General features: G+C 42.3%; 7 protein-coding genes across 14 annotated transcripts; 3 read left to right on the top strand and 4 right to left on the bottom strand.

Annotated features, from left to right (window-relative positions):
- Positions 1-7,243: 7,243 nt before the first annotated feature.
- On the bottom strand, positions 7,244-29,992 carry LOC129831363 (sialidase-1-like). 3 transcript variants are annotated; one of them, XM_055894707.1, is made up of 7 exons: positions 29,780-29,992; positions 28,945-29,134; positions 26,393-26,655; positions 24,649-24,831; positions 23,056-23,206; positions 22,727-22,958; positions 22,512-22,589 (listed from the first exon to the last, which is right to left on the bottom strand). In XM_055894707.1, the coding sequence occupies exons 1-6, from the start codon at positions 29,873-29,875 to the stop codon at positions 22,768-22,770; spliced, it is 1,074 nt and encodes a 357-aa protein (XP_055750682.1). In that variant the 5' UTR covers positions 29,876-29,992; the 3' UTR covers positions 22,512-22,589; positions 22,727-22,767. The 3 variants fall into 3 exon arrangements, with proteins under 3 accessions (XP_055750680.1, XP_055750682.1, XP_055750681.1); XM_055894705.1 differs by lacking the exons at positions 22,512-22,589; positions 22,727-22,958; positions 23,056-23,206 and adding exons at positions 7,244-9,737; positions 9,895-10,114; XM_055894706.1 differs by lacking the exon at positions 22,512-22,589 and having other exon boundaries at positions 22,599-22,958.
- A 6,566-nt stretch (positions 29,993-36,558) lies between these two features.
- LOC129831360 (transmembrane protein 268-like) lies at positions 36,559-52,084 on the top strand. 2 transcript variants are annotated; one of them, XM_055894701.1, is made up of 9 exons: positions 36,559-36,648; positions 39,367-39,496; positions 39,854-39,948; positions 47,753-47,860; positions 48,079-48,231; positions 48,599-48,709; positions 49,475-49,564; positions 51,274-51,495; positions 51,752-52,084. In XM_055894701.1, the coding sequence occupies exons 2-9, from the start codon at positions 39,379-39,381 to the stop codon at positions 51,920-51,922; spliced, it is 1,068 nt and encodes a 355-aa protein (XP_055750676.1). In that variant the 5' UTR covers positions 36,559-36,648; positions 39,367-39,378; the 3' UTR covers positions 51,923-52,084. The 2 variants fall into 2 exon arrangements, with proteins under 2 accessions (XP_055750676.1, XP_055750675.1); XM_055894700.1 differs by lacking the exon at positions 36,559-36,648 and adding an exon at positions 37,903-38,339.
- Positions 46,085-46,870, top strand: LOC129831362 (galactose-specific lectin nattectin-like). Its single transcript, XM_055894704.1, has one exon. The coding sequence runs from the start codon at positions 46,325-46,327 to the stop codon at positions 46,805-46,807; it is 483 nt and encodes a 160-aa protein (XP_055750679.1). The 5' UTR covers positions 46,085-46,324; the 3' UTR covers positions 46,808-46,870.
- A 1,169-nt stretch (positions 52,085-53,253) lies between the features above and the next one.
- LOC129831361 (proline-rich transmembrane protein 1-like) lies at positions 53,254-64,603 on the bottom strand. Its single transcript, XM_055894703.1, has 4 exons — positions 64,210-64,603; positions 57,948-58,339; positions 57,311-57,481; positions 53,254-56,619 (listed from the first exon to the last, which is right to left on the bottom strand). The coding sequence occupies exons 1-4, from the start codon at positions 64,223-64,225 to the stop codon at positions 56,443-56,445; spliced, it is 756 nt and encodes a 251-aa protein (XP_055750678.1). The 5' UTR covers positions 64,226-64,603; the 3' UTR covers positions 53,254-56,442.
- A 334-nt stretch (positions 64,604-64,937) lies between these two features.
- On the bottom strand, positions 64,938-98,248 carry LOC129831358 (SKI2 subunit of superkiller complex protein-like). 4 transcript variants are annotated; one of them, XR_008755699.1, is made up of 30 exons: positions 98,030-98,247; positions 97,514-97,635; positions 97,081-97,202; positions 96,787-96,904; positions 96,484-96,601; positions 95,083-95,157; positions 94,700-94,753; positions 94,434-94,597; positions 94,131-94,292; positions 93,799-93,944; positions 93,444-93,590; positions 92,920-93,004; positions 92,698-92,804; positions 89,591-89,737; positions 89,078-89,174; positions 86,127-86,339; positions 85,789-85,899; positions 85,527-85,638; positions 83,824-83,942; positions 81,249-81,380; positions 80,617-80,754; positions 80,303-80,407; positions 80,039-80,174; positions 77,881-78,007; positions 77,258-77,468; positions 73,877-73,987; positions 70,519-70,737; positions 67,104-67,244; positions 65,394-66,049; positions 64,938-65,363 (listed from the first exon to the last, which is right to left on the bottom strand). XR_008755699.1 is itself a non-coding variant. In XM_055894696.1 (29 exons), exons 1-29 carry the CDS (start codon positions 98,040-98,042, stop codon positions 65,849-65,851), a joined length of 3,687 nt encoding a protein of 1,228 aa, XP_055750671.1. In that variant the 5' UTR covers positions 98,043-98,248; the 3' UTR covers positions 64,938-65,848. The 4 variants fall into 4 exon arrangements, 3 of the variants coding, with proteins under 3 accessions (XP_055750671.1, XP_055750670.1, XP_055750672.1); XM_055894696.1 differs by having other exon boundaries at positions 64,938-66,049; positions 94,434-94,531; positions 98,030-98,248; XM_055894695.1 differs by having other exon boundaries at positions 64,938-66,049.
- On the top strand, positions 98,230-101,405 carry LOC129831359 (negative elongation factor E-like). 2 transcript variants are annotated; one of them, XM_055894699.1, is made up of 11 exons: positions 98,230-98,336; positions 98,707-98,792; positions 99,053-99,125; positions 99,233-99,378; positions 99,589-99,666; positions 99,862-99,899; positions 100,003-100,253; positions 100,421-100,565; positions 100,722-100,776; positions 100,849-100,951; positions 101,034-101,405. In XM_055894699.1, exons 2-11 carry the CDS (start codon positions 98,718-98,720, stop codon positions 101,105-101,107), a joined length of 1,038 nt encoding a protein of 345 aa, XP_055750674.1. In that variant the 5' UTR covers positions 98,230-98,336; positions 98,707-98,717; the 3' UTR covers positions 101,108-101,405. The 2 variants fall into 2 exon arrangements, with proteins under 2 accessions (XP_055750674.1, XP_055750673.1); XM_055894698.1 differs by having other exon boundaries at positions 100,003-100,277.
- Positions 101,406-101,877: 472 nt separating this feature from the next.
- LOC129831356 (zinc finger and BTB domain-containing protein 12-like) lies at positions 101,878-106,553 on the bottom strand. The gene is made up of 5 exons (XM_055894694.1): positions 106,210-106,553; positions 104,857-105,077; positions 104,316-104,510; positions 103,880-104,077; positions 101,878-103,408 (listed from the first exon to the last, which is right to left on the bottom strand). The coding sequence occupies exons 2-5, from the start codon at positions 105,058-105,060 to the stop codon at positions 102,317-102,319; spliced, it is 1,689 nt and encodes a 562-aa protein (XP_055750669.1). The 5' UTR covers positions 105,061-105,077; positions 106,210-106,553; the 3' UTR covers positions 101,878-102,316.
- Between the last annotated feature and the right edge of the window lie 2,491 nt (positions 106,554-109,044).

The raw sequence follows: 109,044 nt of genomic DNA, 5'->3' as shown, positions 1-109,044 counted from the left end.
ACGCACTGTTTATCGTGTCACACTGTGACAACACTTATCAACACTAAAACAAAATCAAGTGTGTGTTTTTCATTCTCACTATAATGCAATTCAATAGTTTATCCCTCTTGATCATCTCTCAAGCATGACCATATAATTAAAGGAGAAGTTCACCCATGTTTACATGGTGCCTTATTTTCACTCTTTCTGTGCTTGTAGCTGATCACCCAAACAGTTTTTACATATTTTGTTTCATTGCAGAAAAAAATGGTCACATCCATTGATTACAATGTGTAACAGTATAACTTTAAACCGTCCCCTCGCCCCGACACGGGCGCGAACCAGGGACCCTCTGCACACATCAACAACGGTCGCCCACGAAGCACAGTCGTTACCCATCGCTCCACAAAAGCCGCGGCCCTTGCAGAGCAAGGGGCAACACTACTTAAGTCTCAGAGCAAGTGACGTAACTGATTGAAATGCTACTAGCGCGTACCCGCTAACTAGCTAGCCATTTCACATCCATTACACTCACCCCCCTTTCGACCTCCTCCTTTTTCCGCAGCAACCAGTGATCCGGGTCAACAGCATCAATGTAACAGTATAACTTTAAACCGTCCCCTCGCCCCGACACGGGCGCGAACCAGGGACCCTCTGCACACATCGACAACGGTCGCCCACGAAGCACGGTCGTTACCCATCGCTCCACAAAAGCCGCGGCCCTTGCAGAGCAAGGGGCAACACTACTTAAGTCTCAGAGCAAGTGACGTAACTGATTGAAATGCTACTAGCGCGTACCCGCTAACTAGCTAGCCATTTCACATCCATTACAAATGCATTATGAAAATGTGTCTAAAACATGTTAGAAAACGCTCCAAAACACTCCAAACCTATTGTTAATTGATGTATTATGAGTTGGTTTGTAGTGTTTTGTAGCGGTTTTTAGACCAGAAGTTCAACCTGTTAAACTCTGAGCGGAGTTTAAGTGGTACACACTGTCAATTTTGGTCAGAGGCCGTAAATCACCAGCTATGGTTAGTGGTGTAAAGTAATTAAGTAAAAATACATTAAAGTACTACTTAAATCGTTTTTTAAAATCTGTACTTTAAAATAAATATATATTTTACTTTTACTCCACTACATTCCTAAAGAAAATAATGTACTTTTTACTCCATACATTTTCCTTGACACCCAAAAGTTATCGTTACATTTTGAATGCTTAGCAGGCACGAAAATGATCCAATTCACACACTTATCAAGAGAACATCCCTGGTCATCCCTACTGCCTCTGATCTGTCGGATTTACTAAACATAAATGCTTCGTTTGTAAATTATGTCAGTGTTGGAGTGTGCCCCTGGCTATCAGCAAATTAAAACACAAGAAAATCATGCTTTCTGGTTTGCTTAATATAAGGAAAGTGAAATGATTTGTACTTTTACTTTTGATACTTAAGTATATTTTAGCAATTACATTTACTTTTGATACTTAAGTCTATATATTTATATTTTCCACCAGTGGCCATGGTCATGTGCAGTTTAGATCAAGTCACCAAAAGTGTAAACATTTTGTATGCATGGAAAGGGTACACCCTGGTGGTCATCGTAATGCAACACATTTCTTTTCCATCCACATTTAATGTATCATTACCTTGAATTTATCCTCCATATGCGTCATTGATTTATTTCACTTGTTTCCAGTAGGAAAATACACTGTAAAAGAAGTTTAAAGTTTCTTCGCCTGTCTGTGTGTTGTAATTGTTTTTTTTGAAAGCCCCGATCGCTAGTGTCATTTTAAAATGTAAAGCTTAAAAATCAGTTCAGCCATTTTGGCAGTGAGGTACTACCAATGTTTTATATCTTAACTAGACGACTATCAGGGGGTGCTGTGTTGAAGCCACCATACCTCAATCTTCGCACTCCCTCAGTATTGTAAAAAATATTTTGAAAGCTATAGAAATGCATTTATTAATCAAACCAAGCAGTTGCCATGCCAAACTGTGATGCAGCCTGTCAAGATGCTCTCAATGGTGCAGCTGTAGAACTTGTTGAGGATCTGAAGGCCCATGCCAAATCTTTTCAGCCTCCTGAGGAGGAAGAGGCGTTGTCGTGCCTTCTTCACGACTGTGTGTTGGTGTGTGTGGACCATGTTAATTCTTTAGTGATGTGGACCTCGAGGAACTTGAAGCTCTCGAACCGCTCCACTACAGTCTCGTCGATGTGGATGGGGCGTGCTCAGCAGCCCGTTTCCTGTATCGCACGATCAGTTCCTTTGTCTTGTTGACATTGAGGGAGATGTTGTTGTTCTGGCACCACAATGCCAGGTTACTTACCTTCTCTCTATATGAGGTCTCATCGTCATCGGTGATCAGGCCTACCACCGTCATATCGTCAGCAAACTTAATGATGGTGTTGGAGTCTTGCGTGACCACACAGTTATGGGTGAACAAGGAGCACAGGAAGGGACTAAGCACACACCCCTGTGAATTGGAGTGGGTCCAGGGTGTCTAGGATGATAGTGTTGATGTGAGCCATGACCAGACTTTCAAAGCATTTCATGGCTACAGAAGTGAGTGCTACGGGGCGATAGTCATTTAGACAGGTTACCTTGGCTTTCTTGGGCACAGGGACTATAGTGGTCTGCTTGAAACCTGTACGTATTACAGAGAGAGGTTGAGAGGTTGAAAATGTCAGTGAAGACACCTGCCAGCTGGTCAGCTCATGTTCTGAGTATGCATGTAATCTGTGAGAGCTTGCCAGCCTTACCACATCCAACGAGTGTCAGAGCCGGTGTAGTAGTCCTTTATTGACGTTTTGCCTGTTTGATGGCTCGCCGGAGGTCATAGTGGGATTTCTTATAAGTGTCCGGATTAGTGTCCTGCTCCTTAAAAGCGTCAGCTTTTGTGCTCAGTGCGGCTGTTGCCTGTAATCCATGGCTTCTGGTTGGGATATGTACGTACGGTCACTGTGGGGATGACGTCGTAGATGCACTTATTATTTTTTATTTTTTTATTTTACCCCCTTTTCTCCACAATTTTCATGGTATCCAATTGCTAGTAATTACTATCTTGTCTCATCGCTACAACTCCCGTATGGGCTCGGGAGAGACGAAGGTCGACCCCCTGCACATTGACTCGGTACCTGTACCCCCTGTATATAGCCTCATTATTGTTATTTTTATTGTGTTAATTTTAAAAAACTTGTATTTTTTACTTTAGTAAATCTTTTCTTAACTCTATTTTATTAAAACTGAATTGTTGGTTAAGGGCTTGTAAGTAAGCATTTCACGGTACGGTCTACACCTGTTGTATTGGCCGCATGTGCCACATACAATTTGATTTGATTTGAAATAGCTGTGTAGCGACGCTACCCATCCAACCTCAGAGCTTGAGAGGACCTGCAGAGAAGAATGGAAGAAACTCCCCAAATACAGGTGTGCTAAGCATAACCAATGTGATGTCATTTATTTTTATTTGCAAAAATGTTTTTACCTGTTTTTGCTTTGTCATTATGCGGTATTGTGTGTAGATTAATCCATTTTAGAATAAGGCTGTAACGTAACAAAATGTGGAAAAAGTCCAGGGGTCTGAATATTTTCCCAATGTACTGTATTTATAAAGATTCTATATTATTATATATCATCAAATACATAAATATATTATAACAGGTGGCAGTTAAAGTGTTGCATAAAGATTAGCATATTATTGCATTGAAATGTAAAGGAATTAAGGATGTAGGTAATGTTGTCAGTCTGGTGTAGAAGGATTGTTCTACTCAGTTATATCATCCTCACCAGCTGGGTGTTATGTGTGCAAGGACTTTTGAATATTCGTTTTATTTCCTGTGCTTAGTTAGTTTTATTTTCCTGTGTTTACAGAAGTAACACAAAGACATGGGCAAAGGCCAATGGCACCAGCACTTTAGTCACTGTAAACAACAGATCTCACATGGACGACATTTTCATTCAAGTGAAAGACTCTAGATAGCGAGACAAAACCCTGGATTGGTTTGAAGTACGGGACTCAGGGTAAGAGTGGAGCGAGCTGGACAGGAGGGTCTGTGTGTGTCAGCATTGACCGCAATGGAACATGGGAAGAGAAAGAGGTACTGTAACAAACTCTGAGATAATTCCATATCTACTGTATGTGTTTGTAATTTGGTGAAACATTTAAGTGAGTATTCCTGAGAGGGGGGTGGGGGGGCGGGGGACCAAAATAATGGAAAAGTTTCCGTTGAATGCTGTGTATAGACATTATAACCTTAAATTTCTCTCAGAGTCCATACCTCCTCAACAGACAACAACCACTGCAGACCTCCACAACCTTTTAATGGTTGAAGAGAATAACTGTACAGAATCTTTGAAGCACTGTCACAAGCTTTGGGGCGATTGGGGCCCTTAACTTATTCAAGTGTAATTTATTATAATAATAAAGCAAAATGAATGGAATATTTTCTTTTCAACATAGAAATGCTACCAAAAATAATTTACTGAAACTTGTAACAAATGTCAGTCACCCATGATTAACCAAACAATATTTTGAAAGAGGAAGCAAAGTACTTTAAGCATATGTTTTCGTTTCAGTCTCCTCTATTTCCACCAACCGAAGATAATTGTAAGGATTTTGTTTTCTATTAATAATGTAGAATGAACAGCTGTCCAGAAAGACTCATGTGAAGGCCAAATTACAGAGGAACTGCTTGATGCAATTAAAGCATTTAAGTCTGGGAAAACTCCAGGGCTGGATGGCATACCAGTTGAGGTATACCAAACCTTTTTTAATGTACTCAGAGGACCGTTATAGCATGTTTTAACCACTCCTATAAAAATGCTAGATTATCAGATACTCAACAAGGTCTGATGTAATTGTTACTGAAACAGGACCCAAGTTGTAAATACACTGCTCAAAAAAATAAAGGGAACACTTAAACAACACAATGTAACTCCAAGTCAATCACACTTCTGTGAAATCAAACTGTCCACTTAGGAAGCAACACTGATTGACAATAAATTTCACATGCTGTTGTGCAAATGGAATAGACAACAGGTGGAAATTATAGGCAATTAGCAAGACACCCCCCAAAACAGGAGTGGTTCTGCAGGTGGTGACCACAGACCACTTCTCAGTTCCTATGCTTCCTGGCTGATGTTTTGGTCACTTTTGAATGCTGGCTGGCGGTGCTTTCACTCTAGTGGTAGCATGAGACGGAGTCTACAACCCACACAAGTGGCTCAGGTAGTGCAGCTCATCCAGGATGGCACATCTTTGCGAGCTGTGGCAAGAAGGTTTGCTGTGTCTGTCAGCGTAGTGTCCAGAGCATGGAGGCGCTACCAGGAGACAGGCCAGTACATCAGGAGACGTGGAGGAGGCCGTAGGAGGGCAACAACCCAGCAGCAGGACCGCTACCTCCGCCTTTGTGCAAGGAGGATCAGGAGGAGCACTGCCAGAGCCCTGCAAAATGACCTCCAGCAGGCCACAAATGTGCATGTGTCTGCTCAAACGGTCAGAAACAGACTCCATGAGGGTGGTATGAGGGCCCGACGTCCACAGGTGGGGGTTGTGCTTACAGCCCAACACCGTGCAGGACGTTTGGCATTTGCCAGAGAACACCAAGATTGGCAAATTCGCCACTGGTGCCCTGTGCTCTTCACAGATGAAAGCAGGTTCACACTGAGCACGTGACAGACGTGACAGTCTGGAGACGCCGTGGAGAACGTTCTGCTGCCTGCAACATCCTCCAGCATGACCGGTTTGGCGGTGGGTCAGTCATGGTGTGGGGTGGCATTTCTTTGGGGGCCACACAGCCCTCCATGTGCTCGCCAGAGGTAGCCTGACCACCATTAGGTACCGAGATGAGATCCTCAGACCCCTTGTGAGACCATACGCTGGAGCGGTTGGCCCTGGGTTCCTCCTAATGCAAGACAATGCTAGACCTCATGTGGCTGGAGTGTGTCAGCAGTTCCTGCAAGAGGAAGGCATTGATGCTATGGACTGGCCCGCCCGTTCCCCAGACCTGAATCCAATTGAGCACATCTGGGACATCATGTCTCGCTCCATCCACCAACGCCACGTTGCACCACAGACTGTCCAGGAGGTGGCGGATGCTTTAGTCCAGGTCTGGGAGGAAATCCCTCAGGAGACCATCCGCCACCTCATCAGGAGCATGCCCAGGCGTTGTAGGGAGGTCTTACAGGCACGTGGAGGCCACACACACTACTGAACCTCATTGACTTGTTTTAAGGACATTACATCAAAGTTGGATCAGCCTGTAGTGTGGTTTTCCACTTTAATTTTGAGTGTGACTCCAAATCCAGACCTCCATGGGTTGATAAATTTGATTTACATTGATAATTTTTGTGTGATTTTGTTGTCAGCACATTCAACTATGTAAAGAAAAAAGTATTTAATAATAATATTTCCTTCATTCAGATCTAGGATGTGCTATTTTAGTGTTCTCTTTATTTTTTTGAGCAGTGTATAAAGATCCAGTCCATTTAAAAAAATTGGAGGCCCTTTACACTTCAGTGTTGTGATGCAAAAATTCTAGCAAAATGCATAGTGCATAGAATTAAAAAGGTATTGTCGAATATTATTCATCCTAGTCAGACAAGGTTTTTCCATGGACGATACATTGGAGATAATGTAAGACAAATACTGGACACAATAGAACACTATGAAAAATCTGGGAAACCAGGCCTGGCATTCATAGCTGACTTTGAAAAGGCTTTTGATAAAGTATGACTGGAATTTATCTACGAATGCCTGGAATATTTCCATTTTGGAGAATCTCTTATACAATGGGTTAAAGTTATGTATAGTAATGACTGTTACTTTTTTTGAACCCCCCCCCCCTCCCCCCTTTGTTCAGGGACACATTATTAAATTTCTGTTAGTCACATGTCTATGGAACTTGTTCAGTTTATGTCTCAGGTGTTGAATCTTGTTATGGTCATACAAATATTTGCACGTTAGGTTTGCTGAAAATAAACGCAGTTGGCAGTGAGAGGACGTTTCTTTTTTTGCTGAGTTTATAATGAATTCGGGGGGGCAGAAATTATTAAATATTAAAGCATTAGACCTCACTAAAGGCTTCAGTCATACCAAAGTTAAACTTAAATCCAAACGGGTTCTCTAGCAGATTAGTAAGAATGTCTCAACCCGTGTTCCAGAATGGTCTTTTTCCCTTTATTCAGATTACAACCTCTCACTTTCTGTTACTTGAAAATTAAATTATCTCCAAAATATTTTTTAAAACAAGCCATAGAAAGTTGGTTGCAATTTCAGTTTAATCCACCAGAAAAGACAGAACAAATATTACAACAACAAATATGGTTGAGCTCAAATATAATAATTGATTAAAAAAAAAAAAAAATTCTGGTATAATCTTTATAAATTATATCATAAATAGGACCGGTGGAGTTGTCACACATGCAGCTAACAAAAACATATGGAAACGTCTGCTCTACTCAAAATTACAACAAACTGATTGCAGCATTATTGCAAGGAAGGAACTTGTCTGTCAGCCCTGCATTAAAGATCAAAATTGGTTAAATAAAATTGTGATCAATAAAAAAGTAACCAGTTTAATTGCAGGACCAAATAATTGACAGCTGTGCCACATAGACTGCAAAATAGTTGGGAAAAGATTTGATCTACCCATTCCATGGTTTATGAACTGATACACATGTTTCCACATACTGTAGATCAATGGCTGCTTTTACACAGGCAGCCCAGTTCTTATCTTTTCCACTAATTGGAAAAATATCAGTACAATATCCAAACGTACATACAGAATATCATATTTGTACTCAGACACACCTCACACTCACCTCCCATAAATCACTATTCATATTGAATTCAATATCTTGATAAGAAAAAGGCATCTGGAGTGTTAAAACCACAAATCTTAGCTTAAAACGTGAATTGAAAGCATTCTATTGAAGTTACACACTTTCAGGAAAGGAAGGATAATAAACTTCGTAAGATATGTAGTCTTACAATAAGACCATAACATGTGGCAGTTAAACTTCTTGACACAATGAGTTGCCGTGCATCCAGATTTTTCAATAATAGGCAAAAGTTTCTCATCAAAATCATTTTCAGTGAACTACCAATCAAATCCTTGTGTGCATTTAACCAGGTGCAGCGTCTTACCGCTAAACAAGGAATCCATTGCATACCAGTATGTCGGCTTCACAGCTAGGTTCAGCGAGGTGAGCTGAGAGAAACAACTACAACTGCTGTGGACAGAAGTGTGCTAGCTAGATGAGACCGATCAAATATGCTATAGAAACCGGAGGTAAATTGTCACGTTGTTTCACATACAAGGGGAGTGCCAGGTACTGAGTTGAGGCATTTGTGACACAATCACATTTAATAAACGTTCAACTGATAGCACAAGGGGACTTTCAATTACATCCCTGGCTCAAAAAAAGAAAAAAGAAAATGGACTCAAAATGTGCATCTCCTATTCTGACACAAGTCAATCATTTACAGGTCCAATTCCATCACAAACTATTGTCTCATCATACGGACTTCTCTCATGCCAAAAGTTGGCAAGATCCATTCTGAAAGTGAAACCATTCTGTTAGGGGCTGTGATGCATGGGAGCTAGATTTACTAGGCGTTAAAATGTCCTCCTCTAAACCTATATTTTTACTCTTTGTTCAAGTTTTTTTCCCTATGGAAATAGCACAGTTGCAAACGCTTAGTAAGTCTGTCCCAATATTTGTATGGCTTGGAGACGCATACCCCACCCAAACCTTTTTCCTTCCCCACATCACAAAATAAAAGATGTGGGTGGAGGGATTTCCTCCTCTCTCAGCTATGGGAGCCCCAGACAGGAAGAGTACACCAACATACCACCAATCATTACAGACTATCATAGCTTCAGTAAAGGACCTGTGATTGGGCCATACTAATAAAATGTACATTAGGCACCAAATCGAGGAAAACAGACTAAAACAGGGAGGAACTACATGAACTTGTCCAATAAGAAAAGCACATTTCCGTTTCCCGCTGCGAATGGGTTTTGCCCTAAGTAATACAATCATGATGTATTTAAAAGCCCACCTTAGGATAAAGTGGCACAAACCTGTCATTCTTGGTGCCATACAACAGCAGTGGTTTGTATTTCTCCATGTCTCCCTTCACTTATCAAAATAAAGCTGTGCTGCAAAGTCCAATGAGTCCTCCTTCCTTCCTGAAAGAATCTTCAACATCCTCCCCCTAACCACAGATGAAATACCCTAACCACAGATGAAATACCCTAACCACAGATGAAATTCCCCGATCCACATCCTAACCATAACTATTATTAAGTGGATACAAATATTTGGGATTATATTTTTTTTAAAGCATCTCAGAGGAGTGCTGATCTAGGATCAGGTCTCCCGTCTATATAATCTAATTCATTATGATCTAAAAGGCTAAATGTTTCCTAGTTCAGCATTCCGAGAGGCTTTGAGAATACGGACCCTGACCATGGACCAGTAGTTAGAAGCAGACTCTACCAAGTACCCACCCCCCCAGCCTTACTCTACTACAGTCCACCGTAGAGGTGGATCTTGGCAAAGGAGATGGTCTCATAGTAGTCCTTGTGGCCTTTCTCGTAGATGACGAAGATGAACTTCCTGTCTTCTGCGCCGCCGCTCGTAAGTGATGTCATACAGGAGTAGCCGCTTGGCCCCGCCCAGATCTGGACAGCCTTCTTCTCCCACGACGTGCCATTGGTCAGAGACCAGCGCAGGGTTAGGTTGACCCCTGGAAGAAAGGAAAGAGAGAGACAGAGAGGAAGGGAAAGAAAGCAAGAGGGACAGAAAGGTTGAAGGTGGAAGTCAAAATGAATAACTCACCACTATTCCCCTTTCCCACCCACTCTGTCCACCAAAGGGCCCCAACCCAATCCCATAGTCCTTACTGTGAGTACTGTCAGCTGGGTTGGTGAAGTACATCACGCCTTCCTTCTGCAGTGCCCCTGCCGCTACGACAGGGTCTATCAGGGTGGAGTCAAACAACAGCTGCTCTATGGGTAGCGTCTCGCCGCCGTCCAGGCTGCGCACCACCATGCGGCAGCGGCAGTGGTAGTTGTTCTGATTGCGCACGTTGATGACGATGCTACCGTCCTCCATCTCTACAGGCTACAGGGGGGAGGGGGGGGGTGGCAGAGAGGAGTTTGATTGAGGAACTGAGGTGAGCCCGATAAAACTGATAAAAGCTAATACGGTGTTTCTCAAGCACTTCTCATCAAGGGATACTGATGGTTGTTACTCAGATGAATTCATTTAAGTTGTCCTACAAGGACAAGCTACTATAGCTTTCCAGTCCCTGATAACAAAATTAGTTGAGGAACTGCATTGTAATCAGTATACAGCACTACTGCATAAAACCAGAACAAAAGCAAATGGTATCACAAGGTAAGCCGTCATTTTAAATAATTTTTGTTTATTTATTTAACCAGGTAAGCCAGTTGAGAACAAGTTCTCATTTACAACTGCGACCTGGCCAAGATAAAGCAAAGCAGTGTGACAAACAGAGTTACACATGGAATTAACAAACATACAGTCAATAACATAATAGAAAAGTCTATATACAGTGTGTGCAAATGAAGTATGATTAGGGAAGTAAGGCAATAAATAATCCGTAGTGGCGAAATAATTACAATTTCGCAAATAAACACTGGAGTGATGCATGTGTAAGTAGAGATACTGGGGTGCAAAGGACCAAAAAATATATAAATAAAATAAATAACAATATGGGGATGAGGTAGTTAGTTGGGCTATGTACAGGTGTAGTGATTGGTAAGCTGCTCTGACAGCTGATGCTTAAAGTTAGTGAGGGAGATATGTCTCCAACTTCAGTGATTATTGCAATTCTTTCCAGTCATTGGCAGCAGAGAACTGGAAGGAAAGGCAGCCAAAGGAGGAGTTGGCTTTGGCTTTTTAAAAGTTGGGATTTAATGGAATTGAAAATGTTAGAGTTAGTGGATGCTCTTTTTGTACAGAGCCAACTAAGGAAGTGCATGATATATATGAATCCTAAGGATTATGATTCAAAGGAACCCCCAGAAGGGTCATCCCCTAAAAAAACTTAAGTACGCGGCTGTTACGTTAACCACGCCCCGATACCAACGGAATGGTTCACCAATAAAAGGGGTGACCATAAAGCCTCTGGTTCTTCATTTCAGCATATACCATGGATATTCATGTACCATATCAGGACTCCGATACGTCATGGGTACCAGACCCTAAGGACTCTACGCCTCACAGCCCTCCTTTCTACTCCCGCCAGGCAAGCCCCCCGACACCCTCTACATGTACACAGCCTGAGGATGTGTTTGATGGGGTGGTCAGTACTATTTTTGTGGATACCATCAAGACCTCTGTAGCCGCACTTTTAGACGTGGTGATTGGAGAGTATATAAGAGAAATGCCACGGTTGTGAGATCAACCAGCCAACGACGACATCTGTGTTTATATCTTGTGCCATCTATTCCCAGGGTTTACGGTGTAACCGAGGCTTTCCTACATGAACTGAAGGAGGTGATCTACATCCACGAGAAACTCAAAGAAATCAGGCACGCACTGGTGGACGACAACAAATACAAGGAAGCTTTGGTGGCTGATGTGGTGACTTTCTGGCTCAATAAACCCTAAGAGAATGAGTAACAATATATAGATTTCTATTTAGATATAAAGCAATGGGTGGGTAACTACATGCATACGATGTTAGAGAGAATGAATAAATACAATATTTTGAGAGAATTTACAAATGTTATGCAGCAAATTATTGAAAATAAAGTGAACAATGTATCGCTCTACAAAACCAGCAATACAAGGGTTATGCAGAGCGTGTGCTAAAAATTGAGCAAATCATGAGTCATGTAAGACATACGGGGAAGACTCTACAATGGTCACAACTGGTATCCCGTCTTGCGGATGATTCTAAAGAACTAGAAACATCCTTGTCTAAGATTTTAGCTTATTTGTTGGAAACATTATTTAATTGTAACATGTATCATATTTGTTGTTTATACACTGCTCCAAAAAATAAAGGGAACACTTTATAATGTTTACAATTTATAATAATGTAGAATGAACAGCTGTCCAGAAAGACTCATGTGAAGGCCAAATTACAGAGGAACTGCTTGATGCAATTAAAGCATTTAAGTCTGGGAAAACTCCAGGGCTGGATGGCATACCAGTTGAGGTATACCATACCTTTTTTAATGTACTCAGAGGACCGTTATAGCATGTTGTAACCACTCCTATAAAAATGCTAGATTATCAGATACTCAACAAGGTCTGATGTAATTGTTACTGAAACAGGACCCAAGTTGTAAATACACTGCTCAAAAAAATAAAGGGAACACTTCAACAACACAATGTAACTCCAAGTCAATCACACTTCTGTGAAATCAAACTGTCCACTTAGGAAGCAACACTGATTGACAATACATTTCACATGCTGTTGTGCAAATGGAATAGACAACAGGTGGAAATTATAGGCAGTTAGCAAGACACCCCCAATAAAGGAGTGGTTCTGCAGGTGGTGACCACAGACCACTTCTCAGTTCCTATGCTTCCTGGCTGATGTTTTGGTCACTTTTGAATGCTGGCGGTGCTTTCACTCTAGTGGTAGCATGAGACGGAGTCTACAACCCACACAAGTGGCTCAGGTAGTGCAGCTCATCCAGGATAGCACATCAATGCGAGCTGTGGCAAGAAGGTTTGCTGTGTCTGTCAGCGTAGTGTCCAGAGCATGGAGGCGCTACCAGGAGACAGGCCAGTACATCAGGAGACGTGGAGGAGGCCGTAGGAGGGCAACAACCCAGCAGCAGGACCGCTACCTCCGCCTTTGTGCAAGGAGGATCAGGAGGAGCACTGCCAGAGCCCTGCAAAATGACCTCCAGCAGGCCACAAATGTGCATGTGTCTGCTCAAACGGTCAGAAACAGACTCCATGAGGGTGGTATGAGGGCCCGACGTCCACAGGTGGGGGTTGTGCTTACAGCCCAACACCGTGCAGGACGTTTGGCATTTGCCAGAGAACACCAAGATTGGCAAATTCACCACTGGTGCCCTGTGCTCTTCACAGATGAAAGCAGGTTCACACTGAGCACGTGACAGACGTGACAGAGTCTGGAGACGCCGTGGAGAACGTTCTGCTGCCTGCAACATCCTCCAGCATGACCGGTTTGGCGGTGGGTCAGTCATGGTGTGGGGTGGCATTTCTTTGGGGGGCCGCACAGCCCTCCATGTGCTCGCCAGAGGTAGCCTGACTACCATTAGGTACCGAGATGAGATCCTCAGACCCCTTGTGAGACCATATGCTGGTGCGGTTGGCCCTGGGTTCCTCCTAATGCAAGACAATGCTAGACCTCATGTGGCTGGAGTGTGTCAGCAGTTCCTGCAAGAGGAAGGCATTGATGCTATGGACTGGCCCGCCCGTTCCCCAGACCTGAATCCAATTGAGCACATCTGGGACATCATGTCTCGCTCCATCCACCAACGCCACGTTGCACCACAGACTGTCCAGGAGTTGGCGGATGCTTTAGTCCAGGTCTGGGAGGAGATGCCTCAGGAGACCATCCGCCACCTCATCAGGAGCATGCCCAGGCGTTGTAGGGAGGTCATACAGGCACGTGGAGGCCACACACACTACTGAGCCTCATTTTGACTTGTTTTAAGGACATTACATCAAAGTTGGATCAGCCTGTAGTGTGGTTTTCCACTTTAATTTTGAGTGTGACTCCAAATCCAGACCTCCATGGGTTGATAAATTTGATTTACATTGATAATTTTTGTGTGATTTTGTTGTCAGCACATTCAACTATGTAAAGAGAAAAGTATGTAATAAGAATATTTCCCTCATTCGGATCTAGGATGTGCTATTTTAGTGTTCACTTTATTTTTTTGAGCAGTGTATTATTAGTAATATATATATATATATTTTTTAATAAACATAATACAAATAAATTAAAATTGTTATGGTACACAACCACCATCTCGATCCTAACCAATATGTCTCATACTATGTTGATCAAGTGGGTAATGGATTACCCGGTTATTACCCCTACCATGATTACCCCTATCATGTATGGTTCAGGGATAGGAGGTATATTACGTAAACTCTTAAGGATGGTTTTACCGTTTATGAACAGAGGCCTCAGCATAGCCAAACCACATTTAAAATCAGCGAACAAAAATATTGTGAGGTTGTAGCCAATGCTATGACCAGACGGGCTTCATCAGATCCCGAGCATCAAGAAGGCTCGGGTCTTATGCTGTTGTCTCGATGACCAAAAAAGAGACCTCCGGGTATAAGGCAGGCCGGCCCTTAAAAAGCGGAGATTAACCGTTCAAAGAATCTCAGTAAGTCAAAGACGACGTAAAGTGAGGAGGTCTGGACCAAAAACGACAAAAAGAATACTCAGAAGTATTTTCTAAAAGAACAAGCAACATGGCTCTTTTACACCGCATGTCCTCTGAAGCTATAAAGACAGAGCTCGATCTTTTCACAGCCCCCTGAACCCAACATTCAATAGAGAGGTCCAGTTATGTGGAGATAGCCCCACTCTCTGCCATTACAGACAACGGTCCTATAGAATATTTCATCCCAGGCCATGGTGACAACTACCTGGACCTCAACAACACCTTATTGCATTCCGTCTCAAAGTGACCAAAGAGATGGTACCAATATTGCAAATGATGCCAAAGTGAGTCTCATTAATAACCCCTTGGCTACCATCTTCTCTAAAGTGGATGTGACTTTGGGTGAACGCCTTATCAGTCAAAGCAGTGCCACCTATCCTTATAAGGCTATCCTGGAATGTTTACTAAACTACTCCGAAGACACAATTCAGCGCCGGGCTGTTTAGCAAGGATACTGCAGGAGCATCTATGGAAGACATAGACCCAACCCCTGGGGAAAACAAAAGGACTGGAGGCACGTGCTCGCTACTGTGCTGAATCTCAAGAGTTTCATCTGCTAGGGCCTATACACTGCCATTTTCTTTCAAGAACGTTTACTTTTAAATTCGGTTGATTTAAGGCTAAAATTAACCAGAGCCAAGGATGAGCTTTGTCTGATGTCTGCCCAAGACGGTAATTTTAGTTTAAAAGTGTTGGGGGCTAAGCTTTTTATTAAAAGGATGTCGGTATCTCCGGCCGTTCGTCTGGGTCATTCACAGGCTTTGATGAAAGGAAATGCCCTTTACCCTCCCCAAAGAATTACCATGAAAACATTTAGCATACCGGTGGGAAGTAGAATCTGTAGTCAAGAAAACCTGTTTCTAGGCCCTTTACCCCGCTACATCATTATAGGCTTGGTTGATCACGCCTCTAATACGGGCAGCTTACGTTAAAAAAAAACGTACATTTTCAACATTTCATTGCAGAGTATGTAGCTCTCTGTCAGGACGGACGTCAGGTCCCTGCTAAGGCTTTTCAACCACAATTTAATAACATATCGGTGCGAGAATTTTACAATCTATTGCTGGCTACCGGGAGGCATCTAAAAGATCTCTTTTTACCTATTGACAGAAATGATTTTGCAGAAGGTTACACATTGTATGTGTTCAATTTAGCACCTGATGATGACACCTCAGGAAATCTGTCTGTGGTGTCCCAAGGTAACCTAAGGCTAGAAATGTGTGTCCGTACACCTTTAGCTTGTACAGTTAGTATGATTGTTTATGCATGCTCTGATTCAATCTTGGAAGTTAATGCCGTCAGACAAGTCTTAGTGGATTATTATTAAGATGTTAAGGATCGTTGAGCAAAAACATGAATAGCCAAGAGCTAGGTCTCATGAGCCGCTTGATTGGAAAACAATTTTGTGGAGTATGGGCTTGTGATGAACTACCTATTGAGAAATGGAAGGAGCGACCGGCCATGTTTATTGTCAATACCCATCCCTACGGCTTTCCCCCCGGATTTTCACATTTCCCCACATCTATTAAACAGTTTTTGACCAAAAATGGATCAAAGATCTACAACAGCATCAAACAAGTACAAGATAACTTTTCCACTACATGTGGTCAACACTGTGTATTCTACCTATGCCAAAGAGCCAGTGGAGTTTCTTTTGAAGATGTCTCTTTATAATGATGATTTAAGAAGTAATGATAGCACCGTAGATTGTTTTGTTAGAAAATATTAATAGTGTTCAAGTATTTTTCCTTTAAGACCCTGTAATCAAGGTGTATGCTCACGCCAAATGTTTAAAGAATGTCACAAATGTTAAAATGTATCATTTTTCAAATACAATATATTGAATTTAATCAAAAGTCATTCAAAAGTCTAACCAACCTGAGAGATCAGGAAAAGGTCTGGAGATGTTCAGGGGTGAGGACTCGCCCATAAATTAGTTATCATCGGGCCTTTCAAAGGGGGGAGGGGTTGCTTGAACATCTTTAGGGGTGCTGTAGCTCTTTGAAGGGTTTTGTTTTAAAGTTTGAATCTGTTGACGAAGCTTATAGTTTGGTACATCCGAGAGGGGAATGTTGAGGATTGCCAGGGCCTTAAGAAACTGACGCCACCCATTAGGTCTTCTGTCATTAGCAATCTTGTGGGCTGCTGTGGTACTTGAGCAAGTCCATCAGAACACGCCTCTGCAACTGTTCCATGAGTGTGTACAGTTCAAGTCGACCATAGGCCGTGTAAAACCCACTTCTTGTTACGTCTCCATTGCACCAGGGCAATGTCTTGACTCAAGAATGAAAAACGTGAAATTTCGTATTGGTCTGAAAAAACTAATTCCATAAATTCTTCGGGATCTTTAATGATCGACGTTGTTAGCATATTGCTTCTCTGGGATAGTTTGCCCCAAAGCGAGTTTAAATACAATTTTGACAGATTTCTTTTGGTTTTGTTGACCTCTATTCTGTCAGGGTCAAGACGTATACCTTCTCTGTCGTGATAGTCCTGAATGTACTTTTCTTTGCTCTCTTGATCTGTGACCGATGCAGGATACCCTGAAGTCGTTTGCTTCCACCTCAAGAAGGTCTTGATGTACTCCTTAAAAAGAGTGTCTGATTTCCTGGAAAAGTTCCACACTTCAAAGATTTTGGCTACACGATACCCCTTCTCTAGAGCCTTAGAGAATTCAACAGTGACTCATACACCTGTCAGGGCTCTTTCTTGATCTGAATGATGACAAGGCTTTTCCTGGTTGTTGGTTTTCACTGCAGGTGCGACAAAAGGGGAAAGAAAAGTTTTCCTTGAGATCCCTTGTAAGGCAACACTGGCAGAAACAAACCCCGGGGAGGGTAAAGAGTTGCTTTAATCAGACCAAAATAGTTTTGTGGTAAGTCAGTCACTGTGAATAATTTCAGGATGACCCATAGGATAACAAGAGGAACTCATTACATGAGGATAAAGGGATGTAATATCTACATGTCCTATTGTCTCATAGGGTTACGCTATATACCGTAATGTCAAAGCATTGGTACGACCTCCATACAAGGCCTGTCGGGGTTCCAAGGGTTCTGGTGTGTCAAAGCTGGATAGGAAAGCTTGAACATGAGAATCAGACTTTGAGTTCTGTCCACTCGTGCGCCCACATCACATTCACTTTCAACCCATAAGCAGCCTGTAAAGATTCCAATTTGTCTTGGAACTCCTGGTACATATCCCCAAAAGTCTTTTGGGTTAAGACACACATGGCCTGGGGCACAAAGCAAGATTTACAACCGTGGAAGAAACAACCGTTGTACTCAAACACTGTCTCAACACCGTCAATCTACGTGATACAGGCCAATTGCCTTCTCCCCACTATTCAAGGCATGTTGAATAAAAATGTTTTTATCCTGGGCCAAGTACTCCAACCATTGAATGGACCCGCTATAGTATGACTTGAAATGTCGTCGGTAGTTGTCAGGCGATGGAATAGCTATAGATGCTGGAGGTAAAAAGTGTGTACGATAGGTTTTCATGCATGCCGATGCAATAGTTGTACAACTCCAGGGGTCAATCCCGGCATCTTTGATTACCTCTTCTCTGAATCTGAGGCATCCGTCACGCAGTATACCCACATCATTGTCACAGTATGACTCCATCTCTTTACGGAAATCAAAGGTATTATGACGTACTGTCGCATACCATGTCATGAATCTCTCTCGCTCTTTGGGAGACATTTGATCACACCCGTATATGTCGGGGCTGGGATAACCTGTTGAGGCTAGGGGGTGCTGTTGTCACTATTTCTGGAAATCGTGTAATTTTTAAACGGCTTCCTACTAAATTCTTGATCGTACAATATGCATATTATTATTATTATTGGATAGAAAACAGTCTCTAGTTTCTATAGCCGTTGAAATTTTGTCTCTGAGTGGAACAGAACACATTCTACAGCTATTTCCCTGACATGGAGTCAGATTTCACACATTTTGGCCCCTGATCTGGAGTCAGTTTAAAGGCCACTGTGAACGCTATGAGGATACAGACCATGCTTACGTCTTCCCCTGGATGCCTTTACGTGATGACGCTTTGAATGGTGTCGATTGCGCAATCACAGCCACTATAAAACAAAAAAAACATGTAGGTAGGAACTCTTTTCCAGATGCGCCGGACGCGCGGTGGACACCGACCTGCTCTTTTTCCAAGCATTAGTGTAGCCAGTAATATTTCTCCGGTCATGTTTGTACTCGTTATAGGAGTTAAAAACATCATAAGGTAGTTAATTTAAACCGTTTTATAGCAATTTATATCCGTTTAGTGCGATTTTGGGACATTTATTTCTGAGACACTGAATCTCTGGGCACGGTTCCAGTTCATGCCGAACGCAATGGGCATTTCCACATGGCAAGAGGACAGCTTTCGACCAAAAGACGATTAGACCCAAGAAAGGATTCTTTGCCCAAGATTCTGATGGAAGAACAGCTCAAAGTAGGAACAATTTATTATGATAAATCGTGTTTGTCGAAAAATGTTAATCGCTTATGACGCCATTTTGTTAGACGTAGCTTCGCTTGGCGCAAACTGTATTGAAAAGTAAGGATCATTTAAAAAATGTAAATCAGCGATTGTATTAAGAATTAAATTGTCTATCAATCGCTGTCCACCCTATATTTTTTAGTCACGTTTATGAGTATTTATGTATACGACTAGATCACTGTCTAATATGGCGCACGACATTGTCTGACCAGCTGGGCAACTTTTGTCATTGTCTAACCATGATTTTGGTGGCTAAATATGCACATTTTCGAACAAACTGTATATGTATGTTGTAATATGATGTTACAGGAGTGTCATCTGAAGAATTCTGAGAAGGTTAGTGAAAAAATTAATATATTTATTTTGCCGATGTTTACGTTATCGCTCTCTTTGGCTAGAATCAATGCTCTGGTAACGTTTGCATATGTGGTATGCTAATATAACGATTTATTGTGTTTTCGCTGTAAGACACTTAGAAAATCTGAAATATTGTCTGTATTCACAGGATCTGTGTCTTTCGATTAGTGTATGCTGTGTATTTTTACGAAATGTTTGATGATTAGTAATTAGGTAAACACGTTGCTCTATGTATTTATTCTAGTCCATTTGTGACGGTGGGTGCAATTGTAAACTATGATATCTACCTGAAATATGCACATTTTTCTAACAAAACCTATCCTATACCATAAATATGTTATCAGACTGTCATCTGATGAGGTTTTTTCTTGGTTAGTGGCTATCAATATCTTAGTTTAGCCGAATTGGTGATAGCTACTGGTGTTGGTGGACAAAGAAATGATGGTGTCTTATGCTAATGTGTTTAGCTAATAGATTTACATATTTACATATTGTGCCTTCCCTGTAAAACATTTTAAAAATCGGACATGTTGGCTGGATTCACACGATCTGTGTCTTTCATTAGCTGTATTGGACTTGTTAATGTGTGAAAGTTAAATATTTAAAAATATATATTTTTTGGGAATTTCGTGCTCTGCCTTTTCAGTGGGATGTGGGAGGAGTGCCGCTAGCGGTACCCCAGTCCTAGACAGATCCAATATAATGTAGATTCTCCTCAGATGTGAAGAAATGAGGAAACCAAACTTTCAGAGTTTTCAAAACCCAAGGCCTCAGGCATTTGAGCCAATCTCATGGGTAAGAAACTTAAGCTGTCAATGTATCTCTGGTTGAAGGCGGGGTCTACAAAACACAAGATTTTACTACCTTGCGCTATGACATTGGTTGCAACGCCATGTTGTATCAAGGGGTTCAAAAGAAGATAGGAATCATAGGCTCTAGAATTGTGGGCTATAAACGTGAAGTTTCTGTACTGGGGTTTTCTGAAGTGTTTTAGAAAGAGTAGTGCACAATTGGGTCCCTCTGCCCATTTTTATATCTACCATGACTTTCAAGGGTGAAAAGTGGTCGGCAGAGGGACCCCGGATTGCTGATTAGTCTCAAAATCATAAGACACATATTTCTCTGAATGTTCATCTTCAGCCAAGGGCTGAATATAACACTCGTGTGGCACTTCTTGAACTACTTCAGTGTCTCTGCTTTTCAAAGGCCCTTTACAGATTGGGCAATGTATGATCCCACACACGTGAGGTTTAGGGCTGTCTATTTTAAGGTTGTAATTGCAATGGCATTTTGGACATTTCTTGTTAATGTCACAACTGCTTACAGATGTACATGCCTTGGGGTGCCATATTTCAATTTTGTGTTTTTCGTAGCAGTCGGCCGAACGACATGTGCGTTGACAATCTGCACAGGGTGTTAGGTTTAAGGGTTGCGTCGGACATTTTTCATCCTGACATACTGAACAGTTATAATGACAAGAGTGCCCCCCCTTTCCGGTGTAGCCTGTATGACATGGACACACATATGGCGCTCCTAAAAAAGCTCTGATGTTGGTAATAGCATAATAATGGGCGTTTTGCACATAAAAGTACAGAATCTGAGGATGAGGTTGTGGGTTGTTCTGGAATCTCAAGAGAGCTGAATTAGCTCTATGGTACAAAAGCAAAATTTTGATGTTTAGAAATGTTTCAAATCCGCACAGGGTTTGTATGTCTGAGAAAGCCACAGCCTCCTGTATACCTAGACCGACGGCATTTCGTAGCTCCCTAGCCTTTTGTAAAGCCTCCAGATCAGTACATCCAGGGTTGAGTAAATGTGATAGGCCTACTGCAAAGCATAACTGATTACCATGAGTGTTAACGTTTATGAGATATTGCTTCTTATTGTTTATGATTTCTGATTGCATGAGACTATCAAGTTTCCTTCTCTGACCCCCTCCACCGAGGGGTTGGCGTACTATTTGTACAACGAGTTCTAGGGTCCTATCAGCTATGATGGCTAAATTAGATTGAACAAGGCGTTCCAGCAGGGCTATAAATTGTTCAAGATCTGCTTCGCCATTGGGTAAAACAAGAGATACTGTGTTTGGCATACTATCTCCAGATATTTCAAGTTGTAAGACATCACGAGGTTCGGCATAATCTGTAGCCCTTCTAAAAGTTCTCAGAGTATCCAAAATCATCACAAACTGCATAATCAAGGTTCTGATTCATCAATGTGAAATTTAAAAAAAACGGACGAATCTCTGTACTGCTGAATTTATTGCGGTACACAACACAAACACTTCTATCAATACCATCGCCACTGATTTATTACACAATTTTCCGATTCCTCAAAAACATTGTGGGGTTGCTCAGAGTCATCGGAGTTAAAGGAGGTGTGTGTGTGTGTGTGTGGGGGGGGGGGTGTTGAAGATGTAGTGTGCTCTCATTTATTGGGTTAATTAAGGATATGAGTTCTGGGGGTATCTGTAATAACAGGTGTTAATGTGTTTGGGTTATTGATGGGGAGGTTGGACCTATCTCATTCATTTGGTTAATAGAGGATATGAGTTCAAGAGGTATCTGTAATAACAGGTGTTCGGGTTATTGATGGGGAGGTTGGACCCATCTCATTCATTTGGTTAATTAAGGATATGAATTCTTCTGGTATTCTAGAAGTAGCCATGTTACATACAGATTTAGCGCTTGTTTGCGCATTTTTTTTATCAGATTGTTGTTTAACAAGCGGGGCGTTCTATGTTCTATACCGGAAGGATATATCTTGACTGTATTGACGCCTTAGTAAAGCAACCATACGTTTGTGTAGCTGGACCTCTCTGGCTTTTAGAGCCCTGTAAAAGGCTGTGAGAAACCCATCTTGACGATCCTTTTCAGGATCTGGGGGGTCCTCATTGAGAATATCTTCAACGAATATTGTTTCTACCTCAGAATTGACTGTATCAAGCTGTTTGGCCGCTTCATACATCAACACATCGTCTTCTTCATCCTTGTCATTTACAGTGTTGAAATTATCAGGTTTCGATGTTTTACTATGCATGTCCTGCCCTCTTCCTCCTCGACCTCTTCCTCTCGACATATTGGGCCTTGTGTCGGTATACGCCTGGGAGGAGTCTGAAAGAAAAATATATATTCTATAAAAATGTAAATTTCAAATATATTAATATATTAACACAGTTCTCGCTGTTAGGCCTTGGGGTTTAGTTAACTTACCTCTGGTTGTTTGATGCCTGCTTTTCTGAGGAATCCTCGATAACGGGGTTCCTATCCCAATGTCCTCTGGCTTTGTAGATTCTGCATGGTTTGTATCGCTATCATTGGAGTCTGAAAAAAAAAAAAAAAAAAAAGTGACATTTTTTTTAACATATTCTATCAAAAAATGTATAACTAATAAAAAAAACATAGAACTGGTCATAACGTATCCATAGAGAGCATGCTCTTGAATCCAAACGTTTTCAGACCAGTCGCCCTTCTCGGGCCGGGGTGATTCTGCGCGGTGCACTTATGCCAAAGTATTGTGATGCGCCTTAGGTGCTAGATTATATAGCTCTTGGGTGGAGTTCAAAGGGGGTGTGTAGCTGTGTGTTAAATCTGCGCTTCTTGTGTTGTTTGGAGTTATGGTTTCAGCGCCCCCGAAGCCGTTCATAGGTACAGTTCCTATTTCCTCGGGTATTCTTGTATGAGTTCTGTCCGCTGTCAACACAAGATGAGCTTTTTAAAATAGTGTACACACTTTTGTTTAATGCTTAATATATAAAGATTATTACGCGTTTTTATTATTTGGACTTACATTGAAAATAGCTTGAGGCCGTAGGGCTGCGTAAAGAAGAACAGGCCTCCGTTTGTTCCTCTGAATCCTCATCATGGATAGTTATAACAGCTGATGTTGGATGATCCAAATCAATTATTCCCAGTAGCAGCTGTGTAAAATGTCTGGTATCCTATAGACATTTTTAAACAATATTTAAATATATTTATACGAAATATATACATTTTAACTTAAAAAAAAGACATACATTTTGACATAATAACATACCGGAAAATTCAATGTCTTCCACTTTTAGAATATCTGTAACAACCATATATAATATTTGAGGAAACCTTATTAGAGAGAGAGACATCCAAACAGTGCAGTAATTTCTAACAGGTAATATCAAACATTTGCCACAAACTACCTAACGCACAAAATCTAATATAATATATTATTTCCACATCCTCACCTTAAATTCTGTTTTTGTTTGAAAAAGGGTGCTGTGGCCGCTGTTTGTGAAAATCTTCACCGCTGAATCGTCCGGTTGGAAAATGTAACCCATATGGCCGTCACTCATATCCAGCACTCCATTAAAACAAAATCAGGGGCTACCCAAAGAATGTCTTCGATGGTTTTGTCATTGTGTTCTTGACACGAGGAACACAGTACACCTACAATTTGTCTAGGAGACATGTTTAATTTCCTCTTTAGTGTTCTGGGTTTATTTTAATTTCTTCTTTAGCGTTCTGGGGTTTATCGAGGTCGCTTATAGTGTTCACAGCTCTTACTTATACTGCGGCTGTCCAATACCCCCGGACATGACGGTTTTCATATACAACAGTTCACTACAACAGGGGGGGCCTTACTCTTTGAAATGTTCAAACACATTCCACAGTTCAACGAGGTCAGTACACATCAATCATCATGACAGCTTTAACATAGTGCATCTGTTTAAATAAAAACTCACTCGAGAGCGTGAGAACGGAAGGACAGGATGAACATATATGGGCGTAACGACGTGACCCATAAAATAGGTCATAAATCACTCGTTTGACGGATGCCGTCTACTGAATTCTCTCTTCCACATATTCTAAGTCAGAACAGTCCAGAGGTTGAAGAGCATGCATTTAGTTTCACTTGCATTTAAGAGCAGTTGGAGGCCACGGAAGGAGAGTTGTATGGCATTGAAACTCGTCTGCAGGTTAGTTAACACAGTGTCCAAAGAAGGGCCAGAAGTATACAGAATGGTGTCGTCTGCGTAGAGGTGGATCAGAGAATCACCAGCCACAAGAGAAACATCATTGATGTATATATTTGTTGTTAAATAAAAGGTTAAATAAAATAAGTATGAAACTAGTACCAGACTAGTAAAACTAGAGGGTTGCCTAATGGCAGAAGAGGCTGGTGGGAGGATCTATAGGAGGACAGGCTCATTGTAATGGCTGGAATGGAGGTAATGGAACAGAGTCAAACGGAGTTTCCATAAGTTTGATACCGTTCCATTAATTCCATTTCAGCCATTACAATGAGCCCGTCCTCCTATAGCTCCTCCCACCTTCCTAATAACTACACGGCTATTGTACTGTGTGCCATCCTTTCCTTCCTGCTCACTCCCGCCCTGGTTAGCTTTACCTGGCACTCGTCTGGGTTGAAGTCCAGGGCTTGTTTGGGCTGGTTGTAGGGGATGCTCTTCAGCGCGGCGCCATTCTTCCAGTTTCGCCCGTGGTCGTCACTCAGAATGCAGAAGACCCCGTCACCCTCCAGGGTGCCATGTCCACACACCACCAGACGCCCCTTAGCAGGAGGGTAGCGCTTCTGTGAGCGGAGACATGGAGAGACAGTCAAAACAGTGTACTCTATCAAAGCACAACAGTTCAATCAAAACGACTGACCCCGGGTGCATTGACCCCAATATTTATCACTAAGGTTTATTATTATACACAACATAAGGGTTAAGGTTATGATGATAGAAATGGGCCTCATAATAGACAACACAAAAGTAGGTTACGTCAGCAATGGAATCACGAGGAAGGAAATATAAAGGAGCTCTCGTCATAGGTCGGTAGAGAAGGCAAATAAAGAGGGGGAAACTACACTGAATAAAAATAGCAACATGCAACCATTTCTATGATTTCACAGAGTTACAGTTCATATAAGGAAAATCAGTCCATTGAAATAAATTCATTAGGCCCTAATCTATGAATTTCAAATGACTGGGAAAAAGAGAGATGCATCAGTTGGTCACAGATGCCTTAAAAAAAAATAAAGTAGCGGCTTGGATCAGATAACCAGTCAGTATCTGTTGTGACCACCAATTGCCTCTCTTCCACAGAGTTGATCAGGCTGTTGATTGTAGAATGTTGTCCCTGTGCTCTTTAATGGCTGTGCGAAGTTTCTGGATATTGTGAGGAACTGGGACATGCTCCCGTATACGTCTGTCCAGAGCATCCCAAACATGCTCAACGGGTGACATTGTCTGGTGAATATGCAGCCCATGGAAGAACTGAGTCCTTTCTAGCTTCCAGGACTTGTGAACAGAAGACCCTTGCGACATGGAGCAGTGTATTATCATGCTGAAACATTATGTGATGTGGCGGTTGAATGGCACGACAATGGGCCTCAGAATCTAGTCACGGTATCTTTTAACTTTCAAATTGCTATCAATAAAATGCAATTGTGTTTGTTGTCCATAGCTTATGCCTGCCCATACCATAACCCCACCATGGGGCACTCTGTTCACAATGTTGAGATCAGCAAACCGCTCGCCCACATGACACCATACACACTGTCTACCATCTGCCCGGTACAGTCAGTTACAACCCCAAACTGCAGTCAGGTCAAAACCCTGGTGAGGACAACGAGCACGCCAATGAGCTTTCTGACAGTTTGTGCAGAAATTCTTTGGTTGTGCAAACCTACAGTTACATCAGCTGTCCGGGTGGCTGGTCTCAGACGATCCTGACGTTAAAGAAGCCGGATGTGGAGGTCCTGGGCCTGCGTGGCTACACGTGATCTGCGGTTGTCGGGCCAGTTGGATGTACTGCCAAATTCTCTAAAACGATGTTATTAACATTCAATTCTCTGGTAACAGTTCTGGTGGACATCCCTGCAGTCAGCATGCCAATTACACACTCCCTCAAAACTTGGACATCTGTGGCATTGTGTTGTGTGACAAAACTGCACATTTTAGAGTGACCTTTTATTGCCCCAGCACAAAAGGTGCACATGTGTAATGATCATGCTGTTTATCAGCTTCTTGATATGCCACCCCTGTCAGGTGGATGGATTATCTTGGCAAAGGAAAAATAAGCTTAAGAGCGAGAGGAAAAAGGGGAGATGAAGAGAAGTCTGAAAGCCTTGGATGATGGTGACCCACCTGAATGCCAAAGCCGGGCCCAGGTACGAAGTTCTTGACCCCCAGCTGGACCGAGAGGTTCCTTGGTGGGCTCCAGCGGAGTCCGTCGTCCATGCTCTCCACCAGCATTATACTGGCGGGGTCACACTGGTACTGGTGGAAGCACAGAGAGTAGATCAGTAGCACAGAGCCAGTTTCCTCATCCACCACCACTGAACCAAGGTTCAGTCCGTCAGCCAGGAAGCCATCGTTTACTATGAAGGTGGTGGGAGACCACGTGGTACCTAGGGTGGAGGGGAGGTATAGAGGAGGGAGAGAGAGAGACAGAGGGAGGAGGAAAGTATCAGCCATAAGTAGTGCTGTAAATTAAATGCACTGGAGTGAAGATTCACTGATAAAAAGCAATGTCAATTCAAATATGTGTACGAGTATCCGTGTGTTTCTCTGTCCTGTCTCTCTGTCTGTCTGAAATGGGAATATTTAACATAACAAAAGTTCATATTTAATTTAGAGTGAACACAATGTTGAGCATATTTAGAGTTTCTGTAATACATCATTTCCAGGGTTCCATTTGTGACACTCAAGGTGCAGGTTGATGGTCACCAGACTTGTTATGGATTATTCTCATATCTGTTGATAGTGGTTGACGCCAGACTGGAGGCTGCCGGGTTCCAAAACTAATGCAATCAACTTTTACCCAGTGCAAAATACACCTATCCGGGCACCCGGGCCAGATCAATCAAATCCCCTCAACTGCTCCTTTTCCCCTACCTACTCAGACCACCCCCAGACAGTCCTAGCAAAATTCTTGCATGAGAAGTGGCTTTTTGCTTAGAAGCTAGCTTTTTGACCATTTTAAATTCACAGTAAGGTACTTAAATTGTTACCCAGAAATGATTTGATATCCAGATAAAAACAGATCCACTGGAGCTTTAAAAGAAGATTTCCAGGTTGGATTAAAATGTCCAATGTAGTCCTTTTTATCTCAATATCAAAACAACTCTTACATTGAAAGGATGTTATCATAATTATTCCAACATCAGTGTGGAAATATATATAAAACAGGAAAATCAAGTTATCTGCAATGGGCCTTTAAGATAGAAGAGCCTGATCAGAGAAGGCCAGTTAGACATTTTCTCTGTCTTCCTGTTGCAGCTTGTAATAAACAAAATGTATTTATTTTATCTGCTACTGCTCTCCTTTTTGTTCACCTGGAATTCCCTATTAGAATTATTCCTCACAAAACCCAGACAAAAAAACAAACATGATTTTGGGGATTTTCACAAAATGTAATTCATAGAATATTCATTTTGAGGAAGGATTGTTGACATGTATATCTAAAAGCATAATTGACCAATAATGTCATATTGACCTTACCCAGGCCTCCTTTAACACAATCCATAGTGTTTATTCTGTAGGTGCTACAAAGCATACAGTGGTGTCATATAAAGCTTTACCGCTTGCTCTGTAATATATGAGTGGTATTTTGATTTTAAAAGTTTTTGAAACATTCATTTATGAAAATTGAAAAATATAAACATGAATATTGAAAAAATGTATTGTTTGATTTTGCAAAATGTTTAATATATTGTTGAACATAATATACTCTACGGACATATCAAAGTTCCAGAGTGGGATGTCTGATACTCTGTTACTGCTTACTAAAAGTAAGGGCAGCAGTGAATTTTGAACCACAAACAAACCCCTCCCCGTTTTCCAACATGAGCAACTATTGGGCAGAACAGGCTGGGTTGACAGATTGTTGACAACATCTATTTCGTCTCCAATGTTTTTGAAAACATACATACAATTTGCACAATGAGCACTTGGTGTCTGTCAAATGCATCGTTACAGTCGTTGCTTAGCTAGCTAGTGAATTTGAGCCATATTAGCATTAACATGAAAATCGGTAAAAACAACTCAAAACAAGACATGGTATCAAGACCGATATAAAACTAGCTGAAACGAGACAATTACAATTCCTCACGTCGCAGGTTCTCATCATTGTTATGTCAGTCAATCAATTAGCCCATGTCAGTAAAAAAAAATTTGATTGGTAAGTTAGTCTAGCGACCAGCTATCTAAACTTGTAGTAACCATGGTTGAATTACCAAATGGGGGGGCCCCATTGATCATCAGATAGCATATTAAAAACTGCAAACATTTGTCCCCTCCCCATGACAAATTGTGTACAGTTGCAGGAAATGATCTGTAAAACTGCACATTTTTCTCTCCGCCCCATAACAAAATGAGTAGAATTGCATGAAATCAGTTATAATTTTGCTAAATTCTCACCACCTCATGGCAAAATCTGTAGAATTGCAGCAAACTTGCTTTAAAACTGCAACATTCTCTTCACGCCCCATTGCAAAATGTGTAGAATTGCAGGATTTGTTTTGCTGTCAAAAGGCTTGCTGACTACATGTGTGGGAATGGATGTGGGTACGCAGACATGCGAGCCACTGTGGCCCCTCACAATGAGTTCAATATTTTGGGGGGGGGGGGGGCTGCCAACCCCATCAAAGTTGCCCATCCCTGCATTGCACTGTGTCTTGCTCTGCCTGCCTGCCTACCTCTGTCTGTGGACCGTCGCATGGCAAGGAACTTGGCCCCCACATCACTGGCAGACTTCTTCCGGGCCTCAGCGAAGGCCAGCAGACTGCCCTTGGGGGTGAAGGAGAGCAGTGGGATCCGGTAAGTGCTCACCTCCCCTGCCCCGCCCCTCACCCACAGCAACTGCTCATCATAGACCAGGGGGTCAATCTGGGAGAGAGAAAGAGAGACTTCATTTGGCTCACTGCTTGGCAGATGTAGCCACTTGCCATGTTAGGCCAGGTGAAACTGAGTGGGCAGAAAGCAAACCGCCAAGTTCCCTCTTGGAAGAAGCTTGGATTTTAGCCAACAAGAACTGCTGAGATAGACCATTATAAAAAGACAGCATGTGAAAGTGACAGAACAAGATCAACAGGATGGGTCCATAAAATCATTCTCTGTGCCATCCAAGTAATGTTGTGCCTTCAGAACAAGTGTTACTCTTGTTCATATACTATATGCCCCCAATTCAGCAAGTTAACTTATCTGCTATTAAAACACAGGATGGATTACTAAATGTAGAGGTGCAAGAGGTTGTTGGATTGTTTTGGTCGCTTAGCTTTGCAACGGCCTGTTAGTGCAAACGTACATCGCAAGTCTATTGCAGTGTTAGTTACAGAGATAACAGCTCTTGCGCCACAACTTTATCACACCCAAAATCATTATACTGCTATGCTTTCTTGCAGTAAACGACCTACAAAATAGATTGGCTACATCTTGCAAAGCTGTGTAGAATCAAGCTAAAAATGTTGATAAACACTCAGGAATACAACCCATGACTGACAAACCGGTCAAAATATCTGACAAGTTTCCTACCTGGCCAAAAGAGGTGCATAGACTTGGCGATAGCACAACTGAGAAAAGTACTGCGACTCGGCTTCGTAACCCCATCAAACCAGCCCTTGTGACCATGCTGTTCAATGTTCTCTCAGTCGTAATATGACTAAGAAAGTTAAGATACTATGGCATCAGCGCAAAACTGTAGCACAATCACTTCCTCCTCACCGAAACCTTAAACACCGCGGTCATATGACGGAAATGGGCGGTCACATGACTAACTTATTCTTCTACTTCTTCGTCTTCTGTGGGTTTTATGGCGGACTACAACCCCAAAAACTGTATTGCCGCCACCAACTGGATTTTTTTTTATTTTTTTTATTTAAGTAGGCAAGTCAGTTAAGAACGAATTCTTATTTACAATGACGGCCTACCCTCCGGCCAAACCCGCCCCTAACCCAGACAATTGTGCGCCTCCTTATGGGACTCCTGATCACAGCCGGTTGTGAAACAGCCTGGGAACAAACCAGGGTCTGTAGTGACACTTCTAGCACTGCAAAGTGCCTTAGACCACTATGCCACTATGGAGGACTGGTTTTAATCCCCAAAAAATACAAATAAATCCATACGTAATAGTGAAACTAACTTAATCCACCCCAATTAAAATAGTACATTGCCAAAACAAACAAAACGTCCCACTTCTTCCTTCTTTTAATTCTCCATATCTCCCGTCTCAGGCTCTAGAACCTGACAGAATGGTACGGCTTGTGCTAATATTCCACTTAACTCCTTCAGTAAGAAATCTTTCAGCGCCAGAAACCGCTCCACTATGATTTCTATCTTCCTGGACCTTTTCTCAACCTTGGAAGTGCAATTCATTACCATAGCTATAAAGGCCACAAAGTCCACCTTCTTAACCTTTAAAATGTCAGGACCCTGCTTGTGAAAGGCAACCTGTGCAGCCTGCAGTGTAGGCCTATCCACCACCATGGACTCTTCTGATGCACCATTCAAACCTTCAACCCTTTTCACAGCTGCTGCATATGGAATGCTCTGTACAACCCTGACTTTGGCCACCTCATTATCTATCAACCTTGTGGGGCATTCAAAATATGTGACTTCCTGATTCCCTCCACAATTGCAAAATGTCACATTTTCCTCACTTTTAAAACACATAATATTATCTTTTCCACAACTTGGACATATCTGCTTCTCTCTTCTGCAAACACTTGATACATGACAAAAGCTTTACAATGATCACACTGCATCATTCTTGGGATAAATGCTCTGTTAAAATACCCTAACTGCACCTGAGTAGGGAGAGACTCCATATTAAAAAACAAAAGAACAGTGAGACTCTTCACTTTTTCACCATTCACCACACGATTCATCCGACGCGCTTCAGTCACTCCAGGAATATTTTTAATCACTTCAAAATCGACTTCCCACGAGACGCCTCAAATAAGCCCCTTGAGGGGTGCCCTGTTCCGAAGAAACACACACTACACTTCAAACTTATCAAATTGGTCAAGACACAATGCACGCTCCTTCTGATCCACAGAAGCACAGAAAATCTAAACAAGCCGGCACATGACTAACTCGTCCTATACTGCAAATAAATGAACAAATCTGCGAAGGGGGAAGCATTGAAGCGGATGGGTATTTGCTATACCGGATAGCACTGACCGAATCAGATGGCATGTTCTTGCCCTAAAAAGTCTGCATTAACACAAATCTGAATTCAAAAGTTCAAGACTTTACTTTTTCTACCTTGAATCAATCAAATGTATTTCTCAAGACATTTTTACATCTGCAGTTGTCACAAAGTGCTTATACAGAAACCAAGCCTAAAACCTCAAAGAGCAAGCAATGCAGATGTATAAGCACGGTGGCTAGGAAAAACTCCCTAGAAAGGCAGGAACCTAGGAAGAGAGAAGAACCAGGCTCTGACGGGTGGCCAGTCCTCTTCTGACTGTGCCGGGTGGAGATTATAAGAGTACATGGCCATTAAGGGCAGATCGTTTTGCAAGATGTTCAAATGTTCATAGATGATAAGCAGGTTCAAATAATAATCACTGTGGTTAAACCAAGGTCACTATGCTTACATTGATTTTGACCTCAATGATACAGTTGAAGTCGGAAGTTTACATACACTTAGGTTGGAGTCATTAAAACTCATTTTTCAACCACTCCACATATTTTTTGTTAACAAACAATAGTTTTGGCAACTCGGTTAGGACATCTACTTTGTGCATGACACAAGTAATGTTTACAACAATTGGTTACAGACAGATTATTTCACTGTATCACATTTACATTCACTAAGTTGACTGTGCCTTTAAACAACTTGGAAAAATCCCGAAAATGATGTCATGGCTTTAAAGCTTCTGATAGGCTAATTGACATCATCTGAGTCAATTGGAGGTGTACCTGTGAATGTATTTTAAGGCCTACCTTCAAACTCAGTGCCTCTTTGCTTGACATCATGGGAAAATCAAGAAATCAGGAATCAGCCAAGACCTCAAAATTGTAGCCCTCCACAAGTCTGGTTCATCTTTGGGAGCAATTTCCAGACGCCTGAAGGTACCATGTTCATCTGTACAAACAATAGTACGCAAGTATAAACACCATGAAACCACGAAGCCGTCATACCGCTCAGGAAGGAGACGCATTCTGTCTCCTAGAGATGAATGTACTTTGGTGCCAAAAGTGCAAATCAATCCCAGAACAACTGCAAAGGACCTAGAGATGCTGGAGAAAACACGTACAAAAGCATCTATATCCAGAGTAAAACGAGTCCTATATCGACGTAACCTGAATGGCCGCTCAGCAAGGAAGAAGCCACTGCTCCAAAACTGCCTTAAAAAAGCCAGACTACTGCACATGGGCAAAACTATTGTTTGTTAACAAAAAATATTTGCAACTGCACATGGGCACAAAGATCGTACTTTTTGGAGAAATGTCATCTGGTCTGATGAAACAAAAATGGAACTGTTTGGCCATAATGACCATCGTTATGTTTGGAGGAAAAAGGGGGAAGCTTGCAAGCCGAAGAACACCCTCCCAACCGTGAAGCACGGGGGTGGCAGCGTCATGTTGTGGGGGTGCTTCGCTGCAGGAGGGACTGGTGCACTTCACAAAATACATGGCATCATGAGGATGGAAAATGATGTGGATATATTGAAGCAACATCTCAAGACATCAGTCAGGAAGTTAAAGCTTGGTCGCAAATGGGTCATCAAAATGGACAGTGACCCCAAGCATACTTCCAAAGTTGTGGCAAAATGGCTTAAGGACAACAAAGTCAAGGTATTGGAGTGGCCATCCCAAAGCCCTGACCTCAATCCTATAGAACATTTGTGGGCAGAACTGAAAAAGCGTGTGTGAGCAAGGAGGCCTACAAACCTGACTCAGTTACACCAGCTCTGTCAGGAGGAATGGGCCAAAATTCACCCAACTTAGTGGGAAGCTTGAGGAAGGCTACCCGAAACGTTTGACCCAAGTTAAACAATTTAAAGGCAATGCTACCAAATACTAATTGAGTGTATGTAAACTTCTGACCCACTGGGAATGTGATGAAGGAAATAAAAGCTGAAATAAATCGCTCTCTACTATTATTCTGACATTTCACATTCTTAAAATAAAGTTGTGATCCTCTCTGACCTAAGACAGGGAATTTTTACTAGGATTAAGTGTCAGGAATTGTGAAAAACTGAGTTTAAATGTATTTGGCTAAGGTGTATGTAAACTTCAGACTTCAACTGTATATGGGCAATAAAATTCCATTTGATAAATATTCCCTGCTGAAAACCAGCATAGACTGACATAGACTGGTCATGATGGTCACCATAATATGCTGTTGACTAGTGCTGGTTTAGCTGGAACAACCATTTCAGTAATGGGTGCAATAAATCCTAACAGATTGGATTAGTTTATAAAAATGGTTACACTACAGTTCAAAAGTTTGGGGTCAAATATCCTTGTTTTTGAAGGAAAAGCTATTTTTTTGTCCATTAAAATAACAAAATTGATCAGAAATACAGTGCAGACATTGTAAATGACTATTGTAGCTGGAAACTGCAGATTTATGGAATATCTACATAGGTGTACAGAGGTCCATTATCAGCAACCATCACTCCCGTGTTCCAATGGCACGTTGTGTTAGCTAATCCAAGTTGATCATTTTAAAAGGCTAATTGTTCATTAGAAAACCCTTTTGCAATTATGTTATTTCCAGCTACAATAGTCATTTGCAACATTAACAATGTCTACACTGTATTTCCGATAAATTTTATGTTATTTAATTATTTTTTACTCAGACCAGACCAGCTTGACCAGCACTAACCACCATGGGCCAGCATAAACCACCAGCTTGAAATACAGTACAATGGCTTGCGAAAGCATTCCCCCCACTTGGCATTTGTCCAATTTTGTTGCCTTACAACCTGGAATTTAAATTTATTTTGGGGGAGTTATCATTTGATTTACACCACATGCCTACCACTTTGAAAATGCGAAATATTTTTTCTTGTGAAACAAGGTTTGTTGTGGTGCCATATTCTTTCAATTTTTTAATAATGTATTTAATGGTCCTCTGTGGGATGTTCAAAGTTTCTGATATTTTTTTATAACCCAACCCTGATCTGTACTTCTCCACAACTTTGTCCCTGACCTGTTTGGAGAGCTCCTTGGTGTTCATGGTGCCGCTTGCTTGGTGGTGCCCCTTGCTTAGTGGTGTTTCAGACTCTGGGGCCTTTCAGAACAGGTGTATATATACTGAGATCATGTGACAGATCATGTGACACTTAGATTTCACATAGGTGGACTTTATTTAACAAATGATGTGACTTCTGAAGGTAATTGGTTGCACCAGATCTTATTTAGGGGCTTCATAGCAAAGGGGGTGAATACATATGCACGCACCACTTTTCTTTTTTTTTTTTTTTTCTTTAATTTTTTGAAACCAGTAATTTTTTTCATTCCACTTCACCGATTTGGACAAATTAAAAAATATATTTAAATTAAAGGTTGTAATGCAACAAAATAGGAAAAATGCCAAGGGGGATGAATAGTTTTGCAAGGCACTGTATATGCTGATCTAGGCCAGAGCCATATATATAGAGAGTTGGGCCAATGTGGTTTCTGTCAGAACGTTCCGAGAGTGCCACTTTCTCCTCCATAGCCTTTGCTAAGGGTTAACTGATGCTTCCATGCTGTGCTCTAAGTTGACGTTTATTTCTGATAGTTTTCAAAACCTATGAAGATGTCCCGTGAAAGCAGAAAGGACATTTGTTGACACCACAACACAGTACAGACTTGGAAACACATTATCCCGAATGCTAATACATAAAAATGGCTGTTCAATTCGCTGCTCTGTTTTGCTTGTTTACAGTGGGTCATTTCATAGTGAATTGTCAGAGGCGCTCTCAAATTGTTACATCATCAACATTTCAAGGATAAAGACACTAACATGGCAGCCGTTCTATAACCTGGCCAAACTCTCTATGCATATGGCTCTGGTCTATTCTGTTTTTTTCAGGAGGGTTATATTTGTATATATAGGCCTATTGCACATGATGGTAATGAGGATGATGATGATGATGATTGTAATAGGAATTTCCAATTGAACAAAAGAGAAGAGAAATCACACATAAAGTCAATCCTAAATCAATACAGTTTAATACAAGTTGCAACAGGGACCCCAAAACAAGCATAGAGGCAGAGAAAATGTCTATCTGGCCTCTTGGAGACACGCCCGTTATATTCTAATCAGACAGCACTAAATGTTCTGTAAACACCAGCCCGAGAGGCTTGTAGGAACTCAAACAAAAAGCAGTAACTTCATCAGCTGCTACACAGTGTATCCCAGACTACAATAATAATCTGTCTGTCCTCGGTCCTTGTACCTCCAGTCTGGCATCAATCCCTTTCAAGAGATATGAGTTGAATCCATAACATACAGCATCTAGTCTAGTGACCATTACAAACAGAACACTGGAAATCATGTGAATTACATCATGGGAAAATATATACTGTAAATATGCTAAACATTGTGTTAATCGCTCTTAACTGAATAAAAACTTTATTTGTCTCAAATATTCCCATTACAATGATGATGACTAGAGATACGCACAACGAAGTATTCCGTTTTACTTACTCCTTCACACAAGATGGCGTACTAGCCTGAGCACTTCAGTGAAGTGAAAGACCGGCCACCATGCCTGTGTTGTGCCATGTCCCAGTCACAAGGTTTATTGTAGTCTGCTATGTTCAGAGTAATAAACCATTGAAACACCAAGTCAACATTTAATCTGGACTTTTTTGCCCTGATAAAGTTCCTGAAATTATAGAGAGAACAATACGAAACGTCATTGTAAACTCATAACCAAGGTGGAATTGTTCACACATTTATCACATGCGTCATCAGATTGTGGTTTCGAGATAATATTCTTTCAGGTCAACTGGTTAGTCTCACAAAATGATACAGATTTCCATGGTACCAAGTTACAATCAATAACATACATCACTCTGCCTGTTCTCAATTTTCAGTGTGTACGTGCGTATCTGTCCCAAAGACCGTATGTGATCCTCCAAGTGTACATGTGTGTGTGCCTAAGTGTGTGTGTGTCTGTGTATGTGTGTCTGTGTGTGTGCGCGTGCGTGCATGCACCTGTGCACATTCGTCCCCGAGACCGTATATGATCCGTCCATGCAGACTTGTGTGTGCGTGCATGCCTGTGTGTGACCTCTCACTGTGCCCCTCTGGGCTCTGGGGCATGTGTTAATGTGTGACAGTCCCAGCCCCCAGCAGCAGACCACCAGACCAGAGTCATGACAGCCTGGAGAACAGCTGCTGTTCTCCCAGGAATCCAGATCCACACTGGCTAGGAGAACAACAACAATCTAAGGTAGGTAAGGAATAGTGTGTATGAGTTTGTGTGTGTGTGTGTGTGTGTGTGTGTGTGTGTGTGTGTGTGTGTGTGTGTGTGTGTGTGTGTGTGTGTGTGTGTGTGTGTGTGTGTGTGTGTGTGTGTGTGTGTGTGTGTGTGTGTGTGTGTGTGCGCGCGCACTGATGCCTCATATAGTTCAAGTAGGATCCTACTCTGCCAGCTTATATCCATTTGTAAAAGAAAGTTTGTTGTCATTGTGTTTTGATACATTGCTATGACATTAACACGGGACCCCACACAGATATGGTTATGCATGTAGACAATACCCAATTTGGACTCATTTTCTCATTCACTTTCTCACTCACTATATTCTCTTTGCTGGGCTGAGAAGCATAGGCCGCATTCCACCAGTCATGTGGTCCGGCTGATCTAAGTCACAAGCTGGGAGAGAGAGTTTCCCATGCCAATAAACCCCTTAAATTGAAGTTGAATTGAGAGAAAGAGAGAGAGAGTTAGAGATTGTGCTGGGGGAAGGGGGGGGTCTTAAGTGGGTAGTAAATTAAAGAATACAGGGTGATACAGGGAGTCTGGTTCCAGAGGCATTGCAGTGTAGTTGGAAGGGAAGAGGATCACACTGTAACACTGTAACTGTATTACATTGCATGCGGGTGGGTAGCAAGCTCTTGATCATGTAATAGACTCTACATGAAATAGTCTCTGGTGAGTTCTCCTATTAGTCATGTGTCTTCCTTTATGTTCAGAACCTCACTGTCGCTGCTAAACTTTATCTCTAAAAACCATACCTAGAGTTCAGAAGGAACTAGATCAAGAGAAAACACGAGGGGAGTACTCAGCCAAGCGGAAGCGATGGTTCTTGCTTAAAATATTTTGTTATTCTCTGTCATTAAACCTGCATACACAGATACACACACACACACACACACACACACACACACACACACACACACACACACACACACACACACACACACACACACACACACACACACACACACACACACACACACACACACACACACACACACACACACACACACACACACACACGCAGATCACATGGTTATACACAGCTACATACACTCATTCGCATAACATTGTAGACATGCACTTTTCTTCACAACACGTGCACAGAAACGTATAGAGACAAACTGTTTCAAAGTTGGCAAGATGTCACAACTCACTTACAGCAGGGAGGAAGTGAGAGTAAGAGAGTGTGTGCCTGAGAGTGAAAGAGAGAGAGCGAGAGAGAGAGAGAAGGGGGAGAGAATTAGAATGAGAGAGAGAAGGGGGAGAAAGATAGAACGAGAGAGAGAAGGGGGAGAAAGATAGAACGAGGGAGAGAGAGAGGGGGGAGAGAATTAGAATGAGAGAGAGAAGGGGGAGAAAGATAGAACGAGAGAGAGAAGGGGAGAAAGATAGAACGAGGGAGAGGGAGAAGGAGAGGGGGAGAGAGAACTACAGTAGGGATAAGGAGACAACTTGAAATCAACTTTGCCGACAGCGTTTGTGCAAAAAAATGTGTCTCCCTCTCTAACAAGCAAACGAGAGAAACAAAGCGGCAGAGGGAGAGAGGGAGGATGGGAGAGGGAGAGAAAGAACAAAAATATAGCTGCTCTCAGTCTCTTCTCTATTTTCAGTATTTCTCTTTCACAGATTTTGTAGCTGCGTTGAAGACAGTGCCTATTGAGGTGCAGTATGTCTATCTTATAACCGTGGTACAGTTTAACCACTTTCAACAGAAACCTGTGAAGAGTGTAGCCTGAGAAAAGAGAAAAGTTCACATTTGAAAGACAAGTGTAGTTGCCTTTCGCTACACCTAAGTTCAGTATACTTGGATCGTAAAGGAAAGTACCATGACAGTAAAACAGTCTACTCAGTCTACGACTTAACTTATTGTTTAGACTTGTGTTGAAAGTGCTGAATCTGAAATCCTTGGCAGTACAGTGAATTATTCTGTTGGTTTCTCCAAGATGCTGAAATAACATAGCAGAGCAATGTAATCCGTTCTAAAAGGAGTAGTGATGTGATTTCTGGTTGCTTTCGAAACATAGGACACATAGGACCCTGACTTCTCCAAAGTTAAACTTTGGCGTTTGATGCCATTGCTAGATAAAGTTATAGCCTCAGCTTCAGCCCTTTGACATTTTTTCTCCAGTAGAGTCACGCTACAATTCATCTCTTGCGAACAGATTCTGCGCACGCGACCACATTACACAAGATTTTAGTTCTGGTATGCCTGAGATTACAATTGAAGCTATGCCTCAGGAAAACATTATCTACTGAGGGAATATTTGGTCAAATTTCAATGTCTTTGTTTGTTTTGTATGCCACTGGAATGTGCTGCTTGTGCTTCTTGCAAGCTGTAGTGCTAGTACTCCCTTCATAATACTGTGTATACATCACACACATACTGTATCTGACAGTCTACGATACATGGGAACTAGGAAGTGGTGTCATAATCATGCCAAAGCATCTCTCTGCTTGAGCAACAAAGCTGTAGCCTGGTCCCAGATTTTTGTGCTGTCTCCTCTAGTCATTGTAGGTGTTGACAAGAGAGCACAAACAGATCTGAGACCAGGCTAATGGAACTGTGCTGCTGCACTGTATATCACACTGGCAGTCATCACACTGGCCATTCACTACACTCTTAGTCACTTCGTCTGAATTATGGTTGGGGATTTTGATTAAACTGTATCACTGTTTTTGCTCGTTCAGGGTCTCGTAATCATGGATGAGATGGAGGACAAGACTTCTGTGCCTTCAGACGAGAGTGATGTTGAAGTTGACCTAAGACGATCATCCAAGATCCAGCCAGAAAACAGAAGAACATCTCGATGGAGGAATGGTGCGTAGTAACATAGTTATCAAACTGTATTATGGGTAAAAGTGTTATCATGTGGCATATCCTGTTTGTCAAATCATTGTTTTTGTTTCTCTTCCTTGTTCTTTGTTCTGCCTCTTGGCAAGTTTTTGGGATAAACTAACACTTTTCACAATGTCCTGCTTTTAACCCAGGATCTTTTTCCCTATACCTTTTTGATTCTCTCTCTATGCTTTGACTCTCTCAATCACTCTCCTTTGTTATCACTGTTACAACCTCTGTCAGAATGTGTTACTGTCAACCTTAACACTCTCCCCTCTCTTCATCTATCTATCTGTCTATCACCCCCCCCCCCCCCCCCTCTCCCTCTCTCTCCCCCAGGTCAGTGTGTGCTGGCAGTACCCACCTCCTCCATGCTGAGCCCCAGGTTTGATCTGTCGCTCTGCAGGGCTCTGCTGGAGAGGGACGGCTTCCAGGTCAGTGCACACACACATACACACACACAAAAACTCTTGCTTTCTCTCTCCATCTCTCTCTCTGGGCGCCCACTGGCACTCTTTATTCTCATCCGTTGGGCCTCGCTATGTCAAGCAGCCTGTCCACTTGTGTGGGGAGGTTAAACTAGAATAGCTCGCTATCTCACTTCCTCTCTCAGACTGTCTTGTGTCTCATCAAAACATAGGCCTGCTGTTATGTCATCAATCTAAAAAGCTTTCATGAAGAAAAACATGACCCGTGCTAATGCCACCATCCTGAATTTATGAGACAGCAAATTGTACCCCACACACTTGATTTGCTAAGCTGAGGAATAGGGCTGGAGAAATGCAAAGCGCTCGTATTCATAGACAAAGCTTTGCATGCCAAGACTGACATTCCATGAGATCAACATGATAGTAAAACATATTTTGAAGCTATAGGTCTTAAATGACAGCAAAACATAAACCATGAGTGAGGCCGGGATTCAATCCGATCGCTCCTTTTCAGCTATGCACCTTTTATTTGATTTATTTGACCTGGTAATTTGACTGAAAACACATTCTCATTTCCAGCAATGACCTGGGGAATAGCTAAAGTAGATGAATGAGCCAATTGAATCTGGGGAATGATTAGGTGGCCATGATGGTTTGAGGGCCAGATTGGAAATTTAGCCAGGACACCGGGGTTAACACCCCTACTCTTACAATAAGTGCCATGGGATTTTTAATGACCACAGAGTGTTAGGACACCCGTTTAGCATTCCGTCCAGAAGACTGCACCTTACACAGGGCAATGTCCCCAATCACTGCCCTGGGGTATTTTATTCAGACTAGAGGATAGAGTGCTTCCTACTCCACCCCCAACACAATTTCCAGCGGCATCTGGTCTTCCATCTAGGACCAACCCTGCTTAGCTTCAGAGCCAAGCTTGCAGTGGGATGCAGGGTGGTATACTGCTGGCACTGGCAAAAGCAAAGTTTCCGTATTCACATCCCAGCCTATCCTTACACAGTGGCTTGCGAAAGTATTCACCCCCCTTGGCATTTTTCCTATTTTGTTGCCTTACAACCTGGAATTAAAATAGATGTTTTGGGGGTTTGTATCATTTGATTTACACAACATGCCTACCACTTTGAAGATGCAAAATATTTTTTATTGGGAAACAAACAAGAAATAAGACAAAAAAAAACAGAAAACTTGAGCGTGCAAAACAATTCACCCTCCCAATGACACCGACAAAAACAATAAACAATACAAAACAACCGTGAAGCTTAAGGGCTATGTGCCACAAACAAAGTTAACTTCCCACACAGAAAGGAGGGAAAAGGGCTACCTAAGTATGGTTCCCAATCAGAGACAATGATAGACAGCTGTTCCTGATTGAGAACCATACCCGGCCAAAACATAGAAATACAAATAACAGAACTAAAGAACATAGAATGCCCACCCCAAATCACACCCTGACAAAACCACATAGAGACATAAAAAGGGCGTGACAGTACCCCCCCCCAAAGGTGCAGACTCCGGCCGCAAAACCTGAACTTATAGGGGAGGATCTGGGTGGGCATCTATCCGCGGTGGCGGCTCAGGTGCGGGATGCAGACACCGCTCCACCACTGGCTCACCCCACTTTGGTGGCTCCTCTGGTGCGGGGACCCTCGTCGCCGACCCCGGACTGGGGACCCTCGTTGCGGGCCCCGGACTGGGGACCCTCGTTGCGGGCCGCGGACTGGGAACCGTCGCTGGAGGCTCCGGACCGGAGACCGTCGCTGGAGGCTCCGGACCGGAGACCGTCGCTGGAGGCTCTGTACCGGGGACCCGTCGCAGGAGAATCCGGACCGGTGAGCGACGGACTGGAGACCGTTGCTGGAGGCTCCGGACAGGGGACCGTCGCTGGATGCTTCGTGCCATGACTCCTCACTGGAGGCTTCGTGCCATGGATCATCACTGGAGGCTTCTTGCCATGGATCATCACTGGAGGCTTCTTGCCATGGATGATCACTGGAGGCTTCGTGCCATGGATCATCACTTGAGGCTTCTTGCCATGGATCATCACTTGAGGCTTCTTGCCATGGATCATCACTGGAGGCTTCGTGCCATGGATCATCACTGGAGGCTTCTTGCCATGGATCATCACTGGAGGCTTTGTGCCATGGATCTGGGCACCCTCGTTGCGGGCCCCGGACTGGGGACCGTCGCTGGAGGCTCCGAACTGGAGAACGTCGCTGGGGGCTCCGGACTGGGGACCGTCGCAGGGGGATCCGGAACGGTGACCGTCGCTGGAGGCTCCGGACCGGTGACCATCGCTGGAATACTTTGTAGAGCCTCCTTTTGCAGCAATTACAGATGCAAGTCTCTTGGGGTATGTCTCTATAAGCTTGGCACATCTAGCCACTGGGATTTTTGCTCATTCTTCAAGGCAAAACTACTCCAGCTCCTTCAAGTTCGATGGGTTCCACTTGTGTACAGCAATCTTTAAGTCCTACCACAGATTCTCAATTGGATTGAGGTCTGGGCTTTGACTAGGTAATTTCAAGACAATTAAATGTTTCCCCTTAAACCACTCAAGTGTTGCTTTAGCAGTATGCTTAGGGCCATTGCCCTGCTGGAAGGTGAACCTCCATCCCAGTCTCAAATCTCTGGAAGACTGAAACAGGAGTCCCTCAAGAATTTCCCTGTATTTTGCGCCATCCATCATTCCTTCTATTCTGACCAGTTTCCCAGTGCCTGACGATGAAAAACCTCCCCACAGCATGATGCTGCCACCACCATGCTTCACTGTGAGGATGGTGTTCTCGGAGTGATGAGAGGTGTTGGGTTTGCGCCAGACATAGCGTTTTCTTTGATGGCCAAAAAGCTACATTTCTCATCTGACCAGAGTACCTTCTTCCATATGTTTGGGGAGTCTCCCACATGCCTTTTGGCAAACACCAAAAGTGTATGCTTATTTTTTTCTTTAAGCAATGGCTTTTTCTGGACACTCTTTCGTAAAACCCAGCTCTGTGGAGTGTACAGCTTAAAGTGGTCCTATGGACATATACTACAATCTCTGCTGTGGAGCTTTGCAGCTCCTTCAGGGTTATCTTTGGTCTCTTTGTTGCCTCTCTGATCAATGCCCTCTTTGCCTGGTCCGTGAGTTTTGGTGGGCGGCCCTCTCTTGGCAGGTTTGTTGTGGTGCCATATTCTTTACAATTTTTTATCATGGATTTAATGGTGCTCTGTGGGATGTTCAAAGTTTCTGATATTTTTTTATAACCCAACCCTGATCTGTACTTCTCCAAAACTTCGTCCCTGACCTGTTTGAAGAGCTCCTTGGTCTTCATGGTGCCGCTTGTTTAGTGGTGTTGCAGACTCTGGGGCCTTCAGAACAGGTGTATATATACTGAGATCATGTGACAGATCATGTGACACTTAGATTGCACACAGGTGGACTTTATTTAACAAATTATGTGACTTCTGAAGGTAATTGGTTGCACCAGATCTTATTTAGGGGCGTCATAGCAAAGGGGGTGAATATATACTGTATGCATGCACCACTTTTCCGTTTTTTATTTTTTTGAATCTTTAGAAACAAGTAATTTTTTTCATTTCACTTCACCAATTTGGACTATTTTGTGTATGTCCATTACATGAAATCCAAATAAAAAACTATTTAAATTACAGGTTGTAATGCAACAAAATAGGAAAAATGCCAAGGGGGATGAATACTTTTCAAGGCACTGTATTTTGGGTTATGATGGGGTAAGACCGGTGTACTAAGCTCATGAGGCATTTCTATGTTCTTTAAAAATCAGTATATATCATTCATTGGAATGACAACTGAACAGCAGTTAATGTTGAAAATGTTACCTCAAAAGTCTAAGTTGTTGGCTAAAACATCCCATCCAGGGTGTATTTTGTTTGTGTCAAAAAGCCCTGTACCAAAACTTGGAACAGACATTTTGAGAAGAACACAGCTGCAGAGTTGATATGACCACTGGGTTATGTGGCAATACCCTCTTATCTAGAATGGCTGTCGTGATGCATTTGGAGCGGAGTAGCTATGTTGCCAAACTCTCTGGACACCTCTTCCCGATAGCTAAACAACCAACGCTCAATGATGAATGGAGAAGGGAAGGTGTCCAGCGGGGTGGGACTGGGGGCGGAACAAGGCGATTACCTTCGGTCGTGCAGCAACAGACCTTTTGGAGCACAGCTTATTCACACAGACCTTAAAACGTCTTATGGCTGGGGGCAGTATTGAGTAGCTTGGATGAATAAGGTGCCCAGAGTAAACTGCCTGCTACTCAGTCCCAGAAGCTAAGATATAGTATTAGTAGATTTGGATAGAAAACACTCTGACGTTTCTAAAACTGTTTGAATGATGTCTGTGAGTATAACAGAACTCATATTGCAGGCAAAAACCTGAGACAAAATCCAACCAGGAAGTGGGAAATCTGAGGTTTGTAGGTTTGCCTACCAATATACAGTGTTTTTGGGGTAATATTGCACTTCCTAGGGCTTACACTAGATGTCAACAGTCTTTAGAACCTTGTTTAATGCTTCTACTGTGAAGAATGAGGGAAGGAGAGCTCTTTGAGTCAGGTGTCTGGCATGAGCTGATCACGAACGCTCCCATTAGAGCGACCTGCGTTCCACCGCATTTCTGGAGACAAAGGAATTCTCCGGTTGAAACATTATTGAAGATTTATGTTAAAAACATCCTAAAGATTGATTCTATACATCGTTTGACATGTTTCTACGAACTGTAATAGAATTTTTTTACTTTTTGTCTGAACTGCGCGTCATCAATTTCGATTTTGGAACTAAACGCGCAAACAAAAAGGAGGTATTTGGACATAAATTATGGACTTTATCGAACAAAACAAACATTTATTGTGGAACTGGGATTCCTGGGAGTGCATTCTGATGAAGATCATCAAAAGTAAGTGAATATTTATAATACTATTTCTGACTTCTGTTGACTCCACAACATGGCGGATATCTGTATGGCATGTTTGGGCTCTGAGCGCTGTACTCAGATTATAGCATGGTGTGCTTTTTCCGTAAAGTTTTTTAGAAATCTGACACAGCGGTTGCATTAAGGAGAAGTTTATCTAAAGTTCCATGCATAACACTTGTATTTTCATCAAGATTTATGATAAGTATTTCTGTAAATTGATGTGGCTCTCTACAGGATGTTTTGGAGGCAAAACATTACTGAACATAACGCTCCAATATTCACTAAGATTTTTGGATATAAATATGAATTTCATCGAACAAAACATACATGTATTGTGTAACATGAAGTCCTATGAGTCTCATCTGATGAAGATCATCCAAGGTTAGTGATTCATTTGATTTCTATTTCTGCTTTTTGTGACTTCTCTCTGGCTGGAAAAATGGCTGTATTTTTCTGTGACTAGGTACTGACCTAACATAATCGTTTGGTGTGCTTTCATCTTAAAGCCTTTTTGAAATCGGACACTGTGTCACGTTCCTGACCTATTTATGTTAGTTTGTTATGTGTGTTAGTTGGTCAGGACGTGAGGTTGGGTGGGCATTCTATGTTTTCTGTTTCTGTGTTGGTTTTGGGTTGCCTGGTATGGCTCTTAATTAGAGGCAGGTGTTTGGCGTTCCTCTAATTAAGAGTCATATTTAGGTAGGCGTTGTCACAGTGTTCGTTGTGGGTGATTGTTTTCCGTGTCTGTGTAATTGTTTGCACCATACGGGACTGTTACGGTTAGTTCGGTTTGTGTAGTCTAATTGTCCTATTCATGCGTTCTACTTGTTTTATGTAAGTTCGTCGTTTAGGTCTGTCTACACCGTTTGTTGTTTTGTTAGTTTAGTCATTTTCGTGTTTTGTTAAATAAATTATGTTGTTAAACTCCACTGCGCCTTGGTTCGATCACTACTCCTCCTTTTCGGTAGAAGAGGAGGAGGACCGCCGTTACACACTGTGGCTGGATTTACAACAAGTTTATTTTAAAAATGGTGTAAAATACTTGTATGTTTGAGGAATTTTAATTATGAGATTTCTGTTGTTTGAATTTGGCGCCCTGCACTTTCACTGGCTGTTGTCAAGTCGATCCTGTTAACGGGATCCCAGCCATAATTAATTAGGGAAGTGAGAAATAACGTTCTTAAACTTTTTGATTTCCTTATTTCGTTTCTTCTTTTAGAGTTAGTTTTTTGTTCTACAGATTAAACAGAAATAGGTTGAGGTTTATTTATATAGGCCTAATATTTACTCTGAGATAATGAATGTGCCACGTCCGTACATGATCCACCTATGACATGATGCCTACCAGCCACACCTTCCCTCTGTAAATCAGATAAAAGGACAGGACCCACTTCAGCCCAGCATACCTACCTGCCTACCAGCCCAACTAGAACCATGTTTGTGTTCTTCTGTGTTATCTCTCTCCTCAGTCTTGCTTTGGATGCTGAACACGACACTCCTGACCAGGTTAAAGAGCTATCCCGAAAATCCTGCACCATGGGCTGGTATGACTTTAACGGACGCTGCTATAAGTATGTTGCCACACGACTGGACTGGGCAGACGCTGAGTCCTACTGTGTGACTCAGGGAGCGAACTTGGCCTCTGTGCACAGTGAGGCAGAACACCAGTTCATCAAAATCCTAATCAAGATGTTCGACCCTGCGGAGTTCTACACCTGGATCGGGTTGTCTGACATCGTTAAGGAGGGGAGGTGGATGTGGACTGACGGGTCCAAGGTGGACTTTACCGACTGGTTTAAATCAGACCCTGATGGTGGAAAGGCTCAAAACTGTGTAAATACAAACTATCAAACGCTGTGGATTGATAATGAATGCAGCGAGGGTTACGCCTTTGTCTGCGCTGAGCGTCTCTGCTAGTCAGTCATCCGTCAAGATGGAGGTGGCTGTCCTAGGAGAGAAGAAACCCTTTTTTCCCCAATATTAAATAAACACCTTATATTGAAAATAAAAGTTGCTTAAATCATTGTTTATGGATTGTACATATAACTACAAAAGGTTTGTGTGCTTGCATCAGCTGTCTTTTCATTCTGTCAAGAAGCTCTGTGGCACACAAAACTTGACAACTTGACAATCACTATAAAAACACATTGTTACGTGGCAATACCCACTTGTGTGGAATGGCTGTAGTGCTGCTGCCTTTGGAGCACAGCTTATTCACACAGACACCGTGAGTGAAGTGAGTGATTTTTATGTTAGAAATCATACTCGAACACGCATACACTTCCACATCCACACACTGTCACTGCTCATTCTGTTCACCAGTTCCGGAGGTCTACTGACGGGATTCATTATCATCAACCCCGGACTGTCTTGTCTGATTACACACACCTGGTTCCCATTTCCCCTGATCAGTATGTTATATACGTGCCCTCTGTCTTTGTCGGTTATTGTTCCCATGTCCGTTGGTGGTGTGAGTACCTATGCGGTGGTGCAGCGGTTATACTGCGTGCTTTATATATTGTGTATTACGGGTATCGTGTCGTTCAACGAGGTTTACTCTCGCTCTTTTGTTTGGGTACAGCCCAGTGTTTTTGTATACGTGTTTGTTTTGGGTGTATTAAAAACCCTTTTTGTGTATTCCTGCGCCTGTCTCCAAATCCTTTATACCAGTGTGACACACACACTTTTACAAACTTTTGACCACCCAGATCAAAGCACAAAGCACTTTTCCCCCTCTTATCTTTTTCCCCTTATTTTGTTTATGTGGAATGTGTTTTGGTGAAGTATGAAAGCCATTGCATGGAAAATTACATTTAGAATACATTATTGCCATGTGTTTACTGTTTGATTTCTCCACTGTAGATTCCTGTAGCAGACTTTGAGACGCCTCTGGAAATAGCACTGGACGTGCCCTCAGTCAGGAGATACCTGTTCTTTAACTCTTCTCTCTTCCACTTCATCATGGCACCGGTAGGGTCCCTCAAAATATTGATTCATAACTCAAGGGTCCATTGTATCTGTTATTTTTTGACATCTTTTACATTATTCACACTATAGTGTCCCGTGTCAGTTAATCTCATACGCCATCAGGAGATCTTTTACTAATGTGTCCGGTATCTGTTCAGAGTTAGTGCCTGTTCTTTGCATGTTTAGTTTATACTGTATCATTTTTTTTATCTCCCCTCCAGATTCTATATGCGGTGATATGGTGTGCTGTGTTCTCCACTCTTCACCTCTATCTCTCAGTCACTGACTACTGGGTCCTCTGCCTGTCTGTCAGTCTGGTCTCCATCTTCCTCACCACAGCCATCATTGTCATCCTCCACTATAGTAACAAGGAGGTGGGTGTTCCATCTGTTTTTCAGAGCGCTTAAGAAACTTAATGGTTTGCGCACTTCTAAACGCCATCCAATCTTTAATTGCAGCGCTATTAGTGAGTTGCGGTAGCAACATAAATGATGCATAGCTATTAACAGGAATGCATCTGCTTGTGGAAGCAAATAAATACACTATGTAGCTATGTCACACTCAAGAGGATTGAAGCAAAACATTCACAGAGACTTTGAAACCAATATGGTTCGTTATTAAACACCCTTGATTTCCATGTCTGAATTCTATAGAGATATTGGGCTAGAGCCTGCAACCAGTTTGAAGACCCTGAAACGTTAGATGTAGATGCACCTGTAATGTTTAATGGTCGTCCTACAGATAAACATCAACATTGACGTGCGACTCATCCAGGTGAATGAGAGGCTGAGCCGACATAAGCTGCTTGTAGGCGTGGCCGACTGGGTGCAGAACTGTACTGGAAGTCTACAGGTAGGCTGCGTTAACCTGCACATATAGGCAGCTCAATCCGAGAGGGCAGACATTTTGTGTCAAACCTTTTCATCACTCTCCCGTTCTTGTAATTGAGGTTACTTCTAAATGCCTGTTTGTTGTGGTATGAATCTGTGACCGGATCCCTCGAACGATCAATTATGAAGTTATATGTCGATGTATTGATATGATTGTGTAGTTTCATTGTAATAGGAATTTCCAGGGGGACAAAAGAGCAGCCACAGACAAAGTCAATCAAAAATCTATCTGGTTCATTGTAAGTTGCAACAGGGAGACACCACCCAGCACAGAAGCAGAGAAAATGTCTGACTGGCCTCTGGGACAGGCCCTTTATATCCTAATCAGACCGCACCAAATGTTCTGACACGTACAAAGTCAAAACGAAAAGGCAGCAACTTTGCCAGCTGCTACAGAACCACAGTGGCCACAGAATGCCATCAATACAAAAGTGAATAATCAGTGTCCTTGTACCTCCAGTATGGCATCAATCACTATCAACAGATATGAGAAAAATCCATAACAAGTCTAGTGACCATCAACCTGCACCTTGAGTATCACAAATGGAACCCTGGAAATGATGTATTACAGAAACTCTAAATATGCTCAACATTGTGTTGATCCCAACTTCAGTCATTTAAAATGTCCCCATTACATTATCTGTCTGTCCATCTTACTGTCTTTGTGTATCTTTTTGTCTCTCTCTGCCATTCTTTATCTGTCTCTCTCTCGCTCTTACCCTCTCAGCTGTTCATTGTGTACTGGGATACGGCCCACTGCTTGAGGGCACTGACTGAAACTCTAGAGGAGATGCTCTTTGTCAGAGACGGGGCCCAGGTAGGTACATCACGATGTCACCATGTTCGGTCTCTGACTCTATTGATTTGTGTCTGCGTTCTCTTCGCCAAGGCTTTTCTGTCCATGCTGTTTCGGGAAGGCTATGGGATATAATATGCATAGTGTAAAACTTTGATTAATAGCCATGGCGTTTATTTGCTTAAATCACTGAACACCTCAAGCGCTTATTAGAGACAAGATTCTATTTGAAGCACACAGCTTTTGCTCATTTGCATAGATAATTGTTTAATTCCAGCATTGTAATCAATTTCTTCATTGCCTGCACTAATGTGTTAACATTTGCACACTGTCAAGTTTATTTTGTCTTAGTATGCCTCTATCCCTCCTTTAAAAAAATGCTTCCTTGACAGATTTGTCTCCTGACTGTGCATTTTCGGCAGTTATTTCACCACTAGAGGGCGATCTGACAATTTCTAAGGGTCTGGGCCCGGTTGCATAAATCACCTTAAGTTTTCCTTAAAGTTTCCAAAACAGTTGCACAAAACATTTTAAGTGAAAAAGTTAAGAGTACCCATGAGGTCCCTTAACTTCATTCAGTATGGATGTCAATGTAAACAGCATTTGTGGAGGTGAATGTTGCTTTCATCTGCTGTGGTTACAGATGGAAAATATCAACCAGCTAACGTTAGCTACTTAGCTAAACAACGGAAGATGCACAATCCATCTCTACAAAGCTAGCTGGCTAGTTAGCTATAGCTACTCTGTAAGCTAGCTTGACGTACTAGAAAGTAGTATAAACAAGTTAAGAAAAAAGTAAAAAAAGAAACTTAGTTTATTATCTTTTGAAACAAATAGGGTATTCTGTCTTGAAGTTCTATTTTTCTATCTCACAAATGAAAGCGATTCCTTTCATGAGAAGCTTAGTCAGTGAATCAGGCAATCTCCATGGTAATCAGATACTCTTACTGCCATACGTGCCTTCAAACTACCGTAAAACCCCTATGCCTATACCTAAGGAAATAATTGGTGGGCTCTAAGCAATGCCCTTAAACAATTCCCTTATGTAAGGGGAAAGTATTCCTTCATGTAAACCCTTAAGGAAAACGCTTAAGATATTTTATGCAACCGGGCCCTGTACTCCCAAAATTGTTGACTATTTTTGTGCTTACCAGTTAGCTAGCAGTACTCAGCTGTTAGCAGTCAATGGCTAGCAGTACTCAGCTGTTAGCAGTCAATGGCTGGCAGTTTCTTACTGGTGCTAGAAACGGATGATTGACATTGTTTTTCGAGTCATTACTGAATTATTTAATGTAATTAATCGAACATTAAACCTCGTAAACAATTCATGGTAAACTCATAAACATTTACACCCAGCGTTTATTTGAAACAGGCGTTCATTTGCTGAAATGTTTGCCGTCTCCCGGCTATTGAAAGGGACAGTCGGCTATTTGAGACTGCATTTAATGGAAGTTTTACAGTAGATTGATATTGACAAATCTCTATGTACTGTTAAAAGGAATTGTATAAGGCAAATTGAAAGTAAACTGGAAATTGACAACAGGAGACATTGAGTATTATAGATTGTGATTTAGGCCTATCAGAGGGTTTTAGATGGTGTATATAGCCCTTCAATTGTCAAGTAAGGCAATCTTGTGATGTGTAATGATGACCACCATTCAGTGGTTCTGTGTAGCAGTAGCAGGCAATGCAATCTCATGGGCTATCCTCACTTTTCACTCCCTCCCTAGCAAATACTTAATAAGAGAATGTCCCACCTTGTCCTGGTGACAGAGGTCATGACCTTTGATCCTGTGGCGGGGGGGTCAAGTGTCAATGAAAGTTCTGATGAGGAAAGGCCCCTCTTGATGAACGATGAGGAGACTGGACACAGTACCTCAACCAGCCAGAGGGAGGACACCAAACTCACCACTAACTACAGTTTGGTACCGGACCAAATACTACCAGCTCAGGTTAGTTAGAGAAACTGCTTTCAATAATACTTGCAGTGTTATAATTTGGACTGCTCACTAAATGGTTTTTCTATCGTGCAATATGTTGAACAAATGGTATTCCAGATCAGTGGAGGCTGGCGGAGAGAGAAATCTGGAGGATGAGCTCCAGCCACCACTGTCTAAGATATTGCCTACCTACACACTAGTGTGTTCAATATAGTATTATTAAGGCTCTCTTGTTGTTCATGCTATCCAAACATATCTCTTTTTGCAGGCCAAAGCACTCCAACTTTTACTGACCTATGGTGCAGCGTATGTCAAGCTGTTAGTGTCTGAAAAGCTGACAAACTCTACACACCGCCCCCTACGCTCCAGGAGGAATCACTGCACCACTGCCTCCCTTTGTCTGTGTCAGTATATCAAAACCAAGGTTCTACGATTATAAGACAGGGACACAGAAAAGCTTATTCATTCCGCTTTAAATAATATGTTATTGTAGGACAGTATAATATTTGCCCTGATCATGTAAAAATCACGATTTGAAACCCACTTTTGTGTAAATTATTTTGCGTTCAATTGTACAAACAATAAATATGCGTCCTTAAGTAAACAAGTATATTCCTTTATTTTGATAAGGTACATGCTACAATATATTTTAGGAGTGCATTTAGATAAACAGGGCAAATTATGAAGGGATTTTGCGGCGGGATAAAATAAAATAAAAGAGAGCGAGGGGGGGGGGGGGGGGTGGCAGGAGAGGACAGATTCAATGATGCAGAGTTTAAGTATTAAGCTCAGGGGGTCAACGTGAATCATTGTTCTTGGCCGGCTGCACTGCTACACAGGAGGTGCATGTGGCACACAGTTTCATTCATTAATCCATGGTTATTAATCAGCCTTGACACAACTGCTGAGGTGATTGGCTCATAAGTATCCGGTGCTTGGCATGATGACACAAACACACACAGGGAGAGACACAGCGCTCGGGAGACAGGGCGGTGTAGGGGAGGCAGGGCGGTGTAGTGGTACAGAGATGCATGTTGCGACAGTCCAAGTTAAACGATCGCACAGACGCTGGGTCACTATTTGGGAGGCTAAATGGCCATCTGTGATCTTGCAGACACAGTCTGGCCTAGTCCCACCACCTCCCTCTCTTCTCTCTGTGTCAGAGGAGGCTGGTGGGAGGAGCTATAGGAGGACGGACTCAGTGTAATGGCTAGAATGGAATAAAGGTAACGGTTTCCATGTGTGTTTGATACCGTAGAATTTATTCCATCCCAGCCATTGGAATGAGCCTGTCTTCCTATAGCTCCTCCCACCAGCCTCCTCTGCTCTCTGTGTCTATCTGGGGATACACGTGCACTCAACCAGTTAGTGTTATATCTATAAGCAATCAATGGGACGTAGAGTACAGAGATGTGTTTTAATGTTTTATGTTGCGGTTTAGCTCTTGTGCTATCTACATGGGAAAAAAGATTGTAAAAATACACATGACATAGGCCTTAGACGCTCTTGAGACGGTGCAAAAAGACAAACAGAAAGGCTGGCGCTGTAATAATGGGACTAGAAAGAAATACCATTGAGGCTGCACTTTGATATGTGATGAAGCCCGAGCTATTGAAAGATAGTTCATGCTCTGACAGGGAGAGAAAGAGAAACTGTACAAGGATGGAGGAATCCGGGCCAACTATAAATAGCACTTAAGAGACGTCGGGAGAGGAAAGGCCACAGAGAGAGAAGAGACGGAGACAGAGAGAGATGTAGAGTACACATCACTGTTGCTCGGTCTTGCTCAACCCAGAAAATCGTATTTTATTCAAACAATTGAATTCATACACAAATGCATGTGTAACACCCATGAACAGAAATAAACCCCCGGGAGAAGTTGGTGTACACTGTGATTCGCCAGCCACTTTGAACGCGCCAATCCATTACATTTACATGCTCAGAGAAAAGGTATCAACACGGCAAAGAAGCAGTAGCATTTGCCCAGCCTGTCATCGACAATGGCATAGAAATGCCTGAGAAAACAAGTATGTGGGAAGAGCACAGTGTAGATCTAAAAACAGCTAGATATGCTAGGAGTGAGTCTAAAAAGCATACACACGTTCTATACCAACACCTCTTGTATAGAGGTGAGTAACAGCACCACTGAGTCACAATACTGTGCTTACTTTGCATCTCTTAGCATATTTCTAGAATGCCATGTTATCAGATTAAGAACATACAGTATTCTCCAAATACAATGTACATTATAAACACAGCAGTGATAATCAAATGCAAAGGTGATTACCACGTAAACAGAATCATAATAGCCATAGTAATAATACTTTCAGAATGAAACTTCAAACACCCTAATACAATATTCCAATCAGTAATCATGGTCCTTCACGAGAAACGATACATTCTCAACACTTCTGACTAACTTCATTTTCTTTAAAAAATAGCATTATCATAGGAATTGAAAACGGAAGATAAAGGACAAGCAGATTAGAGATATGTTGAGAATTACAGTCCCAATTTTGCAATGGACAGCAGAAAGAGAAACAGAGAGAGAGGGGCTGCTTGGGGTAATAGAAACAAGTCGAGGAGAGGAAAATGCCACAATGTATATTAAGCATTGATTTATTTTCTCTCTCCTCAGAGACATTCGTTTTCAGAGCCACCATCAGTATTTCTGCTGCACTGATTCTGGCACAGGTCATTTCAGCTCATACTCTTCCACAATAGCCCTCTTGGCTCTCTATAACATGGAGCAACACACCTCGTAACGTGATAGGCTAGATTAGAGACCTAATGTGTTTGACGCAACCCATATTATCAGCTAAGGCAATTAGGGAAAAGGTTAGCTGAGAGAATTTTAATAATGGTTCACAATGGCATGCACAAAAGAGTTTTTGTCTGTATCCTAGAAGTCCTTTGCCTACAACCTTTTTACTCTGAGAAACTATTAACTAAGATAATACTCTTGTATTGCCAATTATGACCCTATTTAATATTTGCTAAACATTATTTGCAAAAGCAGCAATTTCTCAAATGTACACCTCACTAGCCCTATGTATAATTACATACCCTTTTTAATATTGCGTCCGTCCAAGCACTTTCCATTAATGTGTTGCTTTTTGTCTTAGTACTGCAATACTTTACTTTATGTCTGTGACATTAGAAAATGGGTCAACCACTTCAATCAGGCAAGTAATTGTTGTTTTAAATGTGTCTATTTCTACAATTCTACCCTTTCCCATTGAAGTGTATAAAAACCTAGTAGAAAGCAATTCTAAGCCTACTGGAAGTGCAAATCATCCCAAACATCATCCAATTTCATCTAGTTTCAAGGTTTGTAGGCTAATATGGGTACAATAAAATATTGATATCAACTAAAACATAATGGTCGGCAGGTAGCCTAGTGGTTACAGCGTTTGATTAGTAACCGAAAGGTTGCAAGATTGAATCCCCGAGCTGACAAGGCCCCTGAACAAGGCAGTTAACCCACTGTTCCTAGGCAGTCATTGAAAATAAGAATTTGTTCTTAACTGACTTGCCTAGTTAAATAAAGGTAAAATAAAGGTTTTATAAAAAAAGGGTGACATTTTAAAAAGCTATGAAAAAATATATTATATAAATAAACAAATGAATAAATTATAATATAAATAAATACATACATAAATAAAGTGAACAAGTATTAAACAGTCTTATGCAACAAAATATGAATACATACATAAATAAAGTGAACAAGTATTAAACAGTCTTATGCAACAAACAATTTGTCAACAACCAAGTCCATATCAGCCACACAAAAAAAGGCGGGACACTGACACAGTACATCCTATGGTGTATCTCTCCATCGACACAACTTTAAATAGAGATGTCATTCATCTCAAAAGAAAAATCTCAATATTTTTTCATCTTTTTCATAGTTTGATCTCATAATTAGTCAACTATATCATGACTTGATTTACTTTCCATTTGATTGTGTGTAAAATAAATGGCAATGTTTGGCAGTCTGTTATACTGTAATTTATTCTATCCTTTAAATAAATATAAAATATACTATCACTAGATGGCGCAGATTTTTGAAAATCCTAATAAATCAAAAACTATACATGACTACAAACACAATTCAAGAAAAGTATTTCTTTTTGAAGTAATTCAAAACAATCTCTTCATAAAATACTAATTATATAGGGAAGTAATTTCAGTTATGATTTGTGATCTATTTGACAGTTTTGTGATACAGTGTGACCCATGGTTTGGTCTACCTAGGTTCGAGGGGACCATAAATTAATCAGTAATTCATAAATAATTCACAGTTAAAGGGCAATTCCACTACTTTTCAACCTCATTTTCATGATCTCCAGCATCATACCAGTGTCTATATACGTGAAAATACTGCGTTTCCATGATCTGTGGTTAAAAAAAAAGAAGAATAGTCCTAAAAAAATGCTTTTCTGTGACATCACAAGCTAGGATTAAAAGTTAACTGCAATGAGTTTCTAGCCAGATGGAGAATATTTTCTTACTCCTCGCGTCACTGAGGTTTTAACTTTTGATGGCGTCAGGCGATGTTTTCACATATATGACACTAGTATTGTGCAGGAGATCATGAAAATTAGGTTGAAAAGTGGTGGAATTGCCATTCAATTGCTCTGTGTATGTACTCTGTTTTCCCCCATAAGGGCTATGGAGTACTACTTTATCTGAATATAAATGGTTACAGTGGTAAGTAATACTGGCCCATAATGGGCACCTATTTGTTTTGACATTTGAATATTAGCTGTGATTGTTTCTCAGCCTGTTAGTAGTCTGTAGGTCAGAACTGTATATACAGTACACAGGGTGCATATATACACATATATACCTCCAATATAACATACCAGTATCAGAGTGTGCATTTCAGTGCCCTTATTCAGTGCCCTTATCTCCACCGAAAACTACATATCCCATGATGCCACACTGCGTTGTGTATTAGGGTTCCCAGTCGTCGTCATGGTGTTGGGAGGCAATGATGACTACCACGGTGAGGATGGTACACAGAACGATGGAGGCAATGCCCACCGCCAGGCTGATGAAGGAGAAGTTACGCGCCTCGCGGGACGCTATCTCAGCCATCACCATGTCCCCCCTGGCCACCGCCGTACGCACCTGAGGGAGGGAGAGAGAGAGAAAGTTTTTCCCCCCCCTCACAAATATGCTTTTTGGAATGCTTTGGCCATATTTATAGAATGTATTTCATGCTATTAAAGCTTCTGAATTTAGTTGAGAGAGAGAATGAGAGAGAGAGAGAGAGAGAGAGAGAGAGGTGTTGACAACAGCACATGCCCACACAAAAAGCCACAAAACACAATTTATCAGGCCTTAAATTAATCAAACATACTAATGGTTAAACCTCTAAGCTTGCAGGCCTATCTACGCCTTGTTGTCAGCTTAGCTCAACAAAAAACCCATCGGAAGCAAGCCCAAAGTGAAAATCTATTTTAACCTGTGTAAACAATGCTGCAATTACATAATGTAGGCTGTTGTAGAGTGTTGCGCATAATGATCAGGCTAACTATCAAAGCCAGCATATAAACAACGAACATAATACTTTAATACACATAGAGATACAACAAAATACTCTGAAAAATCATTCCACTAAAACTGACTGGCTAGCTAACAAACATACTGTGTAGACATATCTACAAATGTTCAAGTTTCATACAACATTTGACCATATTCGATCAGTTACTAGAAGGAAAGTTTGCCCTGACCCTGATGGTCGTCTTGTTATCCCGTTCCTGGGATGCAAATGTACATTCTAGTGTTCTCTATGATTATGTGCTTGCCTAATACCAACCTGTACTGCCTTGATGATGGCTATGATTCCTGTTGGCCAGAAGCAGCAAACGGTGGTGAGCACAGCGATTGGCAGGTAGTCGTGAGGCGGGCGCCGTGGCTCCATCAGGGCGATGCCATGGGGCATCTGCATGCCCATCTGGCCCTGGGGCATCCCCTGGTAGGGCTGCCCCTGAGGAGAGAGAGGGAGAGAAGGGGGTGAGAGAGAGAGAGAGAAAGAAAGGGGGGAGGCAAGAGTGAGCAAGAGATAGGGGGGGAAGAGAGAGAGAGGGAGGGAGAGGGAGGACACACAAAGGTATCATATGACAGTGGCTCCCGGCCTTAATCTAAGAACCAGTGGACATTGGCTATGTGGGTGACTCATTCTCCATTCCATTAAGAAAGGAAATGTCTGCACTACATAATCTATCATGGTGAGGAAGTAGAGGACTGGGAAGCCATTTATACCTTGTGCGGGCCTTTCCGTTCTTGTATATTGTTGCCCACCCAGCACCAGTTTTCTACAGATTTGGATGAGCATATCATCCTCGTACGCTTTGTTGTCTTTTCAACAAACACAAAATCCTTTGCATTTCTTTACATTTACATTTCTTGAGTTCGAACGATGACTGCTATTGTAGTTGAAGTCATTGACTCACCGACGCCACGGGGTAGACAGGAACGTAGGCTGTGCAGGGCTGCAACTGGAGAGGGTATCCTGGTTGAAAGTACCCCACGGGGGCATGTGGGACCCCCCCTCCTGGGCCCTGTGTCTGGACTGTGTAGCCCTGTGGGGCCCCTGGGTGTCCGTAGGAGCCATTGTGGAACTGGGTCTCCTGGTAGCCATCGGAGCCAGGGGGCGGGGGTGGAGGGGGGTAGTTGGGCTGGGGGCCACAGCCGGCCTGAGGGGCCATGCTGGGGTGCTGCATGTTGGAGTGTTGCATGTTGGAGTGTTGTTGGCCCATGTTAAGTTCCTGGGAGGGGAGGTACGGAGGGGGCTGCATTTGCTGCATGGGTTGAGACATGGCCTGGCGATTGGTGTCCTCCAGACCTGAGAGAGGAAGAGATAGAAATTAGTTAACAAGAAAAAAATGAAAGAGAGAGAGAGAGAGAGAGAGAGAGAGAGAGAGAGAGAGAGAGAGTGAGAGCGAGAAGAGTAGGCAGAAACGTTATCTGACTTGCAATCACTCACATGTTGGTCTCCGCTTCCGCAATACGAGCACTAGGGTGCAAAGGGTTGTAAACTTTCCGGTAAATTTACGGAATTTTTCCGGAAATTTTCCATGGGAAGTTAAGCCCTGGAATTTGGGGAATTTGGCATAAATTCATCAAAAAAGTTAGCTTATAACAATGAACCTTTATTTGTGAGATACACATAAGGCAATTCTAGGTCTTGTGGCATATTTTGGTTAAACTGTCCCCAATTAAATGGAATTGCAACCCTCTGCATGCACAGTGCATTCTTCCATCACATGTACAGCTGATTCTCAAGATCTTGCACACTAATGAGATGCTATTAAACCCACACTACTACACTGTCTAAGCCAAGGACTACATGTGTTCTGGTAAGTTTTGATTATAATACTGGGTGGTGTGAATATATTTTATTTGACATACATGATTTTTTGCTAACTAGTAAATAGTAGCCTACAACAAAGTGTGTTTAAATCATTTATAACTTGCTAACAATTTCTGCTAGTTAGTTTTTGCTACCATGTGGGTTTTAGCTTGCTTGAGCCCGCTAACTGGGGAATGTTAATTCACCTGTTTCCATACATTTAAAACATGTATCTTACAAAGGAGTTGTTTAATCTAACTGCTTAACTACTTATCTGTACATGGAATTGTATTTGTTGTTTTTTTACAAAAAAATGTCTAATCTTTACAGGAAAATGCCACGGGCACTATCTGATGTGTGGAGACATTTCACTGCAGCTAATGTAGAAGGAAAAGCTGTGTACATTTGCAAATACTGTGCCAAATCATATGTGAAGAATGCAACAAATATGCAGAATCATCTGGACAAGCACTCACAACAAGCAATTTCTGACAAAGTCCCTCTACTTCTATTCGAGGTGAAAATGATGAATCAGACACCTTATCGATAGCAACAGCTCATGGTCCTCCTGGAATCAGAAGTTTTTTTTTACTCAATGGAGGAACGTAGTTAGAGAAATGCTGATGAATGTCTTGCTCGAGCTGTGTATGCAACTAGTTCACCTCTGATGCTCACAGGCAATGTGTACTGGAAGAGATTTATGACTGTTCTTCGCCCAGCATACACCCCTCTAACCAAACATGCTTTATCTACTCATTTGCTGGATGCAGTTAAACAGAGTTCAAGTGAAGGTCAAGCAAATCATGGAGAAAGCAGACTGTATTGCAATCATCTCTGATGGGTGGTTGAATGTTCGTGGGCAAGGAATAATTAACTACATCATCTCCACCCCTCAATCAGTATTCTACAAGAGCACAGACACAAGGGACAACAGACACACCGGTCTCTACATTGCAGATGAGCTGAAGGCAGTCATCAATGACCTTGGACCACAGAAGGTATTTGCACTGGTGATAGACAATGCTGCAAACATGAAGGCTGCTTGGTCTAAAGTGGAGGAGTCCTACCCTCACATCACACCCATTGGCTGTGCTGCTCAATCATTGAATCTGCTCCTCAAGGACACCATGGCTCTGAAAACAATGGAAACACTCTACAAGAGAGCCAAGGAAATGGTTAGTTATGTGAAGGGTCATCAAGTTATAGCAGAAATCTACCTCACCAAGCAAAGTGAAAAGAATAAGAGCACCACATTGAAGCTGCCCAGCAACACCCGTTGGGGTGTTGTCATCATGTTTGACTGTCTCCTGGAGGGGAAGGAGTCTCTCCAAGAAATGGCCATATCACAGTCAGCCACAGACTCTGCTTGCAGATGTAAGAGAAGAAATACATCAAAAAGCATGAAGACTTCTGCCTGAAGCCCATACATGCCGCAGCATACATGTTGTACCCCAAGTATGCTGGCAAGAGCATCCTGTCTGGCACATAGATCAACAAGGCCTATGGTGTCATCACTACCGTGTCTCGCCACCTTGGACTGGATGAGGGCAAGGTTCTTGGCAATCTGGCGAAGTACACGTCCAAGCAAGGGCTTTGGGATGGAGATGGAGATGCAATATGGCAGTCGTGCCACTTTATCTCATCAGCCACCTGGTGGATCTGAGGCTCTTGCCCCTGTTGCCTCCATCATCCTCCAAATCCCACCAACATCAGCCGCCTCAGAGAGCAACTGGTCCTTGTTTGGGAACACACACACCAAAGCACGCATCAGGCTGACCAATACAAGTGTTGAAAAATTGGTGGCCATCCGGGCAAATCTGAGGCTTTTTGAGCCTGACAACGAGCCATCCTCAACAAGGTTGGAAAGTGACAGTGAAGATGAGGCCTCAGAGTCTGATGTTCAAGAGGTGGACATTGAGGAGGTCCAGGGACAAGACTGACAGGAAGCCTGACAGGAAGACAACCAAAGCTTTAGTTTCTAGACTATAATTTTACAGATGTATGTTAAAAACGTTTTTGGGAGATGCGATGAATCATTAGGGATCATTCAATATTGCCTTTATTTTGTTGTTCAGTGAAATCATCCCATGTGAAGAGTCAACTAATTTAATTAAAGTTCAATTCGTAACTAAATAGTTTTTTTCTTTCTATTGGAAGGATTTAAATCATTTACAATTACGTCTACTTATGATAAGGTAAAAGGTTTATGTTTCTGTCTCTATATGATATGGTAAATATATCCAATGCAAAAAAAAATCTACATTTAAATGGTATTAATATTAATTTGCATATATTTCCGTTAATTCCCACGGAAAGTTTCCACCTCTGAATATTCCCCAAAATGTGCAACCCTAACGAGCACTATAGTTTTTTTCCCTACCGGTATGTAAACCACAAAGACATGTATAGCGTGGGAAAATGTTGAATACATTTCACGCAGAGAGAAACAAAAATCCCCACGTTCACACAGTAGCCAGGTTCATTTTGTACAATACAGGAATTCACAGCATGCTGACTAGCCTATTCAGCAGTTGATGAGGCAGACAGAGAGAGGGAGAGAGAGAGAGAGAGAGGTAGGGAGAGAGAGAGAGATGGGGAGAGAGAGAGATGGGGAGAGAGAGAGAGATGGGGAGAGAGAGAGAGAGAGAGAGAGAGAGAGAGAGAGAGAGAGAGAGAGAGAGAGAGAGAGAGAGAGGTGGGGAGAGAGTGAGTGAGTGATGAGAGATGAGTTGTGCTTGGGGATACACACAGGCATTACATAACCCACTAACACTGTCACCACTGCGAGAGTAAGACCACTCAGACATAGAAGAAGAGGGATGGGATGCTGACACAGAAGGAGGGACACCTGTTAAAGGGCACATGGCACTCAACAGGGACTGAATGCAAAACATAGACATCTGATTAATAGGATCAGATGGGAGACATAGTCAAATGGGTGAAAGATAAAGGACAACAGTGAAGACAAAAAGGGCAATAGTGGATGAATGGGGGACATGTGATACATGGCCAGTTCACAATCATATCCAAATTAATAATAAGCACTAATGTATACTTTAATTGGCTGTTTAAATTAATGGCCCATTCACAACTAAGTCATACTGTATACCAAATAGACCATCAAGTACAGTATAGGCCTGCATGAAACCCAGCAGTCTAATGGTGAACTAAAACCAAATAACATATATAGTTTGATCATTCCAAATGTCTTATGTTGTATACTGAAAAAAAATATAAACGCAACATGTAAAGTGAGCTGAAATAAAAGACCGAAGAAATGTTCCGTATGCACAAAAAGCATAATCAATCCACCGGACTGGTGTGGCATTTTAAAAAGTTGATTAAACAGCATGATCATTACACAGGTGCACCTTCAATAAAAGGCCACTCTACAATGTGCAGTTTTGTCACAACACAATCCCACAGTCACAAGTTTTGAGATAGCATGCAATTGGCATGCTGACTACAGGAATGTCCACCAGAGCTGTTACCAGAGAATGTAATGTTCATTTCTCTACCATAAGCCTCCTCCAAAGTCGTTAGCCCAGGACCTCCACATCCGGCTTATTCGCCTGCGGCATCATCTGAGACCAGCCACCCGGACAGCTGATGAAACTGTGGGTTTGCAAAAACGGTGGGTTTCACAAACTGTCAGAAACCGTCTCTGGGAAGCTCATTTGCGTGCTCATCATCCTCACCAGGATCTTGACCTGACTGCAGTTTGGCATTGTAACCGACTTCAATGGGCAAATGCTCACCTTCGATGGCCACTGGCCCGCTGGAGAAGTGTGCTCTTTACGGATGAATCCCGGTTTCAACTGACTGCTGATGTCAATGTTGTGAACAGAGTGCCCCTTGGTGGCGGTGGGGTTACGATATGGCAGGCATAATCTACAGACAACGAACACAATTGCATTTTGAATGCACAGGGATACCATGACGAGATGCTGAGGCCCATTGTCGTGTCATTCATCCGCCGCCATCCCCTCATGTTTCAGCGTAATAATGCACGGCCCCATGTCGCAAGGATCTGTAAATAATTCCTGGAAGCTGAAAATGTCCCAGTTCTTCCATGACCTGCATGCATGTCAGCCATGAGCATGTTTGGGATGTTCTGGATTGACGTGTACGACAGCGTGTCCCAGTTCCCACCAATATCCAGCAACTTCACAGAGCCATTGAAGAGGAGTGGGACAACATTCCACAGGCCACAATCAACAGCCTGATCAACTCTATGTGAAGGAGATGAGGCATGAGGCAAATGGTGGTCACAACAGATACTGACTGGTTATCTGATCCACGCCCCTACCTTTAAAAAAAAAGCTATCTGTGACCAACAGATGCACATCTGTATTCCCAGTCATGTGGAATCCATAGATAAGCATGATGCATTCATTTCAATTGACTGATTTCCTCATATGAACTGTAATTCAGAAAAATCTTTGAAATTGTTGCCTGTTGCATTTATATTTTTGTTCAGCGTAGATCTATAGGCAAATCATGATAGGTCTCCTTTGGGTATGTTAATAATGAAGGGGAATCGGCCTATCTATATCTGTTGCCATATCTCCAGTGAAAAATACCTTGAATCTGGCATGTTTTATCATCCGTATTGGATGACATTATTCCGTCTATTCGGATACATAAAACAAAACCTCAGAGGTGTGTTTGTGTGTCCAGCACGTGATGAGGCTATATAGCCTATGCACTTCATTCATTGAGATGTGAGAATGCCATGAACAAGCACTGTAGGCCTCTTTATAGAGGGAGGCATCTCACTCAGTGACATGGCTCTTACCTTGGTAACCTCCTAGGTTACAGTGAATCCAGGGAAGTTAAAAGGGACAAATGAAGCAAATTATTGTAGTGCATTTAAAAAAAAAATGTGAACATCACGCACGCGCACTCACACCCTGATACACTGTACACACGCACATCTGTCCGCACGCAGGGAAACAACCACACGCACGCGCGCAAAACGTTACTTCATTGTAGTCATTTAAATACATGTGCATGCATAGGTGATGAAATAGAGAGAGCAGCCTATTGGGGGGGAAAAACAGTGTACTACAGATGCAGCGCATGCAGATAAGTAGGATGAGTTTGTCGGAGATGTTGACATGGGGAGCTGAAAATGTAGAAGATGGAAACAGAGATATCGTGCGTCACCATGTTGCCAATTGTTACAGTAATCCACCTCCAAAATCACCAAAACACCCTATAGCCAAAGAATTATCCGAAATATACACATTTATCACAATGCAACGGAGAGAATAGACAGCGGAGGAGTGGAAGAATTGGATCAATTATCAATTACAGTGGTGACATAAAAGACGCAACAGAACCAGAGAATAAAAGCTTACCGTGTTTTTCCGACATTTCGTGCAGTCAGAATAAAACTCCGCTCCAAACAATTTAATGTAAATATTCTTATTTCTGCAATACGACTTCTGGTAAATCCTCTTAGGGAAATATGAAACGATTGAGACTTCAATTTCCAGCTAATATTTTTTTATCTCCACATCCGTGGCCTATAATAAAGGTATTACTGGATAACTTTATTACATGTTAACGGACAATTGGATTATCCGATTATAATGACCAATTGGGAAAGAAATGTCCAGTTTATTCACTCTCTCTGTAGCTGGTACATCCACCGTAATAGCGGAAAGTGGGTTTCTCCAATGCATCTCTAGTTACATTGAATTAATCAGACACACAGCTATCGCTGTCTTAAAGAGACAGTCGAGACTGGGAAATACATATGCCACTGAGATGGAAAACCCGAAACAAACCTATTTTGAATCATCTTGCTGTTATGACATGCAACGCTTTTGCTGGACATGGGCATGACTCTAGAACTGATGATAACTTTGATCAGGGTTAGATGACTGTAAATGACATGAATATGATTATGTTTTACTGTATTTTATAGAATAGGATATGCACCGATTTTTGTTCCTACAGTATACAGCAAGAGCAGTAGTTCACTGTGTCATCATTTAAACCAATGGTAGACTCTTGCATACAGACACTTAGACATCACACAAGACCTTGGGGGACAATAGATGAAAAAAAAACAGTCAATTGGTACAGTCTACAGTTGATTTTATTACTGTGCAATACATTACAAACCATTTCATTCATATCATTACTACTTTGGTCTGATTTGTTTAAGGGCATTCCCTTTCCATGTCCAGGAATTTCATCAGGACTCATGTAAACAATAGCATGTCCATACATACTCACTCACTGCCTCACACACACACACACACCCTCGCTTTCATCACAAGTGCACTGACTGATCCCTTCCTCGCACACTCACCCGCTCTTTCACCCTAAACACACACACTGACTGAGCTTGGGACTTGGCTAAGGCACCTTGGCACTCTCTCACCTATGCAGTATAGACACCCCACTCTCTCACCTATACAGTATAGACACCCCACTCTCTCACCTATGCAGTATAGACACCCCACTCTCTCACCTATACAGTATAGACACCCCACTCTCTCACCTATGCAGTATAGACACCCCACTCTCTCACCTATACAGTATAGACACCCCACTCTCTCACCTATACAGTATAGACACCCCACTCTCTCACCTATACAGTATAGACACCCCACTCTCTCACCTATACAGTATAGACACCCCACTCTCTCACCTATACAGTATAGACACCCCACTCTCTCACCTATACAGTATAGACACCCCACTCTCTCACCTATACAGTATAGACACCCCACTCTCTCACCTATACAGTATAGACACCCCACTCTCTCACCTATACAGTATAGACACCCCACTCTCTCACCTATACAGTATAGACACCCCACTCTCTCACCTATACAGTAACACACACTGACTCTCCCTCTCTTACTCTCCACTCCCTCCTTTCTTCCCTCGCTCCATTGGCACACTTTCACCTACAGTACTATGCAAACACTATCTACACCCTCTCTCTCCCTTCCCCCCCCCCCCTTCTCTCCCCTCCCTATCTCAGTGTGTGTAGAGTGAGGCGGTGAACACGATGTCTCTGCGGATGGCCAGGGAGGCTTTCTCCATCTTGCTGCCCAGGACCGAGTCTCCCACGATGCGGGCCGCCTGGCGCACCTCCTTCAGCACCTCGTCTAGTCTCTGGATGCAGCGCACCACCGTGCCCTCCTGGACGTCTGTTAACTGGGCAATCTCTGCAAACGGCTGCGACAGGAAATAGGAAGGGACAGCAGTTTGTATAGACAGAGTGAGTTCAGTACAGGACTGCTGCCTACTTGATCTCCCATGTAAAAGAGACTGTGTCTCAATGAGACTTTCCTGATGAAATAAAAGGTTAAATAAAATAAAGTACAGGCTAGGACAGGAGGTAGGGATATCAGTTAGTTTCAACTTTAGATACAGTATAGCATGTGTCCCCCCATACCTTTTTGTTCCGTGACCCAATTAAATTTTATTTTATTTTTTAAAACAGACCCCATCATGTTAAAAAAGTGATGTAATCAACAGCCAATGTTAACTTATTTTGAATGGGGCTATGACAGCCTATTACAAATCAGTCTGACAGTACCTTTGACAGTATTTCTATCTGAAGGAAGTATGGTTTGAAGTGACTGAATTGCATCAGAAACGTATTGGGAATGTCAGAAGGTCATCAGGCAATAATTTTGCATGATCTTCTAGGTAGAAAATAACATAAGCATTGATTATCTTATTTTCCCCCCAGTCTGATTTAGTGCCTGGTCTTGTCCACTCTCTTCTAACAAAGCTAGTGGGCAGAGTAGAGGTAGACAGAAGACACATTCCTGAGAGTCTTATCTTTCAGTGATAGTGTCGTGATATTTTGTTGCTTAAACCGTTCAAAAGATAATCACATTTGCAGGAAGAAAAAACAGAAACCGCTCCGTTTATTACAACCTCGTCTAGTGGCTACCGGAGGTTACTGACATAATCCCGGGTTCTATGAACCAAGTGCCATTTAAAAAAAATGTTTTATTTCAGAGTTCTCTCTCGCGACCCCACACGTGGTCACGACCCCTAGTTTGGGTAAAGCTGCAGTATTTAGTACAGTGCTTTCATAACTTTGAGGGGCCAGTTTCCACGAACCAGACTAAGCCTAGTTCTGGAGTACAAAGCACTTGAACATGAAAATTAAAAAAATATGTTTATTCTGTGTGCGAGGAAAGTGTTCACGAGTGTCTTGACTGAAACGAGGTCAATCAAGAAGTCCAGCATTTCAGAGATAGAGTACGCCACTCACCATGCCTCTGGCCCAGCAGTAGACCACCTCGGTCAGGCCAAACTTGAACTGGCTCACAAATTCTTCCACTGTCTGGGTTATCCCACAGTCCCTCTGCAGCTCCCCAATACGCTGGGCCACCGCCAGCACTCTCTCAATACCCTGTGGGAGAGAGGAAAGGAGAGCGGGAGGGAGGGAGGGAGAGATGGGGCGAAAGAAGAAAGTAATGTCAGGGGACACAGACAGAGTGGGGTAATGTAAAGAGAAAGGCAAAGAGAAAGCGAGAGAGAGGGGAGGAGAGAGAGAGAGAGAGAGAGATGAAGTGGTAGTAATGAAAGGGTGATGGTAGAAAGTGGGGTAATACAGGGAAAGAGAAGAGTTGAGAAAGAGAGCAGGGAGAAAGAGAACAGGGACAGACACAACATGCAGACACACAGATTAGTCATACAGGGAGCACTTAAGCACAACACTTTCTACTTTGCCCACTCCAACCTCAGCCTCCTCTCTGTTAAAGGGATGTTACGGTACTTTTGTATACTTTTTAGCCAGTAGTTTGTAAAGTAGCGCTCACGAGCCAAAAGTGATCCCCGAAAATTGCACTGTCACATATGTGCAGATAAGTGCACGTCATTGCTCTCTTCTCTCTCTGCTGTTTGACCATCTTGCTAGCTGTCACTCATATAGTGAGGGGCTGAAGCTCATTGGTTGAACTCGAATTGCTTTGGGGCTGGCCCACGTGGGGTAAAATGCAGGGAAATTGGGGCAGCACAGTTTCCAGAAAATCTAGAAATTTCGTTGCCAATTGAGGTAAGACAGTAATTATACGCATAGATTATGCATGTATGAACTACACACTGACACATCCAGCTCAAAGCGGGAGGTTTAATAAAAACTTAGTAGTCGCCAAAGCTCCGGAGTGTATTGCTGCAGGTCATCAGAAACCCCACTCGGAGCCCTGTCACCAGTGTTGGGTGAATGTGTTCCCTGTCAGTGTTCACTGTTCGGTGCTGCTCGCCCCTGGATGGCACCCCTATAAACCACTCCAGACAAGGCTCTCGCCTTGGTCATCACTAATTCAGCCCTCTTTAGAGCACTTCCATGTAGCGGGGCTGCTTGACAACACACACTGACATGGCTGTGTGTGCGTGTTCGGGAGTGTGTGTGTCAGGTGTGGTGCTCTTGCTGCGGGGTAAGGCAGCCGTGAAGTCTAGCCTGAGCTCGTGTGTGTGTGTGTGTGTGTGTGTGTGTGTGTGTGTGTGTGTGTGTGTGTGTGTGTGTGTGTGTGTGTGTGTGTGTGTGTGTGTGTCTGACCAGTGGAGCGGCCAGGCTTGTACTACTACAGCCCAGAAGCCAACATATCCATCCATGTACATTAAAGATGGCACATTGAAATGTATAGTTAGAAGAACAAATGCATGTACTGTATCCTGTCTATATGTATGTAATGTATCCTGTCTATATGTATGTACTGTATCCTGTCTATATGTATGTACTGTATCATGTATGTACTGTATCCTGTCTATATGTATGTACTGTATCCTGTCTATATGCATGTACTGTATCCTGTCTATATGCATGTACTGTATCCTGTCTATATGTATGTAATGTATCCTGTCTATATGTATGTACTGTATCCTGTCTATATGCATGTACTGTATCCTGTCTATATGCATGTACTGTATCCTGTCTATATGCATGTACTGTATCCTGTCTATATGCATGTACTGTATCCTGTCTATATGTATGTAATGTATCCTGTCTATATGTATGTACTGTATCCTGTCTATATGTATGTAATGTATCCTGTCTATATGTATGTACTGTATCCTGTCTATATGTATGTAATGTATCCTGTCTATATGCATGTACTGTATCCTGTCTATATGTATGTAATGTATCCTGTCTATATGTATGTAATGTATCCTGTCTATATGCATGTACTGTATCCTGTCTATATGTATGTACTGTATCCTGTCTATATGTATGTACTGTATCCTGTCTATATGCATGTACTGTATCCTGTCTATATGTATGTACTGTATCCTGTCTATATGTATGTACTGTATCCTGTCTATATGTATGTACTGTATCCTGTCTATATGCATGTACTGTATCCTGTCTATACTGTATCCTGTCTATATGTATGTACTGTATCCTGTCTATATGTATGTACTGTATCCTGTCTATATGTATGTACTGTATCCTGTCTATATGTATGTACTGTATCCTGTCTATATGTATGTACTGTATCCTGTCTATATGCATGTACTGTATCCTGTCTATATGCGTGTACTGTATCCTGTCTATATGCGTGTACTGTATCCTGTCTATATGCGTGTACTGTATCCTGTCTATATGCGTGTACTGTATCCTGTCTATATGCGTGTAATGTATCCTGTCTATATGCATGTACTGTATCCTGTCTATATGCATGTACTGTATCCTGTCTAGATGTATGTACTGTATCCTGTCTATATGCATGTACTGTATCCTGTCTATATGTATGTACTGTATCCTGTCTATATGTATGTACTGTATCCTGTCTATATGCATGTACTGTATCCTGTCTATATGCATGTACTGTATCCTGTCTATATGCATGTACTGTATCCTGTCTATATGTATGTACTGTATCCTGTCTATATGCATGTACTGTATCCTGTCTATATGCATGTACTGTATCCTGTCTATATGCATGTACTGTATCCTGTCTATATGTATGTACTGTATCCTGTCTATATGCATGTACTGTATCCTGTCTATATGTATGTACTGTATCCTGTCTATATGTATGTACTGTATCCTGTCTATATGTATGTACTGTATCCTGTCTATATGCATGTACTGTATCCTGTCTATATGTATGTACTGTATCCTGTCTATATGTATGTACTGTATCCTGTCTATATGCATGTACTGTATCCTGTCTATATGTATGTACTGTATCCTGTCTATATGCATGTACTGTATCCTGTCTATATGTATGTACTGTATCCTGTCTATATGCATGTACTGTATCCTGTCTATATGTATGTACTGTATCCTGTCTATATGTAATGACCCGTTGAGGTTGTTGCACAACCTTCACAACTATAACACATAGGGGACAGACACAAACACACAGAAAAAGTGTAACCTCAACTCTTCCCAAGTAGACATCAACAAAGCCCATTCTACCACCGCAGCACACGCACAGGGAGAATCACAATTGCATTTCCCTGATTCCTTGCATCCTCTCTCCTCGCCTCCTCCTTAAAACCCATTGGATGACAAGGTCAGAGGGGAGGGACCTCTGACCTTGTCATCCAATGGGTTTCGAGAAAGAGGCAAGAAGAGAGGACCCAAAGAATCAAGGAAATGCAATTGAGATTTTCCCACATTCTCATCCTCCCACCCCTCTTCCCCAACCCTCCCACCTGCCCCCAGTCCCCCATACCTCCTTCAGTGTGTTGCTGATGTGAGGCTCCACCTGGGTCTTCTGTTGAAAGACCAGACAGGACAGTAGGGCGGCGCTCTCCTCAGGGGCCAGGGGGCTCAGGGCGTTCTCAAACAGTAGCTCTGTGAGAAGCAGCTCATGGCTACTGATCTGGCAGGCCACCCTGCCCTTCAGCTGCACCGCACCACTGCTGTCCACGTACTGCAGGGATTGGAGCACCTGTGGATGGGGGATAATGCCTTTTTTACACAGTGATGTTTCGTTCGCATACTAAAGGCTCTGTTTAAACATATTTTTGGGGAATGTTGGGAACCGAATCCCATCAGTGAAAAAGTTGTTTATATGGCTCCCTGATTTGCATACTGTTACTACTGATTTTTGATCCCCAGACAACAATTATATGCTGATAAGTTATAAAACATCTCTGAAGACCAGTGGCGGATGCTACTGTTTAAGATGAGAACGATTAAAAAAATTATGAGCATGGCCTTATTTCTATTACAGCATATTGGATGACTGCCACTCATATTCCATTCACCCAGTTCAATATAACAGCGATAAGTTTAGGCTACTACATGATACTCAAATTTTCCGAATACCCATCATGAGGTTTCTACAACCTAGCCTATGAATGAAAGTTTACAACGTAAGTGCACATGTGCTGAGGAAAATTAGAGTAATCAAGTTGACAAACAGTGACACATTCAATACCGCTGATAGCTTTAAACAAGCTTTAAACATTATTAATCATTATTTATATTATTAAGCATTAGTTACAATAGAGGCATGAGGGGTGCCATACTTAAGCTTGGGAGTTTTTATTGAACAAATTCAGGTATGTTCATCCCCGTTTGCTTCCACTTATGAAAATCTTTTCCAACAGAATCGGCGGAATGAATGATGATCACACGCAAACACAGTTCACTTTCATAGCAGCCACATACAAACAGCATTATCACATAATTCCCTCTTGCATCTACACGTTCTCCTCCTCTCACCTTTCCCGTCGCTTGTGGACTTCAGTGCACAACAAATCAGCTGTCGGTGTGTTTTAATCAATTATTTGGCATGGCCGATTAATTAGGGCCGATTTCAATTCTTCACAACAATTGGTAATCGGACGCCGATTACATTACACTCCATGAGGAGACTGCGTGGCAGCCTGACCACATGTTACGCGAGTGCAGCAAGGAGCCAAGCTAAGTTGCTAGCTAGCATTAAACTTATCTTATAAAAAACAAATCAATCTTAACATAATCACAAGTTAACTACACATTTTTAATGATATTACTAGTTTAACTAGCTTGTCCTGCGTTGCAAATAAATTAACAGGCACCGCAATGATTATCATCGAATCATAGCCTACTTTGCCAAACGGGTGATGATTTAACAAGAGCATTCACGAAAAAAGCACTATCGTTGCACCAATGTACCAATGTACACAAGTATATATTTTTTTTAAACCTGCATATTTAAAAGAAATTCATGTTAGCAGGCAATATTAACTAGGGAAATTGTGTCACTTCTCTTGCGTTCTGTGCAAGCAGAGTCGGGGTATATGCAGCAGTTTGGGTCGCCTGGCTCCTTGTGAACTGTGTGAAGACCATTTTTTCCTAATTTGCCAGAATTTGACATAATTATGATATAACATTGAAGGTTGTGCAATGTAACAACAATATTTAGACTTATGGATGCCACCCGTTCGATAAAATACGTAACGGTTCCGTATTTCACTGAAAGAATAAACGTTTTGTTTTCGAAATGATAGTTTCCGGATTTGACCATATTAATGACCTAAGGCTGTGTGTAGTTATATTATAATTAAGTCTATGATGTGATAGAGCAGTCTGACTGACCGGTGGTAGGCAGCAGCACGCTCGTAAGCATTCATTCAAACAACACTTTCCTGCGTTTGCAAAAAGCTCTTAGCAATGCTTCAAGCCTATCAACTCCCGAGATTAGGATAGCAATACTATAGTGCCTATAAGAACATCCAATATCAAAGGTATATGAAATACAAATGGTATAGAGAATAACTACAACCTAAAACTTCTTAACTGGAAATATTGAAGACTCGTGTTAAAAAGAACCACCAGCTTTCATATGTTCTCATGTTCTGAGCAAGGAACTTAAACGTTAGCTTTTTTACATGGCACATATTGCACTTTTACTTTCTTCTCCAACACTGTGTTTTTGTATTATGTAAACCAAATTGAACATGTTTAATTATTTATTTGAGACTAAATAGATTATTATTTATGTATTATATTAAGTTAAAATAAAAGTGTTCATTCAGTATTGTTGTAATTGTCATTATTACAAATATATATATATATATATATATATATATATATAAAAAAAATCAGCAGATTAATCGGTAATCGGCTTTTTTTGGTCCTCCAAAAAAGGAGGCCATCTAATAATTTGGTCAGGTAAAAATGTCTTTGAACTCAACGTCATGATCTGACATAATGGCAGGCAAATGTGTTGGCTTTACGTTAGAGATTGGTTGAAGGTACATTTTTAAGCATTACTGAACGAAGAGACGTATTTTTTTCAAGTCGAGGATTGGGGCCTGCGTTTTATATTCATAAACCATGCTGCGAACCGCTCTAAAACTATTCGCGGGCCATTAACCATTTTGTTTTACACCTTGTTCAGTCATGCTTGTTACCTCATTAGCTAGCTAGCTAACAACCTGGTAACTTTACCAGTATATCCAAACATTTGGGGGCACAGAAAGAAAAGGGATAGGTTCTTCAGGAGATCAATGATCATAACAATGAATGAATGTCAGATCTCTTGCAATGTTGTCATCATAAACTCAACGCTCTTAAAGAAACAGTGTACAATTTAATGCAATCCATCTCAATAGGAAAATAGTGCTTTTACATCATGTAGAAACCTAATATTCCACCAATGACTCATTTCAATGACAGGTATTTGCATCAACATTTTAGCTTTTTAATAATAAACAAATGTATTTACGGGGTTACATATTCGTTTCTAGAGCACAACGTGCTTCAGAACTAGCTAGAATTAATATGCTTTAACCTTAATCAATTTTGTTCTGTGCTCTTAACTTTTTAAAGTTGGGTACACCAGTGCTACCAACAATTGTTTTATTTATTTAGAGGCCTGCATCTGTATGAACTAGTTAAAACAAATGTAATTTTACATCAGCAGTTGTAAAAAAAAAAAGTGCTTTACAGATACCCGGCCTAAAACCTCAAAGAACAAGCAATGCAGAGGCTAGGAAAAACTCCCTAGATGGTAGGAACCTTGGAAGAAAGCTACTCTATGAAAAGTTTGGAGTTTAATATTACATGTGCACTAAGATAACGGGAGTCAGACATACCTTGATTCTCTGGTGGTACTCTGGCAGTAGAGACAGGGACTGGTCTGAGATGAGGAAGAGCAGTTTGTCCAGCTCCTCCTGAACACAAATTCTCTCCTGCACCCGCAGAAACTGACAGAGGAAAGAGGTCAACATGGCTATTATAGACAATCACTTTATCTATGCACTCTGAACAGTAATAGAAAAGGTCTGTAGAATTACTTCCTATATAGTGCAACCATTTGATCGCGTAGATTGTACAGCAATTTCACCTCATTTACAATACATTTACTGTAGAGACAAGGTTGTACATGGATGTAGGCTATCACTCGCACATATTTTGAATTTGGAAAGTATTCAGACCCCTTGACTTTTTCCTAATTTTGTTACGTTACAGGCTTATCCGAAAATAGATCAAATGAATGTATTTCCTCATCAATCTACACACAATACCCCATAATGACAAAGCGAAAACAGGTTTTTCTAAATTTTTGCAAATTTATTAAAAAAACAAAAAACAGAAATACCTTATTTACATAAGTATTCAGACCCTTCGCTATGAGACTCGAAATTGAGCTCAGGTGCATCCTGTTTCCATTGATCATCCTTGAGATGTTTCTACAACTTGATTGGAGTCCACCTGGGGTAAATGAAATTGATTGAACATGATTTGGAAAGGCAGAAAGCTGTCTATATAAGGTCCCACAGTTGACAGATGTCAGAGCAAAAACCAAGCCATGAGGTCGAAGGAATTGCATCATGCTGTGGGGATGTTTTTCAGCCGCAGGGACTGAGGCACTGGGAGACTAGTCAGGATCGAGGGAAAGACGAACGGAGAAAAGTACAGAGAGATCTAATATCTCTGGAGCGACCTGAAAATAGCTGTGCAGCGACGTTCCCCATCCAACCTGACAGAGCTTGAGAGGATCTGCAGAGAAGAATGGGAGAAACTCCCCAAATACAGGTAGTGTCATACCCAAGAAGACTCGAGGTTGTAATCGCTGCCAAAGGTGCTTTAACAAAGTACTTAGTAAAGGGTCTGAATATTTATGTAAATGTGATAGTTGTTTTTTTATATACATTTGCAAAAAAAATCTAAAAACCTGTTTTTGCTTTGTCAAAATGTGGGATTGTGTGTAGATTGATGAGGAAAAAAAGCAATTTAATACATTTTAGAATAAGGCTGTAACGTAACAAAATGTTTAAAAAAGTCAAGGGGTGTAAATACTTCCCGGATGCACTTCAATTATTGGACCCTTTGACAAAGATGAGCAAAAAAGACTAAAATAAATAATACAAAATACTGAGCTATATTGTATACTACAGATAATCGAAAAATGATATTGTATACTAATACAACTGTTTAGAGAAAGATTTTGTTTTACAAGTAATATATATGTGACACAAAGACAGGAGCTTTAAATAACTACATCACATACAACCCTCTCACCACCTTATAAAATACCCACTTTGGACACTGCATGCCATTAAAGAGACAATAGCTCACAAACACTATCACTACCTCCCAAAGAAATTAGAGTCCAGCAGAAGTAGCACATAGGCTACTGTCTGACTGAGCGATGGATCTAATGATATACAGTCCTAATGTATCGCCTCAGTGAGACAGACAGTGTTGACGTGTGACTCTGCACTGCCTACCCAAGTAATTATAGAACGCCCCTGCTCTGCTGTTCTCATCTCATCCTTATCCTGGAACAAGGCAGTAGACATAAACAAGCCTTGGTTTGTGTGAGCCAGAACAGCTCATAGGAGCAGGAGACAATCTTCTGGTTCCGTAGCGTGATGCAGCTTAATGTACAGGTACTTTGCTACTCTAAAGCATGGCCATACCCCCAATCGATCTCCTTAATGCTGAGTGCCAAGCAGAGATGCAGCGGATCGCATTTTTACTGTCTTTGTTATGACTTGGCTGGGGATCAAACTCCCAACCTTCTAATCTGAGGGCTGACACTAACCACAAGGCCACTGAGTTGGCCACTAAACAAAGCAGGGAAATATCTAACAAGGCTTAGTTTTACAATGCTTAGTGCAGGCCCAAATAAATTACAGTCCGATGTAATTACTATGAGAAATCAGTATAGAAAGAGGCCAGGGCTTGTATTCAGAAAGAGTCTCAGAGTAGGAGTGTTGATATAGGATCAGGTCCACCCTGTCCATGTAATCAAATTCAAGAAGGGATCCTATATCAACATTCCTACTCTGAGACCCTTTGTTAATACGGGCCCTGGGCCATAGATTGAAGAAAGAACGGAGAGAGAATGAAGTGGAAACGAGAGGCAGACAGAGGAGGACGCAGGTGTGTGGAGACAGTCTGTCAGACATGTCGCTGTTCATTATATGAGCTCTCCAACATCATTACTGCAATGTCAGGACAATGTTTGGAAGGGTCACACACACAAACGGTTTTCGTAAATCCAGAGCCTGTATAGATCATATCTTCTCGGGCTGTACAATAATCAGAAATATTTTACAGGGCCTCCCGAGTGGCGCAGAAGTCTAAGGCGTTCACTACAGACCCGGGTTCGATCCCAGGCTTTATGGAGATTTTTTATAATTTTTTGAATTAATGATATTATGAATAGAAACGGAGTTATTGAAAATAAATGGGAATATCTGCTCAATCCAAACTTACAACCAACTGATTGTAGCACTACCACAAAAATGGAGGAGGCAAGTGGAAAAGGGAGAAGGAAGGGAACTTGTTTGCCTACCATATATTAAAGATACAAATTGGCTGAAAGGAACTGGTATAAATAGAAAAATATACCAGTTTCATTTGGGGACAGAAATGTTGACAGCTGCACCATACAGGTTGCAAATTAGATGTGAAGAGATTTTTAATGTTTATGAACTGGTACAAAAAACTACACTTGATTCAACACTTAAGAGTTGTTCTATTTAAATGATTATTTAAAATTCTTGCCACCAACAGAATGCTATATATATGGGACATACAACAATCTCAGCTCTGTAGATTTTGCTGCGAAGAGACAGAATCAATAGATCATTTATTCTGGTATTGTCCCAATGTAGCTTGTTTCTGGTCACAGGTTCAGGAATGGTTAAAAAATGTATATTTTAAAATAAAACAAGATCACACAAATAGCAGTGTTGGGCAATTTGGAAAGCCATAGTCAGTCAATAAATAATATAATAATACTCGTAGGAAAGGTTTTCATCTTTAGCTCAGAATATGTGGATACTATACAATTAGAAAGGTAAAAAAATTATGTAAAACATCACAGCACAATTGAAAAATATGGCACATGGAAACCAAACGAAGGTGGTGAAGAGGGTGGTGGTGGAGGGGTTAATAATAATGAAAAAATAAACATGCACGCACACAGTTACGCACACGCACGCATGCGCACATGCACACACCTGTTCTGAGAAGGTGGGTGAGTGGATGCAGCTGAAGTCTTTGAGGCTGTCCTGCAGCACACGCAGCCTCATGGTGCCCTCCACCACATCCACACTTTTCAGCTGGAAGTCGTTCACTGGGTCAAGGGCCATCGCCCCGCCTGGGTTGGCCTCCGCCAATCGCAGGAGTTCCTGGGTTGCCGTGGAGATGGCTTGACCCGGAGGATCAAGCCTGTGAGAAATGGAGCGAGGGAGAAAGGATGGAAGGAAGGAGAGAAAGATGGAAATAGACTCAATAGAGGTGGCTCTTTTTTCTGTACATTCAATGAAATGTAGAGTGCTATTCAATAGAAGAAGGTAGATGGATAGACACTTGAGTGGTCATGATGACATAACACATATAAACACCTCATTTGCCTAGATAAACATGGTTGTGTTGGCTCAGGGGAGCAATAATGTGCAAAAAGGCTGAAACATACTGTATACGATACATAATAATGCCCTTAATGCACGCACGCGCACACACACACACACACACACACACACACACACACACACACACACACACACACACACACACACACACACACACACACACACACACACACACACACATACACACATACACACACACACACACACACCTGAAGCGAAGCTGCTGCCTCTTGTTGTAGTTGTCGATGATTCGGTCAGGGATCACCTTCAGGGTCTTGACTGTGATGGCTGAGATGTCCTGTAGCTTCAGCTTCTGGACCGTGTGACTGCAGGGACCTAGCCACGGATCACACAGAGCGTACACAATCATTGTGGGTTATTCAGTTTAAGCTTGTGTGAACTTGTTAGTTAGTGTTAGCATGTTTCTGTGTGTGTTCAAATAGCCGTGTGTGTGTTGAGGCAGCGGTGTGTGTCTTTATTGGTAAATGTGTACAGTACCAGTCAAAAGTTTGGACACACCTACTCATTCAAGGGTTTGTCTTAATTTTTACTAATTTATACATTGTAGAATAATAGTCAAGGCATCAAAACTATGAAATAACACATATGAAATCCTCTAGTAAACAAGAAAAGGTTAAACAAATCAAAATATATTTTATATTTGAAATTCTTCAAAGTAGCCACCCTTTGCCTTGATGACAGCTTTGGACACTCTTGGCATTCTCTCAACCAGCTTCATGAGATAGTCACCTGGGATGCATTTCAATTAACAGGTGTGCCTTGTTAAAAGTTAATTTGTGGAATTTCTTTCCTTCTTAATGCGTTTGAGCCAATCAGTTGTGTTGTGACATGGTAGGGGTGGTATACAGAAGATATCCCTATTTGGTAAAAGACCAAGTCCATATTATGGCAAGAACAGCTCAAATAAGCAAAGAGAAATGACAGTCCATCATTACGTTAAAACATGAAGGTCAGTCAATACGGAAAATGTTAATAACTTTGAACATTTCTTCAAGTGCAAGCAAAAACCTTAATGGGGTTTGATGAAACTGGCTCTCATGAGAACCGCCACAGGAAAGAAAGACCCAGAGTTACCTCTGCTCCAGAGGATAAGTTCATTAGCGTTAACTGCACCTCAGATTGCAGCCCAAATAAATGCTTCACAGAGTTCAAGTAACAGACACATCTCAACATCAACTGTTCAGAAGAGACTACATGAATCAGGCTTTCATGGTCGAATTTCTGCAAAGAAACCACTACTAAAGGACACCAATAAGAAGAAGAGACTTGCTTCGGCCAAAAAACACGAGCAATGGACATCAGACCGATGGAAATCTGTCCTTTGTTTTTATGAGTCCAAATGTAGAGATTTTTGGTTCCAACCGCCATGTCTTTGTGAGACGCAGAGTAGGTGAACAGATGATCTCCGCATGTGTGGTTCCCACTGTGAAGCATGGAGGAGGAGGTGTGATTTAAAAAAAAACTTTATTTAACTAGGCAAGTCAGTTAAAAACAAATTCTTATTTACAATGACGGCCTACCGGGGAACAGTGGGTTAACTGCATTGTTCAAGGGCAGAACAACAGATTTTCACCTTTTGGATACTGGCCCAATGCTCTAACCACTCTGACCCAATGCTCTACCTTCCGCCCTGTGATGGTGCTTTGCTGGTGACACTGTAAGTGATTTATTTAGAATACAAGGCAAACTTAACCAGCATGGCTACAAGAGTATTCTGCCACGATCTGCCATCCCATCTGGTTTGCGCTTAGTGGGACTATCATTTGTTTTTCAACAGGACAATGACCCAAAACACACCTCCAGGCTGTATAAGGGCTATTTGACCAAGAAGGAGAGTGATGGAGTGCCGCATCAGATGACCTGGCCTCCACAACCCAATTGAGATGGTCTGGGATGAGTTGGACCGCAGAGTGAAGGAAAAGCAGCCAACAAGTGCTCAGCATACGTGGGAACTCCTTCAAGACTGTTGGAAAAGCATTCCTCATGAAGCTGGTTGAGAGAATGCCAAGAGTGTGCAAAGCTGTCATCAAGGCAAAGGATGGCTACTTTGAAGAAACTCAAATATAAAATACATTTTGATTTGTTTAACACTTTTATGGTCTTCACTAATTGTTCTTCACTATGTTCACTGTGTAGAAAATAGTCCAAAAAAAACAAGGAAAAATCCTGGAATGAGTAAATGTGTCCAAACGTTTGACTCGTACTGTTCGTCGCTAATAGGAGAGGTTGAGCATCAATCAGTGTGTGTGTGTGTGTGTGTGTGTGTGTGTGTGTGTGTGTGCGTGTGTGTGTGTGTGTGTGTGTGTGTGTGTGTGTGTGTGTGTGTGTGTGTGCACATGAACTGACCTTCAGGTGTAAAGAGGGCAGTGTTGTAGAGGTGGGGGAAGGCACTGCCGTTGGGGCTGTCCCCTCCTCCCTCCTCGTTGCCTTTCTCACAGATGATGAGAGCAGTAAACGTACGATTCACTGAGTCACTGGAAACCTGGGAGAGAAATTAAAGAAATGAAGGACGAGAGGAGGAGTGAGAAAGGAGAATGATAACTGCATTACATGCCGTTGTCACCTAAGAAAAGTTGCAGTCCACACACACAGACAGACACACACACACACCTGTAGGATGACTCCGAGGGCGTTGAAGTGCTGTTTGTTGTTGACCACTACCACTCGTCCCACGGAAAGAGCTTTCAACCCATTCACAGACCCCAGAACAGCACACTGAAAGATGACAGACGGACAATTAACAAATCTTAGTGATGTTTAAAAAAATATATATATAATACTTATGACACTTTTGCACCTTCAATTATATTCAGTTGTTTTGTGATGTGGTTTGAGCTTGAGTGTTTTAAGATAGTGTGTGTTATACATAAGTGAGTGTCTGTCTGTGGGCACGTGTGTGCCTTTACAGTATGTTGTGTGTGTACCTGCAGCGCCTCAGCGGTGAGGCGTAGCTCAGTGACAGTGTAGTAGTACGGCAGTAGGTCAGACAGCTGACCCTCCGTGTCCAGAGGAGGGAGAGAGGACAGGGTCTGTTTCAACTGACCTATCTGCTGCTCATGGGCCTGAGAGGAGGACGAAAATATAAGATATACTTTTATTATTAGTTCATATGCGCTGGGAATTTGTCTTCTGCTTTTACCCCTCTGATATACACACACAAATACATACAAACGCAGGTTGGAGAGAGACTTTATGTAGGAAGATCTAAAGGAATGTAAACTAATGTAGATCATCAGTAAGCATAGATAGATCTGATGTCAAATATGTATATTACGGACAATATTCTTGTTCTGACTCCTGCCATCAAAAGCTGAATGGACCTTTGATAATGGAGCTCGAATTCCATATTCTATATTTACAAAAAAATATACGGGGGATTGGAAATGATGCAGACAATTACATTGATGGAAGCCACAATCTATCTGCAACATTAAAGCTGATCTCCATTTTGTTTTTAAATGGAGTCACATTTTCTTTTTAAACTGGTAGTCCTCAACTGTCATCCATTATCTCTAGAATTTTGTCCCAAGTGCTTGTGGGTAATGTAGTACAGTACCTGTGTGTCTCTGTGGCTCTCAGAGAAGCTCCTCCTCATCATGTCGGTGACTCGGAGGGCTTCCACACGGAGCAGGTTGAGGATCATGGTATAGGTCAGCCTGAACTGGGACTGCAGCACTGTGGGCTTCCCCTTGACGGCAAAGAAGTGTCATTAAAATTCATGTCGCTACTATGTTGTATACACGAAAAAAAAAGAAGAAATGGAGGTAATGGAGCAGGAAACTTTCAATGTTGATTGAGAAAGGTTAGTGCTAGAACACACAGGGTGGAGGTACGGAGGATGAAGTTGAGCATTTCTAAATCATATAGACAATTACAGTTAGCATTTAGCAATTAGCAAACAACTGTTATAGAGAGCCCTACATTCCTTCCAGATGATCTGATCAGGAAAAACTCTAGGCCATAGTTGTACAGTAACAGTTAGCGATTAGTTACCGCTGCTATCGAGCAAATGACTGTTAGCGTAAGGCTAAAACAATTGATCCAACAATTGATCCACGATGGCAGTTGGCAGCGAGAGAGTGACAGGGAGATATAATCATGTTTTCTACAGAACAGTTTAGAGGATTTTCATATCCTTGATCTAGCAACAGGAGGATCAATTCAGGAAGGAAATAGTCCACTCCAAAGCCCCACATTAAAGAGGTTGGTTTAAAATAAGGCCCTTGAGAGTTTAAAGAGGCACTTGTTTATACTGTACAAGCTAGCGTGCAGCAAACCTAGAGGAGCAGTGAATGACTGTTTCCCAAATGGTAACCTATTCCCAAAACCTACATAGGGCACTACTTTTGACCAGTTCCCTATGGGCCCCAGTCAAAAGTAGTGCGCTACATAGGGCATAGGATGCCAATTGGTGTGTAGCCTATGTTCTGTACAATGGAGGAGCACTTACAGGGCGAGCTAGATGGAAACTGTTGAGGGATTTCGGATTTAAATACGAAATATGGGATTTTTATTATCCTTAGTAGAATAGCAATCCCTTTTTAATTATATGAGCCATCCCCTCACCCTTGGGAAATGTAAGCCAAGTAATACACTGGTATAAACGAAGTGACTGACGTAGTGCAGCGATTCCCAAAATGTTTCTTTCCGGGGACCACCATATCAGTGTCAAATGTCGCAGATAAAAATATTTTTTACAAAAAATATTTTTGCGGTCAAATTAAAAATATATTTGATATGTGAATGTAAGAGATTAATTAAAGGCCTATTATTACAGATGGATGCTTATTAAACAATTTGTATTGCGAAAAGTAAAAAATCATTAATACTCCCAACTGTGGCAGGTAGCTTAGTGTTTAAGAAGAGTATTGGGCCAGTAATCGAACAGTCACGAATCCCCAAGCCAGCAAGGTAAAGAAAATCTGCTGTTCAGCCCTTGAGCAAGGCAGTTAAACCTCAAAAACAACTACTCCCAGAGCAGCGATGACGTGGACTTCGATTAAGGCAGCCTCTCTTATTCAGAGACGTTGGGTTAAATACGGAAGACAGATTTCAGGTGAATGCATTCAGTTGTACAACTGACTAGGTATCCCCTTACCTTTCCTTTTTGGAAGAAAAAAATCGAATAAAAATAGACCTGAAAAAGAATTACGATCTGCCTGGTTCTTAAATTGTATCTTTTTTTTGCAGCTTCCCTCTGCTCTATGTGCTTACAGAGTACCAAGGGGTTCAAATCAAGTATCTTAAATGAACAGCAAAGGCAAGTTAGGGCATAGTCTTCACCAAATGATATATATTCCTGCTCAAAGCAACATATCACCAATCAATTCAAAACAGAACTAAGATATACCAACAGTAGATGTTAACTGGAGCACCGTCAGGTCCAACATTAACATTCTCATCAAGAAACACAAATCACCAAATTACCCCACTACAATTTGGCACATGAGTTATGAGACTCTTTTTCAGATGAACATAAATTCAACCCCCATCTATATGCTCTTTCCCCCCCGTGGTACGAGTCCTGGCACATTCATTCATATGGTCTGGAAGTTCCCAGAGGTTTTTTTCCTCCTTTTGGCAAATCTGTGGCTTCATCATTATCAAGCATTTTGTCTAAATCCATCCCCAGTCTTCCCAATGTGCTACTGCTTAATGATGACTTCGCTTGAACCTAACGTACAGGCAAAGAAGGATTTGGCTTGCCGGCTTAACAGCAGCCAAGAGAATGGTTGCCTTACGATGGCAAGCCCCACACCTTCTGCCATATCAGCAACGGATTTCCTCATTCATGGACATTGCACAACTTAAACTGTCAATCTCTCGACCGCATGGTGCAAAATCTGAAAATATTAGCATGTGGACTACAACACTCAACAGTTTAAAATCAGTACTTTGATATATGCACTCAAGTAACTAGGTCCTGCAGGTGGGAAGGGGGGGGGGGGATGGGGGGGTTACATGTGTATGTGTTCAATGTCTGTTTGTGTTGGTTTGTCCTGTCAACCAAAAAAATTATATAAACTTCATCACAAAAATAATTTAAAAAAAATGTATCACAGACCACCAGTGGTCCACTGATGTAGTGGTATTGAATGGAAGACGACAGTACATTCTGATGGAAGCCTTACCAGCATCATGACATTTAGGTCCCCCATGTCATGCACCCCTGACTTGCAGAGGATGATGACAGTGCCTGTGGCGTCCAGACCTCTCCTACCCGCTCTACCAGCCATCTGGATATACTCACCTGAGAGAGAGCGAGAGTGAGAAGAGAGAGAGCGAGAGACAGAGCGAGAACGACAAAGAGAGAGAGCGACAGAAAGAGAGAGAGAGAGAGCGACAGAGGCAAAGAGGTTAGTCATACGGAACTAAGAGCTCTTAAACATGTAGAAAAACATCCATTCTATTTTCTCCTTTCCCCTCAAATATAAGAGAGAAAGCGAGAGAGAGATTGAAGTGACATCAGATTAAAATACTGCCTGTAAGCATCATGCTCTGCTTTTCTATCAGACCGACAGAGGCAGGCAGAGAGACAGACACAGACAGAAAAAGTCAGACTGACAGAGAGAGCCAGAGAGAGCCAGAGAGAGCGAGAGAGAGCGAGAGAATGAAAAGGATGTTAAGTACGGTTGAAACGTTTCACCATGGTTCGGTTTCAGTACAGCAGGAAAATGATTTTTGAATACCAACACTTTATATTTTCTTAAATGAAAACACAAGATCACTCAACAACACAAAAATAAAGTGCAATATCTGTGTGAAATCAACATGTAAACATGGCTCAAACATTGTATTGGCCCATGCTAGAATGTTTTCAAACAAAGAGGAAAATATGCGCACTTGAGCGACTCATAAAGGGGGCGTGTCTGTGGCACGGTACTTCTCATTCCCCGTTCCGCAGAAATGTGATGGGCTGTTACTGTTAAGTAGCTCTCTGTAGACCTGGACTGCCATCCATCTGTAGTAAGCGCAACACAGGGTGTACTGGCAAATTCATTGAATACTTTAGCTTGCTCATTTAGAGGTGGTACTACCTGTTTGCTGAAACGGGTGTGAGAGGGTGAAGTTCGTAACGCGGCTCGAGCATTTTCACAAGGTGCTGAACCTCCCTATTCTTCTCAACCACCGACAATGGGCGCATGTCCATGGCTATAAACATAATGTTACCTATCGCTCTTTTAATTTTGGGGGGGCCTGGTCAGAATCAGCTGCCGAAGGGCTGCTTGAATGCAGAGGGGAGACAAAGTTGTGTTGTTCTTTTTGTGTTTCCCACCTGTTCCGGTAGTAGGAATACTGGGGTGATGTCGGCGTAAATGTGTCAACATGTTTGAGGTGTTGGCAGCTGCATAGGTTATTCTCGTTGAGCAGTGGAGACATACTCTCTCTGTCCATCGCCACTATAATCTACTGGGAAGCCAAAATGTTCCCAAACTGGAGATTGTAACGATGGAGAAGAATCCTTCTGGTTAATCGACCCCACCACTCACCATAGTAAAGAATTAGACCCCGGCTGCCCCTCGCAAAAGGACCGTTTGAAATGAGCCAAATTAAGATTTTAATTTGGATTACAACTTGCACATAGACTGAAGTTGCTTTAATTACCACCTACCTGGTTAAATAAAGGTTAAATAAATAAAAAACTCAAGAGACTTATAAAGCAGCATCGGCATAGCCTATAGGCCTAGTGAGTTTATTTGTATTATAGTTTTATTCCGGCTTTACAGTGTAGACCGAATAGAGGTCCCCGTACCGAATGGTTCGGTACTAATACGGGTACCATTACACCCTTAATGTTGTGTATATAAACGTGTGAGGAGGGAAGAGAGCATACCAGGCAGCAGGTTTCTGAAGCCGGTGCCATCGTGTTTCCGTATGCTGTCAAACACCACTGTCCTCGCAGGCATGTTCACTCCCATAGCAAACGTCTCAGTGGCAAACAGAACCTGAGGGAGACACGTTTATTGTAAAGTGTGTTAAGACTTTGTTAAACGCACTTTAAACACATTTTGAGTTGATGACATAGGTAGAGGATGTAATTTCAATATATTCACAAATTGTCACACTGATTCCAAAAACGGACCAATAAGACTCACCTTTACTAGCCCCCGCGAGAACAGCATCTCAATGACCTCCTTCATGATTGGCAGGATGCCACTGTGATGCACACCGATACCCCTCTTCAGTAGGTCCCTGATCAACAGGATCTACAACATAGGAGGAGTTTGTAACAACAACTCCTAGGGTATATGTCCATAAGTTCAATCTACGTGCTACAATTGGCTATAATATGGAATGAATAATTCCGCAGTCCTGTGAGCCGATTTCATTGCATTGCTGATGGTTGCATGAAACATTTTCCAAGGAACATAAGAACATGATAGGCAGGTCTTAGTTCTCCCAGACAACAGGCCCCAGCCAGAGTACACCCTACCTGGGGCAGCTGGCGGTCCCCTCCCCTGAGGCGTCTCAGGCTCTTCTGGAAGAAGGAGTGGATCTCGCTCTTCTCCGCCGAGCTGGTGAGGTCCATGGAGGTTAGAGAGCGGGCGTTGTCGTCGCAGCGCGTCCTGGAGAAGGTGAACGCCACCACGGGGGTCTGCTGGCGCTGGGACAGGAAGTGGAGGAGGGAAAGCCACACTGCCCGGTCCTGGTGGAGAGAGATGGAAAGAGGGGTGAGAAAATGGAGCGAGAGGGAAAGAGTAAAGAAATGATAGGGGGAGAAGATGGCCCATGGAGAAATGGCAAAGTAGAGAAGATGTTCAAAGACTGGCAGAAGTCCTACGATGGGGATGAGTGACAGAGAGGGTAAAGGAGACAGAGAGAGAGGGCTTTATGTTCGGCTGGCATTAAGGCGGTGCTAGTGTCAAACGTATGTTCATTGGCAATTTTGACCTGTTAAAGCCAGCTCTCTTTTATTTTCAAATTTGCACAAGGATTGGTAATTTACCTGTCTTTAAATCAGCTCCCTTTTGCTCAGATGGGAGGGGTGGAAATATTTGAGTGCCAAAGTGCTAATTGCAGGCAGTGCTGGTAGGGATGTTTAAGAACCACCAAAGGCTGGTTTAAGCGATAACGAGGTTGGTTATTGCATGAATTTTGACAGCACAGGCAGCTTATCCAGCCGTGAAGCACACTGCCCATTTGCACATGGAACCGGAGTAATGTGCTTTCGGTGCCTGTATACTTCGTATTTAAAAACATTTTTTTTAAAGTTATTTTTTCCAATTTCATTTTATTTGATTAAAAACCAATATAGCCTCAACTGCTCTCAATGAAGGCAATTGTTTTGGGGGTCCTACCCATTGCAATCGCCAAATAGTCAAGACTGTCGCTAAATGGTTTGGCTCGTGAGACTGCTTGGAAATGAATCTTAAATCACAAAAGCTTTTTTTAAACATAAAGTTTCAGGGGAGCAAAACTGTGAGCTGACATTCCCTTTCAATCTACAGTGCATACGGAAAGGATTGTTACATTACAGCCTTATTCTAAAATGAATTCAATAGTTTTTTTCCCTCATCAATCTACACACACACAGAGTTACCTCTGCTGCAAATTATACGTTCATTAGAGTTAACTGCACCTCAGATTGCAGCCCAAATAAATGCTTCACAGTGTTCCAGTAACAGACACAGCTCAACATCAACTGTTTAGAGGGACTGAGTGAATCAGGTCTTCATGGTCGAATTGCTGCTTGGGCCAAGAAACACAAGCAATGGACATTAGAACGGTGGAAATCTGTCCTTTGGTCTGATGACTCCAAATTTGAGGCAGAGTAGGTGAACGGATGATCTCTGCATGTGTGGTTCCCACCGTGAACCATGGAGGAGGAGATGTGTGGCTGCTTTGCTGGTGACATTGTCAGCGATTTCTTTAGAAGTCAAGGCACACAACCAGCATGGCTACCACAGCATTCTGCAGCGATACACCATCCCATCTGGTTTGCGCTTAGTGGGAATATCATTTGTTTTTCAACAGGACAATAACCCAAAACACACCTCCAGGCTGTGTAAGGGCTATTTGACCAAGATGAGAATGAAGGAGTGCTGCATCAGATGACCTGGCCTCCACAATCACCCGACCTCAACCCAATTGAGATGGTTTGGGATGATTTGGACCGCAGAGTGAAGGAAAAGCAGCCAACCAGTGCTCAGCATATGTGGGAAATCCTTCAAGACTGTTGGAAAAGCATTCCTCATGAAGCTGGTTGAGAGAATGCCAAGAGTGTGCAAAGCTGTCATCAAAGCAAAGGGTGGCTACTTTGAAGAAACTCAAATATAAAATATATATTGAATTGTTTAACACTTTTTTGGTTACTACATGATTCCATAGGTGTTATTTCATAGTTTTGTTGTCTTCACTATTATTTTACAATGTAGAAAATAGTACAAATAAAGAAAAACCCTGGAATGAATAGGTGTGTCCAAACTTTTGGTTGGTACTGTATGTAAATGAGGTATATGTTTTTTATTTGTAATCATTTTGCAAAAAATTCAAAAAACCTGTTCTGCTTTGTCATTATGGGGTATGTATTGTGTGTAAATTGATAATGGGAAAAATATCTTTTTTTTAATTCATTTTTTTAGAATAAGGCCGTAACGTAACAAAATGTGGAAAATGTCAAGGGTTCTGAATACGTTCTGAATACTTTCTGAATGAACTGTATGTATTGTAGGCAGGCCTACATTATTTGAGCCATACAGCTCCATTTTAGACGTGTGTAAAACCCCCTCCTTGATGTAGGCTGCATGTGTCCATGTCCATCATGAAAAAACAGATGAGAACCTCTGTGAATACCGGTGAACATTGTATTTAGAAATTATTTTCCTGTAACAATTGCTTGTTTTACGTTTCATATGTTCAAAACCCAAGTCCGTACCCATGGCCTACTATAAAAGCAGGCTGGTTCAACAACAATGCGTTGTGTCTTTTTTATCCTGCCGATTTTATAATATTAAAAAAACAGACTGGTTTTAATAAAATTAAACGAAAAATAAGCTCAAACTTATTAGAATGATTCACCGTCCTGGTTTTAAGGACACTGGTGGCCACATGTTTTTATTTGACCTTTATTTAACTTTTGACTTGCCTAGTGAAATAAAGGTGATATTAAAAAAAACTTGAAGCAACCACATATTTAGCCATGAAGCACGTTCTGATTGGCCAGCGAGGGGGCAAGCCTCGACACACCTACAACTTGTTTACTCGTCAAAACCCAGCCGTTTCGCGCCACCGCAAGGAACTGCGCCCACAATTACGGTTGTGAAAATAGCAACAATATTTCTGACACACCACCAAACCTATAGTGCTACTGCCAGCTCTTATATTTACCATTGTGTTAGGTTTGTTAAAATAGAGCCCAGAGAGAGTAGGGATGATATTCTGTACCTGATTAGGTGTAGTGTTCTGAGATGAATTTTTCGTCCCAAAGGACTGTGCGTGTTTACTGGTGCGTTCCTTTTTGGCATCTATAGCAGCATAGTACCTTAAAAACAAAGAAGCCACCAACATTAAAAAGTGATCACTACATTACTCTCCATGACAACTAGAGCTGGGCGATATGGACAAAAAGCCATATCACTATATATTGACTGATTATCACGATAATGATAAATTGAACGATAAGTTTACAACATTAATGTGTACCAGTTCCTTTTTTATATTACCTTTGAAACTACTACTGCTACTACTTTGAATGCAGTGGCTATCAATTGTCCTGTTAGCAATAGCAGCAGACATTTCCTTTCAAACGTCACATTCCTCTAGTAAAAGGCTACTTATCTTTATTATCGATATCAGTAAAACGTCCTGGATAAATTGTCGGTTCGGTCGGTATCAATCATTTTCGGATTACCATCCAAGCTGTTATAAGGCCAGGTGTGTGTGTGTGCGTGTACTTACCCTTTGGTTTGGAAGTTGCCCGAAGGGTCCAGCAGTAGGAACATCTCTTTCTGGGTCTTGGTGCTGTTGCCTGTGTACAGGTAGTGCTCCAGAGGCACAGGTCTCTTCGCTGTGCTGATCACATAGATGTGCTTCTTTTTAATGCGCCTGGAGAGGAGATAGGAAGGGAGTGGAGAAACTAAAGCATCTGTACACAACTCAAAGACATCGTTCCATTCATAGACTACAGGCCAACCACAATACACACTATACATGCTCCATACTGTGACCATAGCAACGGCTATTACTGTACTTTAACTGGGGTCAGGAGTTTTTTCTAACCACATGACTTGACCAACAAATACTCTGGGTCCTAGAGATAGGAAAAACTCTGGGCCCTAGTTTTAGACTCAGTAGGTCATGTACTCACAAAAACATGCATGGTTTAATGGTATCTTTCCCAACATACACTACATGACCAAAAGTGGACACCTGTTTGTTGAACATCTCATTCCAAAATCATGGGCATTAATATGGAATTGGTCCCCCCTTTGCTGCTATAACATCCTCCACTCTTCTGGAATAGCTTTCCACTAGATGTTGGAACATTCAGCCACAAGAGCATTAGTGAGGTCGGGCTCTGATGTTGTGGGTGATTAGGCCTGGCTCGGCATTCCAATTCATCCCAAAGGTGTTCGACGGGGTTGAGGTCAGGGCACTGTGCAGGCTAGTCAACTTCTTCCACACGATCTCAACAAAACAATTCTGTATGGACCTCGCTTTGTGCACGGGGGCATTGTGATGCTGAAACAGGTAAGGGCCTTCCCCAAACTGTTGCCACAAAGTTGGAAGCACAGAATTGTCTAGAATGTCATTGTATTCTGTAGCGTTAAGATTTCCATTCACTGCAACTAAGGGGCTTGGTCTGGGGCTGTTTTTCATGGTTCAGGCTATTATTCCTCCTCACCAAACTTTACAGTTGGCACTATGCATTGGGGCAGGTAGCGTTCTCCCGGCATCCGCCATACACAGATTCATCTGTTGGACTGCCAGAATGTGAAGCGTGATTCATCAATCCAGAGAACGCATTTCCACTGCTTCAGAGTCCGATGGTGGCGACCTTTACACCACTCCAGCCGACGCTTGGAATTGCGCATGATGATCTTAGGCTTGTGTGTGGCTGCTCGGCCATGGAAACCCATTTCATGAAGCTCCCGACGAACAGTTCTTGTGCTGACGTTGCTTCCAGAGGCAGTTTGGAAAGAAGATTTTTACATGCTATGCACTTCAGCGGTCCCGTTCTGTGAGCTCAACACAGGGGCCCAACAAGGGTGCGTGCTCAGCCCCCTCCTGTACTCCCTGTTCACCTTTGACTGCGTGGCCACGCACGCCTCCAACTCAGTCATCAAGTTTACAGACAACACAACAGTAGTAGGTCTGTTTACCAACAATGACGAGATGGCCCTTACCTCCTCCCTATAGGCTCTGGGAGTGTGGTGCCAGGAAAATAACCTCTCACTCAACGTCAACAAAATAAAAGGAGCTGATTGTGGACTTCAGGAAACAGCAGAGGGAGCACCCACCTATCCACATCGACGGGGCCGCAGTGGAGAAGGTGGAAAGCAAGTTCCTCAGCATACATATCACTGACAAACTGAAATGGTCCACCCACACAGACATTGTGCTGAAGAAGGCGCAACAGAAGGCTGAAGAAATTTGGCTTGGCACCTAAAACCCTCAGACTTTTACAGATGCACAATTGAGAGTATCCTGTCGGGGTGTATCACCGCCTGGTACGGCAACTGCACCGCCCGCAATCACAGGGCTCCTCACAGAGTGGTGCGGTCTGCCCAACACATCACCGGGGGCAAACTACCTGCCCTCCAGGACACCAACAGCACCCGATGTCACAATGGCAAAAAAAGATCATCAAGGACAACAACCACCCGAGCCACTGCATGTTCACCCCGCTACCATCCAGAAGGCGAGGTCAGTACAGGTGCATCAAACCTGGGACCGAGACTAAAAAACTGCTTCTATCTCAAGGCCATCAGACTGTTAAACAGCCATCACTAGGACCTTAGAGACTGCTGCCCTATATACATAGACTTGAAATCAATGGCCACTCTAATAATGGAACACTAGTCACTTTAATAATGTTTACATATTTTGCATTACTCATCTCTATGTATACACTACCATTCAAAAGTTTGGGGTCACTTAGAAATGTCCTCGTTTTTGAAAGAAAAGCATATTTTTTTGTCCATTAAAATAACAGTGATGGTTGCTGATAATGGGCCTCTGTACGCCTATGTAGATATTGCATTAAAAATCTGCCATTTCCAGCTCCAATTGTCATTCACAAAATGAACAATGTCTACAGTGTATTTCTGACCAATTTTATGTTATTTTAAATGGACAAAAACTGTGCTTTTCTTTAAAAAACAAGGACATTTCTAAGTGACCCCAAACTTTTGAACGGTAGTGTATACTGTATTATGTTCTATTCTACAGTATTTTAGTCTATGCCGCTCTGACATTGCTCTTCCAAATATTGATATATTCTTAATTCCATTCCTTTAGATGTGTGTATTGTTGTGAAATTGTTAGATATTATTTGTTAGATATTACTGCACTCTTGGAGCTAGAAACACAAGCATTTCACTACACCCGCAATAACATCTGCTAAACATGTGCATTTGACCAATAAAATTGGATTTGATTTTGATTTGTATGGCCTACCACTTTGCGGCTGAGCCGTTGTTGCTCTTAGTCGTTTCCACTTCACAATAACAGCACTTCAGTTGACCGGGGCAGCTCTAGCAGGACAGAAATTTGCCGAACTGACTTGTTGGAGAGGTGGCATTCTATGACGGTGCCACGTTGAAAGCCACTGAGCTCTTCAGTAAGGCCATTCTACTGCAAATGTTTGTCTATGGAGATTGCATGTCTGTGTGCTCGATTTTATACACCTGTTAGCAACAGGTGTGGCTGAAATAGCCAAATCCAGTAATTTGAAGGTGTGTCCAAATACTTTTGTATATATAGTGTACATGTTTTGGGTTTGGAGATGACAGGTGTTAAGGTGTGGTGATCAGGAGAACAGTAGGCAATAGTTGACAACGTACCCGACCCACTCACTGAACTCCACAGCATTGGGGACAGTGGCACTCAGAAGAATAATGCTGACATGGTCGGGTAACATGATCAGAACCTCCTCCCACACCACTCCTCTCTAATAAAGACAAAAAGGGAGGGAAAGAAAATGGAAGAGAATGAGATTTAGTGACACGTGTGATTGACCAAAACAGTGAGAGAGGAAGGTTTTGAGTGTGAGGCTTCTCCGTTACCTCAGCATCATTGATGTAGTGAACCTCGTCAAAGATCACCCACTCTAAATCTCTGATGACCTCCGAACCGTTATAGAGCATGGACCTACAAGAGAGAGAGGGAGGGAGGGAGGGAGGGAGGGAGGGAGGGAGGGAGGGAGGGAGGGAGGGAGGGAGGGAGGGAGAAAGTGTCAGTCAAACAGTACATGGAAAAGCATCACTCAGTGTTACATAGTTAATAAGCTGATGTATAGGCCTACATGGATAGGGGTATGTAAAAATATAACCATGGTTTGCGTTCAATTAGACAGTATAAAACAGTGTTCCATAGGGTTAATGTGTGATAGAAGTTGTCATTTTATATTATAATGTGTAATGTTTGGTGTATATGATGTACTGCATATGTTAGAATCCCCCATAGAGCGGAGCTTGGTCCTAGAGGCGTGGAGGTATAACGTGACAGTGTGATATAATGTGTACAGTTAAATAATAATGTGACATGTTTTCTAAGTGATTGATATGATGTACCGTATATGTTACGTCACCTCAATATCTCAGTGGTCATGATGAGACAGGAGGCTTCAGGACTCAGCTGTACGTCGCCGGTCAGAAGCCCCACGTCCCCAAAGGTGGTCTTGAAGTCCCGGAACTTCTGATTGGACAGCGCCTTGATGGGGGAGGTGTAAATGGTCCTATCAGAAGGTGCAAATAGATGGAGAGGTTAGATTGCAACAGAGGCGATTGGATGGCCTAACATGGAAAACCAGGAACAACTCAATTTCCTATTCGTCCATTTCAATGATTCAGGTCAAAACATCAGGAATTTCTAATAAATGCCATATTTTTACCCTGTTGGATTAAAGATTGTAGAGAATATGACAAATGTGTAAATACACACACCTGGTCATGTGCTTCTGTGAGAGTGCTATGGCGTATTCTGCCACCACTGTTTTGCCTGCTGATGTGTGAGCTGCCACAAACACAGACTCGTGGGCCTCCAGCCTCAACACTGCCTGCTTCTGGAACACGTCCAACTCAAAGGGATACTGGGAGAGGTGGGGATCACATTAGTATTGTGGAATGAACAAGGTTCTGTGCCAATAAAGGATTAGAATAATAATGTCATAACACTATAAAACAAAACTACATGAGACTAATCAACACATTCATCATCGACATATTCAACTTCATTTATCAAACCAACAACATATTTTGTCATTGCAGCACAGTACCTTGAAGGCAGGGTTAGGGATACGTTTGTAGAAGTCACCGCAGGGGGAGGTGATGTTTATTGGGATTGCCCATCTCTTCTTCTCCTCCTGGCCCTCTGCTGGTTTGGTCGTTCCTCCATCTTTCTTCTCTGTAGAGGTGGTCCCAGGTGTAGAGGGAGAGTCCTACAGGAGGAAATAAACAACCACCTTTGAGTATATGAACATGATAAACCACAGAAGCTAAGTTAGAGGGGAAACTACATTTGAGATGTAGATTGTATTTGTCAATAAACAACAGAAAAAATATATATATTTATTGAATACCTTGATCCCCAGGTCTTCCAGGCTGTTGGTTCTGGGCAGTTTGGGTGCGTTTCCACTTCTGTGGCATTTCTCTTTCTCCTCTGCCTCAGGCTGGGAGTCTATGATGTCATCAAAGGTGGACAGGAGGGACAGGAGATTGATTTCTCCCTTTGTGGTTTTGGCATCTTCATAGAGAATTTTTTAAAAGAAAGAAAACGTATTCTATATTTATTCAAGCCAAGTCCAAGGCAAAAGGATAACCTTTAGGAACAAACGGCCATTCAAACCTTTGTCAATGAAGTCCATGCCAACTTTCAGTCCAGGAGGCACTGTGAGTAACCCTAAGGTAAAGAGAAATACATACTGTATATTACTTACATACACATGAAATAAGCCAAGCAAGAAACCCATATGCTCAATAACAAAAAGATCTGTCTTATCACTCAAATCTGTATTCTGATTTTTGAAGAGAACCATTTGGTTCCTAGGGAACAGCACACAGAACTGTTTTCTTTTTTTTTTTTTTTACTTCAAAGATTCCTTCAGTCTTCATTTTCATTGTAAAGCAAGCATCCCGCCTCACAATAACCCCCCTCACTGTGCACAGGCAGTCTTTGGTATGACAATTGCCCCTTCACCATTTCAAACCCATAAAAAAATGTTAAATCACCGTTCTCAAAGTCTATGTCCTCCTCCCGCTCGGATTTCTTCTTGATTTGTTCCAGTGTCAGCTCCTCCATACCACCTATGTGGCAACATAAAGATAAAATATTTATATTCTATATTTGACTAAAGGGAAGACATAATTTACAAAAAACATTTATTATACATCTCAGAGCCATATACACACACACTACATGACCAAAAGTATGTGTACACCTGCTCGTCAAACATCTCATTCCAAAATCAAAGGGGATTAATGATTCTGGGAAGGCTTTCCACTAGATGTTGGAACATTGCTGCGGGGACTTGCTTCCATTCAGCCACAAGAGAATTAGTGAGGTCGGGCACTGATGTTGGGCGATTAGGCCTGGCTCGCAGTCGGTGTTTCAATTCATCCCAAAGATGTTCGATGGGGTTGAGGTCAGGGCTCTGTGCAGGCCAGTCAAGTTCTTCCACATCGATCTCAACAAACCATTTCTGTATGGACCTTGCTTTGTGCACGGGGCATTGTTATGTTGAAACAAGCGAGAACCTTCCCCAAAACTGTTGCCACAAAGTTGGAAGCACAGAATCGTCTAGAATGTCATTGTATGGTGTAGTGATAAGATTTCCCTTCACTGGAACTAAGGGGCCTAGTCCAAACCATGAAAAACAGCCAGACCATTATTCCTCCTCCACCAAACTTTACAGTTGGCACTATGCATTCAGGCAGGTAGCGTTCTACTGTTATCCGCCGAACCCTTATTAGTCCGTCAGACTGCCAGATGGTGAACCGTGATTCATCAATCCAGAGAACGAGTTTCCACTGCTCCAGAGTCCAATGCCGGCGAGCTTTACACCACTCCAGCCAATGCTTGGCATTGCGCATGGTGATCTTAGGCTTGTGTGCGTGCGGCTGCTCTGCAATGGAAACCCATTTCATGCATCTCCTGACCAACAGTTATTGTGCTGACGTTGCTTCCAGAGGCAGTTTGGAACTCAGTAGCGAGTGTTGCAACCGATAAACAATTTTTACACGCTACGCGCTTCAGTGGTCCCATTCTGTGAGCTTGTTGTGACCTACCACTTCACAGCAGCGCTGTTGTTGCTCCTAGACGTTTCCACTTCACAATAACAGCACTTACAGTTGACCGGGGAAGATCTAGCAGGGCAGAAATTTGACAAAGTGACTTGTTGGAAAGGTGTCATCCTATGACGGTGCCACGTTGAAAGTCACTGAGCACTTCAGTAATGCCATTCTACTGCCAATGTTTGTCTATGAAGATTGCTTTGCTGTGTGCTAAATGTTATACACCAGTCAGCATGGATGTGGTTGAAATAGGCAATAATTTGAAGGGGTGTCCACATACTTTTGTATATATAGTGTATATAGCTCTGATAAAATACTTAGGTAATGAGTCAGACCCACCGGGCAAAAACGGGTAGTTGGTGTTGCTTCCTCGTAGGCTCTCAGAGGGATTAGGGTTTGGTGGACGTTCCAGGGACATAGAATTCTTAGCAGAGATGCCTGTGTCCCCCAGTAACACCTGGATAGAGAGTGAGATTTAAGGACACTGGGTTGCAAAATGTGTATGAAAATCAAAGTAGACCTTTCAATAAGATTGCTACAATTTTGAATGTTCCCATTGAGTCACATCATGATCATAGCTGTATGATTAGGACACACAGACTGAGACAGCATAGCTAGGTAAGATCTGACACTAGTATGTACCTCAGTGAAGTCCAACAACATTCCTGTTGTTGGATCTCTGACTACTGAGATGCCAGAGTGCAGAGGAGACAGGGCACAATGGAGAAGAGAGTCTATATGAACATCTCTCTCAGCCAGCCTAGAGGAAAACAAGCCTGTTACCGCAAGTTAATTCTGTGACCATTTGGCACCACAGCATCATCTGGACCACTGAATTCCCCTTATAAACACCGCTTCCAAAAAAGATTTACATTGCATCAAAGCAATAACAAGTAAAGAAGTAAAAACCCTAATAAGAAATGTAAGCAGACTCACTTCAGAAACCTGTGGAAGGCAGCGTCGGTATCGTGTATGGGAAGCCAGGCAGGGTCGCGTAGAAAGCGCTTCTCTACCTCTGTCTCCAGGCTCACACTAGTGGGAGGGAGTCCATGAGGGAGCTGTAGATAAAAGAATGATAGAAATACATAAGGGATATAATGGGCTGGAGAGATTGGATAGTAGATCTATGTCAACACAGGCTGCATTTCAAACTGAAGTTTTCTCCCTTTCTTCTAAACTTGATGGCGGGCCTTTGCGGATCTGAAGGACACGGGTAGGTAGGTAGGTGAGACCTACTGTAAAAACTTAACTCAGACAAATAGAGAGGTAGATGGAATATATTGCTTGGCAGTCCTTTTCATATCTGTAGAAATGGCTGGGCGAGTTTTCAGATAAGAATCCAACCACACACTGAGACTCTCATACTGACCGAACTTTGTGGAGGCAGGGGCTGGTCATTGGGCTGTGGGTGTGTGATGAGCTCAAACCTGCCAGAGCAACCCATCTCCAGCAGGGATATAGGGAGGTCTGTGGGGCCCACAGAGGGCAGATCTATGGAGAGAGGGCGAAATGGGATTGAGATGAAGAGCCTAGTTTCTGTGGACTGTCCTCTATCATACAACACAATAGCGTTCATTGTATATATTAATGCACATACATATATTGCAATGTCATCATGTACTGCTTTAGCTGATAAGATTCTGCCTATAACACGTTGCACATGTTGGGGGGGATTACATTTCTGCTAGATGAATGACAGCTGAGCTGGCTACTGCAGTTAACGTTAGCTAGGCTAACCAAAGTTGTCATATTCGCCAGTAAACTGTACTGCTAGCAAGTTTAGTGCAAGTTACTTTAAAGCAAAGCTTACAGCAATGGTCTTAAACGTATATCTAATGCATTAACTGTAAATGTAAATATTATCTAACGTTTAATTGTCCTTTACCTATTCTTTCCATTTCTCCACCGCAGATGAAAGTCGGAAATGGCCAAGTTTGGTATACGGAAGTAGGTCAAATTGCCAAATGTAATACGATAAATATCTCAATATTAATGCATTATTTTACTAACTGTTGTCAAGTGTATGCCATGCATTTCTTATAATTGACTTATTCCCGCAATTTTAGCAGGTTGAATAGTATTTTTTCTTATTCATGCACCCCTACCAACATTATACGTCATATTCATGCGCCTTTGTTTTTGTGTTCATGAAGGAGCGAGTGATTAAAAGTAGCTACAGTACGGTTACAGAGGTAACAACGTAATTACATTTCTAAATACAGTAGTGTCAATGTAGTATATGTATCAATTGCTGTAGTCTGAACGCTACATTGCCGTATTGTTGATAAGCAATGTAATACTTTCCACTGCCCTGTGTAATACATAATGTAACTAGCTAGAAGTAGCTAACTCGCCTTAGCTAACAATCTAACGTAACGCTTAAAATGTTGTCAGGTGCATGCAGAATGTAGAAATAGAACCCCCTGTGGTCGTGAACAACGTGTATATGGTCGTTTTTGAGTTCATGCTATAGAGTTGAATTCAACCACACTTGTGTATTGACGTGCATTTTGTTGTGCAAATGTGTCCACTATTCTGGTCCTTTTTCACAATGCTTTCCAGCTGGGTTCAACATGGTGGTGTTCCCAAGCTCCTTGACAGAGGAAGAGGAGTCTCTGCAGAAGAAATATGCCAAACTCAAGAAAAAGGTGAGAAACTCAAAGAATCTCCTCACTCCACTTGACTAGAGAGAACTCTATCCATGTAACTGTATCCTGCTGCTGACAATGAGATGTGCCACTGCACCCACGTTTGCAGATGTAATTAGGGGTAGGCCTTTATTAAATCAATATTCACCTGTCAGCCATCATCATCACACTCATAATGTAGAAAGTTAGATATCATCATTATTATGTTACCAAACTCTGATTGTTCACCTCTTATTCTCGCTCTCTCCGCACACCTATAGAAAAAGGCCCTGCTGGCTTTGAAGAAGCAGCAGAGTTCAACCAGCCAGACCAATCAGAGTGGATTGAAGCGCAGTATGGGCTTTGTCTTCACTTTAAGAAGTTAACTCTTTAAAACTGTATTACTAAGCAGATATTTGGTCTAAGTTGGTTAAGTTGCATCTACTTTCTCTGTCCTCTAGCTTTGTCAGACCAGCCTGTGCTGGATACAGCGACAGCTACAGAGCAGGCGAAGATGCTGATCAAGTCTGGGGCCATCAGTGCCATCAAGTCAGAGAACAAGAACTCTGGCTTCAAGCGCTCTAGAACGCTAGAGATCAAGCTCAAGGTAAGATACAACATGCAAGGATGTGTAATGTAGTAGTAGGAATTGATCATAGAATAAATTATTTATATAATGAATATACATTAATAATATGTATAAAGCTGACAGGTGCAAATGCCTCTAAAATGTGACACATACCCTAGTCTGATGGAACTCAAACTTATAAACTGATGGTCTAGTAATGATTTGTATTATTTTCTTTCCGTTTACCAGGATCCAGAGAAAGTCCCAGGCCCTGTGGCTTTCCAACCATTCCAAAGGAGCATGTCCACAGATGATGAGCTTTCTGAGGTAAAGTGTGAATGACATGACATCCCATTTTAAAATCATCCAATTAATTGATGTACTTTACCTACAAAATGGCATGCTTTTACAGTATTTTACCAATGCGGTCTGCCTGAATTGTGGCCACGGAACCAGTGACTTTGAAAAAATATGTTATTGAGAACTGATGCTGCTACTTTACATTTGACATTTCTACTTCAGGCTGGCAAAAGAGCCCACAGAAAATCTCTGTACGAGAGGTAAGCCTAAAAGCTCTGATGAATAATAGAGTAGGTCATGTTTTCTACACTGGTTCTCTGTATAAGGCGATTTAAAATCTTTTCCTCTGTGGCTCTCCAACAGCTTCATCACTCCAGGCGACCGGGCAGCTCGTGATGAGGAGGAGGGAGGCGGCCTGTCCACCAGCAAAGACATAGAGCGAGAGAGAGACAGAGGAGACCGAGAGATGGACAGAGAGAGAGAGCGTGACAGAGAGAGGGAGAGAGACCGGGGCAGCGGCGACCGAGGCAGGGACAGAGAGCTGCGAGACCGCGAGAGAGACAGGAGCCGGGACGGAGAGCGTGACCGGGAAAGGGGAGGAGACAGAGAGTCACGTGAGCGAGACGGACCATTCAGACGTGAATATTCTTTTACTGAACTTCTGTCTTTCATGTCTTTAATCACTGGCATTCTTAAAAGGATGTTCCAATCAAAATACAAGTTCAAAGAGCAAATAATGGTACTTTTTTCTTCCCCCTTATCTTCTCTCTCTCTCTCTCAGGATCAGACTCATACCCGGAACGGAGGGGGGTGAGGAAGGGGAACACGGTGTATGTGTATGGAACTGGCCTTGTGGAGGACAGCCTGCGCTTAGCCTTCTCCCAACATGGCACCATCATTGACCTGTCCATGGACTCCCAACGCAAGTAGGGCTACATAACTACAATGTTGAGATTTTACGTCCATGTGGCAGTGTGTGATTTTGTTTTGAAATGTTTTGCAATTGAAAACTAGTCCAGTAAGTCCCTGACTGTTTTGTTGTTTGATGGCTAATGAACACAACCCTGTTTTTCTCTTTCTAGCTGTGCATTCATCACCTTTGAAAAGATGGAGTCTGCAGACCAGGCTGTAGCAGAGGTAAGTATAGCTCTAGCTCCCAACTTAATTCATTATAGTGTAAAACCTATAATCTATACACTCTTCTCCCAGTTGAATGGAAGCACAGTGGGAGATGTCCCCATAAAAGTCAGCATCGCTAGGAAGCAGCCCATGCTGGAGGCAGCCACCGGCAAATCTGTCTGGGCCACTCTGGGTAAATATCACAGTCAAACACAGATCAGAATAACAAGCAGTGTGACCGTGTCAACTCTGGATTCATGTATTCTCTCTCCCAGCTGTGCAGAACAGTGCCAAAGGCTCCTACCGAGACAAGAGGAACCAGGTTGTGTACAGTGAGGATTTCCTATGAGCTGGATGGGCGTGCTGCATTGGAGATCTGTAAGGAGTAGTAATCAATGATTTAGTGTTAGCTTTGTTTGTATGCTTTTTTCTATATTGCATTTTGAGTTTGTTTATTTCCTGTTAGCCCGATACGGCACCACGTGTCAGTTGTTCTGAGTAGGTGCTACATTTCTATTCATGGCCAGGATGTGTAATGGCAACAACCACGTGAAAAGAGATTGTGATGGTTGGCATGGTGGCCTGGTCTTGCTCTTGTAACCAGGGGATTCATTGTTTTGGGGAGCTCAATAAATCACTTCAATACATTTGTTCATCTGGTTGTCTTGCTTTGAATCAAAGGGGCCAATTAGATTTGGCACTGTATCAATGTAATACAGTGTAGACAGTATTATTGTGTTATCAGCCTCATAGTTGTAGGCCTCACATGTATCCATTGTATGGTTCCTTTGGAATAGCACATGATAGAGTGCAGAGATGTACTTACATTAGCATGTCTGCTGAGCACACCAAGTCACATGTCATTTCATGCACAACAGTACACAAGTGTCTCACGAGTCATATGAGTAAGCGTGTATGGCAAATTACAACTTGTCCTTTGTGATGAACATGACTATGGAATGACTGAGCCTACTGTATTATGTTGGATCCCTCTTTAAATGAAGTGTCTTAATAGTAAGTACACGCTGTTACAAATAAGTGTGTAGCTGTAATTACACATTACAAATCAGGTTGTATGTACCAACATCCAGTGTTTAAGAAGAAGCTCACCCTCTCAAATACACAAATAAAAAATATTTTATTGGTCAGCCAGTGAGTTACAAATGAGACAGATCTAAAACTGAGGTTTACACAACTCAAGTCCTCCAGAACCACGGTCGTGTAGGTCATCGTTTCCCCCCTTCAATTAAATAAGATAAGATAAATAATCAATCCATGTCATTGACTGGCCATATAAAACCAGCATACACTTCGGCCCAAAAGGAGGACCAGAGTTGTGCACCCCAGGTCTAAAAGGAGGGGTTTTCCCTTTCAAGGTCTTAGTTGGTCCCTCCAGCACACACTTACCTCTTTTCCAACCCTTAAGTCTGAAGGCACACTCCAAACCACTCTTTGGCCATTAGAGCAAAAGGCACGCTTGCTTGAATAACCCCTCTTTACCTCCAACCGAAACCTGTAATGCTTAGTCAATGAGAGTACACTTTGGACAGTGTCCTTGTCAAAAGTCAAATCTGTCCTGAGTGTCTCCCTCTCCTTCCCCTGGCCCTGACACTTTCTCCATCTCGGCCTGTGCCTCCAGGCTGTTCTGAGCGGTCGTCTTCCCGTGCTGCTCTTTGAGGTGGCGCCGCAGCGCCGGCTTGTGGGCGAAGCGTGAGTGGCAGTAGGCGCAGCAGTGGGGCCGCTCACCGCTGTGCAGGTTCATGTGATCGCACAGCGTGGACTTCTGGGTGAATGTCTTGTCGCAGAGCTGGCAGCGGTGGACTTTGGCACCGCGGTGCACGGTCATGTGACGGTTGAGGTTGCTGGAGTGGTTGAAGTGCTTGCCGCAGCAGGGGCACACGTACAGCAAGTGGGTGGCGCGCGAGTGGACGGCCAGGGAGGGGGCAGAGGGGAAGGTCAAGCCGCATTGCTCGCAAGCCACCGGTCCCGCTGTGCTGGAGGTGGAGCCTACCACTGCGACAGACTCATCCCCCGCCTCGTCACCACCTGTTGGCACAGCCGACATTCCCATATTACCCTCCCCTCCAACACCACTGGGGTCATCCAGGCTGTAGTGGACCGACCCATTCCCATCCCGAGGCACCAGCTCCTCTCCCTGAGAGTCCCCCATCCCGTAGTCTAGCCGTGGGAGCTCGCTCCCCGAGAGGAACGCTGACCTCGTGGCTTCCTGGCTGAAGTCCAGGCCATAGCTCTGCATCATCTCTGCCCCGGTGGGCAGACGCCACGCCTCCTGGTACTGCATACCTAGAGGCCTCCTCTCCCTCTCATGGTACGAGCCACGCTTCCTCTTGAAGCCCCTCCCCCGGCCCACTTTCGGTGAGTCAGTGAGTCGCCGCCTCCAGGCGCGGAGCCCTTCCCTCTCGAAGCTGCTGATGCGGATAGCCATTTCGGCTGGGGTCATGTCGTCCCCCTCGCCCCCTCCCACTATGACACTGTCCGTATCTGGGTACTGGCCCCCCTGTTGGCCCTCTGTGGCTTCCTCACCGCCCTCCTCTACCTCTCGCCTCTCTTCCGGCTCCTGCTCATCCTCGATGCAGATTCGGAACATGTCATAATCGTCCCTGCCCTCGTCCTCCTCTGTTACCCTCACCTGGAACAAAATTGAGACCGATTTGAGTGCGCTAGTAATCAATGTCCTTGGGTAGCTACCAGACCTGGGTTCAAATACTATTTCAAATATCTCAATTACTTTCACATACATTCTAAGTATTTATATGTATTTGAAAGGACAAGTAGTTGAATATTTTTATGCATTTGGAAATACTAAAATACACAGACTCAAATACACTCCCATGCATTTAACCCAGGGATTTAAAAATAGTATTTGAAAATACTCTCAAATACAATTTGAGTTTTTACAAATAACCATTAAAATACTAAACCGTGTATCTTTTTTTGGGCAGTGTATTTGAAAATAGAATATTTTAAATACCAAATACACATACTACTATTATGTTGATACAATACAGTAACTCTGCTGTTGTAGAGAGTACATGATTCTCACCCATTTATAGATCCAGAAATGGATGCACTGGTAAGTTTTGTTCCTGGATCTATTTACCTTGATCTCATCCAGAGTGTTATGTTCGTCATCGTGTCGTATATCTGTCTTAGTGTGCGAGTCTGTATGGTCATCAACCTGAGACTGTACAGGGCTGTGAGGCTGCAGTGAGGGGGAATGATCAGTAGAGGTCGACATAAGGGATTGACTGCTGCCACTGACTGTCACTGGCATCGAGTGACTCTCTTCTGACTTGATCTGAAAATGAGCGGTGGAGAGAAAGAATGAAGACGAGCCGATTGAATGTCGTCACAGGTAGAACAATCTTACAGTCAACACTGCAAATCCAGCCTTTGTTGAATCACATAGTAGACTAGTATTTGCTTTCTACAACTGAAATGTATGTTAACATTTTATGTTGTGATTTCCAACCAATGCTTCAATAGGGTGCCTACGACTAAACACCAATAAACACTAACCAAAATAAGTAACTAACCTTTGGTGAGCTGGGGTTCCTTGGCTGCATGTACTTGCCCAGGGCTCCCCGGCACTTCTCCACAACATGCTCCATCTGCAGGTAACTAGCAGCCGTCAGGTAATTCACTATCTCCTTGGGGCTGAACTGCAGCACACCGGTGTAACAGGACTGGAGCAGCTCACATACCACCGAGGAACTGTGAAGGACTGACACCTAGAGGGCAAAATAGGACAAAAACATACCAAACAGTTATTTTGCGGTTATGTCTCAAGAGATCTTTCCTGTGATCAATCGCGTAAGCCATAAGTGTCATATCCTGCAAGACTTGTGATAGTATCTACTCGACTGAACCATAATGAGGCGTAGGACTGGAACCACAGCTGGCGTGATACATCTGTGAGCTTCCCAGGCCAAATATATGCCTATTAAAACAGTCTGATCATTGAAATGTGCATGTGACAAGAAGTGTCAGGGGCTAGTATATCAGCTGAAGCTGACACAACATTTGTGGAACATAACCCAAATAGTGTGTATCAAGGTAGCTTTCACTGGCATCCACCTGCAGTTCAGAGGAAGGGTTAAGCAGGAATTGGTCCCTGAGGAAGGGGGAGCAGGCAGCCAGGACCACTTTGTGTCCACGGAATGTCTGCCTGCCGCTGGCCACAATGGTGATGTCACAGAACTGCTGCCTGGACCTCAGAGAGTTCATGCTCTTCAGGGTGGCGTCACCGTGACCTGGCAACCGGAAACACAGCACCTCCATCTTAGCTACTGTGGTGCCTATATGAGAGACATGAAGAGGACATTCTTGACATAATGCAATTATCATGTAAAATATGCAGTACCAGTCAAAGGTTTGGACACACCTACTCATTCAAGGGTTTTTCATTATTCTTCAAAGTAGCTACCCTTTGCTCTTGCACAGTCTTGGCATTCTCTCAACCAACTTCATGAGGTAGTCACCTGGAATGCATTTCAATTAACAAGTGTGCCTTGATAATTCATCATGAAGCTGGTTGAGAGAATGCCTAGAGTGTGCAAAGCTGTCATCAAGGCAAAGGGTGGCTACTTTGAAGAATCTGTTGAACACTTTTTTTGGTTACAACATGTGTTATTTCATCATTTCTCGTTTTTATACAATGTAGAAAATAGTAACAAATGTATAAAAAGCCTTGAATGAGTAGATGTGTCCAAACGTTTGACTGGTACTGTGTATATATATATATATATATATTATATAATGTAGCACCTGGATCAACCTAAGGGAAACTTGGCACTTTTGGGAGTCTGGACATTTCTCCAGCTTGTCATACTGGCCAAATTCAGACCAGAAAGAGAGCGAGAGAGACGCAAAGTTGTACAAGAGGCATGGTGTTGTCTGACTATTCTTTAAAGAGTAAAAGCACAACAGCTTCCATATCTCGGATTGACAATCAACATTCCCTGTGATTCTGAACTGATGTTCATGTTAGACAGAGAAGGTCAAGTAATTGTTCACTTGTTTTGTTTTCAAGTCAAGCAGGTCACAACGTGTAACTGAAATCATGCATATGATATGGCTCTCTATAACAAAGTAAACAATCAAGCTACTAACGTTACTAGCCTAGGTTAACATAGGATAAGATAACCATTAATGTTATATCTTTTTCGACCTCGCTACATCCTACTGCTAACGTTACTAGCTAGCTAGTTAGCACTAGCAGCATGTGCTTAGGTCAATTGTGCAGGTTGTAAATTTCGCCAACGTTATTGTGTATCCGACCCCTCTCGTAGCTACCCAGCTAACTTAGTAGTACCAAGCTAGCTTGTTGCCCCCCTAGCCCCAGCCAGGCCAATGTCAACTAGCTAGCAACAAGACCCCTTGCATTAAAAGCCAATAAATTGGATATTAGCTAGTTTAGTGTTTCCTTACCTGCTATTACTGTAGATATCTTTAATATCTCCTTAATATATGTTTTGTTGTGGAGTAACTAGGCACCCATTCGTTGTATGTTAGCCAACACGCTAGAGAGCCAGCTAGTATGTTTACTTTGTTTAACTAGCTAACGTTAGCATGTTATCACCGGTCGTTACTAGTTACCAAAGCCACTAAGTCATAAACCCCGCCTATTTCTACAAATTATCTTCTTAAAATTGTATTTTACACCTAACCTTAACCACACTGCTAACTTTATGCATGACATCAAATTAAGCCCCCCTCCCCCAAACAAAATTTATGATTTAGATAGCGATTATTTTTACGTGAGTGGACCATCACTTCCCCTGACAACAGCTTGTCAGTCATTTTTTTAAAGGGAAAGACACAAAAAGGAACGTCTGAAAACTTAGCTACAGTTGAAGTCGGAAGTTTACATACACCTTAGCCAAATACATTTAAACTCTGTTATTCACAATTCCTGACATTTAATCCTAGTAAAAATTCCCTGTCTTAGGTCAGTTAGGATCACCACTTTATTTTAAGAATGTGAAATGTCAGAATAATAGTAGAGAGATTGATTTATTTCAGCTTTTATTTCCTTCATCACATTCCCAGTGGGTCAGAAGTTTACATACACTCAGTTAGTATTTGGTAGCATTGCCTTTAAATTGTTTAACTTGGATCAAACATTTCGGGTAGATTTCCACAAGCTTCTCACAATAAGTTGGGTGAATTTTGGCCCATTCCTCCTGACAGAGCTGGTGTAACTGAGTCAGGTTTGTAGGCCTCCTTGCTCGCACACACTTTTTCAGTTCTGCCCACAAATGTTCTATAGGATTGAGGTCAGGGCTTTGTGATGGCCACTCCAATACATTGACTTTGTTGTCCTTAAGCCATTTTGCCACAACTTTGGAAGTATGCTTGGGGTCACTGTCCATTTTGATGACCCATTTGCGACCAAGCTTTAACTTCATGACTGATGTCTTGAGATATTGCTTCAATATATCCACATCATTTTCCATCCTCATGATGCCATGTATTTTGTGAAGTGCACCAGACCCACCTGCAGCAAAGCACCCCCACAACATGATGCTGCCACCCCCGTGCTTCAAGGTTGGGATGGTGTTCTTTGGCTTGGAAGCCTCCGCCTTTTCCTCCAAATATAACGATGGTCATTATGGCCAAACAGTTCCATTTTTGTTTCATCAGACCAGATGACATTTCTCCAAAAACTCCAATCTTTGTCCCCATGTGCATTTGCAAACTGTAGTCTGGCTTTTTTATGGTGGTTTTGAAGCAGTGGCTTTTTCCTTGCTGAGCGGCCTTTCAAGCTATGTCGATATAGGACTTGTTTTACTGTGGATAAAGACAATTTTGTACCTGTTTCCTCCAGCATCTTCACAAGGTCCTTTGCTGTTTTTCTGGGATTGATTTGCACTTTTCGCACCAAAGTACATTCATCTCTAGGAGACAGAACGCCTCACCTTCCTGAGTGGTATGACGGCTGCGTGGTCCCATGGTGTTTATACTTGCGTACTATTGTTTGTACAGATGAACGTGGTACCTGCAGGCATTTGGAAATTGCTCCCAAGGATGAACCAGACTTGTGGAGGTCATCACATTTTTTTCTGAGGTTATGGCTGATTTCTTTTGATTTTCCCATGATGTCAAGCAAAGAGGCACTGAGTTTGAAGGTTGGCCTTGAAATACATCCACAGGTACACCTCCATTTTATGTAATTTTCTAAGTTGTTTAAAGGCACTGTAAACTTAGTGTATGTAAACTTCTGACCCACTGGAATTGTGATACAGGGAATTATAAGTGAAATAATCTGTCTGTAAACAATTGTTGGAAAGATGACTTGTGTAATGCACAAAGTAGATGTCCTAACCGACTTTCCAAAACTATAGTTTGCTAATAAGAAATTTGTGGAGGAGTTGAATAATGAGTTTTAATGACTCCAACAGGTATTTAAACTTCTGAATTCAGCTGTAGCTGTTTTGGAGTAAGCAACCTAAAGTCATTCATGGTGTCACGTTCCTGACCTTATTTCCTTTGTTTTGTCTTTGTTTAGTTGGTCAGGACGTGAGCTGGGTGGGCATTCTATGTTATGTGTTTCTATGTTGGGTTCATTTTCAATTAGCCTGATATGGTTCTCAATCAGGGGCAGGTGTTTTACGTTTCCTCTGATTGAGAACCATATTAAGGTAGGTTGTTCTCACTGTTTGTTTGTGGGTGATTGTTCCTGTGTCAGTGTTTGTGTCACACGGGACTGTTTTTGTTCATTTCGTTCATTTATTTTGTGTGTTCCTTCCTGTTCGTGCGTTCATGTTATATGTTCACAAGTTCAGGTCTGTTAACGTCGTTTATTGTTTTGTAGTTTATCAAGTGTTTGTTCGTGTTCGTCTCTCACAAATAAATCAAGATGTATTCACACTACGCTGCATATTGGTCCGATCCTTGCTCATCCTCAGACGAGGAGGAGGACGAGCGTTATACATGGCTAGTGTGGTGGTTAATTTCTGTATTACCAAATGAGGAGAGAGACAAACTTCACACACCAGTCAGAGTTATACTTAAACTACATCTTTAATAATAAGAGCTTTGCAATAGCAATGACTTTCAATGATGCGCCATTTCTAATGAACCATTGAAAGTGACAACACAAAAGTACAAAGATCTTTTATAGCCAAGATACACCCCTCTCAACCTACATGACGAACAACAAATACATAGAATGGTCACAAGGTTAACATTTGTATGAAAGGTATCTATAATACATAGCAGACAGCAACTGCTGTGTCAACAGTTTTCATTGTAAAGACCCGT

This window comes from Salvelinus fontinalis, chromosome 32 (assembly GCF_029448725.1).
Source record: "Salvelinus fontinalis isolate EN_2023a chromosome 32, ASM2944872v1, whole genome shotgun sequence".
Lineage (NCBI taxonomy): Eukaryota > Metazoa > Chordata > Actinopteri > Salmoniformes > Salmonidae > Salvelinus > Salvelinus fontinalis.
The sequence above is the reverse complement of the archived record's forward strand: the minus strand, read 5'-3'. Positions and strand labels throughout refer to the sequence as shown.

Coding starts and splice junctions, on each gene's coding strand:
- LOC129831362 (XM_055894704.1), top strand. CDS start 46,325: ATGTTTGTGTTCTTCTGTGTTATCTCTCTCCTCAGTCTTGCTTTGGAT.
- LOC129831356 (XM_055894694.1), bottom strand. CDS start 105,060: ATGGAGGTGCTGTGTTTCCGGTTGCCAGGTCACGGTGACGCCACCCTG. Junction 104,511..104,856: donor ACCCTTCCTCTGAACTGCAG/GTGGATGCCAGT, acceptor TTTGCCCTCTAG/GTGTCAGTCCTTCACAGTTC. Junction 104,078..104,315: donor GGAACCCCAGCTCACCAAAG/GTTAGTTACTTA, acceptor GCTCATTTTCAG/ATCAAGTCAGAAGAGAGTCA.
- LOC129831361 (XM_055894703.1), bottom strand. Junction 57,482..57,947: donor CTGTCTACCCCGTGGCGTCG/GTGAGTCAATGA, acceptor CTCTCTCCTCAG/GGGCAGCCCTACCAGGGGAT. Junction 56,620..57,310: donor CCATCATCAAGGCAGTACAG/GTTGGTATTAGG, acceptor TCCCTCCCTCAG/GTGCGTACGGCGGTGGCCAG.
- LOC129831363 (XM_055894705.1), bottom strand. CDS start 29,875: ATGGTCACAAGGGCTGGTTTGATGGGGTTACGAAGCCGAGTCGCAGTA. Junction 29,135..29,779: donor TATGCACCTCTTTTGGCCAG/GTAGGAAACTTG, acceptor TCTCTCTCCCAG/ATTGACCCCCTGGTCTATGA. Junction 26,656..28,944: donor GCGACGGTCCACAGACAGAG/GTAGGCAGGCAG, acceptor CCTCCACCCTAG/GTACCACGTGGTCTCCCACC.
- LOC129831358 (XM_055894695.1), bottom strand. Junction 94,754..95,082: donor GGACATAGACTTTGAGAACG/GTGATTTAACAT, acceptor TCTTTACCTTAG/GGTTACTCACAGTGCCTCCT. Junction 94,598..94,699: donor CATGGACTTCATTGACAAAG/GTTTGAATGGCC, acceptor TTCTCTATGAAG/ATGCCAAAACCACAAAGGGA.
- LOC129831359 (XM_055894698.1), top strand. CDS start 98,718: ATGGTGGTGTTCCCAAGCTCCTTGACAGAGGAAGAGGAGTCTCTGCAG. Junction 99,126..99,232: donor TCAGAGTGGATTGAAGCGCA/GTATGGGCTTTG, acceptor TCTGTCCTCTAG/CTTTGTCAGACCAGCCTGTG. Junction 100,952..101,033: donor ATCTGTCTGGGCCACTCTGG/GTAAATATCACA, acceptor TCTCTCTCCCAG/CTGTGCAGAACAGTGCCAAA.
- LOC129831360 (XM_055894700.1), top strand. CDS start 38,229: ATGGGAGAGGGAGAGAAAGAACAAAAATATAGCTGCTCTCAGTCTCTT. Junction 47,861..48,078: donor TCCACTTCATCATGGCACCG/GTAGGGTCCCTC, acceptor TCTCCCCTCCAG/ATTCTATATGCGGTGATATG. Junction 48,232..48,598: donor TCCACTATAGTAACAAGGAG/GTGGGTGTTCCA, acceptor GTCGTCCTACAG/ATAAACATCAACATTGACGT.